This window comes from Hyaena hyaena, unplaced genomic scaffold, assembly GCF_003009895.1.
Source record: "Hyaena hyaena isolate Hyena2069 unplaced genomic scaffold, ASM300989v1 scaffold_121, whole genome shotgun sequence".
Lineage (NCBI taxonomy): Eukaryota > Metazoa > Chordata > Mammalia > Carnivora > Hyaenidae > Hyaena > Hyaena hyaena.
In genome coordinates, this window is record NW_024080753.1 from 2,057,975 (window position 1) to 2,183,441 (window position 125,467).

A 125,467-nucleotide genomic window follows, 5' to 3' on the forward strand; every position below is an offset into this window, starting at 1 on the left:
CCCCCCCCCCCCCCCCCCCCGCCCGCCTGTCCCTCCGTCCTACTTTGAGCCCCTTCAGCTCTTCAGTGTTCTGGTGATTGTCCCGCTAACTTGAACTGATCCTGTTAATGCTTCTATTTCTTGATTCATCAAATTTAAGTAACAATTGTTGAATTGTCCCTGTGCCAGATGAGAAACTTAGTCGGCTGACCGGAGTCCTTCTACCGTACCCACGATTCCTTCCGTTTCTGCTACTTGGTATGTTTTTATTTTGGCCTTGCGCTGGGTTGCCTGCATAATTTTAAGGGATAGACTTATACTCGTATTGCTTGATCCACCCACCTTCTGTAGAATGTCTTGATTCTCTAGGTGCTTACGATGAGGAAACTGGTGGCCGTGAGGGGCCTTCGTCTTTGTCCTCCAACCCCAGCTTGCAACAGAATTTTATGACATTTATATCATTTGGATTCTATTCTGCAATTGTAATTAATTCTGCTTTATCTATAGGATGATCGTTAAAATAAAAAGCTGGTATGTAACTTCTATGATATAATTATTTTGTAGCTTCTAGTCTCTAAAACCAATATTTAGTTCCATATTTGGACCCGTAGAGAAGCAGATGGACTCTGATGTCCCCGACCTTCTCTTGCACGAAGGAGAATGTCCTAAGTGTCCAGGTCAAGTGGACGTTTTTCCCTCTTCTATCAGCTGCTCAAGCCATGTAGTCCGCTTCATACATAAAATCTGACTTTCTGAAGGGCTGTTGTTGTGATGGAATTTCTAATTACCTTTCTTTTTTACCTATTAAGAAACCAGTTGCTTAATCATATTCCTTGTTACAGAGAACTTAATTTATACTTGAAAGGTTTTTCTTAGGGCTCTCTGATTTCTAGTTCTTCTTAGATCAATTGCTTTCTAAGCTGATTGTAGTGCAGTTACCTTGGATTTTTTTTTATTGCACTCAGGTTTGGTACACTATGTTTTGGAATTCATGCCCCCATCATTTTTGAGATTCTCTTTTCATGATTCGGAAGCATATACTCAAACAATTTTTTTGTAAAGAGTCACTCAGTGTCTGAAAACTTTGCCTGCCATATTTGATTATTGGTAAAGCTTGGGAAAGATTGCACTTTAGCCAATTTTTCAACCGATTTTCCATGCAATGCAATCTATTTTCTGTACAGAAACATTGTTTCAGTGTTTAGTATTTGGGGTATAAATTTCACAACGAAGATATGAATCATTCCAAATTTTACCACTTTTGCCATACTGATTTTATTAATTTATTAATTGAATTAATTTTGCATGCACAGGTTTTATTTCCACAGTCCCATTTTCTTGAGTCTACTTTTATTAAAAATAGGTGATTCATCAATTTTTTTCAATTATAAGAAAATTTTACTGTGTGTGATTTATTTTTTCAGATTTTTTGAGTTGATAATTTTTATAAAGTCCTCTCTCTTATTTTTTTATTTTCATTTTTTATTTTACAGAGAGAGAGAGAGCAGGAGAGGGGAAAGGAGACAGGGAGAGAGAGAGAGAGACAATGAGAGAGGAAAAGGGCAGAGATAGAGAGAGAGAGAGAGAGAGAGAGAATCTTAAGCAGGATCCACACTCAGCACAGAGCCCAATGCAGGGCTCGATTTCGGGGCTCGATCTCATGACTGTGAGAGCATGACCTGAGCCGAAACCAGGAGTCGGACACTTAACTGACTGAGGCACCCAGGATCCCCTAAAGCCCTTTTATTCCTGGGTCAATTTTTGTAGTTTTCAATGTTACCTCTAAATTGTGGTTCTTTAGTTATTTCAGCGTCTATTTTATTCATTGATTCATTTTTAATTTAAATTCAAGTTAGTTAACACACAGTGTGGTCTTGGCTTCAGGAGTAGAATCCAGTGCTCATCCCATCAAGTGCTCTCCTTAATGCCCATCCCCCATCTAGCCCATCCCCCACCCACCTCCCCTACAGCAACCCTCAGTTTGTTCTCTGTATTTAAGAGGCTCTAATGGTTTGCCTCCCTCCCTGTTTTCATCTTATTTTTTCCCTTTGTATTCATCTGTTCTGTTTCTCAAATTCCACATATGAATGAAATCATATGATGTCTTTCTCTGAGTTATTTTGATTAGCATAACACACTCTAGTTCCATCCATGTTGCTGCAAATGGCAAGATTTCATTCTTTTTCATTGCTGACTGATATTCCATTGTATACATTCCACATGTTCTTTATCCATTCATCCGCTGATGGACATTTGGGTTCTTTCGATACTTGGGCTATTGCCGATAGTGCTTGCTATAAACATCAGGGTGCACGTGCCCCTTCGAATCAGCAGTTTTGTATCCTTTGGATAAATTCCTAGTAGAGCAATTGCTGGGTTATAGGGTAGTTCTATTTTTAATTTTTTGAGGAGCCTCCATACTGTTTTCCAGAGAGGCCGCACCAGTTTCCATTCCCACAAGCCGTGCAAAAGAGTTCTTTTTCTCCACATCCTCGCCAACATCCGTCGTTTCCTGAGTTGTTCGTTTTAGCCACTCTGACAGGCGTGAGGTGGTGTCTCATTGTGATTTTAATTTGTATTTCCCTGATGATCAGTGATGACCATCCTTTCATGTGCATGTCTATAAAGCTTTTTAATGTGCGCTGTTTTTCTTTTGCGTGACTTATTTCCATTAAGTCCCTTTTCTGCTGAAACCTAGGCGAAATATCCTTAGGTCAGGACAACAGGGTCAGAGTGCAGTTTCTTCTGTAATAGTCTCCTTACTGTGGTAGCAGTCCCGTACTGGATTCCTTGCTGTAACTTAGCGTAAGCTTTCGCCATCCAGGGTCTTTCTGGGCTCATCTATTTTCCAGGATCAACGAGCGTCCACACGCTGTGGATTGCGGAGGACCTCATCCCTGTGTCAGGTGTCTTTCATGAGCTCCAGAACCAAACCAGTAGAGTCTCACATCTTATTTATATCAAGTCAACCATCTGTGTTTATGAAGAGGGAGGGAAGTGGAATTGAAGAGGAGAGGATTGGAGGGGTGGGAAGGGAGAGAGAGTAATTTAAATAGTGTGGCCAATTCCATCATCCAGGCACATGCGTAAGGAGCTTAATGCTGAATGGATGGGACAGAACTCAGTGAATCTAGGTTCCACATGTCATTTCAGTGGACGTATGGCTCACATTATGGGCATTGCATTACCCTTCGTGTGTTTAAACACATGTATGTTGCCTTTATCATGGGCGTTAAACACAAACTCACCACTTTGCTTGTGGATTAACTGAAGGGGGACTGGTCTGGCCCCGGGACAAAACCTGGCCGTGTCAGCCTTGTTGACCAGTGAGTTGGGACACCTCTTCACGATGGGGCCTTCCCGAGGGATTGTCCAGAGAAACTTGACTATGTATGTATTTTTTCTTGGATGCTGTATTCAGAGGCTAACGTGTAAGCTGTGATTGCCCCTCATTCACATGCCTCCTGACTCTCTCTACTTGCAGGTTCATAATAGCTTCAACTTTATGTGTTTTAAACACAGTTTATTCCCCCAAAGCTTCTTGCTCTTCTCGTGTCCTCCGTCTGAGTGAGCGGCACCACTGACCAAGCCGGTGGTGCCCAAGCCAGGAGCCTCAGCCCCTTCCCGTCCCTCAAGTCCTTCCCTCGTCCCGGCTATTTCTAAAGGGATTCTCAAATCTACCCACTCCGTGAGGTCATCCTCAGTGCTTGCGATTGTTGCAACACTTTCTGCAGTTCTACCTCCTCACCTCACCCAAGTCCTATCCATTCTCATCAGTAAGAGGGAGAGGTTTTTTTTGTTGAAAATCTGATGGTTCCTCCTGTGTAACAACAATAACAACAACAGTAACAACTCACTCCTTAGCAACCCCCCCCCCCCCGCATTACGCTCAGGGTGAAGTCCGTGGCTTTCACTAGGGGTCCAGGGCCCCACGTGCTCTCAGTGCTGACTGGGGGGGTGGGGGGCATGCACAGAGGCAGGTAGAACCTGTTGACGGACATGATGTTCTTTCCCACCCGCGGGCCGCTGCCACACTCTGGGCCATGTCCTCCATCTCCTTCAGGTTTTAGCCGAGACATTAAAGCTTTGGGAGGCCATCCCTGATCCCCGGGATTGGTCAGACGCCTACCCCGTGCACAGACAGAGTGCTCTCTATTTCTGCCTGCATCCGTCTTACTCGGTTATAATTTCTTGCCGTTTATCTGTCTTCCCCACTATACCAGGGCAGCGTCACGTGAGGGTCAGGAGGAGGGACTGTTGTTTTTTCTCCATTAGTGCCGACCACTGTTCTTAGAACAGATGCTGAGCACACGGTTGCTGAATGAACAAACCGGTGCTGTGTTGGATTACCTGTCATAATTCTGCGGAGTGCCTTGGGAGTCAACATTAGATTGGTAATCAGGTAAATAAGAAAGAGAGAGGATCCATGGCATGGGAAGTAAAGGCATTTAACATGAGCACTACTGCTTTTTCTCAGAGCCTACTTTTTTTTCTTTAAATATTTATTTGAGAGCGAGCGAGCATGCACGATAGAGCGGGAATGTGGGGGGGGGGAGGGGCAGAGAGAGAGGGAGACAGAACCTGAAGCAGCTCCAGGCCCTGAGCTGTCAGCACAGAGCCCTATGCGGGGCTCGAACTCACAAACTGTGGGATCATGACATGAGCTGAAGTTGGATGCTCAGCTGACTGAGCCCCCAGGTGTCCCTCTCAGAGCCTACTTTTAAGCTGGAGGCTGTAGAGAAAGTCCTTCTGGAAAGGGTTGTCAGCGATCGGGGCCAGTACAACTATTATCCCACGGGAGAGTGACCCTGTCAGTGTTGGCAAGTCATGTCTGCTTTCTCGGATCTTTCCTTCTGCCACATCTGGGTTTCAGAAGTAAGAGAGTCGGCAGGGTCATAGGTGTTAGTATCAATGTTCTTGCCTGTGTTTCTGGCCTTTTTGGTTCCATTCATCATATTTTAAGAACTTTGCTAACCGAGTGTGAGAAGATGCACACGCTTAATAGTTTTGATTTTGCAGCGCATACTTATCTGTTCACACTGGGGTCACTTAGTCACCATCTGCAGGCCTCGTTTCAGCAGTTTGGCTGGTTCAGCCTTACTGTCTTGCTCAATGCTTGGCTCTCAGTTTTAGAGACTGGGCTCCTTGTACTCATTGTTCCTGAGCTTCACTGTCCATTGACACCCAAGTCCTCCGGGAATGATGGCCCACTTCTGTCTTCCCTGTGCCCCGAATTCCTGCTGTATCCACAGTGGTGGTCACCTCAGTGGCCTGCCCCACAGCCAGGGGCCCCCAAGCCCCCTCACTTCACTCTCTCCTTGTAGCCCCCCGACGGCACCCCGAAGAGCAGAACTCCAGGGCAGGCTGTGCGGTTTCTGTCTTCCAGAGCTCTCCGAGGATCCGCCGCGCATCCCTGTCCGAGGATGAAAATGGATGACAGGTGCTACCCGGTGATCTTTCCAGATGAGCGGAATTTCCGACCCTTCACTCCTGACACCCTGGCTATGATTGAGAAGCGGATCGCCGCCCAAAAGGAGAAGAAGAAGCACAAAGACCAGACACCAGCAGAGCCCTTGCCTCGGCCTCAGCTTGACCTCAAGGTCTCCAGGAAGTTGCCCAAACTCTATGGCAACATTCCCCGTGAGCTGATAGCACGGCCCCTGGAAGACTTGGACCCATTCTACAGAAATCATAAGGTAGCGGGAAGGGGGCCTGGGGTGTTCTAACCATGCAGTTATAACTGGTGTTACAAGAAACCGCAAACGTTGACCTTGGGGTTTGCAGGGGTATCTGTCCTTCTTGCCGTTGCCTCCACGGCCCCGAGAACCTCTTTCTGTCCTCATTTCCTCTCTGAAATGCATGTCTTGGCAAAGAAGAGACGGTCCAGGGGCGGCAGCAAGGTTGAAAGGAAAACAGAGAAAACATAAACGATGTCAGGAAAGACTGGACTAGCAGTCAGAACAGTGGGGTGTCGGCCATTTAAGTGACTGGCTTTTTGACTTTCGCTTCACGAATCCTCTTTCTTCTGATCTGTAAAATGGGGATAATGCATGCTTCCTACAACATGGACAGGCTATGGAAGCACTTATAGACTCTAAAGCATTATACTGGTATGAGAGAGAAATATCACTGTCCAGGAACGTCCAATTCAGCAGTACGTTTCCCTTGGAAAACTCCTCAGCTATCGGCTTTTCAGGCTATTAAATGAGAATTTTGGAGGTTGGAGTCATACACCAACATGACACATAATAGAAGTTCGATGAATGAGGTCTAAGAATATGGTAATCAAGGGAGCAGGTGGATATTTTATGTGAATCCCATGCCAGTATGTGATCGTTCTGAATGTAGTTCTTACAGGGAAATTCTAGTAAAAGTTCCTTAAAGGGGCTCCTAAGTGCGGAAATGTGAGCTCTGAGCTCCTCTGCTGGCTGCTCGAAAGCTGGGGCGGTGAGGACGGTCCATTGCAATCTCTCAGGAAAAGCCCAGAAGGCCTTGCCCTAAAAACCCCATTGTGGGAGCCAGCTGAGAATGGAAAGCCCACCTCACGGGCCTGAGGTCAGAGAGGAAGGAAGTTGGGGTGGAGGTCTTAGAAATATGAGATGCTGAGACCATTCTCTGCTGGCAACCATGAGAAACTGATCTCTACAGAGAAATATTAGCTGGTATGGCCTTGTGCGGGACAGACCCAGGGTTAGCGGGCCAAACGGGAACGGTGTGTATAGAGGAAAGTGGGGTGTGAGTGGGGGAGACCAGAAAGAGGAAGAGAGATGAAGGAACAAACACACTCCAATATCTCCCCTTCTCGTGATGCCCCGGAATTGCAGGGGTGTCTTGGAGGCAGACTTGTTAACTGCGGGCTGACTGCTGGACCTCAAGGCCGAAGCAGGCAGCAGCGAGCGGTGCTGCCGAGGGCCCTGGGAGGGTAGTTCTGCTCCAGCCTGGGTGGGTGTTCTAGAACTGCCTCTTCTCAGCCAGGGCTCTCCCTTTAAATCAGAAGACATGGTACTTACTCAGAGCCCCGCACACCCTGGAGCCATACGGCCGGCACTCCCGGCGGGTCAGGTCATGGGGTAGTTAGAGCATTCCTCCTCACAAACGAGGGATCTGGAGACTAGGTGGGGAAGTGGGTTATGCCAGGTCAAGCAACCAGTCAGGGAGGGAGCTGGGCCTCAAACCCAAGGGCTCATGCTGTAGTCCAAGGCCACTTCCTGTCTTTTGACACTTCCATTTTGAAGAGCTACAGAGAAAGGGGAGGAGATATGTCAGCAAGTAGACAGCAGGAGCTGGTACCTATGATTTTAATAATTTAAACCCTGGTGAGTATAGTTAAATACACCATTAGTTGAAATATTTAAAGCAGGGAGAGATGGCATTAATAAAACATCAAGGAGCACAAAGACAGAGCCATATCATGCCGCTTATTAATCTGGGGTGACACCCCCCCCCCAAGGAGAGGTTTGCTCTCTGCCCTAAAATTGTCTTTCTAGCCAAAGGAAGGGCCCAGAATCCCCAAAGTGGGTCTTGAGCTCCTGAGCTCGTAGCTTTCAAAGAACCCTGTGGCCCATTTCCTTTCGTTATAGAGGCAACGGAAAATACCCTGCTCCACTTTTTCCTGCAGCCAGATGGCCAGCAGACAAGGAAGTTCCAGCGGCTCAGCGAAGGACAGTTGGTGGTTGGCGGTAGCTGAGGTTCTGGTACCCGCCCCCGCCATACTGTGCCGAGGCGACAAGGCCGCTTTCCTGCATGAGCACAGACTGGACTGTATGTCAGCAGCCGCTTTGCCGATCTGAAAGGAGCGGAGACATGGGAAATAGGAGTGACCCTCATTCTGCGAGGGCTTTTGTCACTAACGGCCTTGGGGACATGTAAGGGGACAGCCAGGTTACAGGTAGATGGAACGAAGGAGGTTGATGTCAGAAGCCTGTGAATGATGGGTTCCTCTGCAGGTGCTGCTCCATTCCTAGACCCTAGGAAGAAACGGCTCACGTCTGGTGCTCTTCAGTGCGGCCCAGTAGGCATTTTGGATGGGACGGCGGACGCTTAGTGGATCTGTCCTCGGTCTGGCATCCCTGGACCTACCCACTGAAGCCCAGTAGTTGTGACAGACGGCCAGAAACGCCCTCACGTGTTTCCAGATGCCTTCCATGGGGCCCCCCTCACCAATTGGGACCCAGAGGCAGACCTGCCCGTGGGGAGAATGGGAGAGCAAGTCTAGGAACCTTGATGACTTTTTCTGTCAAAGATCCTCAAGGTTAGGATCGATCGGCAGACTGTCTCGTGTAGAACTGCTCGGGTACAGAAATACAGACCTCCAGGGGCACCTGGGGGCTCAGTCGGTTGAGCGTCCAACTTCGGCTCAGGGCATGATCTCACCATTTGTGGGTTCGAGCCCCGCGTCGGGCTCTGTGCTGACAGCTCGGAGCCTGGAGCTGCTTCCGAGTCTGTGTCTCCCTCTCTCTCTGACCCTCCCCTGCTCATGCTCTCTCTCTCTCTCTCAAAAATAAGTAAAACATTAAAAAAATTTAAAAATTAAAAAAAAAAAAAAGAATCGCCAGGTCCCTGACGATTCTAAAATTTGTGAGGAAGCTTTCATTAGTAACCAAGGTAATGTACCCTATGTGCTGCGTGTGAATGTCCGGCACCACTTCCCAGGCCGCAAGTCCCCTTCCAGCCCTCGCCTCCCTAGCCGCTGCCATGGAGTTCAGGACGAAGCGCTTTGTCTGCCTCAGTTATTAGTCTTCGCCCTTGCTTCTTTATTTGCAGGGCCTAAATGCTCCGTTCCTGGAGCTTCCAGAGCATTCCACTGGCTGAGGAGTCCACCGCCCAGTACTTGTGGGCCACACGGTGGATCGGTTGGGTCCCGAGTGCGGGCTGGTCAGAAAGGGCCTCGGGCTTCAGAATGAGGCGCTGCCTCAGTGACGGCCGAGCCTCGCCGCGATCTGTGGCTCCACGGAATTTTCTCTAAATGAACTAACTCACCACAAATACTGCCCCGTCGCTGCGTGTAATTCCCGTCGCGTGTGTGTGCTTGCTTTGCAGACCTTCATGGTGCTGAACAAAAAGAGGACCATCTACCGCTTCAGCGCCCGGCGCGCCCTGTTCGTCTTCGGGCCTTTCAACCCCGTCCGGAGTCTGGCCATCAGGATCTCGGTCCATTCATATCCTCCCGTGCCTTTCGCTCCGTCCAGGTCGTGTGAAAAGCGCGAGAGGGCAAGCAGGTGGCTTCCCGGGGGCAGAGCAGGGCCGGGCGCCCCCCTGGCGGGCGTGGCCCGAGGCGGGCCTGCGGCCTCGGGAGGACACGGGCCAAGCGCAGGCAATCTCGTTAGTGGGACGGGCGGCTGGGGAGTGGTGGTGCGAGAGGCGCGTGGTGCTGGAGGCCCCCAGGGGGGCTTCCCGGAGGAAGGAGCGTCTGAGCGGAGACCCCGACGGAGGCCAGATTTCTGGCTCCCGTCTCGAGGCCCGGCCGCTGGTCCTGGCTGGCGAAAGTCGGTGCAGTGAGGACCGCCGCGGCTCTGCGGCCCCCGCCCCCCCCCGGGACCCAGCATCAGCCCTTCACCCCTCCAAACGCCTCCGCAGACTCTTCAGACGCGGCAGGAATTACTGGGCATTCCCGCCGGGAGCAGCGGGCGGTGGAGACGCGGCGGGCAGGTGGCGGAGGCGGGGCGGGGCGCGTAATGACGGGATGACACACTGGGGGGGGGGGGATAGACATTCAGGTGCCCCCCTAGAGGCAGAGGCTGAGCCGGGGATGCTTCTTTAAGTGGCTTAGCGGGGGGCTGCTCTCTGGAGAAGGAAGGAGGGGAGCAGGGCCGGGGTCCCAGGGCGCCCGCACCCCGCCCGGAGCTCCGGGGCCCCAATCCCGCCGCAGAGCGAACCGCCTGGAAGCGGGGTCCGCTCTTGTGCCCCAGCCGGTCCCACGGGAGGAAGGGGTCGTAGCCCTCCAGGTGACGCGGCCGCCGTCTGGCTGGGGCAGTTCTCCGGGGGGGACGGGTGTGAGTCCCCCGGACGCGCCTGCGGGGGGCCTGGGGCGCCGCCACGCCGGCCCGTGTACCTGCCTTAACGCACAGCGGCCACCGTGTTCAGCATGTTCATCATCGGCGCCGTGGTCACCAACTGCGTGTTCATGGCCACCGCGTGCGGGAAGGACGGCAGCAGCCTGTACGCCGACAGTGCCGAGTAAGCGTCCCGCGCTTGATACGTTGTCTTTTTATTACCTTTTGGGTAAACATTCCCTACTTCTTCTTATGATTGCTTCTTTGTCCATGTGTTATTTAGAAGTGTGTTTTTTCCCAAATATTTCATATTTTTCTAGTTGCCTTATTGCTAATGATTTCCAATTTAATTCTGTTGGAAAGAATATACTTTGTAAGATTTAAATCTTTTGAAATTAGAAGAAACTTATTTTATGGCTCTGTCGTGGGGAAGGTTTCATGTGCACTTGAAAGAATGTGGATTCTGCAGTTGCTTGATACGATTGTCTGTAAATAGTCCTATTAGGTTAAGGTGGTTGATAGTGTCATGTAGATATTTTATCCTTTTGCCATTTCCATTAGTACTGCTGCGAATTACTGAAGAGAGGCTTAAAATCTTCATCTATGATTGCGGATTTGTCTATTATCCCTTCATTTTGGCAAATTTTGCTTTATGTATTTTTGCAGCACTATTATTAGGCACATACAGATTTATGGTTATTATATCTTCCTGATGTATGCATTCTTTTATTAGTATGAAATGTCCTTCTTTATCTCTAGTAATAGTCCTTTTAGTATGGGTTTTGTCTGAGGTTAATATAGCTACTCCAGTTTTCTTAGGCTCATTGTTTGCATGGCATATCTTTTTCCATTCTTTTACTCTCAACCCTTTTGTGTTTTTGTATTTATAGTGTATCTCTTGTAAAGAGCACATAGTTGGTTCTTGTTTTTTTATGCAGTCTACTTTCTAATCTCTGCCTTTTGATGGAATATTTATTTCATTTGTATTTAATGTAATTATGAATATGCTGAAATTCAGGTCTGCTGTTTTTCTTGTGGTTTCTGTTGGTCTCATCTGGTTTTTGTTCCTTTGCTCTTCTGTTGTTCTTCCATTCCTGCCTTCCTTTTTGCTAATCAGGTGTGTTTAATATTTCATTTTAATTCTCTGCTGTTTTTTTTTTAGATTTGCTTCTTTGCATTACTTTTTAGTGATTGCTCCTTCTCTGTTGCTAAGTGGGACTTGGGATCTAGTTAAGGACAATGAGCTTGGGGCTATGCCTTGAAGCAAGGAGCATGGACACCACTGAGAATAGAAATGATCCTGGCAATATCACTGGGAAAAATGGTCTCCCCTTTTGATAGTTGGCTATTCCATACGAGGAGCTAACTGAGAGTGCGGGAGCTGCTGCTCATTCTTTACTGCAGTATCTCTGGAAACCTTTGTAGTCAAAGTGGGATCTGTGGAGGAGGCAGATTCAGGAGTGGGTATTGCTCCCATAGTGGTGGTCTGCCCTGCTCAGCTCTTCTAGGGAGATGGAATGAGTCTTCTTTTTCCTATTACTGGAAGGCAGTGGCCCAATTGGATGCTAATCTGCTCAAAGGCCAGTTTTACTACTAAAAGACCCAAAAGGCAGAGATATGAAAGAACCCTTGTCTAGGCTGTAGGGAAGCTACTGCTGTCTCCTGGTGGCATTCGTACTGGCAAAGGATGCATGACACCGAGGGTGGGAGGAGGAGGCTGGAAACGTTTTTATAAAAGAAAGCATGTGGCTGAGTTATTAGACCCATGGGGGGAGAGTTTCTCTAGCTTTGTCAGTCTCCTTTGGTTAGAAAATTTTTAAATGGGAAATTGATTCCAAGTCAACAGCTCTCAGAGAATGAATGCCAAAGTGCCCTAGGATCAGGCAGTGGTGTTCTGTTAACCTACCTGGACACCACCACACATGGCTCTGATTGGATACCCTATCATGCTTGAACTGACAGTGACACATTGCCTGGTGGGTTGGGGTCCCAAGCCCTGTTACTTGTGGTGAGCATGGCTCTACTCCATATCAGATGTCACAGTTGGTCTTCCTGTCTCTCTGTTGGCTTCTGCTGGGAGTGGGAGGTGGGAGGCCAGGCCGTCAGGTAGAAATGGCACTCAGGGGCTGCTGTCTCATTTGCCCGAGATCTAGATGGAGACTTGCAAAATCCCACAGATCTGCAGTTTCAGTCTTTTCCCAAAATACCCTTAACTTTGTAAATTATACCTGATTTTTAAAATTGGTATTTCAGGGAAGGCATGAATTAATCTGCTGTGTTCTTTGTTACCTATAAGGTGATCAGCTTAGGAAAAAAGGCTGAAGCAGAGAGCAGCTCATAACCATTTCTGCTCTTAGATTTGGCTACTTGGGATTTTTCAAGTTCCCAAGATCTTAGTTCTTCAGCTTTGTGGGCTGACAGTGATTGGATGTTCTACAGAAAAGGTCCATTCCTTTTACTCTGAACGAACAGATTGTTTGAATTGATTGTTTCTGTCCCCAAAGTGGAACCTGTTTGTGTGTGTGTGTGTACATGCACGGGCATGCACGCAAGCAGACCCAGGCTTTTTGACAGCCCGTTTTAATTGTGGTATAATACACATAACATAAAATTTACAATCTTAACTATTTTAAGTGGTATTAAGGTTATTCACATAGTTGTACAACCAATTACCACCAGCCACCTCCAGAACTCTTTTCATTTTGCAAAACTGAAACTCTGTGCCCATTAAACACTAACCCCCTTCCAGGCCCTGGCAACCGCCATTCTGTGTTCAGTCGCTATGCATTTGACTGCTCTAGGCGCCTCACTTAAGTGGAATGATACGGTATTTGTCTTTTTGCGACTGGTTTATTTCCCTTAGCAGAATGACTTCAAGTTTCCTCCACGGTGTAGCAAGTATCAGGATTTCCTCCCTTTTTAAGGCAGAATAATATTTTTTGGTGTGCACATCTTATTGATCAACTTATCAGTTGATCAGCGGACATCTGGGGTTGCTTCCATCTCTCAGCTATTGTCCAGAATGCTGCTGTGAGCATGCACGTACAACTGTGTCTTTGAGATCTTGCTTCGGTTCTTCTGGATGCGTATCCACCAGTGGGATTGCTGGATCAGGTGGTAATCCTATTTTTAATTTTTTTGAAGAGCCTCCATAGTGTTTTTCATGGCTGGTTGTACCCCTTTCACAGTCTTACCAGCGGTGCACGAGAGCTTCTGGTTTTCTGCATCCTTACCAACACTTGTTATTTTCTGAGTTTTTTGGGAAGTAGCCATCCTAATGGGGACGAGGGGATATTTCACTGTGGCTTGGATTTGCATTTCCCTGATGATTAGTGATAGTGAGCATCTTTTCATATGCTTGTTGGCCATCTGTATGTCATCTTTGGAGAAATATCTAATTCAACTCATTTAGCCATTTTTAAATTAGGTTACTTGATTTGTGCTGTTTCTTTTTTTAATTAAAATCTTTTTATGGAAACATAATGACATCAATATTATATTAGTTTGAGGTGTGTCGTGATTCAATGTTTGTATACATTGTGGAATTATCACCATAAGTCTAGTTACCATTCAAAGTTTTATAGTGTTATTGACTATGTTCCCTGTGGTGTGCATTACATCCTCACATCTTATCTATTTTATAACTGAAAGATTGTACCTCTTAATCCCCTTCACCTGTTCCATCCATCCCCCCAGTCTCCTCCCCTCTGGCAGCCATCAGTTTGTTCTCTGTACCTAGGAGTCCATTTTGTTTTGTTTTGCTTTTTAGTTTCCACATATGAGTGAAATCATACAATATTTGTCTTTCTTTGTCTGACTAATTTTACTTAGCATAATAACCTCTAGTCTATCTGTTTCCATGAATGGCAAGATTTCTTTCTTTTTCTATGGTGGAGTAATATTCCATTGTGGACATATACCACATTTTCCTTACCCATTTATCTATTGGTGGATACTTAGATTGCTTCCATCTGTTGGCTATTGCAAGTAATGCTATGTGGCAGGATGTATATCTTTTCAAATTAGTGCTTTCATTTTCCTTGGCTAAATACTCAGAAGTGGAATTGCTAGATCATATGGTACTTCTATTTTTAATTTTTTAAAGGAAACCCCATATTGTTTTCCACAGTGGTTGCACCAGTGTACATTCCCACCAACAGTGCGCAAGGGCTTCCTTTTCTTTGCATCCTTGCCAGCACTTGTTTCTTGTCTTTTTGAGAATATTCACTGCGACAGGTGTAAGGTGATATCTCACTGTGGTCTTGATTTGCATTTTTTTCATGATTAGTGATGTTGAATGTCTTTTCATGTGTCTGTTGGCCATCTGTATGTCTTCTCTGGAAACATGTCTATTCTGGTCTTCTACCCATTTTTAATCAGGTTATTTGTTCATTTGATATTGAGTTGTATGAGTTTTTTATATATTTTGGATGTTCACCCCCTATGGGATGTATCATTTCCATATTTCCATATCTCTTCTCCCATTTAGTATGTTGACTTTTCAAAAAAATTTTTAATGTTTATTTATTTCTGAGAGAGAGAGAGAGAGAGAGAGAGAACGAGAGAGCACAAATGGGGTGTGGCAGAGAGGGGGGAGACCACAGAATCTGAAGCAGGCTCCAGGCTCTCAGCTGTGAGCACAGAGCCCAATGTGGGGCTCGAACTCATGAACCATAAGATCATGACCTGAGCTGAAGTTGGACGCCCACCCTACTGAGCCTCCCAGGCGCCCCAAATCTTTAATCCATTTTCAGTTTGTTTTTGTATATGGTGTGATTTTTTTTTTGGTTGTTAAGTTGAGGGAGTTCTTTGTATATTCTAGATTTTAACCTCTCATCAGTTATATAATTTGCAAATGTTTTCTTCTAGAAGTTTTATAGTTTCTGCTCTTGCACTTAACTATTTAATCCATTTTGAGTTAATTTCTATACATGGTGTAAGGTAGGGGTCCGACTTTATTTTTTGCTCGTGGATATTGAGCTATCCCAGTGTTATTTGTTGAAAAGGCTATCCTTTTTCCACTGAAGAGTCTTGGCATCGTTGTTGAAAATCATATATGTGAGGGCTTATGTTTGGGCTTGCTGTTCTATTCCAGTGTTTTATATGTCTGTCTTTATACCAGCACCACACTGTTTTGATTACTTTAGCTTTGGTATAAGTTTTGATATCAGAAAGTCTGAGACCTCCAACTTTTTCTTTTCCAAGATTGCTTTGGCTATTCAAGATCCCTTGAGATTTGGGGTCCTGAAAGGTGAATTTCAGAATGGATGTTTTTATTTTTGCAAAGAATGTCATTGAGATTTTGATAGGGATTGCACTGAATCTATAGATCACTTTGAGTAGTATGAACGTCTTAACTGGATTAAGTCTTTGGATCCACGACCATGGGATATGGAAAGATCCAGAATGATCCAGCTTTAACCTTTGTTAAAGGGTTTAATTTTATTTATTCTCTTTGTTTCTTTGCCATCATCCCCCTCTGTGCATCAAAGTGGCAATTCTAGAATAGTGATGACAAAATAGCAGTGACAGCCCCCATCCTAAGGCCCCATGTTGGCTAAAACAACTCTCAAGAATTGGAGAGTTGTGGCCATGGAGCTAAGCACTGAACAGAGCCTACGGCTTTATCTGCGGGCCTGTTGCTTAGAATTTCTGACAACTAGAGCTTGCTTACGATGCTTGCCACTCTGAACTCCGGTTTACTGAAAATCAGAATGTGAAATGTCACATCAAAATGCAACAAAACCACATAAAGGCCAGATAAGACAGATGGGCTCTCTGCTTTTCACGTCACTTATCATGTTCCTTCTTGTTCTGAATGATTTACTTTGTAGGTATGTCTTCACTGGGATTTATATTTTTGAAGCTTTGATAAAAATATTGGCAAGAGGTTTTGTTCTGGATGAGTTTTCTTTTCTTCGAGATCCATGGAACTGGCTGGACTCCATTGTCATTGCAACAGCGTAAGAATGTCAAAGATGTTTATTGAGGAGACTTGGGGTAGGAAAGAAGCCCTTTGGCTTCCACCAGGGGTCTGTGTGGGTCCGTGTGAGTAGCTATGCGTGTCCTAATAATGCCTAGAGCTCTGAGTGCTGTGTTGGTTGGCCCTGAACAGCATCATGCACCCAATTGGCCAGAGGCCTCCGCACATGATTCCATTTCTAGGCCACATTCATGCTCTCATTCCTTCAGCCATTCAGTCCCCAAACAGTGGCCTATGATGGGCCAAGTTCTGTGCAAGATACAGGGTTGTGATAATGAAAACAAAACAAAACAAACAGACATGGTTCTTACCCTCTCGAAGCTCACAGTCCAGATGGGAAGAGAGAAAATTAACAAGGATTGCAATCTGGTTAGGGTGACTGCTGGGACAGGGCTGGGCATGCGTCAGGCTGTCAGAAGGTGTGGGAGGAACCACAGAGCCTTAAAAATCTTTGGCTCCTGCAAGCTCTCATGGAGTTGTCCTCATTTTCTTCTAGAAGTTTTATCGATTTGGCCCTTATGTTTAAGTCCATGGCCCATTTTGAGTTAGTTGTTGTGTGTCTACTGTCTATGACATGAGGTGAGGGTTGAAGTTCTTCCTGAAGGAAAGGACGTCAGGTTGGCACCTGGATGATGAGACAGAGTTGGCAAAATAAAGAACAAGGAGAGCAGTGGCAATCACCGGCACGGTAACAATAACCTAGCGTTACTTAATTTGTGCCAGCCATTGTTTTAAGCATTTGGCCTATGTTTTCCTATTTAGTACCCGCAAAAGCCCTTTGCGATAGATGCTACTAATTCCCAAGTTTTACATTTGGAACTCAAGGGTTGTGTGATCTGGGCTCTTGACAGGTGGTGTAGCGCAGTGGTGAGAGTCAGACTGCCCGGGCTCCTTCCGGGCTTGGCCACACAGTGAGACCTCATGCAAGGAAGCGCACCAGGCCTGGAACTTGATAGTCAGCCAATAAATGTTTTGATTGACTTCTCTTCCCGATAGCTTGTGGCCATAACTGCATGGACTATTTCAAGAGATCTTCATCTATGTCCGAATGTAAAAATGAGCTGGGAACAGCCTCCTGTGCACTGTGTGGTCCACAGCAATAGAGAATGATATTACCAGACCCCGAGATTAAGGTGGAGCCAAGAAGATGAGGCCCCAGATCTCACCGTGGTGGGCAGAGGGCTGAGGCTGTGTGGGGACACACAGTGCAGCTGCCGGACCGAGGAGGCCCAGCTCCCCCTGTGCTCTGTCTTGTAGGTTTGTATCATACTTCCCGAGCATCAGCACCAGCGGAATCAGTCTGTCGTCCCTGCGCACCTTCCGGGTGTTCAGAGCTTTGAAAGCAATTTCAGTGGTTTCAGGTAAGTCGAGCTGACTTTCGCCATTGCCTCTTAGTGGGAGGAATGTTCTTGTAGATTTAAACTTTCTCAAGATGGCATATCAACCAAAACCAAACAAATTCTGCTTTATTCTTGTATTGGGTCATTCAACAAATGCGTCTTTGAGCACCTACCACATGTCTACACAGTGTGCTAGCTGTTTGGGGTATAGCAGTGAGTGAACACAGGGGTCCCTGCCCTCATGGGGTTCACATGCTGAGTGGGGGTAGGGAGACAGACACTGAGCAGTAACTGTAATAAATAAGTAATTACCTGCCCTGTTAGAAAGGGCTCTGCGTTGTGGGAAAATAAAAAGGAAAAGTAAACGACACCAGGGCTCCTGGAAGTCATGGGTTCAGGGAAGCAGAATGCAGTTTTCAATAGAGCGATCAGGCTAGGTGTCAATCCATCCCAGAGGGGCTATGGCAGCGGGTTTGAAGGCAGTGAGAGAGTTTCACAAGCAGATGTATGGGGAAGAGTGTGCTGAGCACAGGCAGGAGCGAGGGGTGCAGAGACAGGAATAGAAAGGGTACAGATGGGGCCGGGCAGACAGAGCCAGGGGCCAGGTGGTGGAGGTGGGACCACACTGGTGAAGGCGGGAGGGCATGTAAGCACTAGGAGGACTTGGGCTTTGCCTTGAGATAAATGGGAGCCATGTGAGGGCTTTGAGCAGAGGAGTCACATGATCTGAGAACGTTTTTGTCTTGTTTTTGTTTTTTTCTTTTAAATGTTTTTTATTTATTTCTAGGAGAGAGAGAGAGAGAGAGACAGTGTGAACAGGGGATGGTCAGAGAGAGAGGGAGTCACAGACTGAAACAGGCTCCAGGCTCTGAGCTGGCAGTCAGCACAGAGCCCGACGCGGGGCTCGAACCCACGAACCGCGAGATCATGACCTAAGCGAAACTCGGACGCTTAACCGACTAAGCCACCCAGGCACCCCTGTCTTGTTTTGTTTTTATGGAAGTCGAGCTGACACCCAACCTTACGGTAGTTTCCGGTGTGCAAGACAGTGATCCAACAACTCTGTGAATTACACTGTACTCACAAGCAGAGCTGCCGTCTGTCACCGCACAGCACTATTACAGCACCACTGCTTGTATTCCCTATGCTTTTTTATAATGTTTGTTTGTTTATTTGGAGAGAGAGGGAGTGAGAGTGCAGGCAGGGGAGGGGCAGAGAGAGAAGAGGGGGGAGACAGAGAATCCCAAGCAGACTCCTCACTGTCAGGGCAGAGCCAGATGTGGGGCTCGATCCTATGAACCACGAGACCATGACCTGAGCCAAAATCAAAAGCTGGACGCTCAACCGACTAAGCCACCCAGGGGCTCCTATGTTCCCTATTTTGTGCCTCTCTTCTGCTCGGCTTACTCGTCACAGAACTGGAAGCCTGTACCTCCCACTCCCCTTCACCCATTTTGCCCCTCCTCTTTCTTCTACTCCTCTGGCAACCGCCAGTTGATTCTCTGTATTTATGAGTTTCTGTTCTGTTTTGTTTGTTCATTTTTTTTGAGATTCCACATCTAAGTGAAATCATGCAATATTTGTCTTTCTCCATCTGACTTATTTCACTGAGTATAATATCCTTTAGGTTTATCCGTGTTTTTGCAAATGGCACACTCTAGTTCTTTTTTATGGCTGAGTAATATTCCATCGTATGTTTTTATGTGTGTGTGTGTGTGTGTATTCACACTTACCATATCTCATTTATCCATTCATCTAATCTGACAGGCTTTAAATGGACCACTCTGTCTGTTGCATGGAGAACAGAATGAAGGGGCAGAAAGGTAGAAGCAGGGAAGTCAGATAGGAGACATGGCGGTTGCCGTGGAAATGTGCCACTCAGATCGGCTGCAGGGAACATAGCTGAGTAACGGTCCCAGCTGCCACATCTCTGGATTCACCGCTGCATCCATACCCATGCCAAGATCGTGCTTTCCCTACACGTCAGGGGGCCTAGCGCAGGCCCGTTCCTGAAGGACGTGGGCCCCGTCCAATGGGAGACTTTAGTTCAAGGGCTCCTCAGCCGCCTGGTTGCAACCCTCTCACAGAGGCTCTTCTTGTCCAGCCCTGCTTCCTCCCGCCCCCCCTTTCCCAGCTGTCAGCCCCGTGTCATGGCCTGAGGCCCTCCCTGCCAGCTAGACCCGCTTCCCCTTTGTCATCACCCAACAAAACCCTTGCACTTCTCGTTCCAGAGTGTCTGACTCTCAGGGAATTCAGACAGACTCAAGAGGCCACTGTCATAATCCAGGAAAAGAGATGGTTGTGCTCTCAGATCAGGGGGTGGCGGGGGAGTTGGTAGGTAGTGGTCCGACTCTAAAATCTGAAGGTAGAAACAGTATTTCCCGAGGGGCTGATTGGATGTGCGCTGGAGTCAAGGATGAGTCCAGGTTTTTGGAAAGATGGAGTCATCGTTAACGGACCCAGGGAAGGCGGTGAGAGGGGCAGGGCTGGAGGGCAGATACGGAGTTGGCTTTGGGTGTGTTCTGTGTGAGATGGCCCTGAGGCATCAGGTGGAAGTATCAAGGGGGTAATTAGGTATATGAGTCTGGAGAGATTGTTTTGGACATATATGAGCCCATAAGTCTATATGAGCCTATAGATGATACTTGGAGCCGTGAAATCTCATGTGATTCCCCAAGAGAGTGAGCCTCGATGAAGAATAGAAAAGGCCAAGGTCTGGGTGCCAGGACACTGCCACCTTAAGGCGAAGGGAGAAGAGGAGAGATCGGCAAAGGGGATGAGCAGGAGCCAGCAAGAAAGTAGGAGGGAAAGGTGAAGGCTGGGAGCCAGGTAAGGAAGGGCTCTCTGAACCGGGATGATGTTAAGGATGTTTGTGACTATGAACACAGTTTATCAAAAATGAAGTTATTAGGCATACGCTTCTCCTCTCCTTCCTCTTTCCCTTTACATTAAAGCATATTTACTAAAAAGTATTCCCTCTCTGCAGTCCTTCCCTCCCGCCTTCTTCCCTTCCCTTCTAGTCTCTTCTATCAATGCTTAGCTCCACTACCAAGACTCTAGGCAATTTGGATCCTTTCAAACAGAGGCAGTGGGCTGGTTATTTTCTGAAACCTCAGAAAAACAACTGCATAATGATAACTTGGCAGTCAAGACACTTTATGTAGAATTCACGCCTCTCCTTCTTTTCTTCCTCTTTTGCAAGGTCGACCTTGGTTTCCTGGGTTAAGTGAGGGGCTCTGTGCCTTGTGCTTCCGATGGGTAAAATATACATCAGGCAGTCACTTAGCAGCTATGGAGTTTCCTTCTTCATCTCTCTAAACAGGTGACCGTAGTTTTGACTCATGAAACACATGAGATCCCCGGATACTTTCTGGAAGTAAGGATGTGAGGCATGATCCTTTAAGGAGCTGTGGAAAAATCATTCAGGAATCACAGCCATCTTTCATCCAAGCCTTCTTGCTTTGGAGAAGACTCCAGCACGTTGTCATAGATGGGAGTCGGGCTCAGATAAGGTTGAAGCATCCTCTTGTTTGGCTGCAGCTGGGGTCACAGTGAAGGTCCCGGCTTGGCCTGAAGCCTCCTCCTTTCGTGGCCTTGCACTTTGAGGGAAGGTCATTTGCTGCGGGTCTGGCCTCCCACTAGATGCCGCTTTCTGTTCTCAAGTCTACCAGTCGTGCTTTACACTGGCCACCGGGAGCTTTGTCCCCCTGTGTCATCCCACACGTCGTGGGTCCTGCCTGGCTGTGCACCTCCCCAGCGGTGCTGAGGGCCGAGCCCCCGGCGCAGACGGGCGCTGGGGCTGACGTGTTCCAGCTCCTCAGCAGTACAACGTGCGCCTCCTTTTCCATCTCGGCGCCCAGGGACGTCAGGTCGTTTAGCCTGAAACCAGCTGGACGGGAGGGAGAAATGGGATCCACTACACAATTCTGCAAACCAGGAAGTCTGTAAATGCTACAGATGGGACTTTCCCTGCACGCGCCCCCCTTCCCCTCCCCACAAAGCTGATTTTAAACATTCACCATCGTACCAAAGATTGTGTCCTTATTTTGTGATGTGGCAGCCTCGTAGTGTGCCATGGGCCCAGTAGGTGTTTAGCAAATATTTCTTGAATTTAAAAAAAAAACCCTATTGTAAGTAGTAATCTCAGTTCTCCCCCCCCCCCCCCTTAGAATATTCTCATTATCTGGGTCCAGAAAGAGCTCCTCCTTCTAGCTCCTTGCCCCCTGACTGAGCGATGTCTCATGCATAACCTGTAGTGGGTAGTGACTCCGGAATGTTAAATACAGCTCTGTGTCCTTCTCCAGGGGGAACTACGTTGGCCTTAATGCTGCATGTGACCCCCAGCGCTGAGCTGTCTGCACAACTGTAATCCAGCTGCCTCTATGGGGTGTTTCTGCTCAATCTTCTAACTCGCTGTTCGCAGCAACCCTGTCCCAGGCACAGGGCTGAGCCCTAGACTGGCGTCTGTCCAAGGGCACGTACCTTCTCTGGCCAAGTTAGAACCAGAGCCTGTGGCGGCAGAATCCTGGGCCAGGCTAGTGCCCAATTCCAGCCTGCAATCCAGTGACATCTGGGGGCCCTGGACGTGCACTCTGTGCCCTTTGCTGGTGTCTGCTGTGTGTGTGTGTGTGGGGGGGGGTCCCTCTCATGCTGCTTCTTTTCCTCCCCAGGTTTGAAGGTCATTGTCGGGGCCTTGCTGCGCTCTGTGAAGAAGCTTGTTGATGTAATGATCCTGACTCTGTTTTGCCTCAGCATCTTCGCCCTGGTAGCTCAGCAGCTCTTCAAGGGAAGCCTGGACCAGAGATGTGTCAGGAAGGAGTGTGGGGGTATGGACACCCTTGAAGGTAAATATCCCACCTTTCACACCTTGCTCTGTGCCTGGTTGCCTCTTGTTCTCACCACTCACACTGTCTACAGACCGGCAGTACAGAGTCTGTTGGGCGGAAGGATGGCTTCATCCATTTGCGGTGCTCACACGGGCAGATGCGTTTCTTAGAGAACTGCCTCATTCTTTGGGTTTCCATGGAGAAGGCAAAGCCTGAAGCCACATCCACACAAGTGGTGTCAGCTCCTGTCCCTTCCCCTGTGGATCTGCCTTCTCTTTGTCATGTTTTGCGCTATTTTTGTTTCAATTTGAGAGAGAGAGAGGGAGTGAGAGAGAGACAGACGGACAGAGAGAACACACGCATGTGAGTGGGGGAGAGGGGCAGAGGAGAGAGGATTGTAAGCAGACTCCATGCTGGGGCTCAATCCCCTGACCCTGGAATCATGACCTGAACTGAAATCAAAAGTCGAGTGCTCCACTGACTGAGCCACCCAGGCGCCCCTCATCATGTTTTCAAGAAGTCTTCAGAATGCCTGGATTTGGCCAACAAATTCCTAGCCCTCCTTCTCGAATATTTTCTCCAATGATATCAGTTTTTTGTTTTTTAATTTTTAAGTGTTTGTTTATTTTTTAGAGAGAGAGAGAGAGACAGAGCATGAGCAGGGGAGGGCAGAGACAGAGAGGGAGACACAGAATCCAAAGCAGGCTTCAGGCTCTGAGCTGTCCGCACAGAGCCCGATGTGGGGCTCGAACCCACCAACTGTTAGACCATGACCTGAGCCCAAGTCAGATGCTCACCTGACTAAGCTGCCCGGACGCCCCCATATCACTTCTTCCTCCGCTGCAGCCTCTCCACACTGAGGCCTCACACGTCCCGGGTGTCACGGGGCTGCCCCGTTTCCACGTCCATCTTGGTTTCTGCAGCTTCTCACGGGTTGAGTCTGGGCCCAGCTTCCCCCAAGGCCCGGACTCGGGTTCAGTTTCGCGCACTGAGAGGCCACGGGGGTCACAGTGGCGTCCCTGCTTGCCTCGCCCTTCTCCTTCCTGCTTCCTTCCCCCCTTGCCTCTTGCTGCCTCCTGAGGCCTTACCCCCCGGCCTCTGGCCGCACAGCCCCGTCATTTTCGAGGATATTCCAAACCACTGGCCCCAGGCACACCTGGCACACTTGCTGTTGTCTCTCCTTTCAGGTTTGTTTTTTTTTTAAATCTGAATTTATGATTCTTTCCTTATCAGACTATTGCTTTGAAAAGAAAGACTCGGCTGAATTCAGAATGTGCGGCAGCTGGCTGGGTGAAAGGTAAGAGGTTCACACTCTCCTTTTCTCTCCCAAGCGGGCCACCTGTGGACCTTTCGGGGTGACGTGCAAACGGTCTTCCTCTGCTGACCCGTGGAGGCAGCGGACAGACAGTCCTGACCCAGCGTGTGTTGCAGCGAGTTCACATATGCAGCGTTAAGTTATGAACAACCCATCACTGTAATTAATAAGAGTAAAATCAGTTATTTTTAAAATCAATAATAAAACAATAAACTTATTGTAATTAATATTATATTACTGTAGACATTAATTTAATGTAATCAAATTAACATAACTTACAGATAATAAAAATTCATTTAGCATAGTTTTAAAAACTAATATAATAATTATTTCCAAGTGTTTAGAGAAGCTTCCCTTGTCCTGCAAAATTATGTTGAGTTTGTAGCTGAGGAAACCCACTGAGAATGTCATTCGTTGACTTTGTGGAGTGAGTGTTCAAGACTTTCAAAGGTTAGGAAGCATGTTTTGCCTGAGAGCCCCTGGAGCCCCTATTTTCTGATCAATGGCACTCATTAATCTCGTTAATGATGATTTAAGAGAGATGTGTAGCTACTGAGAGAAATCCCAGGGGATCTAGCCCTGTCTATAAAATGAGAGCAGTGACCTCTAATATCAGGGGGTGGTCACAGGTTCGGATTCAGCCATACTCACAAGACGCCAGAGGCTTTAATCTAATACACAGTTTACCGAGTTTTCTAAAAGGATCCTTGACAGGACCCACTGCATCCACAGCGCTGTCGTTTAATGAAGGGACCAAGAGCTGTCACGTACAGTGCTTCCTCCACGCCACACGGGGCAGGTGCGGTCACTGTAGGCAAAATCCAAGGTGGGCTGGGCCACCTGGCCACACGGACACGGCAGCCGCAGCTTCCAAACGGTCTTTATTGTGTCTCCGTCTCTCTAAGCTGGTGTGCCAGCCTCAGTTCTCCAGTCTAAGTATAGTCACAAAGCTCAGGTGTTTTATAGATGACCAGCTCCGAGTACATGATCTTCACCACTGATCATAGCGTGGAAGTTTCCAAGGAGATGGCAGGTCTGAGTTCACCCTCTGAGGCAAGTCTCCATCTGCCCGGGGCCCAGACCCGGTCTGCAGCCTTTGCTCGCTGCCTCGTTCCCTGCAGACCAGCCGGCTGGTTCTGAAGCATGAGTAGGAGGTTCTGGTAGGTGAGGGGATGGTGTGAACAATTCCATGTGGTAGACGAGTAATGGGGAAGGTTTTGCCCCTGAGGGGAAGTGGTCAGAGGGGAGTAAGAAGAAAGCAGCTTGTTAGGCAGAGGGCAGGAGACAGGAACTAACTCTGCATGGTCTGTAGCCCATCAGGGCCAAGGATTTTTACCTTGATCCCAAAGGAAACAAGGCCTGGCCAGGTTAGGTGTTTATAAAGGTCCCCGTGCGGCTACATGGAGAATGGATGCAGGGAGTGGGTGAGGCAGCCACCTGGGAGACTGATGTTGAGACAGACGACAGTCACGAAGCAGTGCAGCGAGATGCTGAGATGATGGATGAATTCCAGAGACATTCAGGAGGCAGAAAGAGCAAGACTTGTGAATCGGACAGGGGTGTTGGCATGGTCACTGTGCGCCAGTGCGTGTGGGAGGGTGGTGGGAAGGGTAGCGGGGAGAAAACCATTCCGAGGTGCTTCTCTTCCTTTCGGGGTGAGTGACTCGTGATATCTTTGCGGACATGGGACACTGGAGGGGAAACCGAGGCACCTGTATAGGTGCACAGGAAGGCACGGCCATACAGGGAGAAACAAGCTGATATTTTGAATGGTGACCAGGAAATAAGGTAAATCAAGTATGTTGGGTTCGACCCCAAGAGCTTCGTGGAAGGTAAGGGCACTGAGACTTCATAGGGTTTCACTGAGGTCTGGGAGAAGGGGGCACAACGGATGTCTTCCTTCTGAGTCATCGTAACCCAAAGCCTACCACTCACCAATTCCTATTCTGCCCGCCAAGCAAATTCCCAGTTGGTCAGGACCTTTGATTGAATGTGACTGATCAGCCAGGCTTACCAGGTATCTGAAGAAAGCCCTCGGCATAAAGGGGGCCAACATAAAGAAACGGGGAGAGTGGCCACTGTCATAGCTCAGGCAGCTATAATGAAACACAGTAGACTGAGCGACTCGTGGACAACAGAAATGTATTGTCACAGCTCTGGAGGCTGGAAGCCCAACATCAGGGCACCAGCTTGGCTGGTGGGGGTCTCTTCCAGGTGGTAGGTGGCAGTCTTCTCTGCTGTGTCCTCACATGGCGGGGGCGGGGGGGGGGGCGAGAAAACTCCCTGAGGTCTCTTTCATGAGGGAACAAGTCCCATCATGAGGGCTCCCCTCCTACGACTGCAAGATATGAATTTCAGGAGGACACAAGCATTCAGGCCATAAGAGCTGTGGACAAAACAGCAGTTGAGAGAGAACCAAAAAGGACTTTTCACACCTTAAACAGGGTCCTCAGCGCAATTAAAAGAGATACTGTATACGTAAAAACAAAAACAGCTCATTGTGAAAAAGGAACAGAGAACACGGAAATTTTTTTTGGTAACATGAATTACAAAAAATCAATAATAGAATTAAACGATTAAGCTGAGGAGGGGCACCTGAGTGGCTTAGTCGATTAAGCATCCAACTTTGGCTCAGCTCATGATCCCATGGTTTGTGAGTTCAAGCCCTACACTGGGTTCTGTGCTGTCAGCACAGAGCTTGATTCAGATCCTCTGTATCCCCCTCTTTCTGCCTCTCCCCTGTTCATACGCACATGCATGTGTCTCTCTCTCTCTAAAATAAACATTTAAAATTTTTTTTAAAGATTAAGTTGAGGATTATGCTTCAGAAAGTAGTTAACAACAGGCAGAGACAGAAAATAGGAGAATAAATATCAATCCAGAAATTCCGACTTTCAACTGAATAGAAATTCCTGAAACGGAGCACAGAAAAAACAAAAGAGAGAAAGTTAGCAATGCAACAATACAAAGAATTTTCCTGAGCTTGAGGATGCATGTCCCTCCATGTCCCAATGCAGCGAATGAAGAAAGGCCATTCCAAGTGCATTATTGTGTCATTTCAGATCCTTTAGGAGTAAAGATCTTAAAACAAAGAGAAAAAGTTTACCCACAAAGGAACAAAAATCAAAATGACATCAGAGTTCTCAGTGGCAACACAGGATAATCAGTGCACAATGCTTTCGTATTTCTAAGGAAAAAATATTTTCAAACCAAATATGTCAATCAACTGTGAAGGTAGAATACCTGAGAAGGTATACTCACATAGGCAAAGATCACCTAGTCTTTTTCTTCTTTCTTAAAATTTTTTAAAATGTTTATTTGAGAGGGAGGGAGAGAGAGAGTGCGAGCAGGGGAGGGGCACAGAGAGAGGGAGACACAGAAGGCGAAGCAGCTCCAGGCTCTGAGCTGTCAGCACAGAGCCCCATGCGGGGTGTGAACCCATGAACCGGGAGATCATGACCTGAGCTGAAGTCGGAAGCTCAACCGACTGAGCCCCCCAGGCGCCCCTCACCTAGTCTTCTTAAGAAGCCATTTGAGATTTGTTCCAGAAAAATGAGGAAATAAACTTGGAAAAAGCAACACACAAGAGCCAACAAAAAATGGATCTGACCCGGGAGAACCATCAAGAAAGGCCACAGCGTTTTTCTGGAAAGAGGGACGTAAGTAGTGAAGGAGTGGGACAGGATGTTGAGGAGCTAACCCTCATCTGCCAGAGCAGCAACTTAATCACCAAGGACTAAAACTGACAAATATCAGCATAATTATTATATTTCGAGGTAGGGACATAAGCGAGTTGCAAGTTGTTGACTTTGGGGCATGTAAATGGTGGTTAAAGAGCGATGGAACGGTCTTCATCACAAGCCTTGGGCGCCACATGATTTTTAAACTGCAAGCATGTATTGCTTCGACCAAAATACTGTATTTATCAAAAATGAAGAAAGTACGTAGCCTTAGTATTATCTGGTAGATGCACTCGGAGACGTGTGCTTTGACGACGTGGGCAAAGACCCATGTCCACAGTATCCACTGTTGGTAAAGTAAAGCCCAAATGTTTGTGAGGCCAAACAGACTGTTGACACCTGAAGCCTGCATCTCCGCCATTAGCACGGCCATTGAAGGAGTCATAGGGCTGCAAGGCAAGAAGAGAAACGAGGCACTTCCCGCACGCTCGTGTGGAAGGGCCTCCGTGCCATTTTGTTCCCTGAGAAAACAGCAAGGCGCAAGAGGGGGGTCAAAGAGCGCTCCCAGAAATGAACTTACTAATCAACCCATTTGAGAAGAGCCAGTGAGAACCCACAGTGAGGTAGGGCCGGGGGGCTTGGCGGCGGCTCTGTGCCCAGGGCTTCCCGAGGGCGCCGGGGTCCCCAGGGGAGCAGGTGCGTTGGCCAGGACGCGTGGGAGGCAGCAGCGAAGCTGGCCTGGCCCCTAACTCGTCCTCCGTTCCCTCGTTTCCGTCCAGCGCCTGTTCCGAAGAATTTCAGTGCAACCACACCAGGCGGAACCCTGACTACGGTTATACCAACTTCGACAACTTCGGCTGGTCTTTCCTGTCCATGTTTCGGCTTATGACCCAAGATTCCTGGGAGAGGCTTTACCAGCAGGTTATCGATTCTCCTCCTCCCGTCTCCCCCTCCCCCTCCCTCTCCTCCTCTCCCCCATCTCCCCCTCCCCCTCGCTCCCCCATGTCCCCCTCCCCCATCCCCTCCCTCCCCCTCCCCCTCCCCCTCGCTCCCCCATCTCTCCCTCCCCCATCCCCTCCCTCCCCCTCCCCCATCTCCCCCTCCCCCATCTCCCCTTCCCCCTCCCCCTCCCTCCCTCCCCCGTCTTCCTCTCCCCCTCCCCCCTCCCTCCCCCTCCATCACTCGCTATCTCTTTGTCACTTATTCATAACTTGCCGGCCACCCTGCACTTGTCCCCTCCTGGTCCCCGGCAGTTGTACCGTTACATTCTACTCCAGATACTCGGTTAGAAACACGGCAGAAGCGCCTCCTCTTCCCAGACGCGTCCCGCCCCGGGGCCCCGGCAGCGCGTCGGCCGCCGCCGCTTCCCGCGGGAAGCACCCTTCCCGCCGGGCCCTTTCAGTCCGGAAGTGCAAACAGCGTGAGACGTTCGCACGGCACCTCTCCGCGCCGAGGGGCGGCAGGAGCCCCCGGGAACGGGCGCCCGGCCGGGGGGGGGGGGCGCTGGCTGAGGGACGGTCCCGTCCTGCGGACGGCGCTCAGACCCGGCTCTGGCTTCGCAGACCTTGCGCACCTCGGGGCTCTTCTCGGTCTTCTTCTTCGTGGTGGTCATCTTCCTGGGCTCCTTCTACCTGATTAACTTGACCCTGGCTGTTGTCACCATGGCTTACGAGGAGCAGAACAGAAACGTTGCTGCCGAGACCGAGGCCAAGGAGAAGATGTTCCAGGAAGCCCAGCGGCTGCTGAAGGAGGAGAAGGAGGTGGGGCCTGCGGGGGGGCACACGCGGGGGGGCACACGCGGGGGGGCACACGCGGCGCCAGACGGGGGGGCCTGCGGAGGGGCACACGCGGCGCCAGACGGGGGGGCCTGCGGAGGGGGCACACGCGAGGGGGGCACACGCGGCGCCAGACGGGGGGTCTTCGGGGGGGGGCACACGCAGTGCCAGACGGGGGGGCCTGCGGGGGGGGCACACGCGGTACTAGACGGTGGGGTCTGCGGGTTGGGGGGGCTGCAGAGGCCGTGAGGCCTTGGGCCGGAGGCTCAAGGCTTCTAAAGGAGGCCTGGTGTCAGGGCTTTGTCTGCTGTGCTCTTCTGAGAATTTAAGCCCCTGGAAGACGGGCTCTGCTGCCGGCTCTCACTGAGATGTCCAGGCACGGAGCTCTTGAGAGCAGGGGACCCGAGGTCTTCTGAGACCTGGGCCTTATAGGACAGACCCCAAAGTGGGGCCCGTGGGTACAAAGTGCATCTATGTAAATTAAGGCTCTGCTGCAGGCTTGCTTATGGGAATTTGGAGAGTTTGCGTTCAGGGCTTTTGCTTGGGGGGAGGTGGGGAAGCAGCAACGGTGCTAAGGACAACAGCCGTGATTACCTCCCCTTCTAGAAACGTCCGTCATATGTACAGGCCATTCTCACTGTTTCTTGGTATCTTTACATTTCTCCAATTCTAAGATCTCAGGGACGTGTTTTATACGGTTTCTCATCCTCCACGGAGGTTTTTGGGGGGGAGCTCATCAGGTGTAATCAGGCGTCGTCAGGCAGATGCATGTTGAGGGCCTCGCACGTTCGGGATGCCGTGCACAGTTTAGGGATAGAGACACGGAAGAGTTAACGTTGCCCCTGCGGCTACAATCTCCTGGAGAAGCAAACAGGGTGTGTCCCTTGTGTAGCAAAGCTCGCATATTCCAGGTAGGAGAGGCGCAGCGTGGGTGGGAAGATGCCTCCAGAGCAGAGGAGAGAACGCCCGCGAAGGGCAGGTCATTCGCAGCGTTTTGTGCGGAGGTATAATCCGTGCATTAATTGCGTGTGTTTACTTTCTAAGGCTCTGGTTGCTATGGGAATTGACAGAAGTTCACTTAATTCCCTGGAGGCATCATCTTTTTCCCCAAAGAAGAGAAAGCTATTTGGTAAGAGGAACCGGAAGTCCTTTTTTTTGAGAGACTCTGGGAAAGATCAGCCTTCAGGATCAGATTCTGACGAAGATGCCACAAAAAAGGCAAGTGGTGGCCCGGGGACTGATGATACTGTAGGGGGATGGGTCTAGTTGTGGGTCAAGTTCATTTAGTCATTCATCCATTTGCACATCCTTTCTCGCATCCATGCCTCTGTTCAACTACCCGTTTCTTCACAAACATCTATCTGGCGTGTTGACAGTTTGACTACCTGCTTGGCACCGGGCAGGTAGCGGGGACATATGAGATGTCCGAAACAGACAGCAAACGATGAAGACACACGAAAGAGGTGGCAGGTACGGTCAGTGCGACAGCTGACCTGATGATCACATGTGGGAGAACAGACCAGAAGCAATGCCTTAGAGGGGTGTCTTGTGAAGGAAACCCTAAGACATTAAAGTGCAAGTAGAATATTTGGGAAGTGACCCCAAGAAGCACCGAGAGGGGCACATCGAAGAGAAGGTGGCCAGCTGAGGTCCATTACTAAGCTGGTTACCACTCAAGGCACTTAGAGTTTAATCTCCGTGGAGTGAGGGCTCCAGGGACCGAGTTCGGCCCACCCACTGCACTGGTTCCGGACTGCTGGACTCTGGCGACAATCGTTTTCCTGCGTTTCCGACTTGGTGTGCATTAGGGCACAGGGTGGTCGGGCCAGCAGAGCAGGCCCCCAGGGAGGACCCAGGGACACACAGACTCAGCCAGCAGCAGCAGCTGCGGCCTGGTGGGGGCGGGAGAAGAGCCGTGGTTCGGAAGAGTTCCCAGAGGAAAGAAGCGTCCGTGCGCAAAGGATGAATCAGTGTTTCGTCCTTCAGTCAAAGCTGAACGGAGCGCCACAGGTAGAGCGGGTCGCAGGTGCAAAGCCTGGAGGCGGGGAGAGCAGGGGAGCGTGAGCCCGCAGAGCACTTGCGAGCGAGTGTGTGCACCTGCGTGTGTGTGATGAGGCTGGGGGCGGCCTGGTGAGAGGCGATAGCGGTACGATGGGGTCATCACAAAAGCCTTGAAGCCGAGCTGAGGGGTTTACCTTTACTCAGGGACCAAGGGCTAAGCAGTAATGAAAGGTTTTAAAAATATTTTTAAATGTTTATTTCTGAGAGAGAGAGAGAGAGCAACAGAGCAGGGGAGGGGCAGAGAGAGGGAGTCACAGAATCTGAAGCAGCTCCAGGCTCTGAGCTGCCAGCGCAGAGCCCGACGCGGGGCTCGAACCCACGAACCGTGAGATCACGACCCGAGCCGAAGTCGGACGCTCCACGAGCTGAGCCCCCCAGGCGCCCCTGAAACGTTTGAAGCAAAAGGATGACTTGACCAGATTGACAGTATTGAAATCCTAGACGCGCTGAAGAGACCCGGCCAGAGCAGGATGAGGCTGGGGGAGCAATCCGAGCAAGAGGCGGCGGGGGCTTAAACTGTGGTGGGCGGGGGGCCGGAGCGCGGGGAGAGAGTAACGGTGCCGTGACCTCCAGAAGAGAAAAGTCGGCACTTGACCAGACGTAGGGGGGAGAGGCGGGTTCGTGGCTTGGGCAGCCGGCCTGATGGAGGGCAGTTTCCTGGGGCGGGAAAGGAGCTTGGCAAGCTGGGGCTGCGAGGGCCGCCCGGGCAGGGGTGCTGAGTAGGCCAGGCGGAAATGAAGCTGAGGGGTCGAGGAAACCCTTCTTTTATCAACGGGGCGGGGGATGTTTGAACATGTTCTAATTGTGCAGCGAGAAATCAAGGAAAGGAAAACGTTGGCAAGACAGGCCAGGGGATCATGGCTATAGAGCCGCTTTCCTGAGATGGAAGGAGGCGAGGTGGTCAGAAGGGGGGTGTGCAGGCCTGAGGGGAGGCGGGGAAGGGGGCCGGGGGCATTTGCCGAAGTAGGTGGGCACCCCTCCTCTGTTGCTGTGTGCAGCTGTCTGATGGAGCGACAGGGACCCGCCTCTCGGTTTAGAGGCTTCTTTAACCTCAGACCGTAGCATATTGAAGAGGCTGCAAATATTTTTATATATTTTGAAGGTTTTTTTCCTCATTTCACAAAACAATAGACCAAGACCAGACACCGAATAAAAAGAGTCTTTTCCCTTAAGCCCAAACAGCGAAAAGCTGTAGAAAGTCTACAGGTTGCCTTTAAAATAGCTGGGGTGCCCTGGGGCTCAGTCAGGTGAGTGTCCGACTTCAGCTCAGGTCATGGTCTCACAGCTCACGGGTTCGAGCCCCGCGCCGGCTCTGTGCTGACAGTGTGAAGCCTGCTGGGGATTCTCTCTCCCCTCTCTCTGCCCCTCCCCAACTCATGCTTTCTTTCTGAAAATAAATGAATAAACATAAAAAAGAATACAATAGAATAAAATAGTTCCCTCTGGGGCCATGGCTGGTCAGAGCTTTGGGGAAATAAGTCATTATGGACAATTCTCTAGGTAGCTGATGATTTATGCCTTTTCGTCTCCAGAGGCCTTAGAATTGTAGGTAAGCGAGAGTCAAGCGCCCAAGCACAGCCTGAGAGGGTGCTTGAGCTTTAGTATATAGATTTTGTCATTTATTTTGGCTGCTCTTTTTAGTTACGACTGTTTCAAAATGAATTTAGGCGGCCGTTCCTGGCACTTCAGTCCCTGGCCCCAATCTACCCTCCGAGTGTGTCTTTCCCCCACGCCTGCCACTCAAGAACATTTTTTCTCGATTTGACTTTTTATTGCTTTTGTACCCTGAACTGTTTGTTGCTCATTCGTTTTTGTAAAATTTTGTTTGCTCTTTGTTGACAATGAATAAATCACGAGGAAGAGGCATTTCCATAGTTAGGATCCTGGAAATGTGCCTACATAAAAATATGAATGTCAAACTGTATCTTACTTCTTTATGAAATACGAAACAGGGAAATTGAACCTTTGGCCTGCCATGAGATGGAAGGGAGTGGAGCTCTCCAAGGTTATTAGGTCTTTTCCAGGCGTGTGGCATTCAGAGTAGCTTGTGACCTTTGAGGAGAGCCAGCCCCTCCCCTCTGAAGGGCCACCCTGCCTTCCTTCTCTTACAGCCACACATCCTGGAGCAAACCAAACGGCTGTCCCAGAACCTGTCCGTGGATCACTATGACGAACACGGGGACCCCTTCCAAAGGCAGAGGGCGCTGAGCGCTGTCAGCATCCTCACCATCACCATGCAGGGTAAGCTCTGCGTCCCGGCCCCGGGGACAGCCCAGCCGCAGTGACGGCCCTCCATTTTCCTTCTTCCCTTCTCCCCCAGAGGCCCTCTGTAGCCCCCCAGCTTCCTGCAGAGTGACTTCTTGTGCCTCTTTGGAGCACGGGAGCCAAGTGGCCTGAGGAAGTGGGCCCGCCCTGAGTTGGCCGTTGGGTTGTGGTGGGAACTGGCTGGCCTCGGGGTTTGGGACCCAGAGTACAGACCCGCCCACCCCAATCAGACCCGCAGCCCCAGGAGGCCGCAGTGACAATGACAGGGAAGTTTCCAGCAGGTGAAGTCAGAGTGAGGACTCTGGCATGGACGGTGGAAGCGCCCCACGTAGATGGGCTGGAACCGGCTGACGGACCTCATCAACAGCAGGGAGCCGGGACCCCCCCGCCGAGGGCTTGGTGCTCTAAGGCAGGACTCACGTCCTTACAAGGACGGGGGCAGATTGTCCTCAGCACTTCTGAGCCCTATCGCATCACTTCATTTGGCTTGCAGGAGCCCCTTGAAATGGTGCCAGGGAAATCAGGCTGAATGCAGCCGGCTGAATGAGTACCTTTCGTTTCAATGTGTGTGGATGCCCCTGCCTGAGTCCCTCTCCTTCCTCTGAGCCCCGGTAGCTCTGTGTGCCTCTGTTACAGCTGTCACCACGGTCTGCCTTGAATGAACGTACCTCGAGTGTATACCTTTCTCTCATGGCTGCACAGCCTGTCGCTGCTGGCTTCCCCGTCTGTATCTCTGACCGTGCGGCCAGCTCCCAGATGCTCAGCGCAAGCACAGAGACTGGGTGTGCGTGGCTGCACCGCACGGAAGTCGTACGTGGCAGACGTTTCTGGCGACACCCCTCGGTGCCCTTCTTGGCCGATCACGTTGCTCACAAGAGACCCTAGAGAAGAGGGAAGAGAGTGGAAGGCGCTCAGGCCGACCGCAGCCAGATGGAGTCAGAGCCAAGCACTCATCTGCTCTTTCGTTCTTCTCCAGAGCAAGAGAAATCACAGGAGCCTTGCCTCCCCTGTGGAGGGAACCTGGCGTCCAGATACCTCGTGTGGAACTGCAGCCCCCAGTGGCTGTGCGTTAAGAAGACCCTGCGAGCCGTGATGACCGACCCCTTCACGGAGCTGCTCATCACCGTCTGCATCATAATCAATACTGTCTTCCTGGCCTTGGAGCATTACAAAATGGACCGCAGTTTTGAGCTCATGTTGTATACAGGGAATGTGGTAACTTCAGGGTTTTTTTAATATAAAAACATTTCAAATTATTATTTTAACATTTATTTATTTTTGAGAGAGAGAGAGAAAGAGACAGAGTGTGAGTGGAGGAGGGGCAGAGAGAGAGGAAGACACAGAATCCGAAGCAGCTCCAGGCTCTGAGCTGTCAGCACAGAGCCCCATGTCAGGCTCGAACTCACAGATCGTGAGATCATGACCTGAGCTGAAGTCAGACACTTATCTGACTGAGCCACCCAGGCGCCCCTAAAATATAAAAATATTTCAAACTGAATTATAACTTTCCGAGTCTAAACGTTTTGTGAGCGGCCTAACCTAGCCAAGGTCCTTGGTCCCCTGAGGTGGAGTAGAGGAAAAATACAACTGTTAGGATTTTGTTTTTACTCGTTCGGGAATTTTCCGTGGCCCCTGTGTTGGCCCTCTGGTGTGCTAAGACATCTCTTTAGCCATCCGGTGGAAAGCCAGAAGCCAGCAGACATCTTAAAAGCTCAGCTATTTGGAACGATCCAGAAAACATTAACGATGTCCAGAGACCCTTGGTAATGTGTCTCATGGTCCCCAGTGATGCTGATGGCATCATTTGTCGCAAAATGATGTGACTGCCATTACTAGGTATTATTCCCCCTGGAAAGGTGGGTCAGGGCCTGGCAGCTGTGGGAGGCTGACTTTCCCAGGAGGGGGTGTGCAGAGCTTATGGGGTGCGGTGGGTGGGTGTGGGGGCTCCAGACTTGAGCCTGCTTCAATATGTTTCTCATGAGATGTATCTAATCCAAGTTAAACTGGGAAAATTAGGGTAGAAGAGCAGACGTTTCATGAACTGTTTATTTATTGTTCCCAGAGATGGCATTTTTCTCAAGGATTAATTAGTCTCCCAAATATCAGAAATAGCAAATAATTACCCACTGAATGTTCTCTCCTAATTAGCTAATGAGCGAATAGGCTAAAAATCTTACCAGAGTACGTAGCCATTTATTCTTTTTTTTTTTTTTCATTGTTCAGTTTACATCCAAGTTAGATAGCAGATAGTGCAAGTGATTTCGGGAGTAGATTCCTCACTGCCCCTCACCCATGTAGCCCCCCCACCCCCGACCCTCTGTTTGTGCTCCGTATTGAAGAGTCCCTTATGGTTTGCTCACTCCCTGTTTTTATGTTATTTTTGCTTCCTTCCCTTATGTTCATCTGTTTTGTCTCTTAAATTCCTCAAATGAGTGAAGTCATGTGATATTTGTCTTTCTCTGACTAATTTCACTTAGCATAATACCCTCTAGGTTCATCCACGTCGCTGCAAATCATAGCCATATATTCTTAAAGTTTTATTTTTCCAATTTAAAAAAGTAATACATGCTTTTTTTTACATTTTAAAAATAAGGAAAAGTACAAATAAGGGGAAAAGAAAGCAGGAATTTGTTTCCTATGGTCCTGTTAGCAAAGATGGTCATTTTTAGCACTGCGGAAGATTTCTAGGCAGTATGAACGTATGTGCTTTTTAATTCATTATTTTACATTGATCAGAACCCCCTATGCCCACTGAGTCAGAGGCTGGTCCACAGAGCTGCTTCTGCGCATCAGGCTTAGGTACCTGTCACCCTCAGTGCCCGGGCCCCCCCAGGAGCAGCAGGGGTAGGGTGGGACCCGGCGCGGGACCAGGGAGGTTCCCTGTACAGTCTGCATTCCAGTCTCTTTCACCAAACTGCCCTTGGGAAGAAGTGCCCTGTGGGTGCGTGTGGGTCGGATTCGTGGGTGCACGAACCTAACACACACATGGTCCCTTCTAACAGGCTGGTGTCTTCTGGGCTCCAGGCCAGCGTATTCAGCCATCTCCTGCCGACGTATCCCAGACGTGGGCTGGCCGTGTTATGTCACCCACAAAGCCGTGGCTCCTGGTCAACAGTCAGCAGACCCGTCTCCCGCCACCTCCTGGTGGATGGAGTTCTTAGATTAGTTCCAGAGAAGGCCCCGGGAACCCGAGTCGTGCCCCCAGACAGGCTTCCCAGTTGCAAAGGGGGCCCGTCCGTCCCTTCATTTTCTGGTCCAAGTGTGGGAAATGACAAAAGCCACCCTCTCAGATTTCAAACTGGTTAGACGTTCTGGGTGTTGAGAGGAAGCTGTATTTTGCAGTCAGAAGCTGCATAATCAAGTGGCCTTCCTCAGCCTGCCCAGAAGCGCCACAGAAGGAGGCCCAGGGACAGTGTTGGTGTCTGAGTTCACAGGCAGCAGCTGCGCCCCGGCCCCTGGAAATCGACTGGAAACCTGCAGGGTGGGCCACGTAGCCTGTGCGTCCATTCCATGCGCCCCCTTCCCCTAAGCACACGGTACGGGGGTGGCGCTGGTGGAGGGCGGCTTTGGAGCCCTGGTTCCCAGGAACACACCCAAGCCCCCCTCCTCTGATGGGTGGCCAGTGGAGGCCTGGGCGACTGGACTCTCTAGGCTTTGGGATTGCTTGACTCAGGGGAGTACAGTGAGCCCCCGGAAAGCCATGAACACACAGCAGTGGAGTTGGACGGCAAAACCAATGGTCCCAAGGCATGTAGGGATGCTGTGGGGCTGGGCAGGAGGGGGATGGGGAGCTCAAAAGGGGATCAGTCCGGCACAATTAATCAGACCAGGTGACACTACAAGCTGGTAGTAGCTCTGGGCAGAGGTAGATAGAAGTATTTAAAGGGTAAAGATCGATATAAGCTTTGGGTTTTTTGGGTTTTTTTTGCCACCTAGATTTCTATTCGCCTTAGATTTGTCTTTGTCTATCCACCCCGCCCCCCTTTTAACTTGTCATCTGTTACTTTTAATAAGGACATTTAGAAATCATTTCTGAGGTTTTTTTCTTTTCCAGAGCTGTAGAGGAGAGTCTTATACCTGACAACCTTTTTATATTACTGTATAATTTATACTATTGTTTTCTCGCATCCACTTATTTGCACACGTGTGAGGGAGAACGTGCTATTTGCTATGAAGAAATACTTTATTTTATCTTCTAAGATGTAGGTGATAGATTTGGTTTTGAATTTGGCTGCCACTTATTCAACACCGCAGTGTTTTTCAGCCCGTATTTATCTAATTTTCAAAGACAGAAACAAAAACATATGTTTGTGCCCGTGGAAATCACAATGTGATTTGTGTAGCTCTCACCCTTCCTTTTAAGTCTTTGGTACTTTGTTCCGGAGTGACGAGCCCTGCATTCTGCGAGTGAATGTTGAGGATTATCCGCCAACCCACTTCTCCTCCTTTCAAAACCAAGACCAATCTGGGGTTTTGCCCATGATATTCATCATCTCGGCTAAGCCTACATATTGAGTTGCTTAAAGACATTTTCCTGTTCCTGGCAGCGTTCTTCAAGTCTCTGCTCTGGGCCCCTTTCAAATCTTTTTTCTGATCCAAGTGTCAGCCTTGCGTGGCTGGGTGAACGCCTCCTGGGTTCTGCTTTATGGAGGATTTTTACCTTCAGTTTTCGAAGCTGCCGTGTGCCCCGCCCCCTCCCTTCATTTTGGAGCCTTTGTTGGCATTTTAAAGGGAACTTAGAGGAGAGATTGCTTGACATTTTCTATCATTCTGCCCTCTCCCTAGAAGCCAATTTTGCCTTATTTTCAACGGAATGGGGAATAGTACTTACCCGCCACGCCGCGGTCTGCGAGCTTGGTAACCCTGGAGCGGGCATTATGGGGAGGTGCTGGGAGAGGCGCAAAGGGAATCAAAATGCATTTTGTTTCCTGTACCTTCTGCGATGCCCTCGGGCCGTTCTTGGGATTGTGCCTTCAGGGAGACGTAGCTTCCTTTTCTCACTCTTCCCTGTCTCACTGCAGGTTTTCACTGGCATTTTCATGGCAGAAATGTGCCTGAAAATCATTGCGCTCGACCCCTACAACTACTTCCGCCGAGGCTGGAACGTTTTCGACAGCATCGTGGCTCTTCTGAGTTTTGCAGATGTGATGAACAGTTTGGTTGTAGGAAAGCAGAGTCCTCTGTTTTTCCATTCCTTAAGAGTGGTAAGGCGCTTCCTGTTTTATTTTACTGAAATGCCTTAGCTGCCAGGATTGACGAGAGGCTTGAGCGAGTTCAGTGGCTATTTTGCGTAAAACTTAACTCCTCTCACCTTCACCCGAGGATCAAAACCGCACCCCTCCTGCCGGCAGGTTTTGCGTATCTTGGGGGATCCCGGGGGTCTTCTCCCAGCCGAGCCCCCCCCCGCCTCCCCCAAGATGCCCGTTTAGGCAACCAGATGCGGTGTGTGCCTTCTGGTGTCAGGATCAGCGCACCAGCCCTCCCTCGATCGCTTCCCCACTACCCACCCCTGCGCTCTGAGCCAGGCACCCTCCTGTCTGGGCTCCCCAAGGGGGTGAAGACTGCAGACCCCAGGCGGGGGTCTCGCGAGGTTCCAGGGCTACACTCCCGCCCTGGGGTCCTGGCCCTCCGTCCCCTGAGCACGGAGGCCGCTGGTCACCTCTGCAGAGGCACCTGACAGGCGCTGACCCGAAGGGGGGCTGCAGGATGCGCACAGCACTGTCTCCAAGGAGTCTGCCACCTGGAGACGAGTCGCGGCAGGGCCAGAAATGACCGTGAGGCGCAGTAGAGTGTGTGACAGACCCCACGAGAGGTGTGGCTGGAAAGCTACAGAGAGACCGCTTCTGACGAGAATCAGGAAGCCAGAAGAGGTGGCTTTTTGTCCTCTTGCGGAGATTTACTTCTTCCTTCGGCAGAATAGGATTTCCAAGAGGGAGCCGTTTGCCTCAGTTACCTAAACGTACATTTTATACTTGGGATATGTTTGGTGATCACGCTGCCCGGAGTCAGACATTATTTTAGGCTGCGCTCCTGAAGTTATTGGTGCTCAGCAAAATTACATTTGCTTTACGAATGTTTAGGCTCATTACAGCCACGCTCGGAGGGGAGGGACCCTGGATCGTCTTTATATGAGGACAGAACTGTGATTTTCCCCCATCTACCCTCTGAGGACACAGTGCTGATCCTTCCCTTGGGCCATAAGTCTTACTGACCCGAAGCGTTTCTCCCAAATAGTTGATAGGATTGTACTTTGGAATGAAAGCCATCGGTTTACCTTGGATGTTAACGTCAGAAATAACCTATGACCCTAGCTGCCATGTTGTCTCCTACAGGGCCTGTAAGGGTCCACGGAAAAAAATTTCTTTTTCGGGAAAAGTATGTGTGTTTTGAGTAGCCGATTGCTTTTTCTCTCCCGGGTACAAAATGTTATGTTTCTCTCATCACTGTTAGCTTGGATTCAGACTTGTGACCCGAATTATGTAATGCAGGAATTAGCAATTTTTTTCTGTAAAAGGCCAGAGGATAAATATTTTCAGCTTATAGGCATACGGACTCTGTCGAAATCACTCATCTCTGCTGTTATAGCACAGAAGTAGCCACAGACATGGATGTGACCGTGTTCCAATAGAACTTTATTTACAGGCATGGAAATTTGAACTTCATGTGGTTTTCACATGTGATGAAACACCCTTTTGATTATTTTCCAACCATTTAAGATGGTAAAATATTCTTAGCCCTTAGGCCATACAATAACAGGCAATGGGCTGGATTTGGTTCTTGGGCTTTTGACTCTGGGTATATTAGGTAGAATTCCACAACATTCATTTTATGCAGTAAACATGCATTCCACCGCCACGACTCCAAAGTATCACTTAACAAAAATCAGAACAAACTATTTCTTTTTTAAAATTTGTTGAAATTATAGTTACTTAACATAGAGTGTAGTATTGGTTTCAGGAGTAGAATTTAGTGATTCGTCGCTTACTTTTAGCCGCGAGTGCTCATCCCCAGAAGTGCCCTCCTTAATACCCACCCCCCATCTAGCCCATAACACACACACCTCCCCTCCGGCAACCCTCAGTTTGTTCTCTGTAAAATATTTCCATTTAAAACATTTTTTAATGTCTATTTATTTTTGAGGGGAGGGGGAAAGGCAGAGAGAGGGAGACACAGAATCCAAAACAGGCTCCAGGCTCTGAGCTGTCAGCACAGAGCCCAACACGGGGCTTGAACTCATGAACCACGAGATGGTGACCTGAGCCAAAGTCAGACACGTAACCACCTGAGCCCCCCAGGTGTCCCCAATATTTCCATTTTTAAAATGAAAAGTAGATACAGGTGTTAACTTGGGACAGGGAGCTGATGACTATTTAGGATGGAGTTGGCTTTGAAAAGATTTTTGAAAATCATAAATTCTGTCCTTCGGGAACATGTCATTCACTATATAGCAGAGCAGATGGAATTTTTCCTTAACAGGCTTTTCTTCCACTTTTGCTTGTTGTCTGTTTTTACAGCTAAGGGTTTTCAAGTTAGCCAAATCCTGGCCAACTTTAAACACACTGATAAAGATAATTGGTCACTCCGTCGGAGCCCTGGGAAACCTGACCGTGGTCCTGGCCATCGTCGTCTTCATTTTCTCAGTAGTTGGCATGCAGCTTTTTGGCTCTAAGTTCAATTCTGTAAGGAATAATACAAAGTCGTGTGGCCCTGCAGTGCCGTGCTTACGACGCTGGCACATGGGGGACGTGTATCGCTCCTTTCTGGTGGTGTTCCGCATCCTCTGTGGGGAGTGGATCGAAAACATGTGGGAGTGCATGCAAGAAACCAGCAAGCCTTTGTGCATCGTCGTCTTTCTGTTGATCATGGTGATAGGAAAACTCGTGGTGAGTGTCTTCCTTTCTTCCTTTTTAACATGTGGACTAAGCGGATGCATTGCCTTCTTTTGCAATGCTCCGCTAGTGATCATTACTCTAAATATAAAATTATGCATGTAATGTTATATGACATCAATAACCTGCATTTGAATTTGACTTGAGGAAATTATTATACGCATGAAACAAAACGTCCTTAACACACGGTGCTCATGTTTTGCCTCGGTATCTATTCGACTACAGGTGATTATTCTAAGATAATTGTATTCTCTTTGTCCGTCAATGGCCGAGGTAGGGATTTGTGACTTCATTTGGGCAATAAGATCTAGTAAGATTTCTTGTCTTCTTGACAAGTAAGATTTCTTGTTCTTAAAAAAAAACAAAAAGGGATGGACTAAAAGAAAAACGGTTCTTTTACTTTCTCTGGGCCTTTTTATTAAAAACTGCTTCATCTTAGAACTGCAAACATCATCCAAGCAGGAGAAGAGCCAGCCTAACACAAAGTTAGCATCAGGAAGGTAGAGGGAAAAGGTGGAACAGGCCGATCTTCAAGTCATAATTGGACCCCTGTTTCATTTTTTTATTTTATTTTATTTTTTGAGAGAGAGAGAGAGAGAACACACGCATGTGTGCAAGCAGGGGAAGCACAGAGGGAAAGAGAGAGAATCCCAAGCTTGGGTTGGGGCTTGATCTCATAACTATGAGATCATGACCTGAGCTGAAATCAAGAGTCAGACGCTTAACCAGCTGAGCCCCTCAGGCCCCCCATCCCCCTGTTTTATTTTCAAGCGTCTTGTTATGTTACATTTTCTTACTGTGTAAGTTAAATCTATTACCTGCAGCTGAAAACATAGACATTATTAGCTAACTGGGTACCCAGTAAGGGTATGAAGAGATAGGAGACGAAACACAGGACATCTGAGCTCAAGGTCTTCAGAATCACGTTGGGGCTATCGTGCAAATATAATGAACCATCTGCACGAACACAGTAGCTTTATCTTATGACCTGATCAGCGGTTTCGAAAGACAGTAAGTGATACAAAAGTTCAGAAAAGCAGGGTATCACTGATGGGAGTGGGAAGGGAGTATTGACAAAGGATGTGTGGAAGAGACAGTGCTTGAGAAGGGTACTCAAGAGGTAAGGAGGGGGCGCCTGGGGGGCTCAGTCGGCTGAACGTCTGACCTCAGCTCAGGTCATGATCTCACGGTTCGTGAGTTAGAGCCCCACGTCACACTCGCTGCTCTCAGCGCAGAGACTGCTTCGAATCCACTGCCCCCCTCTAAAAAAATATATATATATATTTAAAAAAGAGGCAAGGAGGACATAGCAAATAGAGGAAGAGTTAAGCAGAGATCCACAGTTGGGAATCCTTGTGGTGAAGCTGAGGGAGAGTGACCGGACCCATTCAAGCTCACAAGATACTCCTCCCCAAAGGCCATGTATCTTTGAGTGGGTGACAGCTCCAAGGGAGCTTGAGGAGGTAAAGACGATGAATCGGGGGGTGCCTGCAGGAAGCTGACGAGATGATCTGCATTTAAAGTGACCCCTGCTTCAAGAGGAGGCTTGCGGATCTGATTCCGGCCCCTCCACTCCATCCCAGCACCTGGATGTTCAGGCAACAGGAACTAAAAAGCCTGCACAAGGCACATCCTCTCTCAGACGGTGCCACCGAGAGAGCCCCCCCCCCCCCCCCCCCCCCCCCCCCCCCCCCCCCCCGGCATGGACGTCAGACCCGGAGCCCTCTGGGCAATTCCAGGAACACCAAGGTCATGATTCGACTGCTTCCCAAGGAACACACGTGGCCACACGGCTCTGCTGGACCCTGGTCGGGGTTTGCAACACCTGTTGCTTGCGCGTAGACACGCTGGACTTGGCTTTCGCTTCGGCTTTTGACCTTGCTCTATTCCTCCATGTCTCTCCTCTTGTTCATTTCACAGATGAGCTTTCTCAGAGACAGAAGGACACAGAACTCTCATCTGACTTAGTTTTGGGTCTTCGGGGAGAAGTTGTTCGGGAAACCTACTGTATCTGTCCCTCTGCTAAACCTTCCCTTCTCCTTGTGTGGCCCCCCCCCCCCCAGGTACTCAACCTCTTCATTGCCTTGCTGCTCAATTCCTTCAGTAACGAGGAGAGGGATGGACACTTGGATGGAGAAGCCAAGAAAACCAAAGTCCAGTTAGCCCTGGATCGGTTCCACCGGGCTTTTTGCCTTGTATTACGTACTCTTGAGCATTTTTGTCACACGCGGTGCAGGAGACAGAACTTACCCCAGCACAAAGAGGTGTCCGGGCGCCCTGCCGCCGAAAGCAAAGACATCATTCCGCTGGTCACACAGATGAAGAAGGGCTCAGAGACCTGGGGGGACTTTGGCGGACTGACTTGTGCACCGAAGGCCTTGAGTGTGGAGCGTGATCGGACTTGGTTGGCCCCACTTGCAGAGGAAGAGGACGATTTTGAATCTTCTGGTGAGAACAAGGCACTGCGGGCCGCACGGCCTGAGGCTGGCAGACAGGTATGAAGGTTCGTTGGGTCGTGGGCAGGGGCCACGTGAAGGAGGGCTGCCCCGAGGGCCTGGCTGCCCGCCCTGCTCTGAGCGCCAGGCAGGGATAACGAGGGGGTAAAAGATGCAGGCTGCCCTTCCGTACCCGCGGGCACATCCTGGTGCGGGTGCTACTCACGGTCCCACACGTGCGGAGGTGGGGGGACGGCACAGGCGTCCGGGGGGAGCGAGATCGGAGCGGGCCAGGGCGACAGGGGAATCGAGTGACCTCGGTTGAGCCCTAGAAGAAGCACAGCGTTTGGATGAGCTGCAAGGTGGGAGGTGAGCCGCACAGCACAGAAAAGGAGATGGTGACGGGGACACAGTCTCTGGAGGGACCGGTCGGGGAGGAGACGAGGGGAGGAGGTTGGCAACTCGCGGCGGGGGGCTGGCGCCCTAAATAAGCAACTGCAGACGTCGCTCTGGACGCAGCAGGCTGTCTCTATTTTCCCGAGTTTTCCACAATGGTTGCAGCGTATCGCATTCCCACTAGAAGTAGTTCTATTCATTCTAATGGGTTTGTGGTGGCATCTCGCTGTGGTTTCAAGGCTTATTTCACTGATAAATAATGATATTGCATAGAATATCTTCATTGCCCTTCTTTATTTCTTATTATTGAGTTAGAAGAGTTTATTACATATTTTGATACAAGTCCGTTGGTATGTATAGTGCACCTATTTTCTCAGTGTCTGTGGTTCATCTTTTACTTTCTTCCTGGTATCTTTCAGTGAGCAGAAATTTTTAATTTTGATGAAGTATCATTGATCTGTATTATTCCTACGGTTCACAGTTTTTCTTTCCATTCTAAGAAATTTTTGTATAACCTAAAACTGGGAAGATTTTCCCATATGTTTGTTTTGAGAATTTTATAGGTTTAATTCTCAGGTTCAAGTCTATGATTCATTTCAAATTCTTTCTCTGTCTCTTTTTTTTTTTAATTTTTAAATTTTATTTATTTATTTTTAAATGGTTTTTATTTATTTCTGAGAGAGAGAGAGAGGGAGAGAGACAGAGCATGAGCAGGGGAGGGTCAGAGACAGAGGGAGACACAGAATCTGAAGCAGGCTCCAGGCTCTGAGCTGTCAGCACAGAGCCCAATGTATGGCGCGAACCCATGAACCGTGAGATCATGACCTGAGGTGAAGTCAGATGCTTAATTGACTGAGCCACCCAGGCGCCCTACATTTCAATTTATTTCTTGTGTATGATATGAGTTGAGTCACTTTTTTCCTGTACGTATAAGTGATTATAGTACCATATATTGAAAAGACTGTATCCTACTGAAGCAACTTGGTATCTTTGTTAAAAATCAAATTGGCTCCATCTATCTATCTAGCTTTTTTTCCTGGATTCTTTTTTTTTTTTTTAATGTTTTATTTATTTATAGGAGAGAGAGAGAGAGAGACAGCGTGAGCAGGGGAGGGTCAGAGAGAGAGGGAGTCACAGACTGAAGCAGGCTCCAGGCTCTGAGCTGGCAGTCAGCACAGAGCCCGACGCGGGGCTCGAACCCATGAACCGCGAGATCATGACCTAAGCGAAAGTCGGCCGCTTAACCAACTAAGCCACCCAGGCGCCCCTCCTGGATTCTTAATTCTGTTTGATTGATCTATAGTATCTATTTTATACCAGTACCACACTGTCTTAATTACTGTAGTTTTATAATAAATTTTTAAAGCAAGTTATGTAATTTTGTTATTTACCAATTTCTTTTTGGCTATTGTAGGTCCTTTCCATTTCTTTATGCAAGTTAGAATCAATGCGTTTCCATAAAAAAGATTGTTAGGATCTTGTTTGGCGCTGCACTGAATATTTGTAAATAATTGGTATTTTCATAACAGTGAGTCTTCTGATTTGTGAGCATGTATTTTTCTCTACCTATTTATTTATTTATTTATTTATTTTAAGATTTTTATTTATTTCTAGGAGAGAGAGAGAGAAAGATAACATGAGCAGGGGAGGGTCAGAGAGAGAGGGAGTCACAGACTGAAACAGGCTCCAGGCTCAGAGCTGGCAGTCAGCACAGAGCCCGACGCGGGGCTCGAACCCACGAACCGCGAGATCATGACCTAAGCGAAAGTCGGACGCTTAACCGACTAAGCCACCCAGGCGCCCCTCTCTACCTATTTAGATCTTCTTTAATTTTTATTAGCAATAAAATATAGTTTTCAGTCTTGACATACATGGTGAAATTTATCCCAAAGAAGTTAATATTTTTATGTTATTGTAAATGTAATATTTAAAATTTTAGTGTCCGAATGTTCGGTATTAGTACATAGAAATAAACAGGCTTTTGTATTTTGACTTTGTATCCTGCAGTGTTGGTAAACTGACTTATTAATTCTGACAGCTTCTTTGTGGTTTCCTTAGGATTTTCTATGCATATAATTAATCTGTAAATAAAAAAATTTTTTTCAATTTATATGGGCTTTTTTTTCTTGCCTTATGCCACTGGTTAGGACCTTTGGTATAATGTTGAATAGGAATCATGGGAGAGTATTCCTTGCCTTGCTCCCGATCTTAGAAACATAAAGTCTTTGGGGTGTCGGGTGCCTCAGTCGGTTAGGCGTCTGACTTCGGCTCATGTCATGATCTCACAGTTCGTGGGTTCGAGCCCCGCGTTGGGCTCTGTGCTGACAGCTACCTCAGAGCCTGAAGCCTGCTTCGGATTCTGTGTCTCCCTCTCTCTCTGACCCTCCCCTGCTCATACTGTCTCTCTCTCTCTCTCAAAAATAAATAAAACATTAAAAGAAATTTTAAAAAAGAAAGAAACATAAAGTCTTTTCCCAGTAAGTAAGATCTTAGTTGAGGAAGTTCCCTTCATTCTATGCTAGGAGGTTTTACTTTTCTTTTAAATTATGAATGGATATTGATTTTTCTGAAATGCTTTTCCCTTATTTATTAGGATAATCATTTTTAGCATTTATTTTGGATGCTAAATCACTTTATCCCTATTCAGTCATGGTATATTATTACACTTTTATATATATTTGCATCCAACTTGCTAGTATTTTGTTAAAGATTTTTCATCCCTGGGTTTTTCCTTTATAATGTGTCTGTCTGGTTTTGGTATCAGGTTAATATGAGCCTCATTAAATGAGTTGAGAGGCTTATTCCTCTTCTATTTCTCCCCCCCCCCTTAGTTTTATGAGATATAATTCGCATATAACATTGTATAAGTTTAAGGCATGCAACATGTTGATTAGATCCACTTCTGTATTATAATGTGATTACTACCATAGTGTTAGCTAACACCTTCATCATGTCCCATAATTATTCCTTTATTGTGGTAAGAATATTTAAAGTTTACTCTCTTAGCAACTCTCACGTATATACCACAGTATTATTAATCATAACCACAACACTGTACATTAGATCCTTATTCATCTTCTAACTGAAAGTTGGTATTTTTTGACCAACATTTCCCCACACCCCCTCTCCCCCAGCCTCTGTTAACTACCATTCTGTTCTCTGTCTCTGCAAATTTGTTTTTTTTTTAGATTTCACACTGAAGTGATACTGTGCCGTATTTGCCTTTCTCTGGCTTGTTTCACTTGAGCTTGATGTCCTCAGGGTCCATCTGAATATTATCAATTATAATTGAGGCTGTAACGTTGTGAGGAAAATTTTCAGTCATTACTGTTCCAAATATTTGTTCTGTTCTTTTCTCTCTTCTCCTTTTCGTATTCCCATTACATGTATGTTTCACTGATGTAGTTGCCCCACAGGTGTCGAGTATTCTGTCCCCCCCCCCATATTTTTTCTCTGTGTTTTTCAGGTTTGGAGGTGCTTACTGAGATCACCTCACGCTCAGAGATTCTTTCCTCAGCAATATCCAGTCTCCTAACGGGCTCATCATGACATTCTTTCTTTCTGTTACAATGTATTAGATCTCTAGCATTTTTTTTATCCTTTCTTAGAATTTCCATCTCTCTGTTGAGTTTGCCTTTGGGTTCTTGCATGCTGCCTACTCTATCCATTAGAGCCCTGAGTATTTTAATCATAGCTGTTTTAAATTCCTGGCCTGACAATTCCAACACTGCCGTATTGAGACTGATTCCAATGCTTTCCTGTCTCTTCAACTGATATTTTTGCCTTCTAGTTTGCCTTCTAGTTTCTTCTTCAGGGTCAGACATGATGTGCTGGGTAGATGGAAGTGCTCTGAATGGGCCTTTATTTATGTGTTGGTGAGGTCCTAGGGGGTTGAAGAAGCTCTGTGGTCCTATGGTTAGGTCTCAGTCTTTTAGTGAGCCCGTGCTCACAGCACTGGACTGTGACCAGTGCTTCTCAGTGTGGTAGAGTGAGCTGGAGTTGCGTGTCTCCCTCCCACTGGATGGAAACCTAGAGCTGGCTGGAGTTGGGTATTTCCCACCCCCAGGCCATTTAGGTCCTGATAAAACCCCCAGGTTAGGCTCTGGTTAATTAGTTCTTGGGGGAAGGCCTTTTTAAGAACGGAATGCTCTAGCATGTTTCAAAATGGTTCCTTTCAGAGGCGCCTGGGTGGCTCAGTCGGTTAAGCACCCAACTTCGGCTCAGGGCATGATCTCACGGTTCGTGAGTTCGAGCCCCACATCGGGCTCTGTGCTGCCAACTCGGAGCCGGGAGCCTGTTTCAGATTCTGTGTCTCCCTCTCTCTCTGACCCTCCCCTGCTCATGCTGTCTCCCTCTCTCAGAAATAAATAAAAAGCATTAAAAATTTTTTAAAACAAAATGGTTCCTTTTAGTCTCTCCCTGCTGGAAGCAAGTGTGGATTTTTCTCCCATGTTCACTGTGAACACCTGGTAGAGCTCTGAGAGGTCAAACTCACAATAGTGTTGGGGCTTCTGTTAATTGGGTTCCCTAGGACTTTAATCTCTTAGACTTATCCACACTGAGCCCCCAGCAGTTTGTCAATTATGGTTCATGTTTCCCTCCCCTGGGACTGATTCCCATGGGGGCTTTTGCTCCTGGGCTTCTGCTTTGGTAAATTGCATTAGCCTGTCTTTCTCTCCAATTTGGGGGAGGGGCAGCAATTTGCCCCAGACTCATTTCTCTTATGGATCTAAGAAGGGTTATTGCTTTTCCAGTTTGTTTAGCTTTTCACATGTTAGGATGGAGTGGGGACTTCCAGGCTTCTTATATGTCAGACCAGAAACTGGAAAAGAGAGAGACAGAATGTGAGCAGGTAAGGAACAGAGTGAGAGGGAGACACAGAATCTGAAACAGGCTCCAGGCTCTGAGCTGTCAGCACAGAGCCTGACGCGGGACTTGAACCCACAAACCGTGAGATCATGACCTGAGCTGAAGTCGGACACTCAACCGACTGAGCCCCCCAGGCGCCCCTCTGTGAGAAGCTTTTAAATGACACATTCAATCTATTTACTTTGTTACAGGGATTACAGGGCTACTCAGATTTTCTGTTTCTTCTTGCGTCTGTTTTGGTAGCTTTTCTATTTCTAGGAATATCTCCATTTTATTGAAGTTATCTAATTTGTTAACATACAGTTATGTGTTATTTCCTCAGAACCCTTTTAATTTCTGTAATTACAATATTTCCTTGGAAATCACAATATTTCCTTGGAATCCTTTTAATTTCTGTAAGGTTGTTGGCAATGTCCCCTCTTTTGTTCCTGATTTTAGCAATTTGATCTTTCATTTTCTCTTGATCGCTCTTGTTAAAGTTTTGTCAATTTTGTTGATCTTTTAAAATAATCAACTTTTGATTTTGTTGATTATGTTATGCGGAGAGTCACAGAGACCACCCGAGACCACTGAAGCCGAATTAAGGGAATCTTTATTACGGCCGGGGCCTCACAGAGTTAACACAGAAGTCTAAATGTGCGGCCCCAAGTCCAGGGACTTTGGGCTGTTTATAATGAGCAAGCGGGCAAGCGGGCGGCGCCGAAGCAGAACTGAGCGGTTATTGTAAAAAGGCTGCAGAGTAGCCCTTACCCTGGTGTCCAGGAAAACATCCGTTATTTTGAAGGCAAGGTTTAGGGTTTTGGGGAATTTCAAGGGAATAGCCATTATCTCGAGGACACAGCGTGCCAACTATGTTATAAATCACCATTTACAGGGAACATTAACTCTGCTTGGTTGGTTTTGTCCTGGTACCTAAGGGTCGTCACGTGGCCCGCCGGGCACCAGCCCAGAAGGTAGACTCTGGTGGCGATGGAAGGACTGAGACTAAGTTCCTGGGCGACAATCATATCTGTTATTTTATAATCTCTGCTTAAATACTTACTGTGTCCTTATTTATGCTTGTTTGAGTTAGTTTTCTCTTCCTCTTGCAGTGCCGTAAGGTGGAAAGTTAGGTTACTGATTTGAGATTTTTTTTTAGCTGGAGGTATTTACAGCCACGAAATTCCCTCTAAGTGCTACTTTAGCTACGTGCCTCCAACCAATTTTGGTACGTCATATGTTTGTTTCCATTTACCTTAAAGTGTTTTATACTTTAAGCCTTAAAGTCTAATTTCTTTTGTGATTTATTATTTGACTCCAAGTCATAGTGTTTGGTTGTTTAGGAATGTTTTGTTTAATTTCCACGTAGTCGTGACAAAGTGAGGCCCCTCCTCACTTCGGAGGGCACACCGTGGGGGCTGCAGGCGGTCACTGCTGGATGGCAGTAGGTGTCTCTTTGAGATCTCTTTCCATGATCGCTCTGTTAATCTGTCTGCCATATATGGCATCACACCCAGATTTTAGGCTCAACTAATTGCTAGTTTAGTTGCTCTATTGTTTTTGACAATACCACAGGGCATTAATTGCCCCGCAGTCTGTTCTAATTAAATTCAAGGCGGGTTTACTTACGGGGTCAGTCTTTGAGATTTGTTCTGACCCCAGGGAGATTCCTCTTAGCTGTCTCTTTCCAGGGTTCTCTGTGGTGAACTTGCTGACCTGTGGTTTAGTTTGTTGCTTTTAATGAAGCAGAGCTACCAGTCTCTTCTTATTTGCTTACCATCCAAATCTCCATTGTTTTAGAGAATGTCCTTAGGCTTGAACTTCCTCACATTGTTTCAGATGAAGTCCGTTCTTTTGTGAAGAGCTTCAAATCTCTCGGTTCTCCCAGAATGCCTCCTACTATAGACAAAATCTCTTAGCCACTAATGCAAGTGCTTGGAGGGGGTAAGAAAAGCTGGTGTCCACACCTCTGATAAGATACATATCCCTTCCTTGGAGGGCGGAGGATAGAGGGACCCTCATCTTGGCCACAGCTGCCTAAAGTAAGGCTTCCATCAAGCTGAGCTGGAAGGGGGGGGGGGGCAGAGGGGCAACCTTACCTCCGTTGCCCTGGACTCCCGCTGCTATTACTGAATTCCGAAGATATTTTTTGAATAGATGGTTCTTCATTTGCTGTACGCCCTTAGGGCAATTTCCAGAGACTCTAAATGATTTCTGAAAAATATTTTTCTCCACTTAGGCTTATTTCTCTGGAGAACGTGTCCATAGAGCTCCTTCCATTGCCATCCGGGAAGTGAACCCCTATAGACCTTTTTTATTAAATCCTAAACGTACCCATTTTAATGATGCTTCCAGATCATTATTTTCTTTCATTTTTTTCTCAAGTGAATTCACCTCCTGGTAGTTCATTTTTAGGGTTACTGATCTTGTTTGTCTCGTCCTGCGTTTTGGAGGCTTAGTTTAAAGTTTCATCTTTAGTGAGAGGATCTGTCAGTCTCTCTGCTAAGGTCTGTGATGCCTTGAATAGACGCTTCTAGGGCAGCCAGTGCAGAACCAAGTCTTCTACTGCCAACCTGGGACTCTTGTCTACGAGCCTCCCTGGGCGTATTTCAGGGCCAGCGGGTACCTTCCCCCACCTCTGCTTCTGCGGCCTTCCTTCCTTCTGCCTCCTGGATCTGCAGCCGTGGATGCTTGTAATTGCGAGCGTTGACGACGACTTGCGTTGGCTTTCTCTCCTAAGTGCAAGAACTTCAACCCAACCCATGGTTTTAAGCCTTGCACGTAGCCCTGGTTCCCTTCCTCCTATGGGGCGCTTTTCGTTGTTATCGTCTGCTACATGCTTTAAATGGTTACTACTTCTTATTTCTGTTCCCTGCCTGGTCCAGAGATATCTTTCCCTGTTTTTCGTGTGTGTGTGTGTGTGTGTGTGTGTGATATGTCCACTCACGTGTTCAAAAGGGAGAAGTGTCCTCACCTGAGGACATGACTTTGCACATCTTTCTTGAATATACCCGCAGGTCATCACGTGAAATTTACTTTTTATTTTTATGTAGTAATACGTTTTCATTTGTCTCTTTATGCCCTTTTCTGTTTCACTAAGCCAACATCTATTTTTATATTAGTATGTCAAATCATTATGGATTTTATTTTTAGTACATTCTGTATTATATTCTTTTTTTTTTTTTCAGGGATAAATACCGGTATCCCTTTTTAAAGAATTCACTAGTTAGCAATTAAATTGAAAGAATACAGTAAGTTTCACTTCTGAATTATTGGTGAATTTTGTACCCAAACCATCTTGTTTTGATTATATGACTTTTGAGTAAGTTTCATTACGTGTTTCCGATAGTGGTTTTCCCAGGATTATTTTATGTTGAGCTTCTCCAGGAGAGTTTTAAAAAGTAAGAAAGAGAGAGAGTAACATGTCATAACTCGAACTTGTTTTATCTCAAGCGAGATGTCCGGGAAGAATATTAATTCCGCTTGGGCTTCTCTGTGTCAGGCCTATGAACTCCATCCGGAGACCAAGAGGTCAACCAGCCCAGGGGCTCAAAGTGTGGAAATTGATGTGTTCTCTGAAGATGACATCTGTCTGTCCGTACAGAATCCCCGAAAGGTAATTTTCCGAGGGTGTTCCCAAGGGGAATGGGTGGCTTATCCATACGCGTTCTCCAAGGGAACCACTATGGCCATCAAGATTAGAATGTCAAGATTAATGCAGAACCAGAGGCCAGGATCAGATCTTAAGCACAGGTGTAGGCCAGGGCTTCTCAACCTCTCCACTCTGATGTTTGGGGCATGTTAGCTCCTCGTTGTGGTAGGTTGTTCTGTCTGTTGTCGGTCATTCAGCAACATTCGTGGCGTCTACCCACTGGATGCAAATAGTATCCCAGTTGTGAAATAAAAAGTGTCTTTACATGTTGTCAAAATGTCTCCTGAGGGACGAAATCAGTGAGAGCCATTAGTAGAGGCCTAGGAATTGAGAGAGCTGAAAGTTAGTCTCCGTGAAGTAGCCTTCACCTCACCACCCAGCCTCCCTATTTGGATCTAGGCAGTGTATGATTTGTAGGGAGGAAAGGGTTGAGACACTGTGTCTTCATATACCTTGTCTTTTTTCAGCCGGGGGAGAGCAGTTAGGAAATTCTCTCCTAATGTCAGGGCTAGTCAGAGCGCTTTTTAAAAACACTCAGTGAGAGGGACGCTTTCTAGAAACCCGTATACTTGGAATCTTTGTCTAACTCGCTTTATTCCTAAAACGTCACACACTAAGGTATTGGGTGCTCCCGTGGTGAGAGACAGTCCTGGTAAATGATTCCCCTTTTCCTTTGTTCTGATGTGCAGAAGTCGGACACCACCAGTGTTCTCTCAGAATGTAGCACCATTGACCCACAGGATCCTTTTGCGAGGGCACCTGAAATGGTTCCCAAAAAAGAACCAGAGAGATGTTTTCCCAAAGGTAAGTGCAGCATTCCCGCAACCGGTTCACAGCATATTCGGATGGAATTCTGTTATTCTCTGAAGCTCTGCGATTTTGATGGATGCCTTCTTTCTCCTTCTACCGAAGACAAAAGTGAAGAGAAGGCATCCATAGATTCTTGGGGCCATTATCAGATCCAGGCAAAGGAGCTTTCAGGAAATTCTTGATTTGGGTAGGCTCAACTAGCATAGGCTAACGACCAGGGTAGAGACCCCAGGAAACTTTCATAGAGAGCCCACTGGGCCAATATGTCTTCCACTTTCTATACCCCCCACTACCTCCACTGTCAGGGCAAAGATGAGGTGGTAGACCAAGGGAGCCTGACCAGGGTTGAATAGGGCCCTGCCAGACCCTCAGCACATCCCTCAAGACTTTTCTCTGGAGGAAGATAGCATTGTAGTTAGGAGCTTTGGCTCTGGAGCCAGACTGCCTGGGCTTAATTCTGGCCTCTCCGCTTACTAGCTGTGTGACTTGTTTAATTTACTTAGCCTCTCTGTGCCTCATTTATAAGATGGCTATGATAATAGTATCTACTGAAAAAGGGTATTATTAGTATTAAATGAGTGAATGTAAATTACCTAGAAGAGTATCTGGCACATAATAAGCTATCAATAAATACAGTCTTTCCTGATTCCTTGAGTAGATATAGTGGTTTGTTCCTATGTGCCTTTATTATTTCCTGTATTCATTGTGGATAATTTGTGTCTGTCTCTATTGTGAGGTCCTTAAAAATGTAGGCAGTGACTTAATAATCAATATTGTTTCTCTAGTGTGAGAGTGGAATCTTGCCCAGATTATGGGCTCAACAAAGATGATAGATGATAGATAGATGATAGATAGATAGATAGATAGATAGATAGATAGATAGATAGATAGAGACTTAAATGAATGGATGAATCTAAAAATTAAAAATTTCTCCATAAGTTCGACACTAGACTTGTCTCAGAAAGGACACCACGAATGGTTTCAAACATATTGCAGGCTGTTTGGCAGCCCCCAAACTGCCCACGGGGGCAGAAGTCGGGCTAGGAATATTTCACCGTTCTCCTGACTTACCTCTGGGCTGGTCCTTGAGGTGTGTGCAGGTCGTCACCAGTGGGAGCTGGAGAAGAGAGGTTGGTTTCTGGAAGAAGGGAGGAGTGGCCTAAAAGAAGAAATTGTCCTTTAGGGAGATTAACCTGTCGGTGTTCTAACCGACGGAGGACAGCAGGGGCAGACTGAGGAGACCTCGCAGTAGCTTAGGGAGACGATGAGGAAGGGAGTGGGATGTTGTGACCACTGTGAAGTCAGCACTGCAGGACTCGGGTGGAGGAGACAGGGGACAGGGGTGCTTGGGTTCTTGCTGAAGACTGGTGTGCACTGACATCAGATGCTCAGCTGTGCGCCACCTTGACAGTTGCTCAGATCCTCCCACGTGTGGTTTGGGGGGTTCACAGAGCCTGTGCCCCTCCTGACCTCAGTCCCCTCAGTCCTTAGGACACCGCTTACTGTTGCCAAAAGAAATTGCAGCCTAACAAAGAGCCACGATGCCCCAGTGGCTCACAAGGGTAAGGCTGCATCTACACGATTCCACTGATCCAGCCCGGGTATCCCGCTGATTTTGGCCGGCTTTATTCCTATGAGTGGTAATGACCGGGAGCCGGCCAGTCTAGCCTGGGCTCGCCCGGGCCGCCTGGCTCTGTACCACGTGTCCCTCCTCCTTCTCCCGGAACAGGGGGCTGCCCCAGATACTCCTTTCTTACGGAGATGGTGCTGGAGAGCAGGTGGAAACACGCACGGCCCATGAAGGCCGGAGCACAGAGCTGGCCTGTGTGTGTGACTTCCGCTCTGCTCTACTGGCCACGTCAAGTCACATGGCCACGCCCAGACTCAAGGGCGTCACCTCTTCAGTGGGAAGAAATGCAAAGGCAAGGGACACACGTAAAGGCAGGGAGGAAGAGTTAGGATCACAATTACAGTTCAAGGCAGGCACTAATGATATTGCTACTGCTTATTCCTTGCAGGCCTGGGTCACTGCTGCCCATGCTGTGCCGTCGACAAGAGAAAGTCCCCCTGGATCATTTGGTGGAACCTGCGGAAAACCTGCTACCAAATAGTGAAACACAGTTGGTTTGAAAGCTTTGTTATCTTTGTGATTCTGCTGAGCAGTGGGGCACTGGTAAATTATCACAGTCTTGTGGGGACATTGGGGATCAAGGCAGCTGGGCTACATGCTGACACGGGGCCGTGAATGTGGGGAGACAAGGCAGACGTGGGATCTCTGCTGCTGGGTCCCCTCAAGGGCAAGATTTTGCACAACTTCTAGAGTCATGCTCCAACTGGGAAGTCCCCAAGCCAAAGGTAGTTTACCCGTGGGGAAGCATGACTCAAATCGTCCGTCCCTGGCCTGTCCCTCATTCTTGGAGAATTTCTAGACATTTCCACTGTCTCCTACATATTGCTTCCTATGGACAGCAATGTTTTGACCTCTCTTTTCCTGAAGACCATAGTGCTGCTTTCCAGAAGGTAAAACATTAGAAGGAAAAGGCCAAATGGATCAGATTAGGGTATAATAAGTTGTCTTGGTATTTTCCACCATTCATGTTCCCTTGGGAAGAGAGACAAAGAGATAATGCTTTAGGTACATGGCAAATCCTTCTAGATGTGACACCTTCGAGGTGTCAGGTGTGTCCGGGTGAGGTTTGGAAAGAACTCCAAGTCCATTGGCCTCCATAACATAGTCATAAAGCCCCTTCCTGCTCTCTCTCCCCTCACCTTTTGGTCCGTCTTGCCCTTTCTTTGCCTCCCCCACTTGGGCGGTAGTATCTTCTTCCTTATAACCTGCATGTTTCTCTCTCTTCCCTTCTTCCCTTTCTATCTTGTGTTTTCCCTTAAAATGGACATAATATAGAACTAAACTCTCTTACTATTTTTTATGTGAGTGAGCGGAACCTTCGGTTCCCCCTTATTGATTTAGGGTCACAGAACATCAGGTCACCAGCAGTAGGAAGTGTCTTCCTTCTTCACCACCGCCTTCATGGCCAGTGCTTTACATTTGTGTGATCTCTGCGTGAAAGGTGATGAGCACACGCTGGGGCCCACCAGAGCCTGTGGTCGGCACACGTCTCCATTTATCTACTTGCAGTATGAATCACGTCTCAAGAAAAAAAGTAAATTTTTCTAAACCACGCCAGAGAACTCTCTTAATTTTTATTGCTAACCCTCGGTCTAGGATTCCCTGTAGTCTCCTGGGCTTACATTTTCACTTGCGGTCACGGGTGGCTACCAAGCCCTGTGGTAGTCGGTGGGAAGCATGGCGTTGTCAGACGGCCGCGGGGACAGGGCACTATCCTTCTGGTTCTCATCTGCGTTCTGACAAGAGAAGTGTGGGTTGGACAGAGCGAGACGGAGCACACAACGTAGAGGGTTATAGGAGAGGGAGTCGGGCCCTGTTTCACTTAACATGTTCGTAGAGAATCGGAGACAAGAAACGTCTGTCACTTGCCACTCTATATGCTGTGTGGACCAGCAGTCTTAGTATCACTTGGAAACTTGTTCAACATGGAGTCTTGGGCCCACCCCAGACCCACCGAATTAGAGCCTAGATGCTTTGGGACTCATCAGAGTTTAGGAAGCTCCGAACTGGGCAGCGGGTTAATTACGGGAGCTTCCTGGGCAAGGAAATGTCTTCATTATAATGTGGGATCCTCCAAAACTCAGTGGCTAATATTAGCGTACTCTTCTACCGAGCAAACTCAGATCTGCTGAGCCAGCTTGCTGCTTAGCTTCCAAAACGACCGAGGAAATGACCTTCCAACACCATTCACATTTGTCTGTCTTTAAGAAGCAAACACACAGACTAGTCCCTGACTTCCAGGAGCGGAGTCTATCTAGTAGGAAGACAGATGGGGTCCAAGCAGTTACAGACAAGGGCCACAGTGCTAAACTCACAGAAGCAGTGGATGGCATGGGGTCATGTAGAATGGGCATCTAACTCATTCTTGGTGGAAGAAGGACAGTTTCCTATAGAAAATATCAGCCAAACTGAGACTACAAAAATGATGAGGAGACAGCAGGGGACAGGAAGAAGTGGAGAATCTTCTCGAGTCAAAGCCCACCTAGGAGTTGAAAGTCAAATTTTTATTCTTTTGCATTATTTTCCCTTAGGGCCCTGGGGGCTGTGGGATTACCTTACTACTCAACAGGAGGACCGATTTCTTTCTTGACTTCACTGTTTTCCCAGATGTCTTGACGGGTTCAGTACTAGGGCCCCTTATATTCTTTTTTTTTCGTTCTCAGTTTCTACCCTGGTTATATAGACCCTATAGAATCACATATACATTTTGGATGAGGGTGATGTTTGGATGTAGCATGAAAAAGAGTCTCTCCAGAAGCTAAGGCATCTGATTTTCCTGGTCACACTTAAAGAATGTTTCATATTCAAAGTGATTTACACTGGCCCAGAGCTTCCTCAGCTTTTGCATGTCTTGGTACCCACAAACATGAGCATATCCATCAGAAGCACAGGGGTAAGTGGCAGGGCTGTTTGTTGTAGATCATTGGCTTCAGGGTTGGCGGGATTTAGAGGGTGAGCTAAGGTGTTACAAGCAATGAGGAGCCACCGAATAGTAACTAGGAGGATGAAATAGATGGAATGTTTCACTGGATGGTTCCGGAAACATTGGCAAGATATTGTTGACAAGAATTGAAAGGATCAGGAAGACCAGGAAGTTGTGTGGCGATCTGTTAGGAAGATGTTTTCATATTTCAGGGGTCAGCGATGAGAGCCTAGGGAGCTATTGCAGCAATAGAGGTCTAGACATGGGATTTTCCTTCTTCTGCTTTTCCTTACTCAAGGAATTGATTCCACTGAGACATTCCATCCTTAATACCTTTGGAGCAAAACCTTGTTACCAAAAGAGATACTAGTTTATTCAAATAAGGAAGAAAAATTAAAAAGTAAAGTCAGCAAGTAGTTCTACGCAAATATTCAACCTGGCCTATGGCTATGCTTTATCATTTCAGGTATTTGAAGATATTCACCTTGAGAAACGACCCAATATCCAAGCATTACTTAATTGTACTGACCATATTTTCACATACATTTTTATCCTGGAGATGGGTCTAAAATGGGTAGCCTTTGGATTTGGGAAGTATTTCACCAGTGTCTGGTGCTGGCTTGATTTCATCATTGTGATTGTAAGTTTACCATCTCTGTGTTCCATGCAGGCAAGGGTTGGGGGGACGGGTGGGGGGGTATCATAAGGGAGCTGCTTTTCCTGTGTGCCTCTCCAAGATATTTTTCTTCACAGCGCTCGTAAATAGTTGTCATCTATCCATCAGCTGTCCTGTCTGTTCTGGGTCACAGTCTTTACACTGCACTTCATATTCTCACCACCCCAGCCCTTTCCATGGTGGTCCTCATCCAATTCTGTCCATAAGCCCTGCTGTGTCTGATGTGTGCCTAGAATAATATTGAGTGTCCTGCACTCTCCTTCCAACTTTCCATTTTCTTTCAAGACTTCTCGAAGCAAGTCAGAAGCCAATAGACTAGGCTGGTCTCCACCTTGATTGTCAAGCAACATAAGAATATTCTTTCTTATTTAATCTGTAAAACAGTGTTCTGGGTTAAGCAGAGTTATACATCACCTACCAAATTACAGACAAAGAGCCTCGAAGCTCAGATGGTCAGCAACTGGCTTCAGATGAAACTGGGATTCACACCTTGGGCTGTGCGATGCTAAAGCTAATAGTATATAGTATAATAGTACATACTAGTATATATACTAGTGTAATAATAGTATATCACATTTATCGAAGACTTTCTCTGTGCCGGGTACTCTGCCATATGCTTCATATGCACTCTTTCTTTTAGTTATCACAACCACTCAATATGGTAGGTAGTATTATTTTTCTCATAGACACAGGAAGAAACTAAGGCATAGAGAAGTTAAGAAACATGTCAAAGATTGGCTAGAAGTGGTGGAGGTGAAACTCAAAAGCCTCACTCAGTAATCCTCAGTTTAAAGCCCTTGACTTTAACATTGATATCCTTTCTACCATGAGCTAATTAGACTTTGTCCCTGCTATTTAAAGTAGACATGACGAATGCATAAACCATGTGGTCAGCTTGCCTATTGGAGAACCGTAATGCTGTTAATGTTGGTGGACACACCCAAGTATCCATCAATTCATGAATGGATAAAGAAGATGTGGTATATATACACAATGGAATGTTATACAAGAGGCATCAAGAAGAATGAAATCTTGCCATTTGCAACAATGTGGATAGAGCTAGAGTCTATCATGCTAAGTGAAATAAGGCAGACTGAGAAAGACAAAAACCATATGATCTAAGGACCTATGATCCCTAGACCATCTAGAGACCTATGGTCTACTGACCTAAACTTAGGAAACTGATCTTAAAGCTATCTTGCCTGTGGTTTTTCTGTGTAACTTTAGGCAAAGTGCTTCCTTCTTTTGACATAAATCTTCACATTAATAAAAGCAAGAGTATAGACTACAAAGTGCCCAAATCTGACGAGATACAAAATGGAAAACATAAATCTAATGATAACCATTTAAAATACCAAGACAATAGTTCAATACCACACTGTCAAAAAAGGGCACCAGGCCCAGATGGTTTTACAAGCAAGTTTTATCAAACTTCAGGGAGTAGTGCTGTATACTGAATGTTTGCATCCCCTAAAATTTGTGTGTTGAAACGTAATCCTCAATGTGTTCATATTTAGAGGTGGCACCTTTGGGAGTTGATTAGGTTATGAGGGCAGAGCCCTCATGAACGGAACTACTGCTGTTATAAAAGAGAACCCCACAGAGCTCCTCACCCCTTCTGTCATGTGAAGACACAGGGAGAAGAAAGCCGTGTGTGAGCCAGGAGGTGGTCTCTCGCCAGACAGTGATCCTGCTGGCACCTTGATCTCGGACTTCCCAGCGTCCAGACTGTGAGAAATAAATGTCCACTATCTATAAGCAACCGAGGCTATGATGTTCTGTTATAGCAGCCTGAACTAAGATAAGCAGGCTGTTATTCGAATTGTTACAAAGGATAAAACAAGAGAGGAAGCTTGCAAACTTTATTTCATGAGACAACATTAAAGTTGTCTTTAATTGTATTAAACTTAAACATTAAGTTTAATAACAAAATGAGTGGAACAAAAATGATTAGAACAAGGAAATAAATAATCTTAGGATTTATACTTTATAAATCCCAGACAAGGCACTTGATTAAGTGTGATCGACTATTATTATTATTAGCCTTGGCATCACACAGACCAAGGTGTGAATCCCAATTCCACCGGAAATAAGTTGTTAATCCTCTGAACTTCAGGTTTCCTTGTCTGTAACATGGTAGGTGATATAAAATGTACTTGATTCAGAAAATTATTGTGCAGATTAAGAAAAAGAATGTATGTGAACAATCCTTTTGTGCTGCTTGTTAATCAACATAGTATAAAATGATCTTTATAATTTTGAAGTAGAAAAATAGAGGGGCACCTGGGTGGTTCAGTCGGTTAAATGTCCAACTCTGGATTCAGCTCAGGTAATCATCTCACAGTTTATGAATTCAAGACCTGCATTGGACTCTGCATTGACGGCAAGAAGCCTGCTCGGGATCCTCTCTCCCTCTCTCTCTTTCCCTCTCCTGCTCATACACACACCCTCTCTCAAAATAAATAGTTAGACTTAAAAATATATATGTAAAGAAAAAACAAACACAACCCCCCAAAATAATTAAATTCAACTATACCAAATTGTGAATCTTCTGGATTTTTTTTATTCAATAGAATTGTAATTTTAAAGGCAGGCTAGAGCCTGGAGACAGAACGGAAAATTATTATCCATAGTATTAAAAACTCTCTGCAGATCAACAAGAGAAAGGGAACTCAATGTAAGAGTGGGAAAAGGACGTAAACAGGTAATTCACATAAGGAACTCAAGTTGCTCATAAAAATACGAAGAAGTACATACTAGCTCAATCACCAATTAGCTCCGAAGTACACGTTAAAATGAGAAACTCTGTTACTTATCAGACTGACAAAAATTTTTAAGTTGGATAATCTCTAATATTTACATATGAGAAAATGGAATCTTTAATCACCGCTAATGGTACAGTCATTTTAGGGAAAATTTTGCACTATTTTAAAAAATTTGTTCCTTTACTTATTTTGAGAGAGAGAGAGTGCAGGACAGAGGAGCAGAAGGAGAGAGAGAATCCCAAGCAGGCTCCATGCTCAGTGCCGAGCCTGATAACGGGGCTGGATGCTATAACCCTGGGATCGTGACCTGAGCTGAAATCAAAAGTCAGACACTTAATTGACTAAGCCACCCAGGTGCCCCAGGAAAATTTTGCACTATTAAGTAAAATTAGAAACGAGCCCAATTTGTAATTCACTCTCCAGAAATACTACTTCTAGTTATACATCTAAGGAAAGTTCTTGGGTATGTATGCAGGGAAAATGCATACATCTGTCCAATTTGTTGTTCATAATAGCAAAGAAATGGAAATGACTTAGATACTCACCAAGGGGGAATGGACCCGTTAAATATGAATATTTATATGCTGTAATATTTTACAATAGTTAAAAGGAATATACCACAAGGGAAAAAAACCTTTTTGTCGAAACAGTGCAGAGTGATAAATGCAAGTTAGATAGAAAAAAAAGATACACGCAGCTGAGGACGGTCGGGTGGGAAGGAACGTGGAGAGTTTTATGTCTCATCAGTGCCTCCCAAGCTCGGGGAACAGAGTCTGGGGATAGGGTTCCAGTCGAGAAGGTGTACACGGTCCCTCTGGGGGCCCTTCTGCCCCACCCACAACAACAGGTATTCGGTGAAGCCGGAAGAACTGCCAACTGTATCATCCTTTTCCCCCTCGCTAGGAACCCGGGAGAAGGAGGAATTGCGGAAAAGCTGCGGAAATAACTCTCCCACAGGCAACGCCCTCCCAAACAAAAAGCCTATTTTAAGAAACCTTGATAAATAAAAGCGTTTTGAATCGATAATTTTCTAAAAACTCAATTACCCACTCAAAAATTTTGTTATTCTGCCATATTAACTCACTGAATTTCTCTGAATTTGCCAGTATTTTACTACTATGATGCGATTCGCAGGATTATCGGGGAATGATTTTAGATACGAGTGAGCTCTAGAGTCAGCATAGCCAGTCATAGGACAATTCACTTCCTGTCCCGCTGAGCGGCCCCTCTTCCAAGTCGAGCCCCTGGAGGCTCTGCATAATCGATGAGAGTGACTGCCATCCGCAAACGGAGGTCTGCCACTTCAGCTCATTGTATTTGTTAAGTTTCAATTTAGTTTATTTGTAGAGCTTTCCAGTCCTTAGTCCGGCCCCGTTGGGAAGAAGTATGTTGGGAGGGAACACTGGATTCGATTCCCCAAGAAGGAGCTATTGGAGCGAGGGGAAATACTAGCAAACAATTGATTATTTCACTGTAACTTTTTATTTCCATATCATTTCAAGCTTACAGAAAAGTTGCAAGAAACAGTGCAAAGAACCCATCATACACTTTCCCCAGATTCACCAACTGGGGACAGTCCACCCGGTCTGCTGTGTCCTTTTCTCTCCATTTCTCATTCTAAACTGCTTGAGATTAAGTTGCGGGCACCACATCTCTTTACCCCTAAACATTCCCGTGTGTATTTCCTGAGAACAGCACAATTCTCAAAGTCAGGAGTTTGAACATGACTCGATAGTAAGATCCATACACATCTTCAAATTTGTCAGTTGTTTCAACAAGGTCCTTTATGTTAATTCTTTCTACCCACCTACTGCCACCACCCTCATCTACCCCCAGTCCAGGATCCAGTTCAGGACCCCAAGGGGAACGTCGCTGTCATGGCCTTTGGTTTCCTTTAACAATCACTCAGCTTAGGTTGCCTTTCATCAAACAAATCATGTAAATGCATCGTCCTCACCCGCGTGGGCTGTGGCTTTGGCAGACAGGGAGAAAAATACCCTCTTCACTTGCCTTCCGACTTCTAGAGGGCTGGCTGGCTTCTGTTTCTGGATAATCCTCCGAGGACACCCTGGGTCTGCCTCTCAGAATGAGGGCTGCCAGCCTCCACCACTGGCTTCCCTGGGAACCGGGTCGGGTACACTACCTATGGCTTCTCTTCCCACCAGGTCTCTGTGACCAGTCTCATTGACTTAAAGAGCCTGAAGTCCTTCAGGACTCTGCGAGCGCTGAGGCCCCTGCGCGCATTGTCCCAGTTTGAAGGAATGAAGGTACACTCTTCAGCAGGTGGGGGGAAGGTCAGATGTCGGGGGTGCGTGGAAAAGCCAATTGCTCTTGGGCTGGGCTTCCCTTAAATTGCCCAGCTTTTTCTGGGCTCCTTCCCACCGAGTGCACTGTTCAGAATTCGAGAGACGAAGAAGGATTTAAGATACAGCATCCATTCTGTGGTAGCTAAGATGGGTTCTGGCTTTCCTTCAGTTCTCGGGCAGGTGTCCCATAAGTCTGTGATGCTGTCGTCAGCGGACACTCCTCAAGTGGTCCTCAGTGACAACACAAAGAACCCGTTACATAGGGAGCTGAGAGCAGGGCTCGCCATAGGCTGCAGGGTTGGGAGTTTGAGGGCAGGGAGTAAAGACAGAGCCCTGAGATGTCCGTCCTGCCCATCGGGCCCATCCTGAGATCCAGGGCCGGACGAATCCCACACCTCTGCTATGTTTGTCTTCTGTTTTCTTTAAGGTGGTCGTCAACGCTCTCGTAGGCGCCATACCTGCCATTCTGAATGTTTTGCTTGTCTGCCTCATTTTCTGGCTCATATTTTGTATCCTGGGAGTATACTTCTTTTCTGGAAAATTTGGAAGATGCGTTAATAGAGCAGATGCAAACTCAGTTATAAATTACAGCATTGTTGCAAACCAAAGTCAATGTGAAGGTGGAAATTTCTCTTGGGTCACCCTGCCAGTCAACTTTGACAATGTGGGAATGGCTTACCTTGCCCTGTTGCAAGTGGTAAGTGCTGTTGGTATGCTTTTCACTCTGAGGAGAGAAACCTTAAAAGAAGCATAAATCATTTTGCAGCTTAATAAAAACACAGTGACTCCACTGAGATGGTAAAATCAAATCCCAGTTCCTCATGCGGAAGCCAACGCCCTCTGGAATTGTTCCCCACTGAACATTTCCAACTTTTTTTGTCTCCTGAGCCTTGACTCCAAGCAATGCCCTGTACATCTCACCGTGTCCTACATGGTGCCTTACTCTCCAGAGCCCCAGCCTAAGAGCAGTGGAGCCTCAGACGCTAAGCAGCACTTCTTGGTTAGAAGTCAGGCCCCCGGTCAACCCACAACTGCCGGGTCTTGGATAGATAGCGCCAACGTGAGGCATCAGGAAAGCCTAGCCGGGCTCTTCCCTGTAGTCTTTACATAGCTTCTCCAGAAATTTTTAAGGCAGCCATTTATTAAAAACAAACAAACAAACACCTTTTTATTTTGTACGAATGAAAAAGGAAAAGACCCCACAAGACACCCGTTTCTGAATTCCCTTCTACTGCTCTTTTGTCTGGACACTCGGTGCTGGAAGGGTGGGGCGTCATCTTGCACGCGTCTGCCCGCTGGCCTTGCTTGCTCTCTGTTGATAGCAAGTCTCTAACTGTGTTCATGTTTCTCTGCTTTTGTTACAGGCAACGTTTAAGGGCTGGATGGATATTATGTACGCGGCCGTGGATTCCAGAGGGGTGAGCTTCTGTTCCGCCATGTTATAGAGTGTGCGAGGGTCAAATCAGGGACGTCGTCACTACATAGACAGTCTAGAACTTCCCACACCCTGGTTCCACTGGCCAGCGTTCTTTGCTTTGTTTTCCTTGGGACAGACACTATGAAATAGGGATAAAAAAGGGCTTTATTCATCTTCCGATGGGTATTACATTCTATTTTGCTCCCAGTCCAGTCCTGTGTGTCCGTAGTGACCAAGGAGAGACCTCCCGTGGAGGAGATGGAGGCGGAGGCAACAGAACAGAATGCCTCCATTTTCTCACTTCCTTTCCACACGGGGATCCAGGCAGAAGCCAGATTTCACAGGGTCCTCGCCCGGGACCGTGGGGGGACCTTACAGATGGACTGCGTCTGCTAAGAGAGACTTCCCATGGCCCCAGTTGGGCCCTCCAGAGGCTAAGTGGACTTCTGGCGATTGCCAGCTGTTAAAGTCTAGTCAAGCGACAAGCAATCGTGGATTCCGAAGCTGGAAGGGCACTTAGCCGGCTGGTCCATTTCTATTTCCCAGTAGGGAAAATCGAGGAATGGAAGCGTAGTGTCGCCCAAAGCCACGGAGCGGGCAAATGGTTGAATCAAGAATGGGACCAGCATTGTTTCTTCCTGCCCTCACACACGTGATGTGTCGTTTGAGAGTCGGCAGCACTGGTGCCTGGCACAGGGCACACGGGGCTGGCAGCGGCAGTGCAGGTGGCACAGCAGAAATTATAACGGAGACAGTATTTTAAAATATTAATGTGCTTAATTTTTTGTCTTTTGAGTACTGACCTTCACCCTAGTTCACCTGAGGCATCCGTTGCCTTGAGGTGGAGATGGGGGGGTGGGGGTGGGGGGAGGAAATCTTACGCAGACGTCTGCAGGAAGACGTGTGTGGCTTACATGTGTCCCCTGAGTGTCCCCAGGGGGGGTGGCCCTGGGACATTGTAGCTGGTATGTGCTGGCTTCTAGCACGACGGGACCCTTGTGGGTGTCGTCACAGAGAATCTTGCCGCTCTCGGATCCTGGTGAAAACATGAGCCTTTCTCCCCCCTCAACTCCTCCCGGCCTTCAACACCGACTGGCTGCCGTTTCCTCTACTCGGCCCCTTGCCCAGCAGCCTCCTCCCATCACTTACCAAAAGCCCATCGGGCGGCCCCGTGGCTGTCAACTCCATTTCCAAGCCTCCCGGAAACGGGAAAGTTTGAGAGACTCTTCCAACCGCTTAAGGCATCCTGCCCGCCTTCCCAGCAGCAGCTTCCTTGTAGGAAAATACAGAAGTTGAACAAAAATATCCTTTTTGCCCCTTCATGTTCCCTTCAATTTACAGAATCCCAAGCCCCCTCTCCAAACCCAAAGAGAGGGAATCAGGATACACATCTCATGGCTCTGATATTCTCTGTCTCTCTGTTTCTTTTTCTGACAATCCCCTAGGTACAAGCGGGGCGAGCGTTTTCCCTTTACTTTTCCTATCTGGTAGCCTGCATTATAACCTTGTTTTAAGTGTCAGATGCTGCATGACGATTTTTTTCTTGCCGTTGTATTGTTATTGTATTAATGGCTGCCCTTAGTTCAAACAATGGACATCTCAAGCCAATTGCGACCAAGGCCAGGTACTCTGCAAGGCAAAAGACAAAAAAATATTTTCAAATATTACCCTAATTACATTAGTCTGTGTGGTGGGCGTTGAATAACAAACATCATAAAAACATTCAACAGGTGACAGAGCTATCAACACTCATAGCACTATCTTTGAACGTGATCTGGAGAAAGAAAAGAGGAAATCTTCCTGCTACCTGTTCCCAAAATGCATAAAGTGAAGAACTTGAACAAAAGGGATTTTTGGATGCTTTTGGTCATGTCTTGGGGGAAACTTAGTTGTAGTCTATTTTTGTGTCTTCTCTAGAGTTTGATTATTCATTCATTCACTCATCCATCCATCCATCCACCCACCCATCCATCCATCCATCCATCCATCCATCCATCCATCCATCTATCCGTCTGTCTGTCCATCTCTTCATCTGTCCATCCATCCATCCATCCATCCATCCGTCCATCTGTCCGTCTGTCCGTCCATCCATCCTTCCATCTATCCATCCATCCATCCAAGAGGTATTGAGGATCTACATGTCACAAAGTATGCAGGCACTGGGAGTTCAAGAGTGACAGGGCACAAGCACAGACTGAATACAACAGTGGGCTCTGTATGAAGGATGTAGTTGTCCATCAAGAGTTGATAGTCACCTCTGCCTGAAGGGACTGTGCCCCTTTTCCAGGGGCCTCATCTCCAGGCTGGCTCCTTCCAGTTATGTGTCCATGTAGATATTCTAGAGACCCTCTCAAAGGACACGTGCGATCGTGCCATTCCCCAATCTTACAACCCTTTCATGATTCTCCGTTGCTTTGGAGAAAAGGCCTGCGCCTCTTTTCACACGCCCTCCCTCTGACATGGTACCACCCAGGCTCCTCCAGGGAAACTGAAAGAGGGATCTCCCTGCACGAACCATGGCTTATTTGGACGAGGCTGAGTAGCTAATGCTACTGCTGAGAAACGCTTTGGTCTTCTAGAAAAGGCAGTTAAGATGGCTTATAATTTTCTCCAGTAATTGTTCTCTTTTTCTTGTTTTAAAAAATCCCTAACAGAAAGAACTACAGCCAGGGTTTGAGGAGAACCCAATAAACTACCTTTTCTTCGTGGCTTTTATCATCTTTGGTTCATTCTTCACTCTGAATCTCTTCATCGGTGTTATCATTGACAACTTCAACCAACAGCAGAAAAAGATAAGTATAGGGGTTGTTCTGATATTCTAGTTTTACCTCTTCCCCAAAGGGCTTGGAAGGAACATAATTCTGGTCTAGGTTGTTGTGTGCAAAGTATCATCTGCATGGGAACAAGGCCACCTGGAGATGATTCTTGCAGCTATGGCTGAAGAGAGACTGAGGACAGCTGGCTTTTATGAAATCACTGTTTTTACCCTCCATTCCACCCGCTCACACAGAGGACATTGTTGATCCCCAGCAGACAGACAAGCACCAGGATTAGTATTCGTGAGATTACAGCCATATTCAAGGAACCGTTCAAGTGTACCTTGTTTTATCCAAGATAAAAAGAAAAGCTCTCCTCTCCTAGCAAACCTGCGTCCTGCCCCCCTGTACCCCAAGTCTCAGCAGATTTACTGAACTTACTTGGAAACAAGATGGTTGGGAAAGAGGCAGGTTTTTCAGGGAGATTTTTTTCTTCATGCATTGCAATAAACAGATGTGTTTTTTCTGATTCTGTAATCTATAGGGGATTTGTAGTGAATGTGGAAAATAAAAGAAGATTTAAGAAATTTCATCACCACTAAAGTGGCCGCTAAATGATAACAAATTTAGATTAAGCCTCATCCCTCTGACACAGTCCCTTCCAGTTACTTTCTCACTAAATATGTATCCCTTGTACATGGCTGAGATGACACCACGTTTTTTATTCTGTTGCACCCCTCCTCCGCACTAGTAATAAGCCCATCTGATGAAATCATCCTTATTGTAAGAATTTTCAGGGCTAAATTGCATCTCATATTATAGATAGATAGTAATTTATCTTAATCCTTCCCTTCTTTTGTGGACATTTAGGCTATTTCTAAATTTCTTGCTCTTCTAAAACAATCATGAACATGCTTGAAATTCTCTCTGTATCTGTGATTATTTTCTCAGGATAGGTTTCTAGAATTTAAGGCATTAAACATGTATTGTCAAGCAACCTTTCAGAAATGCTGTGCTAGGTACCCCTTGTAAGAGGATTGCAAGATATAAAAATGCCTGTTTGCTCTGTTCTCATCATTCTTATTTTTATAATTTTTCCTTTCCAGCTCGATGGGAAAGGTGTTATCTCATTGTTTTATATTCATTTATTTAATCATTTGTGAGCTTATATACTTTTTCAGATTGATAGCTGTGTCTCCCTTTGCCTCTTTTTGAAATGAAAATTGTCATTTTTTCCCTTAGGTTTTTATATATTAAGTCCACTTTGTGACTGCTTCTTACATTTCTGTAATGACATTTTTTATTTATAGGCATTTACAGGTAACTAAATATTCACTTTTGGTTTCCTAATTGTTTTTATGGCCCTTTGAAATTTTTCTTGAATTCTTGTAATCTATCCAAAATGTATACTGACCCTGATTAGCCTTTTTACTTGTTAAAAAAATTTTTTAATATTTATTTATTTTTGAGAGAGAGAGAGAGAGAGAGACAGAGCATGAGCAGGGGAGGGGCAGAGAGAGAGGGAGACACAGAATCCAAAACAGGCTCCAGGCTCTGAGCTGTCAGCACAGAGCCCGATATGGGGCTCGAACCCACAAACCATGAGACCGCGACCTGAGCCAAAGTCAGTTGCTTAACTGACTGAGCCCCCCAGACGCCCTGCTTAGCCTTTCTAGTGTCTGCTCGGAGAGTCGCTCATTGTCCTTCTGTAACTATTGCTGCTACTGCCCGGAAGTGTGTGGTGTGCAGTCACCTTGGGAATAAGCAGCTTGATTGCAATGAGTACCTACAGTTTGGATGTCAGGCCTTGTGATTTTAGATGTAAGCTCACATTTGAAATCGCTGTTTTGATCAGGCCATGGCCTTTTGTTTTACTTTTTATTGTAGAAAATTTCCAACATGCCCAAGAGTATACTAAAAGGAACCTAAAAGACCCACCACCCAACATGTGTGTTGACTTAAGAACATCTTTATGGGGGCGCCTGGGGAGTCAGTCGGTTAGGTGTTCGACTTCAGCTCAGGTCATGATCTTAGTGTTCGTGAGTTCGAGCCCCGTGTCGGGCTCTGTACTGACAGCTTGGAGCCTGGAGCCTGCCTTGGATTCTGTGTCTCCCTCTCTCTCTGGCCCTCCCCTGTTCATGCTCTGTCTGTCTGTCTCTCTCACTCAGAAGTGAATAAAGCATTAAAAAAAAAAATCTTCACGGCACCTCTGCCCTTCCCCAATCTTTCCACCAGAGTTTTCAATAGAGCAGATGACAGCCCATCATTTCACCCACAGAGATTCCAAGACATATCTCTTTTTAAACATCACCACATTTCCATGATCACGCCTCAAACGTTTAACATGAAGTCTTTAAACTTGTCAAATACCCAGTCAATATTCAGATCTCTTTGAGCCTTTCATTTTCGTAAAATATTTATCTTCCATTCTTTGATCAATTGATATTACAGTTTGTTCCTTTTCAAATCAGGATTAAAATCAAGTCCTCCCGCTTAGCTTCCTTGCTACCTGGAGTGACAAGGTGTCCCAGGGCGAAGTCATACCACTCCTGTGCCAGATCGAGAATCAGCCACTTCTCCAAGGAGTTCTGTGTTTGGGGGTGTGGGGGGGGGCGGTGGTATCCCAAAATCACAACCTAGAATGCTCACTGTCATTGCTTCTAGGCTTTTTCCGTGGACAGAGCTATTCCAATTTAGGACTTCAAGAAAATGTAGATGGAAATGTGAATACTGGTCGTTCAAGTTGAGAACTGTCAACCTTTCACTTCATCTCTTCTCTAATAATAACGTGGATCTCTTCTTTTCCACGCCAAGAAAAACGATTCTCACGGGCACAGGAAATGATAGAACTAAAATTTTCCATAATTACTCATTTTTGTTTTATACCCCAACACACACACACAGGACGGTCTCAGAATAGCATCACTGATGCGTATGGTCATGATGCATATGCTTACTGAAGACACTTACATCTGCCAGGCATCCAGAAACAATCTGGTTAACTTCTAGGGCTGCATTTTTTTTTCCACAAAATTTTTTTTTTACTGTGGCACAATATACATAACATGAAATTTCCCACCTTGACCATTTTTCCCATGCAGTTTGGGGGTGGGAAATGCATTCCTCACCGTTGTGCAGCCATCACCGCCGTCCATCCCCACAACTCTTTTCATCTCGTAAACGGAAACTCTGTCCCTATTCAACCCTCACTCCTCCTTCCCCCCCCCGCAGCCCCTGGCTATCACCATTCCCCTTTCTTCTGCTCTGAGTACCTCATATAAGTGGAATCGGAATCGCACAGTATTTGTCAGCTTATGATTGGCTTACTTCACTTAGCATAGTGTCCTCAGGGGCCATCCATGTTGTCACATATTTCGGAATTTCCTTTTTAAGACTGAATAATATTCCACTGTGTGTATATGCCACATTCTGCTCATCCGTTCATCTGTCGATGGACAGGAAGCTACTCGGGTTGCTTCCACATTTTAGCTCTTGTGGATAGAGGTGCTGTGAACAAGGGTATGCAAATATCTCTTTGAAACCCTGCTTTCACTCCTTTTGAGTATACATCCAGGAATGGAACTGTTGGATCATAGGGTAATACTATTTTTTAACTTTGGGGGAGCCACCATACTGTTTTCCACAGAAGCTGTACCATTTTATGCTCCCACCTACAGTTTGAAAAGGTTCTAATTTCTCTTCACGCTCACCAGTGCTTGTTTTCTCTTTTCGTTTTTTGATGTAGCCATCCTAATGGGTGGGAGGTGGTGTCTCGTGTTGGTTTTTATTTCATTTCCCTAATGACTAGCGACGGTGAGCATTTTTTTCGTATGCTTATTGTCTATTTATGTATCTTTTTAGAGAAATATCTATTCGAGTCCTTTGCCAATTTTTGAGGATTGTTTTGTTTGTTTATTTATTTATTTAGAGTATAGTTGACAGTTAATATTACATTACCTTCAGGTGTATCACATAGTGATTTGACAAGCTTATATGTTATGCTGTGCCCACCACAAGCGTAGCGCCATCTGTCACTCTGCAACACGATTACAGTGTCACTGACTACATTCCTTATGCTGTGCCTCTTATTCCCATGACTTATCACTCCATAACTCGAAGCCTGTATCTCCCGCTCCCCCTCCCCTGTTTTGCCCACCCCCCACTCTCCCCTCCCCTCTGGCAACCACCACTTTGTTCTTTGTATTGTAGGTCTGATTCTGCGTTTTGTTTGTTTGTCCATTTGTTTCTTAGATTCCACATAGGAGTGAAATTGTATGGTATTTGTCTTTCTCAGTTGGACATATTTTACTTAGCATAATACCCTCTAGACTCATCCATTTTGTCACAAATGGCACAAACTCATCCTTTTTTATGGTTGTGTAATACTGCACACACGCGACACACACGCATGTGCGCCACATCTTCCTCTTTTTAAATGTTTATTTACTTTTGAGAGAGAGAATGAGAGCGAGAGTGAGAGAGAGAGCACGCACACCGAGGAGGAGCAGAGAGAGAGGGAGACAGGGATCCAAAGCAGCTTCTGCACTGACAGCAGAGAACCTGACGTGGGACTCATTCATGAACCGTGAGATAGATCGTGACCTGAGCCTAATTCAGACGCTTAACCCAACTGAGCCACCCAGGAGCCCCTATACTACATCTTCCTCATCCATTCATCTGTCAGGAGACACTTAGGTTTCTTCCATGTCTTGGCTATCATAAATAATGCTACAATAACCATAGAGGTGTGTGTATCTTTTTAAGTTAGTGTTTTCATTTTCTTTGGGTAAACACCCAGGAATAGAATTATTTGATCATATGATATTTCTATTTTTAATTTTTTGAGGAACCTCCCTCCTGTTTTCTACAGTGGCTGCACCAGTTTGCACTCCCACAAGCAGTGCACAAGGATTCCTTTTTCTCCACATCCTTGCCAACACTTGTTCTTCCTTGTCGTTTTCATTTTAGCCATTTTGACAGGTGTGAGGTGATATCTCACTGAGGTTTTGATTTGCATTTCCCAGATGATCAGTGATGTTGAGCACTTTTTCATGTGTCTGTTGGCCATCTGGATGTCTTCTTTGGAAAAGTGTCTATTCGGATCCTCTGTCCATTTTTTAATGGATTGTTGAGTTGTATAAGTTCTTTATACATTTTGGATACTTACCCCATGTTGGATAAATCATTTGCAAATATCTTCTCCGAGTTAGTAGGTTGCCTTTTTGTTTTGTTGATGGTTTCCTTCACTGTGCAAAAGCCTTTTATTTTGATGTAGTCCTGATAATTTATGTTTGCTTGTGTTTTCCTTGCCTCAGGAGACATCTAGAAACATATTGACAAAACTCTACACCCATTCGTGATAGAGACTCTTAACAAAGTGGGTTTAGATGGAAACATATGTCAATGTATTAAAGGCCATATGTGAAAAGCCCACCGCTAACATCATACTCAGTGGGGGGGGGGGGGGGAATGAGAGCTTTTCCTCTAAGATCAGGAAGAGACAAGGATATTCGCTCTTGGCTTTTATTCAACATGGTACCGGAAGTCTTAGTCCTGGCAGTCAGACACGAGAAAGAAAGGAGTCATCCATATTGTTAAAGAGGTTAAATTGTCACTATTTGCAGTCGACCTGAAACTAGACAAACAGAATCCTAACAATTCTTCAAAACATAGATGTAATAAATAAGTTCAGTAAATGTGCAGGACACAAAATTAATACCCACAAATTGGTAGCATTTTGATACACTAATAATGAAGCAGCAGAAAGAGAAACTAAGAAAACAATTCCATTTACCATTGCCGTTAAAAGGATAAAGTACCTAGGAATAAATTTAATCAAAGAGATGAAAGACCTATACTCTGAAAACTATGAACATGGATGAAAGACATTGAAGATGACACAGACAGACAGAAAGATATTCCATGCCCATGGATTGGAAGACTTAATATCGTTAAAGTGTCCATACTACCCAAAGCAATCTACAGATTCAGTGCAATCCCTATCAAAATACCAATAGCATTTTTTTTGCAGAACGAGGCAAATAACACTAAACTTTATATGGAACCACAAAAGACCCCGAATAGTCAAAGCAATCTTGAGAAAGAACACCAAGCTGGAAGTTATCAGTATTTTAATTCAAATTAAAAGCACTTTAAGGTATGCTACAAAGCTGTAGTAATCAAAGCAGTATGGTACTGGCACAAAAATAGACACACAGATCAATGGAACAGAATAGAGAGCCCAGAAATAAATACATGCTTATATGGCAAATTAATCTATGACAAATGAAGCCAGAATATACTATGGGTAAAAAACAGCCTCTTCAATAAATGGTGCTGGGAAAACCGGACAGCTGCGTGTAAAAGAATGAAACTGGACCACTGTCTAACACCACACACAAAAATAAACTAGAAATGGATCACAAACCTAAATGTGAGACTTAAAACCATAAAAATTCTAGAAGAGAACACAGGTAGTAATTTCTCTGACATTGGATGTTTGGGATTTTTTTTTAAGTTTCAGGAGTTTTCCATATATTCTGATTGACTCCTTATCAGATGTGTGCTTTATGATATGTAGGGGCACCTGGCTGGCTCAGTCAGTGGAACATGTGACTGACTCTTCGTCTCGGGGTTGAGTTTGAGCCCCATGTTAGGTATAAAGATTACTTAAAAATAAAATCTTAGAAAAAAATATGTAAATTAAAATTATATAAATTAGAAAATTATATTATGTGTAAATATATATTTATATATGGTATACAAATTTATAAAAATCTAAATATGTATACAAATATTTCCCCCCATTCTGTGGGTTGCCTTTGTGCTCCACGGATAATGTCTTTTAATGTACAAAATTTTAAAATTTTCGTGAAGTCCAGTTTGTCTATTTTTAACTTTGTTTTCTGTGCCTTTGGTGTCATATGCAAGAAATCATTGCCAAATCTAGTGTTATGAAGCTTTTGTCCTATGTTTTCTTCTAGAGATTTTTTGCTTTGATCTTACATTTCTGTTTTTGATCTTTTTTGCTCTATTTTTTGTGCGTGGCGTTAAGGAAGGATTCACTTTTATGCTTAGTGCTGGGGAAATGGGGGATATCCAGATGATTTTTGGTCCATACTTGTGGTGAAAGTTCAAATCCCACACTGTCATCAAGGCCCGCCGGATTCACAACTTATCAAGAAAGACTGGATTTTTACCGAGAGTCCGAACTACTTTCCTCCTATCTCCCACTAACAGATTCTGTTTGCTTCTTCACCCTTTCACTGGTAGCACTTGGGGAGTCCCAGATTCACGCGGGGGCCTTGACACAGCCCACTGCCCTTCCCTCCACGACTCCCTTATACTTATTAAGGCTCCAGATTCTAGTTTATACAGAGATTAGCAAATGTTCTTGGTCAACACTGGCTTCAGGCTAATTTACTACTCTGTCTTTTTTGATCACTATTGATTTTCAGACTCTGGAGATTTTCCTGTCTTTTGTGCAAGTTTAGCTGTACATTGGTCTGGACAAATCTTATGAAATCCTATTAATAGCGAGATGTGCATTTATTTGGGAGAGTTTTAATGGCCACTTTGTGAGAGTTTTTGTTTAAATTTTTGATACTAACTTTTCATTGTATTGTGGTTTCATTTATGAAACCTGAAATATATTCAATTCTTGTAAAGATTCCGTGGCTGTTTGCAAAGAGATGCAATCTTTGTTCATGTTCTAAAAAGTAAAGTAGAACTGATAAAAAGTAACAGTATTTCCTTATTCCTCAACTTAAACCCCATTACCTTTCAGACTTACCCACGAGTCCAGCCTCTATTGTTTCCCATTGGACTTTTAGGATAATGTCATATAACTTTTAAACTGGTTCTGAACATTTAGAACTTGTTCCCCCCCCCCCAAAAAAAAAAAAACACAAACCTGTTAATGCTAATTAGCTCTCATCTTCTCCATATACTTAGGTGGTGAGGATATTTTTATGACAGAAGAACAGAAGAAATACTATAATGCAATGAAAAAATTAGGATCCAAAAAACCTCAAAAGCCCATTCCAAGGCCTCTGGTGAGAGCAATTGATTTGTTCTAAACACACAGATCTATTCAGTGGTCCTTGAGCTCAGATGTCTACACTGCCATTCTCCTTTATTTTTCAAGTTTACAGACATTGTCTAAGAACTCAATAAAAACCCAGATACACTAGTGTCCAGCTCAAGGCTTTGGGGAAATTAGACAATCGAATTCAACACTAACAACTGGGGCAAAAACTTTCACTTGCTTTTTAGTAAGCGCGCAGTAGGTGTTCAGTATATACTCGTTGCAATGACATGGACTTAACAGTTTGTTTTAACTAAATCTTTTTTTAAAAATTTTAAGCTCCAGTGTAGTTAACACAGTTATATTAGTTTCAGGTGTACAGTGTAGTGATTCAGCACTTCCATACATCGCCTGGTGCTCGTCATGACAAGTGCACTCCCCCCTTTCTTGTAAGTTTATTTCTTTTGAGAGAGAGAGAACACAAGTCGGGGAGGGTCAGAGAGAGAGGGAGACGCAGAATGAGAAGCAGGCTCCAGGCTGAGCTGTCAGCACAGAGCCCGAAGCGGGGCTCGAACCCACGAACTGTGAGATCATGACCGGAGCTGAAGTCCAGCACTCAACCGACTGAGCCACTTAGGCGCCCCTTCCTACTGATATTTTTTAATCTCTAAAATCTAAATATTATCTTTTGGCCTTTGGAACAGACGAATAGCAATTGCATGAGGGGAAACACTAGCTGTTTTAACCTGAGCAATGATGCATTTTCTTTTTAATAGTAGAGGAAGGGATCTGGAGTCACTTCTGATTCTTCCTGAACCATCCACACAGAGGGGCTACGTTAACTGGTTTAAAAATGATACTGAGGTGTGGGGTTCACTGTACATTTTAAAATGATAGCAAGTGCTTTTTGGTATCTACTACTTTAGGTAATTCATATTCTTAATCTCCTCTGTTTCAAGGCCAGAGTTGAACTATTAGGCCTAGGTTTACCCTCCCTCACTCTTTTTTTTTTTAATTTTTTTGGTTTTATTTATTTTTAAGACAGAGAGCATGAGTGGGGGAGGGGCAGAGAGAGAGGGAGACACAGAATCCGAGACATGCTCCAGGCTCTGAGCTGTCAGCACAGAGCCCCACGCGGGGCTCGAACCCACGAACCGTGAGATCATGACCTGAGCCGAAGTCGGATGCTTAACTGACTGAGCCACCCAGGCGCCCCGCCCTCCCTCACTCTTAATTCTTGCCACTCACTGGGCTTTCATGGAGAGCACCCCTAAAAGTGTTTTTTCTCCAATCCCGTTCTGACTTCCCAGGTGCATTCACACATAGCACATGCAATTGACTTTCAAGCTTCTTCTCCAGACTCCTTGATAAAACAAAGCTTTAGTGATTCTGGGACAAAATTGGGAAGACACCAACTTCAGTGTAATCCCTTCAGGGCTGTCCCCAACCCCTCTTCTCATGGCCCTGGCTCTTCCCGACTGATACCGTTTATTCTTGTGGTTTTAATCCATGTCAGTCCTGGTGCCGTTGAACTCCACGTCTGCATTCCAGCCCTCTATCTGAGCTCCATACCCATTCCTTTACCTGGCCAGGGCCCTTGGACACCTCACCGGCACCTCAACTCAAGGTTCTCAGGGCAGATCTTATCATCTCCCTCTAAAATTTCTCACTCTCTGTTGTCTGGCTGGCTGCAAGATTCCACCAGGCTGAGATGATAGCCTCAGCTTGTCATTTTCTCATAGCCACCTCCATTAATCACTCTCTGACTCCTTCTGCATTTCCGTCCCTCTTAGCTCTTAAAGCTAAATGCTTATATCCCTTTCCACCATTACCACCACAAGCCAACGTCATCTTTTGCCCGATTATCATAACAGATGCCTAGGGTTCCAACAATGATTCTTAGGGGTTTAGGAGGTTTCTAAATAGACTAGTGTATGAATATTTTGATTAGATGATAATATAATATAAAATACCTTGATATATACATATATTATAAAACAATCAGTTTATAGTCAGGAATGCCATGCAACAGTAGTGTCTGAGTTTGTGTTTAAGAATGGCTTTCCACTAAGGAAAGAACAAAGTAGTGCTTCACAGCAGTTAGATTACAGAAAGTAGAGTGGAATAATTGAGTCATTTCACTGCATGTGGTGGATTAGGTGTGCAAACTTGAGCTAGACCCTGTACCAGAGCAATTAGCACATACTTACTTTGTAAGCAGTACGGCCATCTGTGTGCCAGCCAATGTGCAAGTTCACCGTCAGTAATTAAAGGAAATAATCCTTCTATTTCTGTTTTTAGTAATCATTACCTCATAACCCCATTTATCTAGCCTTATTTTCAAGTGAACCAGATGTGGAAAATTGGCATTCAAGAACTGCTTGAGTACAGAGTCTGGGTTAAGTATAAGGTCTGATTATTCTGAGTTAATGAATGGAGCCTTGGGGCTGTTAATGCCATTTTGTCTACATACTTACGTGAGCAGGTATTCTCTGCATCCACATTACTGAAGTCAAAGTAAAGAAACGGATAAAGTATGGAGACCAAAGCTCATCTTTTTATTATTAAATCCAGCATGAGCTGTTTTACTTCAGCAAAACATCACCCATCACATCAAAGTTATGTCGTTACGAAGAATTTTTAATTTTTTTTGTTCTAAAATGGAATTAAAGCTATAAGCCTACGGCTTAAAAGCAGTCGTGTAATTAAATTTAAATGAAAATGTATACGCAAGGATTTCTTGTTGTTTTAAAAGGGTGCTCATTTCTTAAGAAATTGCTTTGATTGTAAGGGAGGCCAAATTCTGTGGCGTGTGTCTTTTTTATGTATATGATTTCATTCTTACAATGTGAACGGATCTAAGATTCCTTTTTTCTTCCCCTCTCAGAATAAGTGCCAGGGTCTCGTGTTTGACCTAGTCACAAGCCAGGTCTTTGACATCATCATCATCATCCTCATCTTCCTCAACATGGTCAGCATGATGATTGAGTCTGATAACCACCCTAAGGACACAAAAGTCTTCCTTGAGCGTCTCAACCTGGCCTTTGTGGTCATCTTCACAACCGAGTGTCTCATCAAAATCTTTGCTTTGAGGCAATACTACTTCACCAATGGCTGGAACTTATTTGATTGTGTGATCGTCGTTCTCTCTATTGTTAGTAAGTAAAATCAGAAGCCAGAGGGGCTTTAATCTGAGCGCTAGAAGTAAATCATGTCATTTGGTAGGATGTCCAAACTATCCACAAGGCAACAAAGTAGGCTTAGTGTGGTTTCTGAAAAAATAGACAGGTGTGCTGCCGCTGTTCTCTACCGGGAAGTTGCTAGGAGATACAGAGCAATTTTCATTCCCTTGACTGTTTACATGATTGAAATAGAGAGTAAAATAAATGTCCAGATCCATTTATTCAACGGAGATAGACAAAATTAAGATGACCTTCGAGTGTTTGGGGGGGTACCTGGTATATCCACATAATTGAGTCAAAGTTCTACCTTTCCCTTCCGTGCAATTATAAGCTCTCATGAGCATCTTTTCGTTTTAAGGATTTGGCACTTAGTTCCCATGGTTTTCATTAGTTCAAAATCCATGTGGGTATCAGATCACGATTATTGTGCCCCTGGGACATTCCTAGGCCCTCTCTCACCTCCTATACAGGGCGTCTGTGACTTCCCAGTTGGGGCTTCCAAGAGTGTGTCGTAAAGGCAAACAGTGCTTTCTCTCTATTCTGTATCCCATGTTAACCGAAACCACAGCATCAGCTATGCTTCTCTCTGCTGCTTGGATCCCATTCACCAACCAGTCTTACTCTGTAATCAGTATACTTTTTCTTTCTTTTTTTTTTTTTTTTTTTAAATATTTTTATTTCTAGGAGAGAGAGAGAGAGAGAGAGTGAGAGAGAGCGTGAGCAGGGGAGGGTCAGAGAGAGAGAGGGAGTCACAGACCGAAACAGGCTCCAGGCTCCGAGCTGGCAGTCAGCACAGAGCCCGATGCGGGTCTCGAACCCATGAACCGCGAGATCATGACCCAAGCGAAAGTCGGACGTTTAACCGACTAAGCCACCCAGGCGCCCCCAGTATACTTTTTCTTAACATAAGCACCGTTACCTCTCAGATTTATGGAAGAAGAATAGGGAAGAAAAGGGTTGCTGCCGTATGCCTATTATAACACACATATACACGCGCATCAACTTTGAAATTGAATTCTTCAGGGCTTAACCATAAGAGAACACTCTGGGTTTTTGCAGTTTGCTTTTAACTAAACCAATAATTTGACTTCTTATAATTGTGCACAACCACCCGGAGGCCATTCTCATAGTTCAAAAAGCAGTGAAGATAATGAAAACCGATTTCACAAGTGGAAGCTTTTGTGCTGTTTTAGAAAGGATACGTTGAACAGATATGCGAGATCAAAATATTTTGGTTCCTATCACTACAGCAGCATGCAGATGTTTCCAAGAACAAGAAAATGGTACAGATGAGAGTCTGTTCTGGCTTCTAAGCCATGAAACTTATGTAGATAAAGTTTAGCAATAGAGCCTTCCACACGCCTGCAATGAAATGGATCGCTTATCTTTATCGGTCGATTCCAATCTCAGGTCCTGGTGAAACGGACAGCAGTGAAGCCAGAAAATGGTGGTGGGAAGAGTCAGGGACACCTCCCCAGACCCTGGAGAGCGCTGCTTCCCACACGCAGAGAGCAGCTCATTCATCCACGACTCCCTGAGCTCCTTCCAGGGAGTGCCAGCCACTGTGCTGTTTGAGGAAATACCTCTTACTTCTCTCCTTTGAACAACTGCTAGGCAATTGCAGTTACACAGCAGAGCGGTGGATAGCATTTTGCTCCAGTGGACGAGAAAGTCCGCACACTGAGCCAAATCCTACTCACCAATGCGGGCAGCATGCTATACGCCTTTGCCAGTAGGTCTGCCGCCCAGCACTCAGACTGTACGCTTCCCCAGGCTCTTTCCTAAGCTTTTAGATGAATGCAAAATGAGTGTGAGTCAAAGTGACCGTGTCCAGGAGTTAACAAGGCGGTTGATGTATTAAGAGTTACTCACCTTAAGGAGTCAGAAACAGAGAGATTAACTGCACGCCAAATCCTATGGTGCACAGAACTGAGCTCAGATAACGGACGGATGACTGATGGCTCAGTTAGTCAAAGAAATGCTCGTGGAGGAGGCGCCTCAAGGGTGGACCTCCTCCAGTTTTTGCTAAATTGGAACTTCATAAATTCCACATCTCACGGCGCTGGCTGCAAAATTAGCATCTGAATTCAGCCTCGTTGGCACAACAGGGCAGTTGGTGAAGTACATTATCAACTAGTTCTCTATAGTCATTAGGTGACAGCAGAGAATTTGGGCTGCCCTTCACCCCTAATGACCATAGAGGACCCCCCCCCAGAGCAAGAGCAAGGCCATATCTACACAAGGCAAGCATGTCCCAGCCGTTCTATAATATTTAGGCCAAAATGTGAGTTGTTTCAAATCCCATATCGTTGGCTTGCAGAGCAGGTGGTGAGAGAACAGGGTGACATTTAGGCCAAATATTCAGCTGTTTGCGGAAGCCTCTGCTCTAGGTGATATTTGACTGGGGGGGGAGGGGCTGTCTACAGCGATAAGGAAAGTATCTCCAGCCCCTTAAGCCTTTTGAGCAGACGCCAGGAGTCCTTCCTTGGGATGAGCATGTTGATGGATATGAGAGCCACATGGCAGCGTCTGCCCAGCTTTGAGGCTCCCAACACCGTCTCCCTCCAGCCCTGTCCTCACCTGTAGCAGGCTGTGTTCAGATTCCCCTACACAAATAGGAATCTGCCTTTTTAAGGAGTTTTGGGGTTAGAGGTTCCAGTTTCTGATGACAGCTCAGGTTCAAGCTAACCTTTGGTAGCAGACATTTTTCCCTATGCTCTAAATCCGAAGGACTCCATCCTTAGTTTATCTGGTTTCCATCTCCATTTCCAATAAGTACGGAAAACTATTAATCTGTTATCCCATGAGTGACTTTCAATACCCAACATAGAAAACGTACTTCAGGTGTATGAGATAACTCACAAAATAGCCTTTTATAAACTGCATTCTCCTTCCATTCCCTGAGTGTCTTCAGTATTTTAGACACCCTTTTCCATCTAAAGTCCCATCTTAAAAGTGTACGGTGCTTGGAAACTATTTTCCAAGCCAAGGCACAGACAGACCCCTCCCCTGTACTGGTAAATGGGCCAAGTGCAAATTACAAAGTGCCGAGGAAAGTTGGTGGCACTAAGACTCCGAGGCAGGAGAGACAAGCTGGGTATGAAAGCAGTGTGCCTGCTGGGAATTAATCGGCTGCCTCCTTCTCCTAAAGGTGCGATGGTTTCTGCCTTGGAGGACCAGCAGCACATTCCCTTCCCTCCCACGCTCTTCCGAGTGGTGCGCTTGGCCCGGATCGGCCGGATCCTGAGACTCGTTCGGGCGGCGCGAGGAATTCGGACGCTCCTTTTTGCTCTGATGATGTCCCTTCCCTCTCTGTTCAACATTGGTCTTCTACTTTTCCTCGTTATGTTTATTTATGCCATCTTTGGTATGAACTGTTTTTGCAAAGTGAAGGAAGGGTTTGGAATTGATGACATATTCAACTTCAGAACTTTTGTTGGCAGCATCCTCTGCCTCTTTCAGATCACCACGTCCGCAGGCTGGGATGCCCTCCTCAGGCCCATGCTGCAATCAAATGAGTCGTGTAACCCCAGCTTAGACAGCCGTCACCTCCCTGCCATAGCCATCACCTACTTCGTCAGCTACATCATCATTTCCTTTCTCATTGTTGTCAACATGTACATTGCTGTGATCTTGGAGAACTTCAATACGGCCACAGAAGAAAGCGAGGACCCTTTGGGTGAAGATGACTTTGAAATATTCTATGAAGTCTGGGAAAAGTTTGACCCAGAAGCAACACAGTTTATCAAATATCCTGCCCTTTCTGACTTTGCCGATGCCCTTCCCGAGCCTTTACGTGTGGCAAAGCCAAATAGATTTCAATTTCTAGTGATGGACTTGCCCATGGTGAGTGGAGATCGCCTCCACTGCCTGGACATTCTCTTCGCATTCACTACTCGGGTGCTTGGTGACTCCAGTGGCCTGGACAGCATGAAAGCAATGATGGAGGAGAAGTTCATGGAGGCCAACCCCTCCAAGAAGTTATATGAACCCATAGTCACCACCACCAAGAGGAAAGAAGAGGAAAAATGTGCTGCTATTATCCAAAAGGCCTTTCGAAAATACAAGCTGAAGATGTCCACGTGTGCCTTAGAAGACGGGCCCCGTTCGCCACTGCAGACGCTCTGCAATGGGGACCTCTCCAGCTCCGAGGTGGCTGAGGGCAAGGTCCACTACGACTGAGACCCTACCTCCACCCTTACCTCACAGCCTCACGGCCTTGCCTCTGGCCCCTGAGTTACAGGGGTCCACAGCTCAGTGTGTGAACAAGCAATCGACTCCTCCAACTAGCCATCCCATTTTTTTTTCCTGCCTAAAAGAAGTGGTATTCCAATGGTTATTTCAAATGGTTCTGACAGAGGTAGAAGATTAGGCTGCCTGCCCATGAACCACTGGTAGTATTTTAGCAAGGAAGAAGGCACTGGAAAGGCTGTAGGGGACACACCGATGTTAGGATCGAAACACAGTTCAAATCATGTAAAAAAAAAATGAGTAAGAAACAAAAACCACATTAAAATCTTAGATTGTGTTTTTCCATATTGTTTCTAGACACATTGTTCAATACCTTCGTTCAGTGTGGTGCCCAGTGCAAGTACGTGGCTTGTCACGTGTAACTCTTTTGCATGCCGAGTAAAAATTCAAAACCTACCAGTAAATAAACAATGTATTGCAGAGATTTCATTTTTAACAGCATTTGTATTTTGGTTTTATTTTGAACCTAAGGCATGATCTTGACTTGTCAATTGCCACCCTATCTTTTACCAGCTACAACCTCTGTTATATACGTTTCGAAGAAAGTAAATAAATGAGACTTTCAGTCTGCATTTCATTCAGATGGTATACTAAAAATATTTGTTTGGCGGTTGTCGAAGTAGTCATTTAAAGGTGGTGCTTTGCTTCAAATTAAGATGGGAACCAGTCACAGGCTGAGAAGTGTAAAGCAACGGGCACTTCAGAAACACACAAAAAAGTGCCGTGATTTGTAGCACATACTGATTTCCGTGGTGAATACTCCCATCAGGGCTGATTTCAGCTACCAACTCACTGCACGTGGAGCTGGGAAGAGATGCCAAAGCTGCGCTCCCGGGCTGACCCTAGCGGGCTCCAGCACACCGCCGGCTGGCGCCAATAAGAAAGCCTCAAATAATGGGGCGCCTGGGGGGCTCAGTCGGCTGGGCGTGATCTCACGGTTTGTGAGCCCCGCGTTGGGCTCTGTGCTGACAGCTCAGAGCCTGGAGCTGCTTCGGATTCTGCGTCTCCCTCTGCCCCTCCCCCGCTTTCCCCCTCTCTCTCTCTCTCTCTCCCTCTCTCTCTCTCTCTCAAAAATAAATAAATATTAAGAAAAAGAAAGCCTCCCTTAAAATACCTGCAGCGGCCACCTTGCGCAGCGAGAGCACCTTCTTAGCAATGTGGCTCATCTATGTAGCCATATAGCCAGAGGGCGCCCTGGTTAGCCAGCGGTCTTAGCGAGTTGATGAACCCTACATTCAGTTCTGGCTGAATGTCTGCGTGAAATGCAGTCCAGAGAACAAACCGGGTCTCTTAAAAGGCCCGGGACCTCCCTAAAAACGGGTGCCTCGAGACCAACAAGGACAGGCTGGGCAAGAGGCTGCCCTGGGGGTGGAGAACCTACATGGTGACAATCGAGGTGCGGAGGAAAACCCCCAGTGCTCAGGTCTGAGCCTCTGACCTGCTCCTCCTCGCCCCCGGGAGGGAGGCCAGCACCGGGGGCTCTGGTGTTACTGAGCCAGTGGTTATGTTCAGCGTGTATTTGGTGGGGCCTGGGTTTTGTGAGTTTGTAGGCAGCCTTGTGCTCTGGAGCACTGACAAAATAGCAACACCCTCATTATCTAATCATTATCAAAATCTAGTTTTTACACAGTGGTTGCTGAGCATCATGCACTAGCTGAGGATTTGTCATGAACAATCTCATTTGTACGTCACAGTAACCCAGTGACTACGCCGTCCCTCACCTGCTGGAGCCCGGGCCTCAGTGCCCCCTGGGGAGGGAAAGTGGGTGATCCCAGAGCCAGGGAACCTTTGAGTCAGGGCCACGGGGGTGCCCCGCAGAGCTGCAAGGCCCTCGCGGCAATCACCAGGTCCAAAGTCAAGGTCAGTTCCTCCGGAGGCACTGCGGGTGACTGATCACTGCCCTGAGAGATGAGACGCTCCGATTATGAACACGGCTGTTTTATTGACGCGTAACAAGTTTTCCGGACAGGGTGGGGTACCTCCTGGCTGGAGGCAGGGGAAGCTCGGGGAGGGTGTGGTCTTGCCCTTCCCGGATTACACTTTAGGGGCCTGGGTGTGACCTTTCCCATACGTGTCCGTCCATCCCCAGACGGCCCCCCTGTGCAAAGGCTGGCTTCCTGAAGCCAGCTCTCCCGGAGAGCACAGGCTCTGCTTGGCTCTAGCAGGAGACTGAGCCACACTTGCTTCACTAGATGGCAGCAAATGCCAACGTGCTCTGTTCTGAGCTCCGCACAGCATCTGCGTGCGAGCCTGGCACTGCAAGAGCCAGAGGGCTCGGGGAGGAAAGCCAAGGCAGGAGGCGGTGAATTATCCAAATCCTGGGTAAGTGCTGGAAATCCCCCTCCTCTGAGAGGGCTCTCATTGTGCGAGGATCCAGGGCACCCCCAGGACACAGAGATGATACTCTGTCTCCTGAGGCCAAGCTGAATGTCCCGGGCGTACGGCCCTAAGGCATAAGAGGCCATCGTCTTGTCTTCCGAGTTTTATTTCCAGGCAAGTCGGCCCCTGCTTAATTCAATCGACCTCCATGTTCCCGAGGGCCAGTGCAGGACACCCTGGGTAAACTGCTTCCAACAATAGCCCTTAACCTTGACAGCGTCCATGCCGGTGGGGGAGAGAATTAGATAAGCACCCAGGTAATGATAACACCATGCAACGTAACAGGTGCAGTAAAGCAGGGGCGCCCAGGGACGCCCCTCTGCTCTGAGAGTGTGACAGCAGGCAGCTCCTGGGGAGGCTTCACAGGAGAAAGGGGGGTACCCGCGACGACACGGAGAGAGGTGCCGGACTGTGACAAGGGCGCTGGCTCGGGAAGGGGTTTGAAGTGGAGGGGACAGCAGAGGCAGTGCCGTGGAGGGTAAGGAGGGCGGGCAGAAGGTGTGAGGGAGAACCAGCTACCCAACCGACCGACTGGCCCGGAGGGGTATAGTCGGTGGAGAGGCCCAGCAGAATCTTAGAAATGGGCTGTTCTGTGAAGAGGCTTAGATGCCAGAGTGAGCAGTTATAACATGTGAGGTAGTAGGAAGGCACTAGAGGTGTTTGCAAGGGGGAGAAAAGTTAATCAGAGTTTGCAGGGTGGGATACAGTGGAAAGAGAGCAGAGTACGGGTCCCGGCGGGGAAGAGGCAGTGAGTGAGGAGGGAGGCAGGGGTGATGCAGTGTGACCCTGGGATGCTTGGGTCACTGACTGGCCATGGAGAGGGGTCCGGGGGGAAGCTTTGGGTTTTGGGTCAGGGCGACAAGGGAGGCAGTGGTACCAGTTCCCGAGTTAATGAGTATACGGGGGGGGAAGAGGTTGTTTGGCTTCATGGCTATGGCAAAGGAAAACTTTTAAATTATTTCTTAACAGTTTGGAACATTTGGGAAGTGTAAGATGCCGGGTCCACGTGACGGGGTCCAGCCAAGAACTCGAGGGTGCGGCCCGAGCAGGGGCGGCATTCGAAGCCGCACAGACGGCCAGAGGACGTCGTGGAGGAGTGGGGCTCACCCAGGGCCGGGGAGAGGCGGAGGCCTTGCCCTGGGGGCCTGAGGGCGAGCTTCCAGAGGGGAAAGACGAGGGCGAGCTTCCAGAGGGGAAAGACGGGAGGAGAGACAGGTCAGAAAAGGGTGTGGGGGGGGGGTAGGCGGGGGAAACAGCACGCCCGCAGTCTGGGCCTGGGCGGGCTTCCCGGGTGAGTCCCCACGGCCCCGCCTTGTCATCCTTCTACCAAGCAGCCCGCAGGGAGCGGGGCACATGTGGGTGTTCCCGGAAAGGACCCCACTCCCGCCTCCTCCCCCTTTCTAGAGAGCAAGGTGAGAGCTTGCCGTCTACACAGTCCCGGCTCGGGGGCCAGCTGCTCTGGGGACCGTCTTGGAATGTCAGCCACCGGTGCTCCGTGCCCTTGGGAAAGTTGAAATCCTGTGCGAGCGCTTCTGCTCAAGGAGGGGGAGCCTCTGGTCCCAGAGAGCTTGTTGCCTGGCAACACAGAGAGAAGCTCCAGGGTCATTGACTGGGCAGTGCCGTCCCCGCGGCTGCACAAGGAGCAATCAGAGAGGCGGTAAGAAAACAATTGCGAACATTTATTGAGCACTTACTGTGGACCTGGCAGCCACTTACCGCGGCCACCCTGCCTCGTCTGCACCAGGCTCCATTAGACACAGACTGGTTTTAATCTTCAACGTTCTGATGAGAAAACTGAGGCATGTAGAGGGTATAAGAGGCTAGATCAAGGCCACCTAGGCAATCCGTGGCTCTGGCAAGGTTCCAACCCAAGCAGCCTGGCCACCGAGCTCAAGCTACCAGCCACCGCCCGACACCGGCCAGACACAAAGGGGTAGGGTGACCGGAGCTGAAGGAGGGGACGGAGTCTCCCCGGTTACGTCCGGGAGCCTTTCACCACCCACCTCGTCTCCTCGGAAGATAACACGTGTTTTCAAAGCTCTTCCAGTGTGGGCGCGTCCCTACACGGAGAGAGGTGGGTGCCACGCCCCTCTGCGCGCGCCACTTCCTCAGTTCTGCCAATGTATTGGTTCCCTAGTATATTTTGACATAATTTCCACCCTTTCCCCTCCCTCCCCCTCCTCCAGGCAAACTCTGGCTAATCTGTCTCCTCCAGCAGCCGGCTCCCAGGGGGCGGGAGGGGGCTACCCCCACTTTGGGACATACCTGTATGACTATTAATGTAATGTGACAGCCGTGGGACAGGAGGGGCCGTGGGGGTGCTGATTTAGTCCACCTCAATCTCCATCCCCAGCCCAAGCCACCCAGACAAGCACACAGTTCAACTGAAACCACCGTGTCTCTGAGCTTTGCAAGTTCAAGTGCCCTACCTCCTCTAAGCTCTTTCGATATTTTAAAATCACTTCTGGATCCAAATCACACTGATGTACTCTATTTTTTCCCCGGCTTTATTGAGGACTAAAAATTGTATATATTTAAGGTACACAACATGATGGTTTGATATACATAGACATTGTGAGATGATTACCGCAATCAAGCTAATTCGCACATCCATCACCTCACTTAGTTTTTCTAGCAAATGTCTAGTATATAATACAGTATTATTAACTGTAGTCGCCTTGCTGTGCACCCAATTCCCAGAACCTATTCATCTTCTAACTGAAAGTTTGCACCCTTTAGCCTGATACACGTTTCCCTTACTCCACCCCACCCTCAGCCCCTGCGGCCTACCTTTCTATTTTCTGGTTCTATGAGTTTGGCGTTTTCTAAATTCCATCTATAAGTGAAATCATGCAGCATTTGTCTTTCAGGGTCTGGCTTACTTCAGTTAGCATACTACCCTCCATGTTGTCGCAAATGGCAGGATCTCCTCCTTTTTCATGGCTAAATGATATTCCGTCACCATTCCACGTGGTATTTCATTCACATGTTTAAAATCTGTTTATCCGTTGATGAACACTTAGGCTGTTTTCACATCTTGGTGGTTATGAATAATGCCGCAATGATAATCAGAGTGCAGATACTTCTTGGAGAAAGTGATTTCATTTCCTTTAGATATATATCCAGTAATGGGCTTGCTGCATTGTATGGTTAGTTCTATTTTTAATTTTTTGAGGAACTTGCCTACTGGTTTCCACAACAGCTGTACCTATTTACATTCCCACCAGCAACATACAAGGGTTCCTTTTACTCCACATGTTTATCGACTCTTGTTATGTCTTATCTTTTTGATAATAGCCATTCTTCTTCTTCTTCTTCTTCTTCTTTTTAATGTTTAATTTATTTCTAGGAGAGAGAGACAGCGTGAGCAGGGGAGGGTCAGAGAGAGAGAGGGAGACACAGACTCTGAAACAGGCTCCAGGCTCTGAGTTGGCAGTCAGCACAGAGCCCGACGCGGGGCTCGAACCCACGAACCACGAGATCATGATCCAAGCGAAAGTCAGACGCTTAACCGACTAAGCCACCCAGGCGCCCCTTCTTCTTCTTCTTCTTCTTCTTCTTCTTTTGAGAGAGAGAGAGAAAGGCAGAGAGAGGGGGAGAGACAGAGGGAGTGAGAGTGCAGAGCATGGAACAGAGCTCGAGCTCACCCAAAGCGAGTTCACCAGAAGCAGGGCTTGGGCTCACCAGACACGGGGCTCAGACTCACAAACTGTGAGATCATGACCTGAGCCAAAGTCAGATGCTTAACCGACTGAGCCCCCCAGGCGCCCCTGATAATAGCGCCATTCTAACAGGTGTGAGGTGATAGCTCATTAGAATTCTGACTTGCATTTCCCTGATAATTTGTGATATTGGGTACCTGTTTGTGTACCTGTTAGCCATTTGTTATATCTTTTTTTGGAAAAATGTCTACTCAGGTCCTTTGGGCATTTTTAAATTGGGGTATTTGGTTTTTTGTTATTGAGCTGTATGAGTTGTATGAGTTCCTTATATAGTTTGGATATTAACCCTTTACCTGATATATGCTTTGCAAATATTTTCTTCCATTCCATAGGTTGCCTTTTCCGTTTGTCGAAGGTTTCCTTTGCTGTGCAGAAGCTGTCTGGTTCGATGGGGTCCCACCTGCTTATTTTTGCTTTGTTGCCTGTGCTTTTGGTGTCATATCCAAAAAATTATTGCCGAGACCAATGGCAAAGAGCTTTCACCCTATGTTTTCTTCCAAGATGCTGTGGTGTCAAGTCTAATGACTTTGGATTGGAGAATTTAATCCATGTGCACTTAAAGTAATTGCTGAGAGGTAAGGACTTGCTCTTACCATTTTGTTAATTGTTTTCTGTCTGTAGTTCCTTTCTTCCTCTCTTGTTTTCTTCCTTTGTTATTTATTTTTCATAGTGGTGTGCTTTAATTCCTTTCTCTTCATCTTTTGTGTATCTCTTGGAAGTATTGTGTGTGTGTGTGTGTGTGTGTGTGTGTGTGTGTGTGTGGTTATTACCACAAGGCTTACATAAAACATCTTATAGCTATTAACAATCTATTTAAAACTAGTAAAAACTTACATTCAATCAAATACAAGCACTCTATACCTTTACTTCTGCTCTCGTCACATTTCATGATATTGACATCACCCTTTATAGCTCTTTATATTGTGTATCCACTAACACATATCATAGCTACAGTTGTTTTTAATACTACTGACTTTTAACTTTTGTACTAAAAGTGATTTATACACCACCATGATAGTGTTAGAATATTTTGAGTTTGACTACATATTTACCTTCACCAGTGAGGGTTTTTTTTTAATTCTTTTTAAAAATTTTTCACAAATCTTTATTTATTTTTGAGAGAGAGATAGAGCATGAACACGAGCAGGGAAGAAGCAGAGAGAGAGGGAGACACAGAATCTGAAACAGGCTCCAGGCTGAGCTGTCAGCACAGAGCCCGACGCGGGGCTCAGACTCATGAACTGGGAGATCATGACCTGAGCTGAAGTCAGGCACTTAACTGACTGAGCACCCAGGCGCCCCTTGTTTTGCTTTTTTAAAGTAGGCTCCATGCAACCGAGGGCTTGCGTGCACGACCCTGAGATCAATACCTGCGTTGAGATTATGAGTCAGATGCTTAACGAACCGCGCCACCCGGGCACCCCCTTACCTATGCCAGTGAATTTTATACTTCCATATGTTCTTATGTTGGCCCTTAGTGCCCTTTCATTTCAACCTGAAGAACTCCATTTATCATTTCTTATGGCAGGTCTAGAGATGCACCCCTTTAGCTTTTGTTTACTTGGAAATGTCTTTATCTCTCCTTCATTTCTAAAGAACAGCTTTGCTGGATATAGTATCCCTGGACTTCAGAATTAAAGACACTGTACTTCAAAGACACTGTTAAGAAAATGAAAAGGCAAGCCACGGGCTGGGAGAAAATATTTTAAAACATATACCAGACTAGGAATTTTATTGAGAATATACAAAGGGTTATTGCAACTCAATAAGAAGCACAAAAGCAATCTAATAAAAAATGGGTAAATGATTTTCAACAACTGATAGAAAAGAAAAGTACAGGAAAAGATGTGTGAACGCAAGTTAAAATCTCAGTGAGATAGCGCCTCATGTTTGTTGGAAGGTGACAAGCCAAGAAGGAGAAAAGACCGCGCCAAGCTTGGTGAGGATGTGGAGCAACTGCGAGTGTCGTATGTGGCTGCTAGGAGTGGAAAGCAGTGTACACACTTTGGAAAATAGTTCAGTTATTTCCTAGGAAGTTGAACATTTACCTATAACACAACCAGGCATTCCAGCCTTGGGAAACAAAGGCATATGTCCACACAAAGCCTTATCCACGAACATTAATAGTGGCCTTACTTTTAACAGCCCCAAACTGTAAACAAGCCAAATGTCCATTAACAGGTGAATGGATAAGTGGATTGTGGTATACCCATCCAATGCTATACTACTCGGTACAATGGAGCAAACTATGTGTACAGGTGACGACACGAATGAGGCTCAAATGAATTATTCTAGGTGAAATAAACGGGATAGAAATGGAAATGCGCTGTATGTTTCCATTTAGATAAAAGTCTAGGAAAATGGAAACTGAATGACAGTGACAGAGAGTGAATCAGTGGTGACCTGGGGCTGGGGAAGGAGGGTTGGTAAAAGGGAGGAGAAAGGTGCCTCAAGAAACTTTTGGGAATAGTAGATATGTTCACCATCTGGATAGCGGTGATGGTTTTTTAAGTGAATAATACATATCATATCGAAATTTATCAAACTGTACACTTGAAAAATGTGCAGTTCATGGTATGTCAATTATATGTCAAGAAGCTTGGGGAAAAAAGCGCCCATTTCTTGAGATTTTTGGATCTAAGCAGAAGCTCCATAAGCCTCGGGTCTCTATTTTAGCACCCAAGGCTGAAGGGGGAGGCTGCTCCTGTCCAGGGTGGCTGCCAAGCCCTGGCACCTGCGCATCAAGGTGATGCCCCCCTGGGGGGAAGGAGCTCCTGAGATAAGACCTCAGTGAGGAATGACACAGCTCAGGAAACTTCAGGACACGTCTTGAGCAGCTCCTCGCTGCTGTGTAAAGAGAACCGGTAGTGATCCAGCGCACGGTCCATGACGGGTGGCGGGACAGGTGCAGGGACGGAACGGTGAGTGAGCACGGGCAGGGGAGGAGGGATGCTCCCGATGAAGCACTGAGTTACCCGCCTCTTCTCCCCTCCCCCTGCAGCGGGTGCTCGTCCCACAGGCATGCCTGCATGAGGCCTGTTGGGTGGGTGCTCTTAGCTCCCATCCCCCCTTCCTCTCCTGGACTTAATGAGAACCAGTTGGCTGTATCCCGATCTGCATTGTCCCTTGGGGCCTCACCCCTCCTCTGTCTCCCAGGAGGGGCCTCGTACTGCAGCCCCGAGGATGAGCTTTCTGCACCCAGACGCTGCCCCGAGAGGCAGGAAGTGCCGGGCACTTTCCTTCTCCCTACAGACCTTGTGAGCTCATTCTGGTGAAAATTTAATGCCTAAAAGTCAATTACACTTAAGAATGCTCTGATGAGCCCCACAGCAGCCTCTTCCCAGAGCCCCCGGGGCCTGCGGCTGCCTTCCCGATCCTTCTGCACGTCGCCGAGGAAACCTCCCTGCCCTTCCTCGCAGCCCAGCAGGGGCCTCCCTTCTGCTTCGCCACCAGCTCGCTAAGTGACCTGGAGCAAGTCCCGTGCCCTCTGTGGGCCTAAATGATGTGGATAAAAAGGGAAGGCTGCTCGGGATGCTGTAGAGACGCGGGCTGCATCTTCACTGTCCTGCGTCGCTGGGGGGGCAGAGCGGGGGGGGGGGGGGGCAGGGATGCCAACACGAAGTGCTGGGAAAAGGGAGCAAGTCCGGGTCTCTGGTCTTTTAGAGGGTCAGTGCGGCATAATGAGCACACAGGGGACTGTACACAGCACGGCCCACGTTCCAGCCACCCGGCCACCTTTCCCGACGGCACCCAGCTCCCTGCGCCCTTGTGGCTGTTCCTCAGCTGCCCCAGATGTGCCCCAGCTGGCTCGGGCGCGGGCTGCGCGGCCCAGGCCGGCCCAGGCGGGGGAAGAAGGGGGTGCCCGGGGCTTCCGTGCCGGGCAGGTCCCCCCTGCCCTACCCACGCGTTACCTCTGAGTCAGGCCCTGCTATGCCTCCGCCAGTCTTTGCTTAATCCTGATGCTTCCTGCCCCCAGGCCCCTCCACGGGACGTTCCCTGCCGAAGCCGCTCTGGGCTCGGCCTCTGGGCCTTCACTCTGAGCCGCCTTAGCAGATCCCTATCCCTGAAGTCTACACATGCCACCGCTCTGCGGGGACGGCTCAGACACCGCGCAGAGGGGGCTCCGTCTGGAAACCGGGCTTTATCTGCTCCCGCATCCCACCACTGGGGCCCCACACTGCACAGCAAATCATGGGCAAAATGCTGGTGGCCCTGCGAGGCCCATTCCACATCCTAAAAGGCAGCTCTTTTGGGCCAGGGGAGACCCTCTCTGTGGGGCATAAGAGCCTCATTCTGCTCCGGCTGCCTCAGACGCGGGACGGTCTGGGGGTCCCGGGGGTCTGGGGAAGGACCGCGGTCCTCAGTGAGGCCCTGGGACAGCACAAGCCTGAGGACAGGACAGAACAGGACAAGGAGACAGGACGGAAAGGGGGCAGGCGGCAGCTTAGAAGACTCAAGCGTGAGTTAGGCCACAGAACGCGGGAAGAGGCGCCTTCCCCGCCTCCACCTGCTGGCCACACGGGGTCAAGGTGAGGGCCACAGAGCCCAGCACAGGGAAGTCTCCAGGCTGGCGGCTTGGTGTGGGTCCTTGAGCGTTATTTCTAGGCAAGTTTTCTTGCAGCGGCAAATGCTGCGTGTGTTGGCTGCGGCCTCACACGCCGCTGCGTCCTGGGGGCCTGCATGCCAGCAGCCCCCGGCCCACGGGCGCCCCGGCCTCCCGAAGACAGCACGTGCACGTGCGCCAGCGACACACACGCGCAGACACACACGCACACCCGTGGGCAGGCGGGGCACCTTCCTCCCGCACTTACCAGCAGCCTCACATTACTGCGGGGGGGGGGGGTGTCGAGGGGCGCTGCCTAGGGGTGCCCGCGGTGAGTCATTTCCTGTTATTCTCCTTGGAGAAGTCCTGCCATTCTTTAAAGCGAGCTTTGACATTTTCACAAGACTAACTTCTGGAGCCTTCTGGTCAAGAAAAAAAAGCAGGGATCCTTTCTTTTATATTTACAAAGCCATTAATCGGCTTCTTTATAAAATTAGACTCTATTATAAGCTCAGTTGGAGTGGGAGCAGGCTTTATTTAGTCCCCAACACCAAGCAGTCTCTTGAAGGAGTCTTTTTAATAACCAAGCGTTGAGGGGCCGGAAGGCTGGCAAGGTAGGCTCCGCTCCCTCCGGCTGCTGAAAGCGGGTCCAGGGCCACGCGTGGAGCGAGGCTCTGGCACATGCCGCTGCTGTAGCAGGTGGGAAGGTAGAGCCCGCTGGGGAGAGAGATTTTCCCGAGACACTTGATCAGGCTTGAGGGAGCGTCTGGGCGGAGCTTACCTGTCTCCTCTCACCTGGCCTACCTTAGGGGACAAGCCCATGGCTCTTCAGAGAAATGCTCCTTAAGCCTAAATGTGCACCTGCATCACCTGGGACCTTATTAAAATGCAGATTCTGGCTCAATAGGGCTGGGGTGGGGCTGCGGATTTTCATTTCTGGCAAGTTCCCAGGTGGTGCCGATGTCTGGGTTCTTGGACCCCATTTAGTCGTGCGTTCCTGGACAATGAGAGTAGCCCATGTTTTATGAGCTGCTGTTGCATGCATTAGCTCCCCTGAGGCTCATGGCAGCCGTAGGACAAAGCCAAGTTCATGTATAGGTGCCCTCCTGCCTGAGGCCAGCGCAGAGACAGGCTGTGCTGTTGAGGGTGCTGCCGGGAAGAGTTTCAAGCTGGCCAGGCTCACCTCAGAGTTTCTTGTGGTCAAGCCACTTACCCTTTAGTCTCTACAAAAATGCTTCTCAGGGCTGACCTTGACCATCGTAACCCGAGTCAGGTCATGCAGAGTAAAGTTATGGCAGAGGTGGTAAGGGGTTCACCAGTATCCACTCTCCTCTTTTCTCAGCAAAAGAAATCAGACTTTATTAGAAACACCAAAGTGGCCACCTTAAAAAAAATACAGTTCCGATCCTCCCTTAAGCTAAGAGAGTACTTGCACTAAGCTCTGGCCAATGAAGTATAAGTGACCATTACTGGATGAGACTTCTAGAAAATCTCCTTCAAAGAGGGGCTAACTCCATCAAAAAGAATGAAATCTTGCCATTTTCAACGCCATGGATGGAACTAGCATGTATTATGCTAAGTGAAGTAAGTCAGTCAGAGAAAGACAAATACCATATGATTTCACTCATCTGTGGAATTTAAGAAACAAAACAGATGAACATGGGGAAGTGAAGGAAAAATAAATTAAGGCAAAAACAGAGGGGGAGGCAAACCACGAGAGACTCTTACCAATAGAGAAGAAACTGAGGGCTGCTGGAGGGGAGGGGAGGGAGCAGATGGGCTAGATGGGGGATGGGTATTGAGGAGGGTGCTTGTTGGGAAGAGCGCTGGGTGTGATATGTAAGTGATGAATCACTCGGTTCTCCTCTTGAAATCAATACTACACTATATGTTAACTAACTTGAATTTAAATAAAGTCTTAGAAGAAAAAAATTATACAAACTCAGTTCATATACGGGGTTTCTTTTTTCCTTAATCTTTTTTAACCTCCTCCTTCTTCCTGCGTGGAATACAGATGTGATGGTGTGGCTCTAATAGCCATCTTGTGACCCTAAGGCACACTAAAGAATGGAAGCTGCCCCCTAAGGATGGCAGAGCAGAAAGACGGAAAGAGTGTGAGACCCAATGGAATCACACATCTGCTGTACTGGCTCAAAACCATCTATTTCTGCACATCACATTAGGTTAGAGAAAAAGAGCCTCATTTTTTAAAAGCTGTTCTTTAGTGAATCTCTGTTTCAAGCAATTGTGGAGATTTTCTAACTGATACAATGATGCTGTCATCAGCCTTGAAGGGGGTTCCAACATTTCCTATGTACTCCATTCCCAGAACAAAATAATGGAATTTAAATTGGATTTAAAATGACCAGATCCCGAGGCAAGAGAAACAAATGCAAAAATAAATTATTGGGACTACATTAAAATAAAAAGCTTCTGCACAGTGAAGGGAATAATCAGCAAAACTAAAAGGCAACCTACGGAATGGGAGAAGATATTGGCAAATGACATATCTGATAAAGAGTTAGTAGTATTCAAAACATATAAAGATGTCATAAAACTCAATAACCAAAAACAAATAATCTGATTAAAAAACGGACAGAAAACATGAACAGACATTTCTCCAAAGAAGACATACAGATGGCTAACAGACACATGACAAAATGCTCATCGTCATTCATTAGAGAAATACAAATCAAAACTGCAGTGAGATATCACCTCACACCTGTCAGGATGGCTAAAATCAACAATACAAGGTGGGGCGCCTGGGGGGCTCAGTCGGTTAAGCGCTGGACTTCAGCTCAGGTCATGATCTCACCGTTTGTGAGTTCGAGCCCTGCGTCGGACTCTGTGCTGAAAACTCAGAGCCTGGAGCCTGCTCCAAATTCTGTGTCTCCCTCTCTCTGCCCCTCCCCGACTCGTGTTCTGTCTCTGTCTCTCTCTCTCTCAAAATTAGCCATTTAAAAATAAATAAAATAAAATAAAATAAAATACAACATAAGAAACACCAGGTGTTGGTGAGGATGTGGAGATAAAGGAACCTTCATGCACTGCTGGTGGGAATGTAAACTGGTGCAGCCCCTCTGGAAAACAGTGTGGAGGTTCCTCAAAAACTTAACAATAGAGCTTATGACCTTATGACATAGCAGTTGCACAATTGGGTATCTACCCAAAGAATACAAGAACACTAATTCAAAGGGATACACACATCCCTATCTTTATGGGAGCATTATTTGCATTAGCCAAGATATGGAAGCAGCCCAAATGTACATTGACTGATGAATGGATAAAGAAGTTGTGGGGTGTGTGTGTGTGTGTGTGTGTGTGTGTGGTGAAATATTACTCAGCCATAAAAAAGAATGAAATCTTGAGACTTGCAATGACATGGATGGAGCTAGAGAGGAAAATACTAAGTGAACTAAGACAGTCAGAGAAAGACAAATACCATATGATTCCACGCCTGTGTGGACTTTCAGAAACCAAACAAACAAGCTAAGAGAAAATCTAAGAGAGAGAGAAACACACACCAACAAACAGACTCTTAAAGCTAGAGAACAAACTGAGGGTTTCAGACGGGAGGGGTTGGGGGAGGGGGACATAGGTGAAGGGGATGAAGTGCGCTTGTCGTGGGGAGCACTGGGCGAGGAGCACTGGGCGAGGTAGGGAAGTGACGCATCACCGTGCTGCACACCTGAAACTAATATAGCACTGTATGTTAACTAACGAATTTAAATAAAAACTTATAGAACAAAATAAAATAGAATGACCAGAAACAGATAAATTTGGGTGAGCTAGAGAGGGTCTGGGAGTGCAGTCTATGCCTACAGCCCACACCACCCGCGCTGCAAGGTCTCTGTTGTTCTCTCTGGGGCCCCAAACATGGCAGACAGGGAGGCTGCTTGGCCCACGTCCAGGCTGCCAAGGAGCGGTGAGGTGGCTTCGGACCCCTCCACAGGCTCTCTGAGGCTCTGGTCCCCTAAACACTGGGGACAGCAGTGACAACCCTTCATGGATCACTGTGACCCTTAGATGCGATAGGGCTCAATTCATACTCTTGTTATATGTATTAAATCTTTATTGTACGTATGTTTGCTCGATTTTGAAGGGTCAGGGTGGGGTGCCGAGGTGACAAAAGAATAGTCCCATTTCCCCCAAGGACCCCCAATCTCATCCCTTGAGGAGGACTGTTGAATGCCCTTGTCTGTTAGGAAATCACTGGGGATGCGGCCCAAGAAACGACCCTACGGGGAAGCCTGTATCCTGGGGCAGGGTCCCCCAAGTCCCTCCTGGACGTTCTCCCAGAATTCCATGGCCAAGGGCCCCGGGGACTCAGGCGTGAGTTCTAAGCGGGTTTCTCCAGCGCGCCGGCCAGCACAACAGAGGGCTTCGGGGACTGGTCCCTCAGCAGTTGACTCTCTCTGTGACTCAGAAACAGTCGCCCCTGACTCAGCTTCCCTGCCATTAAAATGGGGAAGATAAAGCCTCCAGTCCCACGGAGCCGCTGCCCCAGCTCCACGGGGCTTGTAGGTGAGGACGGGGGCAGCTGCCTGTCCCCGCGGTGACCGTCTGTGTCCTCCTCCCTCCCTGAGCCTGGCCGGCCGCGCTTGGACCTCCTTCCCTGCTCCTCTCTGGCGGAGGGGCCTGCCTGCCCCCCATCTTCTGCTTCCCTGAGGGCTGCTTGCGGAGACCCCGAGTAGGCCCCCCGGTGCTGGGTCTGGGGGAGCCCTAAGTAATTGTGGCAAAGGGACACGCACCCCGCTGAGGGTGTCAGGCGCTCTGCGAGGCAGTGACATGTGACAGGTCTGTCTGGCTGCGCTGCTCTGCTTTCCCGAGACACAACTGGACCCGTGAGCCCTTCTTGCCCTCTTCTCAGGGGGCTGCCTCCCGCCCGGACTCGGGCGGGCTGTCTCTGCCCGCAGCCGCAGGCCGGGAAGACCCCAGCGGGCACCCGGGGGAGGGGGTCCCCAGGGCAGGGGGCCCGAGGGCAGCCTCCTTCCCTCGCTCCGTCCCCACCCTTGCTGTGCAGCTGTGGCCGGCAGGACCCGGGCTTGCTCCCAGCCGGAGGCTGAAGACCTCGGGGAAGGCCCAGAGCTCACTCAGCATTTATCCGGGAGCTTGGCGGCCTCGCGCTGCAGGGACCCAGCAGTGGGCCCCCGGCAACGCCCGCCTCCCCCGAGCCACACGTCAGCCCCTGTCTTCACCCGCTCGGCCACCTTGTCCACACCCGCGCCGATTCGAAAGGAGGCCCCGCGCGTGGCCCGCGGGCGGTCGCTGGCCTTGGTGCTGCCCTCCGGCGCCCCCGCCGCCCCTCGTGGAGCCGCACCCAGTCCCCTCCCCCCACCCTGCCCAGCGGCAGCTTGCCGGCTCAGGGTGCGGGGTTGCCAGACCTCCAATGCGGTCAGAGGGCCCCCCCTTCCCTGACGGTTCGGGGACTCTCGGGCCAGCGTGTGTGTTGGGGGGGGGGGGGGTTAGCGCTGCTCAGGGGCCTCGGATCCTCTCCCCGCCCGGCTCGGGGGCTGCGGGTGGTCCCTTACGGACACCCTTTCCCGTTCCGAGCTCGGAGAAGGCGGGAGGCGGGGCCCCCTCTTCGCTGGCGGGGGGCCGGAGCCCGGAGCTGGGGTCCCGTGTCCCGCACGAGCCAGGGCTCGTGTGCCGGCCGGGCCACGGTGAGGGCCGGCGCGCGTGCGTGTGGAAGCGTGCGCGGGCTGCGTGGGCAGGCGCGCGGGGTCCTCGGCTTGTGACGAGCGCCCGGCCCTTAGGGTGAGCAGCGCAGGGCCAGGCCGCCCCAGGCGACAGTGCGGGCAGGGCCGGGGCGGGAGGCGGCCCGGGGTCTGCTCCTTCCTGCGAGACCTGGGGCGGGGGCCTCCGCTCCTCGCGCCTGTGTCTCCCCGTCCGCGGGACGAGGGGAGACGGGCGCGGTGAGCTGTCCGCTGCCCCCTGCCCCCGCCGGCTCAGGCTCGCGGCCGCGCTCGGGTCTCTCGGCCCCGTTTCCCTCCGGCACCGAGGAAGCAGGCGCTGCCTTCCCTGCCCTCCAGGGCGCGTCGCAAGCCTGACCCCGCAGGAGGGGCCGCTGTGGCCGACCCAGGCCCCCGGGCGTCTGAGCCGGAGGGCGCGGGTGGGTGTCTACTGCCCGAGGCCAGGGAGGAGGGGGCCCCCGGGAACCAGGAGCGAAGCCTCGAGGCTCTGCGCTCCGAGTTCGCTTTGGCTGGGGAGAAATTTTGAGCTAGAAGAGGCGGGGTGTCCAGGGAGGATGGCGGGACAAACGGCCCCGTGAGGACACGGGGAAGCTGCTTTCCGGGCCCCGCCAGGAGGCGTCCTCCCAGGACCGGTGGGGCCCCCCGCACACGTCTCTGAGCCGCAGGAAACTGAAGGAAGGCAGCATTGCTGCCCGGGCCTTGGAGGGCAGGAAGCCCTGCGGGCTCCGCGCGGCCCCTCCCCGACCTGAGCCGTCTAAGCCTGGACACCGGTCCATCCGCTTGCACAAGATCCCATCAGGGCCTTGGCCCCTGTCACTGAGTGTCCCCCACCGCCCTCCTCCAGGCAGCCCCCCCCCATGGACTGAACTCTGCCCCTCCCGCCACCCCAATTCACAGTTTGAAATTCTGACTCCCAATGTGACTGCGTGTTTTTTTTGTTTTTTAATGTTTTATTTATTTCTAGGAGAGAGAGAGAGAGACAGCGTGAGCAGGGGAGGGTCAGAGAGAGAGGGAGTCACAGACTGAAACAGGCTCCAGGCTCCGAGCTGGCAGCCAGCACAGAGCCTGACGCGGGGCTCGAACCCACGAACCGCGAGATCATGACCTGAGCGAAAGTCGGAGGCTTAACCGACTAAGCCACCCAGGCGCCCCGACTGCGTTTTGTTTTTAATTTTTTTAATGTTCATTCATTTTTGAGAGAGAGAGAGACAGAGACAGAGACAGAGACAGAGCAGGGGAGGGGCAGAGAGAGAGGGAGACACAGAATCCAAAGCAGGTTCCAGGCTCTGAGCTGTCAGCACAGTTGTGGGGCTCAAACCCATGAACCGTGAGATCATGACTTGAGCCAAAGTGGGGCGCTTAACCCACCGAACCCCCCCAGGCACCCCTGATGCAACTGCAATTACAGATAGAAGGTAATTAAGAAGATAAGTAAAATCAGGGGCACCTGGGTGGCTCAGGGCATGATCTCAAGGTTCATGAGTTCAAGTCCCACATTGGACTCTCTGTGTCAGCATGGAGCCCACTTTGGATCCTCTGTCGCCCTCTCTCTCTGCCCCTCCTCCACTTGTTCTTTCTCTCTCTCTTTCTCAAAATAAATAAACACACTTAAAAAATAAATATTAAAAGATAGTTGAGGTCAAATGAGCTCATAAGGATGGGCCCCCATAGGGCCCCACATCTGCACAGGACTGTGTCCTTATAAGAATCGCAGGGGTGGGGTGTGCCTCGTGGCCCAGTCGGTTGCCTAACCAACTCTTGATTTCAGCTCAGGTCATGGTCTCATGGTTTTGTGGGTTTAAGCCCCACATTGAGCTCTGAATTGGTGGCGCAGAGACTGCTTGGGATTCTCTCTCTCTCTCTCTCTCTCTCTCTCTGTCTCTCCCCTCCCCACCCCCTTCCACGTGCACTGTCTCTGTCTCTTTCAAAATAAATAAACTTAAAAAGAAGAAGAAGAGCAAGGGACACCGGAGATTGTACACAGAGCAGAGAGGCCGCATCAGGACGCGGTGAGAAGGCAGATGTCAGCAACCCAGGAAGAGCTCTCACCAGTGGCCCAAACTGCCAGACTTAATCTGGGACTTTCCAACCTCCAGGACTACAAGAAAATAAATTTCTGTTGTTTAAGGCACCCAGCCTGGGGTATTTTGCGACAGCCCACACTAACACACTACCTGAAATACGGTGCTTGGCGTCCCGCACCAGAACCATCCAGAGTGCTCGTGAAGAAACTGAAGATTCTTGGAACCCACTCCAAACACAAGAAGGAAAGAAAGAAAGAGAGAGAGAGAGAGAGAGGAAGGAAGGAAGGAGGGAAGAAAGAGGGGGAGGGAGGAAGAGAAGATAGAAGAAGAGGAGAGGGGAAGAGGGGAGGGGAGCAGAGGGGAGGGGAGGCGAGGAATAGAGCCCTCCAGGAACCGGAGCCCCAGGCTATGCACTTAGGACCATCCAAGGCAAGCCCTGAGGTTGGGGTTGCTTCTGGATGGGATGCACCTGCCCGTGACACTCGGTCACCCCCTGCCCGTCCGTTGCCCACCTGCTGGCAGTCTTCTTCTGCTTCAGAAGGCACTGCCGTCTTTACGGGCTCCAGGCACAGATTGCTCTAGAATTTCATGTGCCCCACTGGGCACGAGCCCTCACAGCCCAGACTGCGGGCTTGCTGAGGGAGGGGCCATCTGAGCGCCGTCCCCTGCACGGCCGGCTCCCTGCACAGCTCCTGACACACGGACTCGGGCCCAGCTGGGTCACCGCCCGGCGTCTGCCTTCATCTCTCACCCTGTGGGTGGTTCATGGGCCAGGAGGGCCCAGGAGGGTGGGCGTCCCACCTACCCCCCGAGGAAACTCTCCCCCAAGAGAATAGACTCCTCACCAGCCCCCCACCCAGGTTTAATCTTATTCTAATTATCAAAGTAATATCTTTTCACTGTAGAAAGCTTGGAAAGCACAGGAAATTAGCTGCATTATTAAAGTTCATTTTCAAAAACCTCCTCTGACGATTTTGACTTCTTTCATTCATTTAATCAATTGTTCATTCAGCAAATACTTGAGCTAACAGTTCTCTCCCAAAATAAGCCTTAGAGAGGGAGAAAATAAAGGTCACAGAGCAATTCGTACTCTGCATGGAATTGCTAACATCATTTTGATTTGAGATATGTAGTTCATTTCAATTAAATATATATTATATTGAAATGCTCCACGGGTTCTTATTTCATCTTGGGTTGAGATATCCATTAACAGCCACTCCGTATTTCCTTTGTCCATTTGGATTAAGTCGTATTCCGAGCTCCGATTCTCCTGGGCATGGCAGAGCTCTTAGAGTGCGCCCCGTTCCTTACAGCCCATCTCTGGATTTTTCCTGAAGTCAAAGGCTAAGGGATTTGAGATCCCAAATGTGTTCTCTTCTTCTAAAACTCTCTTTGGCCAACTTCTGCTGAACCCACAGCGGGCGGTGCTTTCCCTTTGAATGGCGCTGTCAGATGAAATGCTGTTGTCTCATGCGGCACCTTCAGATTTCGCCACTACTGCTGACAGAGGTATTTTTTTTCCATCTAGTTTTTTCTCTCACTTTGAAGTTATGAAAACAGGTATCAATTATGACTCCGAAACAATTGTCATTTAAATGAATGTGACTCTGTTTCAAAGATAGTGTGAGTAATGGTGCATCTCTCCTGCACCACCCCCTTCCAATCCTATTGTAACAGGGAGCTTGAGGCACAAAATAAAATCACATCTCTTTCCATATTCAAATCCGTATAACCCCAACCCCCTTCTGGTCCCTGTGAGAATATCTTTCTTCTTTAGTGCTGCCTGCTCACGCCCGGTTCAGGACTCCGAAGGGGTTCACTACACTCGGTCCATCTACATCCTGGTCAGTTGGATCCACAGGGGGAACAGTCACGGTATCATGCTGTTTCCTTCCAGATCATTCCATGACCAGTGTGCAGGGTGCCCCTCTTTCGCTCCAGTGACCTTCCTGTCCTGGGAGTTTGGGGTGGGATGTGGTTCAATGAATCTCACGCCTACAGAGCCCCAGGCCTCGCAGACAAATGTCCTCTTAGACCTTCCCAGGTCTTGACAGTCTCGGATGAGTCTCTGTAGCGCCCTCCGCTTTCAGCTCCAGGATTTCATCTTGGCTCTGGCACCTGTCGGCTGTGCAGACTCTGGGATCACCTCCCTGGGCTCCAGGCTTATTATCTGTAAAGTTGGGATCGACAAACATACGCCCCATGGCAGCCACTCTCAATCATGGCTCCTGGGGCGACCGGGTCCCTTCTCCCCTCTCCTGAGGCAGAGATGGCCGCCTCGGGGAGAGGGCCCCGCGGGGGAAGCCCATGGCAGAGTGTCAGGAAGCCGGGATGCGGGGTGAGCAGGGGCCCTCAGAGGCCATCACTCCTGGTGGCCCACGGTGGAGTCGGGCAACATCCGCATCCACGGCCGGTCCTGTGTCCCCAGCATCTGGAGACAGGATCCCCGGGTGGACCCAGGAGGCGTTTTCACAAGGCCTCCGGGTGATGCCAAGGCACCGGACCATTTCTCTTGTCTCCCCCCGCCCCACCGTCGGGCACTGAGGAACCCCAAGGCCCGGACACAAGAGACCAGGCCGCCTGCGTCCCTGGTGGATGGTCCTTCAGCACTGCCTTTTAAAGGCCCTCCCAGGCTCCCTGCCACGCTGGCCGAGCCAGCCCATCGACACGGCCCTTCCGCACGGCTCCGAATGCCCTCCTTGGGCGCCGCTCCAGGAGCTCCCCTTGTCATGGCTCCGGGACCGGCCGGCCCCTCCCCCGCCCCGCGTGACTTCCCCTCCTTCCGGACGCAGCCCACAGACCGCTGTTCTGTCCCCCACGGCGCCGGCGCCTTCGTCCAGACCCTCTCTTCGTCCCCTGCACCCCTGTGCAGACAGACGAGTGCGGAGTCCGGGCCTGGCCCACAAGGGCCGTGTGACCCCGACGAGCGGCCTCACCCATCTGGGCCTCGATCTCCTCCTCTGCCAAGTGAGAGGACGGCGCTCGGCCCCGGGGCTGCGTGAGGAGGTGCTGGCACGTTCCGGCAAGTTCAGCTGCTCAGGGAACGAGGGCGGCCGTCTGATGCCTTCGGGAGCTGGAGACGGAGGAGCAGAGCCGCCTGCCCAGCGTACTTACGAGGGCCGGGAAGGGGTGCGACGGTGGGGCGGGATTAGCCACGTCAGGTCCTTGGAGCTCAGCTCCCTGTCTCCCCCACTTCGGCTGAACAGATTTCTGCTTAGAAACAGTACACGCACGTTGCTCAAGCCCGAGGTCAGTGTCTTTTTCTCTCGTGTCACCTCTCCCCCGCCGAGGCCCCGAGGACGGTTCAGTCCAAGTCCGTAGACACGGATGCGGAAGCAGGCGGTGGGTGAGTGGACGACGGGGTGCTGCCGGGCCAGCCTCGGTGCCCGGGGATCCCGGCACGTAGGGGTGCCTCGCTGACTGGCCACGTCCCCCACATCTTCCCGCGACCCGGGAGCCCCGTCTGCAGCAGCTTCCGCCCCAGTGACCGCAGCAATGAGGAAGGACGCCGTCTCACCTGAGGGGACACACTTGTCACCGGGCCCGGACTCTGCCACCTGGGTGCTGTGGGCCTGGGCACTGACGTCCCCCATCTGACCTCCTCTGTAAAATGGGATAATACACATACCTGAAGGTATGTGAAGGGCCGGAGTCCGTGCGTGTGTGCGTGTGTGCGTGTGCATGCAGTAGGCACTCAGCACACGGTGGCTAGTTTTGCCGTTATTATGTCTCCCTGACATTAGAGGCACACGCGGTTAGAAGCAAGCCCTAGAGGACTTTCTAGACTCACTGATCCAGACCCATCAAGTTCCCAGCTGGGACAGCAGCCCGGGGCCCCCCGCAAACAGGGCGAAGCTGTAGATACGGTGACACGGTAAGGGCCGCGCCAGATCCCCTTCGGCGGGGACTCACTGCCGGGCTCTGGGGGGGCTCCAGGCAGACCCCACCCGCCAGCCTCTGAGGGACGCCTCCGCTGCTCTCAGCGGCCTCCCCGGGTGGTGCCCTTTGGGGCTGGCCCGCAGCCAGCGGCCAGCTGAGCAGGGGCAGGAGGCCTTCCCTCGCAGCGCAGGGCCGCGCTCGCAGCACCCCAGCACCCCAGCTGACCTGGGGTGGGCCAGGGACCCGCGAAGCCCGCATCGTGGTCGACCTCTCCCCTGCCCTGTTTTGCCACCGCCCCCTCCCTTCACAGGTGCTGCCCGAAGGGCTCTCCCTAGTAAACCTGTGCAAGCCGACCGCCCCCGGAGAGTCCTGAGAACGTGGCCCGGGACAGCGCCGGGTCCAGGCAAGGGCGCGGGACCCACGCCCCCGCCGCACCGCACGTGGAAGGAGAGCCCGACCCTGAGAGAGACCGGTCAGCAACCCGGGGCCCTCCCAGGCTTCTGCAGCCACCTCACTGTCCTCCCCACCCTCGCCCCTCCCTAAACCTCCCCCGCGTCCGCGGTGACCTTTCTAAACCGCTGATCCAGCCCCGCTCCCTTGCTCGTGAAACGAGTCCTTTCCCCACAGGACAGCCCGAGCTCCGCCGCCCGCCACGGGGGAGGCTTGCGCGCTCCCCTGGCCGCACCCCTCCTCCCCTCTGTCTCCGGCACCCAAACCTTGTTAGCTCACGGGGCGAGTTCTTTGTGTGCCCCCCGCTCCCCCTCTGAGACGCCCCCAGAGGTGGCCAGTCCCTCCCTCCGGCCTCCTGTCCCTGTCCCACGTGGCCGGGCCACGCCGTGGTTACCCCCAGGGCCAGTGTCCTCGCCCCTCCTTAAGGGAGGGGACGGGGTCTCTGCATCTGGGTGCTCCCAAGCATGGCAGTGAGAGGGGGCGCGGGGGATGCCCCACGCACGACACAGAAAGCCCCCCGGTGCCAAGCTCTTCGGTCGGAGGGCGGGTTGAGGGACAAGGGCGCCTGAGGCTCCGCCTTCCTCCGAAAGCTCTGAGCAGGAGAGGGGCTGCGGGACTGCAGGGCAGCTTTGCTCTGGCGATGTGACCGCAGGCGGCATGTGCCCACATCCGTCCCCATGGGAACCACGTCAGGCAAAGCTCCCGCTCGGAATGAGCAGCCTGCCTCGGGCCCGAGCCCGGTGGGGGCCGGCGTGCGCACAGGGCTCGGTCGGGCCACCCGCAGCCCCGCCTCAGGGGCCCAAGACAGGCTGCGGCTGCAGGGACCGGGTGGGCAGGTTGCCATGGAAACCAAGCCGCTCGCCTCTCCTGAGGCTTGGAGTTCTGACAGGGAGGCTGCACTCCACAGAGCGCCCTGGCCCGGGCTCCCCCGCGCCCACGCGGCCTGCGTCCAGGGCGCATCACAGGCACGGAGATGGATGACAGGAGCTCAGGGGAGCAGGCCCGGCAGGCGCATCAAGACACTGGCAACGATCCTCTGCCTTCCGCTCTTCTGGCCGCTGCCGTGATTCCGGGGGACGAAACTGCCTGAAGAGAGTTGGCTTGCCGAGGAGCCGGAAGCGAAGGAGGCGAGAGTCACATCTGGGAACTCTGTGTTGGCAAGAGCCGGGGAGCCAGACACCGTGGGCTCTCCTTGTCTTCATCCTGCAGGGCTGGGGGTCACTGGTAGAGCGTCTCAACCTTGACTCTCAGCCCAGTTTCCCCACATATAAAATAAAGATTATTTGATCCACCAGACCTCCATCAGGTACCATTATTCAAAAGTAAAGCGTAAGCTATAACACCATTTTACGGATAAGAGATTGTTACTATGGCAGCTAAGACCATACCCTGTATTCGAAAGAATTAGATAAATGCATGCATGGCAAACAGCTGATGTATTAAAAGGAACAATTCCTTTTAAGTCTTAGTTTGGCGCCTCTCTAGGCAGGCCTGGTGCCCGTGGCTGGAGACCGGAGGGGCCCCCAGCCTCACAGAAGGGTTCCACGTTGGCTCGCTGCGTGCCTAGCGTGAGGAACAGTGGAATAGGCATGGACGCGCGTTTCTCAAGGAGCACAGAGAGACCTTCTCAGTGACGTGAACACGAGCCACACACCTATGAGCCACACAGGGAGGCTGTGACTTAGCGGGTAGAAGACTTTGAGGGACGTCTTCACTAGGAACCCTCATCCTAGGGACTAGCCTAAATAGGTCCCTAGGGTGAAGCCCAGGAAGAGGCGGTTGGGTAAAACGAGGTGAGATGGGTCTGCATCACCAACTAATCCTTCGGTTGTACGGGGCAGAAGGAATCTTTGCAAAATATGTTGCTTTCTGGAAGATTATCCTTTGCCTTTGATATGCTAAGAGTGTCCTGAGCTCCAACTGCCAACAAATGTGTGTGTGTGTGTGTGTGTGTGTGTGTGTGTGTGTGTGTGTTGGGAGGCTTCCTCACGACCAACAAGCAAGCCTCCGATTCCTGCTGCGTGTCCTGCAGGTGAGCTCGGTTCTGACAGTGAGCAGGGCTGGCAGCGGTCTCCGCGGCTCAGGGGCCAGACCCTCAAAAGTGATGTTAAATAACAAAAATTCAACGGAATAAATTTAAAGATCTAATTGGCTTTATCCAACAATTCACGAGCAGGACAGCATCCCATTTTACAAACAGAAAGGATCTCCACTGAGCTGTAGGGAAGGAAAGGTATTTAAAGGCAACGGGGCGGAGGGGACAGAAAATGGAAGTTATTAGCCAAGAATGCATTGTTTCCAGCAAGGTCGCCTTCCTAAGGGGAACAGGGGCCTCACACTTTCTCACGGGCGCTGACCAGGTAATTCCACGCTGACCACAGCTGACAGTCCTGGGGGTGGAAGCTGCCATGAGGTTAGGTGTTAAGTCTCTGCCTGCTGACACGGGTTTAGCGAAAATGACTCCCTTGTGGGCTTCTGTCTGTTTTTTAACACTGTCCTCCGCTTCCAACGCCGATCACGAGCCCAGGTTGTCACCTGTACTCCTGACGGACCAGCTACAACTCGGAGGGTCCCACGAACCCCTGCTTGCCAGAGTGGCTCACGGAATCCAGGACAACTGTTCACTCACTAGATTACCGGTTTATTATAAAAGGCTATAGCTCAGCAACAGCCAGACGGAAGCGATGCTTAGGGCAGGGTGCCTGGAGGCAGGAAAAAGTGTGGAGCTTCCGTTCCCTCTCCAGACACACCACTCTCCCCCGGTCTCTACGTGTTCACCACCCCCCACCCCCCATCCCTGTCCTTTTGGGTTTTATGGAGACTTCATTACATAAGCACGATTGATTGAATCACTGGCCATTAAATCACTGGTGACTGGTCCAACTTCTAGCAGCCCTTCTTCCCTGCAGGGCAGGGGGTGGGAGAGAGATTCCCAGCCTCCACTCACTGGTGGGTCGTCTTGCCCACCAGCTCCCACCCTTGTGGGGTTCCAGAAGGTGCCTCATTAACATAGTGGCTCCAAAGCATTTCGGGAGCTCGGTGCCTGTCACCGGGGTGAACACAACATCACATGTGTGTTGATTCATTTTTTTGTTCTACGTACAGTTTTCCTTATTTTTGTTTTAATGAGAAACTTGAGCCTACTTCTGTGAATGTAACTCTTTACACGAGGTGTAATGACTGAAATAACTGTCCCGGTCGTAATTCTCTGGCATATTTCGACTTCCCATTCGTTAATTTTTTTTAATCACTTATTTTCTGCCTCCCTTTGTAGAATGTTAGCTCCACGGGAGAGGAACTTCATCTTCTCGTTTTTGTTTCCTCAGCGCTCAGCTTAGACATGGCGTAGTTCTTCCTATGTGCCAGTTAAATAAGGAAATGGTAGGGAAGACAGACATGGCACTCATGGCTCGAAGAAGCGCTTTACATGTTCAGTCGTATAAGCAGCTCATCGCCTTTGCTTTTTCCTGTCGTAACTTGTAGCACAGTTACATCCTGCCGTAACGCCCTAAGCGAGGCCCAAGAATTCCATCAGTGTAGGATGTGCGATGCATTATCATGAGGCTCATGCAGTGATGGGGGTGGGCCAGCTGCTAAGAATGAGAACCCATCACCCGTTGCTGCCTGAATTTGCATTATTGGGGGTCTGTCATCACAAGGCACATTGTCACGGTCATTAGCAGCATTATTTGTGCAGTATCTCTGTCCCACACTGAGCCGTGGGCTCTTGGCACTAGACAGCTCTCCATGACAATGTGTTGAATGAATGAAAGAATGAATTCACGGGAGGGTTTAACATGAGTATCCGCCCCGGTTTGGAGAGTCAGGGAACGTATTCTCAAGGCAGCGATGTTTAGTTTGGGGAGTGAAGGATAACCAGATATTAGTAAGTAAAGGAGAGGGGAGGAAACCAAATGCAAGAAAACGAGAGCGAACACCGTCTTCAAGGGCTCTGGGGCACAGGGACGGGCGGGTGGGCCCCTGTCACCACTAGGATGGCAGGGAGCTCACAGGCTACTTCTGGGACCTGGGACCTCGCTGCAACGACAATGGCCCGCGTTCAGGGATTTTCTGCAGAAGCGATTTCTGATCAAATGTCTGGGACACAGAATATTCTAGCTGCTGTGTGGGGAGTGTATTGGAGAGTGAGCAGTGGCAATGGGGAAACCGAGGCCCAGAGAAATCAGGTGACTTTTCCAAGGACACAAAGCCTCCCTGACATCAACCCCAGGGCTGCTCCCCCCAAGGGTTCCACTCTGAGGGTGCGGAAGATGATCTCCCGTGGTGGTGACAGGGTCTACCGCACAGCCCTGGGCGCTCAGGGAACACTCCCCGAGTGCAAGGATCTCCTTCCCCAGGGCCAGTGTTCCCGCAGCCCCTCTTTCCCACCCACCAGACCAGGATTTGCAGAGAGAAATCCTTGGAGCTGGAGCTCCAATCATGCTCTTTAAATATAGCCTTAGAGGCACCTGGAGGGCTCAGTCGGCTGAGCATCCAACTTCAGTTCAGGTCATGATCTCGCAATTTTTGTGAGTTCAAGCCCCGCATCAGGCTCACTGCTGTCACCGTAGAGCGGGCTTCAGATCCTCTGTCCCCCTTTCTCTCTGTCCCTCCCCCACTTTTTTTGTCTCAAAAATACATAAACATTTAAAATAAATAAATAAATAGTGCCTTTTGTTACCATGTTTATTGTGGAAAAAATAATACAAAGAGTTCCTTATACAGAATAAGTCACTCCTAATTCCACTGTGTATATACACAAACAAATTTTTGGTGTCTTTCCTCCCAGACAATATTTTCTACAGATAGCTACAATATTTGTTTATAAAGCTAAGATCATGAAAGTGTCATAATCTGCTTTTCATCTAACAGCCTTTGCATGAGCATCACATAAAACCTGTTGTTATAGAAATTCAAGTATATTCCAGACTAGAAAGAATAGTGTGATAAATCCTTACCTACTCCAATTCCACAGTTATCTACTCATGGTCAATCTTGTTTCCTTTTCACCCCACCGCACCCCCTTAGATTATGATTCAGCAAACCCCAGATAGCATGGCATTCCACCCATAAATACAGTTGACACTTGATCAACACAGGTTTGAACTTTGTGGGTCCACTTATGCACAGATTGTTTTTTATAAATACAGTACAGTACTGTGAATGTATTTTTCTCTTCCTTATGATTTTCTTAATAACGTTTTCTTTTCTCTAGCTTCTTTTATTGTAAGAATAGAGTGTATAGTGTATATATAACACATACAAAATATATGTTCATGGTCTATTTATGTTATTGAGAAGGCTTCAGGCCAGCAGTAGGCTATTAGTAGTTAAGTTCTGGGTGAGTGAAAAATGATATATAGCTCTTAGACTTCAAGAAGGGACGCTAAGTACCACTAATGCCCAATTGTTCAACGATCAACCGTATTTCAGAAGCAGTGTCTTTGGGGTCACTGCAGATGCCTTTGCTTGGGTGGATCACAAGAAGAAGCATCTTTATATTTTAAAGTTTATTTATTTGAGAGAGAGAGAGCACGAGAGAGAGGATGGAAGGGGCAGAGAGAGAGAGAGAGAGAGAATCCCAAGCAGGCTCCTCACTGTCAGCAAAGAGCCCAATGTGGGGCTCAATCGCTCAAACCATGCGGTCATGACCTGAGCCGAAGTCGAGAGTCAGGCACCGAGTGGACGGAGCTGCCCGGGTGCACCCAGAAGAAGCCAGTTGAGGAGACTGCAGGGAGCCAGGAAGTCCCGTCCGGCTCCCGCCCTCCGTGGGTTATCCAGACCCCCTACAACTCCACCCTTCCCACTGAGCTCTGCCTTAGAGCAGGGTGCCCCCCCCCCCCGCCCCCCGCCGCCTGGTCCTCTGGAAGAGAGGTCAACCTTTCATAAGATAGGAATCCTGACTTGGAGAAGCTGCTTTTTGTTTGATTTGGGAGATTTTGAGTAGAGTTGTAATACGGTAAAGCGCCCAGGCCAGTTTTCTGCAATACGACCTGGCCCTGAGGCGCAAGTCCCTCAGTGAACCCGGCAGACACAGTGGGGTCAGCGTGGGCTGTGACCTTCTGCGTCCCCCCCCCCCATGCCATGCGCACAGGTTATCTTCTCCTGCTCTTTTCTCTTATCCAGTCTGAGGTTTGAGGGCTTTTCTGCAACTTCGTTACAAACTCTTGTTTCGTCCGACCTGGTCAATTACTGAGTGTGCATGAAAACTACGCAAATGCTCTTTTCAATTAAATTTCTCCAAAATGCAAGAAAAAAAGGAAACAAACATTTTCTTTTAGGTTCCAGCTGGGGAAGGGGGACATTTTGATGAACATGAGTGTTGGTTCTGAACAAGGACCTAGAGGCCAGGAGGCAGCGCGTGAGCGAAGCAGCGGCCAGGCCACAGCATCCGCATCTAAGTGCAGCCTCCTTGCTTCCTCGGGTTTCAGCGTTTCCCACGAGGCCGTTTAAAATCACATTTGTTACTTTACCATCTAATCACACATAAGCTTCTCCCCACGCCCCCACCCCAACCCCGCCCCCCTGCGTCGGAGGAGAGCACTTTCTGGAGCAGCAGCAGCCAGGGTGGGACTCGAGCCGGGAAGTGGGAATGGCACCCGGGGAAGCCCGAGTCCTTGCAGCTCCCTGAAATCAGGGAGGTGCCCACCCCACAGGCCGAGCGCCTTAACTGAAGGCACAGACCGGGGGGGTCTCCGAGGCGCTTCCAGAACCGCTCACCGGCCTCTCGGCAGAACAGACGCCACACGGAGTCTCTTCTTGCTCTGCCCGATGTCGGGCTGAACGTGTGTTCCAGAAGCTCATGGATTCCAGAGGAGGCGAGCTGGGCTAGAAGAGAGGATCTCTTACCCAGAAGAGAAGCAAGACTGAGCCAGCAAAGGTTTGGCTGTGGGGCTATGGGTCCAGTCTATGAGTAACGGTGTCAAGATCGGTGCTTGGGGCTATAGGAGCAGAATTACGGGTTTTACCCATGAGCCAAGGTGGAAACGTGTTTGTGGGCTGTTTGAATATATGACCTTCCCCCAAACACCCACAGTTCTTAGAAAACTAGTATTACTATTCTGTTGCTCTAGAAAGCTCCCATTGTTTCTCTTCCTCTGACGGGTAAGGGGGAAAATTATAGGCAAACCCAAACACTAGCAATCTCTACATGACAGATCGATGTCAAGTTTATGTTCTTCAAAGAGTCACATTCATATAAAGAGATGTTTTATTAGCAGGTGTGATTTCAGAAATTGTACCCAAGCTGTGGTAACAGAGGCCAAATACCCTAGAAGTTTTGATGAGAACGTTGCAGCTAAATGAAAATGGGCATAGAAAGCAGAGAAACCATAGTCTTCAGATAGGACATGACACACTCCTTCGGAGAGAAGTTTTGCTTCAAACATGAGGCAAAAATACTCTCATTAGAAGAAAGTGGATAAGGTTGAATGCAGTGTAGTTTCCACTCTGGGTCCTACATCAGATAAATTGGAGAGAGTTTGAGGGACAGACTCCTGAACCCCACTCTAGGCTTACTGATCTGAATGTCCAGGGGTGACAGCCAGGAATCTATGTTTTTTTCAATGCTTTCCAGAAAATTCCAGTGGGCAACAGGGCTGAGGGGCACCTGTTTTCAGATGTTTTGATGAAAAAAGACAGACCCAGGTGACCGAGAGTGTTTTCTAACCTGCAGGGAGCATTTATACATGTCCAGAAAGGTGGCGACAGGTAGCGCCAAAGACATCTCTTCTTTGTTTTTCGCCCAACTTTGAAATCCAGAGGAACGATTCATTGAGAGATTTCTGTGGTTCTGGCTTTGGTTGGCCCTTTCCCCCCCATAGCTCAAGTGCACTTAGTATAAATTGATTCTTAATCATGATTTTGGTCTTTGAGTTTACCTGATAGGCTCGATGCCAGAAAAGGAAAAGTCTGCTATGATTTTTTAAATGTAGCTTGAGTCACCTTTCCTGGATGTGCAAAGTGAAGCAAGCAGAGCCAGTCGCACTTAAGTATTTTGAGAAGCAGAAGCCAAGAGGTTGGGCTTTCTAGCCGCATGGTGTGGGAAGAAGGTGGAAATGACGCAGAGAAATGAATTGCTTTTAGTCTGATGGAAAAATTTGTTTTGAAATGGCATAAAGTTGGTTTGAAATGCTAGGAAGATTTTAGAATGGTCTTAAAAAGCAATTTCCTAGTTCCCTGTCCACTCACTTAGCAGTCAACTAATGTTGATAACAACAATAATAATAATGAACAATCATTGAAGGTGAGCGCCGGCATGTGAAAAAAACATGCATGCAGAAAGCTGGCTTTGAGAAAATCGTCATCAAAAGGAAATTAAAAAGGACCCTGCAGATGTTCTGTAATGGTAAACAATGGATAAAGAGTCTCTCACAAATAAATATTGCCAAGGAAATGCTATTCTAGGAGGAGACAAAAACAGTGATCGCCAACTCTGGGCAGGTCCCTGGTCATGCATTCCCTTGTACCAGAAGCCCGTCAGGTCAAGGAGATTCCTGAGACCCCGGCTCCTTTAAGAGCCGCAGCCCTATGCTTGCGGAGGAGAAGGAATATTCTCCTTCCCTCAGAGCAGACTGGTCCTAGGGCCCCGCATACAACCAATGCCATCAACTCGGAGTCCATGCCTCCTGAGCCCACGCGAGACACACTTTCCCTTCCCCTCTGGGGCTGCTGCATCCTTTCTCGTACATTCTTCACCCACTGGGCTCACCCTTTCTGCATAGTCACTCCCTGCCCAGACCTTACTTGTCCTTCAAGGTCTGGAGAGCCCTCGCTCTCCCCCAAGACCCTGTGCCCTCTCTCCCTTCTGCCCCAGCATCGTCTCTTCACTGACGTTAGCGTGTGTGAGCGTGTGTCGCATCACAGTCGGGCTTCTGTCGGTCCTGCCCCCTCCCAGACTGTGAATTCCTGAGTGACAGGGGCTCATCCTCCTTGATTCTTATACCTCCATCAAAACTTTGCACACGATAGCCGCTCAGCAAGTGCTTCCTGGATAAAAACCGTGGCTTGGCGTCCCGGATCATATGGGAAGGAGATCCAAATATGACAGACGGCACCTTGTCTCACTTCCCCCTTTCAAGCAAATGTGGGTCCCTTCCTTCCCCACTGGCATCGATTCTGAGAGGCTCAGAACTCTGTCCCGAGGGAGGATGTCACTCTGGTCCATCTTGCTCACGAGAGCCCGTGGTCACTCCCCTTAGCTTGCCACTTGCTACTCTCTCCATTTTCCGTGGCTCTCTGAAGACAGCTAGAGCCATGTTTGATGAGCTGGTTCAGAAGGGCAGCAAGAGGTGACGGTGACCGCCACCGATGTAAAAGTGCCAAAGAGTGTAGGCCTGGGGGCTGGGCCATGCTTGGTTAGCCTTCCAGCTTTACTGTTTATTAGCATGTTGGACAACTCTACCCCAATTGTTTCCTCAACTACAAAATGGCCATAATAATACCTATTTCACAAGACAGTTGTGAGGTAGGTTTAAACCGGGGATATACGAAGGGCTCAGCCCAGCCAATTAGCTACTCTTTCCATTATTATTTAGTCTGATGCCTTTATTTTATAGATGAAGAAACTTGGAGATCTAGGGTTTCAGTTTCAGTGAGTCGGTCAAGGTCACATAGCTGGTTAGGGGGACAAGGGGCACCTGGTCCCCTGGTGAGGGTGAGAGGCATTTCTCCCCCGCCGCCCCCCCAGGACCACCCTGCACACCATGTGGCACTCACTGACTTCAGGACACAGGAGGAAGACGTGGGGGGGGGCCTTGTTCACACTCTGTAGGGAGGGGCCGAGGCCCTAGAAGCCGGGCACGAATGCTGTGAGCCTAACTTTGCATGAGGCAGTCGTAGCGGAAAGGAGGTAGAGTGGGTTGTGATATTATTATTTTGATTAGTTATTATTATTATTATTATTATTATTATTATTATTTTGAGGTGTCTTCAGAGCTGACCAGCAGAACAAATCAGAGGATTCTTCAGAGAGGGTTTGAATAGCAGGTGGGCTGCAGAGAGACTAAGAAGAGGGGGGAGGTTGCCGCGCCCTGGGTGTGGTGACGTGGGCAAAGGCTCAGAGACACCTAGAAGGCGCTGACTTCAATGACAGAAGTCACAATAGTGGTCATCTCCGGGTGGGGCCTGCATAGCCACTGGGAAGGCATCAAACTCTAAGTTTAAGATTAGTGCACTTCACTTGATTTGTGTATTATATTCTCACTCTATTTAGAAAAAAATCCCCAGTAGCAACACTCCCTGAGAATAATCAGTGTTCGTATTTTTATTTTTTATCTTCTGGATAGTAGACGTAAGAGTAACTACTTAGATATCCAATATGCTATGACCTTGGCTAAGCCAGCCTCAGGGCTTTAGTGCCTTATCTGTGGAAATGGGTTAATAATAGGGTAGACTTCCTACGATCCTGGGAAGATTAAGTGATACACCGTATGTGAAACACCCAGCGCTGTGTATATATGCTGTAGATATGCAGCCCCACATATAGACAGCCAACAAGAAGATGTATTTATTAATAAGACAGTCACCTTTTCGTGTTCAATTTTTAAACAGATAAAGCTGTGACTACTTTTTTTTCTAAGTACTGACTGGCTCAGTGGGTGATCATAGGTCAAGGGTGGGTCAGCGCCATTCAGAGGCTGCATTCAGAGTGCCTCAGAGTTTGTCAGCAGGCAGGCACCGGTCGGGGTGCTCGGAAAATATCAGCTGGTTCTTGGCTCGGTGCCCAGCTGCAGCCGTGCGAGGGGAGACGGCTCGGCCTGTCCTGTCTGGTCCGCCGGCCCAGTGTTCGCTAGTCGCGGCTCTGTGTCTCCTGTTCCAGCCGATTACAATCCCCGCTTTGTGGGAAAGCAGGACGAGGGAGGGGAAAGGGAATCCTCAGATGACTGACAGCGTTGATGCTGGAACATGGAAAACACTGGAAAATCTGGGTTATTGTCCCAGCTCTCCCTTTTTCTAACTGAAGTCCTCGAAGGATACCCCTTGTGCACCCGGATCATAGATTCTTCATCTGTTGATTGGAGATAGCTGTACTCCAGGAAGTCAGGCAGACTGTGTGGTACGTCTGGGTCAACCTCTCTATCACCTTGTCCCCTTGGGGGACAATAATGTTAAGGGCAAAATTAATATAATACTTCCAGTGCTCTGGACATAGCTCTAAGCATTCATTTCTTTCTGATGACCAGCTCATAGTACTATTATTATTCCTGTTTTACAGATGAGAAAATTGAGGACGGAGACGTTACATAAGCTTCCCAATGTCTCACAGCTAGTAACTTGTACAGTGGTGACCTAAACCCACATAATCTGGTCCCAGAATCCAAGAACGTAACCATTACACTCTGTTGCCACTCTACACCTTGATTTCTTAACCAGTAGAAAATATTTTGTTGTATTGGGGGAGAGATATGATAAGCGTAAACATGTGTACAAATGTGTAAAAAATGTAGAGGGCCAAGTATTAGATGTGATCATTCAATGCATTTTGAAAGGCCTGAAACATAAGCATATGCTACATTGTCTGAAAAATGTGACTATTTCACTGAGTCCCCACTTTTACTTAATGACTACATTTCATGCTGTACATGGTGCAGACACCAGGCACGCGGAGCTGTGGACAGAAGACATTTCGTTTCTGCCCTCCCAGGACTGACAGTCTAGTGGGGCAGACAGATACTAAATAAACACACAAATAAATATAATTATAAACTGTGACAGTGTCAGGAAAGAACAGGATTCTCTGGGGATCATCTTGCAGGCTCCTAATTTAGAAAGGCAAGATCAAGGAAAGAATCTCTGAGGAAGTGACATTGAAGCGGTGGCCTAAAAGGGGATACGTTATTTTTGTCATAATTTGCCTTTTGGAGGCAGATTTTCAGGACCACATCACAATGTGATTTGTAGACAAAGGACGATTCCTTCGATGGGGGGAGCTGGGCAGCAGCGCCAGATTTTCTGAGTACCCTTCACTTTCCTGGAATAAACCGATGGGCTGCATTATGTTGGTTGGCATTTATATAATATTCACAGCGCTCTTGCCTTAGACCTTGTCCAAAACCCATTTCTACCTGTCAGAACTTGCATATTTTTTTCTTTAGAAACTTAGCAAAGAAAAGGGGGAATTATTGTTCATGAGAAACATATTTGGCTCTAAAAATAATTAATGTTTAAGAAGATTAACAGGGTAGAATTGCTTCATGAAAAAGGCCTCATATAGGTGCCTCTGCTTTTAGCAGGTAGTCATTCAATCAGGCCAGAAAGTGCCCTAGAGGGAGCGTTCGGCATAGCCAGTGGGTACGCATTTGCATATTCTTCAGGGTTCCTGACCCAGAGTATATTTATGCCTCTCAAGTTAGAATATGTGGATTCATATTGCAAAACATACAGTCATAAAGACACTCTACAAACAACTTCCTCCAGGATGGCTCCACTGAGCTTCTCTTACTGTTTTGACCCCTCCCTTCTTCAAAACTTTGAGTCACTTGTCTTTATTGCTTTAAACTCCATAGTCAGAACCAAATAATGTAGCCCTTGTGTATTTTTCTAATTATTTCCTTGTGATGAAGGATTCTTTTCTCCCTGAGAAGACTCAAAGGCCTCCAAAACAAGAAACATGGCTTCAATATACCCCTAGATCAACCCCCTCATTGTATAGATGAACAATCTGAAATCCAGAGAGAGAAGGTACCCAAAGACTGAACATGGTTCACTACAGACCTGTGGCTGGGACTCCAGTCTTCTGATTTCTGCCCACTGCTCCTCCCTCTACGCCACACCACCTTCCACAACACCCAGTAGTGCTAACTGCACAGCAAGCTCTCAGCAATTACTGAGAATGAAAGAATTTCTGAATATTTGACAGAACGAGGAAGAGCTGAGTGTTCCTGGCTCACCCAGCGACCTCCGGGAGCTCAGCGGGGCCTTCCAGGCTGTGGCAGTTTGAAGAGAGAAGCCTCTGAAACTTACAGGCACAAGGTCAAGTTCATATTTGAATGTAGCCAAGAGAATACAATTCTGTCACTTCTCCTTCCCTGGGGAGTCAAGAATCAAAACAAATATGAAGGATGATTGTCTTTTCCCCCCAAGGAGTTACAACCAGAAGGCCATTGACCAGGGAGGGAGGGATACTTGTGCCAGGTCATGATCAAACCCAGTCCTGCTGCTGCAAAGCCCATCCACCTTCATGGCCCCTACCTAGTCTTTCATTACATGGAACCTGAGTTTCTTCCCAAAATCATAATCAGAACAAATCACCGCCATAGCATTACTTCTAGGTTCCTAAGGCAACAGAGCTCACAAAGGACACCTGAGAGCACTTCCTCATCTTCCTGTATGGTGATTGCTTCTCAGAGACAAAACAAACAAACAAACAACAACAAAAGAAAACGTACTCAGCATGAGAAAGCAAGTCAGCAGAAGGACAAAGGGCAAACTCAGGTCTCCTCTTGCCCGAGCCATAGTTGTTTACGTTGTGTCACAAGGACTTCCTCTTAGTGAGCGTCACTGAATAACCCTCCAGTCATCTTTTCACCCATTTCAGTTTTCTTGCATCCATGTACAGCTCCAGGATTTTTTTTCTACACCAAAGAAGCTTGGCCATTGCACAGTGGGAACAATCTTTTTTACTCTAAGGTCAAATCAGGTACACCGACACAGAAGCTCTTGAATCGTAGGTCATTTTCATGATGCTCCTCTAAAATAGTTTGCCTCTGGGAGCCATGCTCACTCGTGTATTCCTTTACTCAACAATATTTATCAAACACTTACATGTGTCATATTAATCTAAGTGCCAGGGATACAGCAGAGGAAAAATAGACATGGTCCAGGGTGCCTGGGTGGCTTAGTCGGTTAAGCGTCTGACTTCGGCTCAAGTCATGGTCTCATGGTCTGTGGGTTCAAGCCCGGCATCGGGCTCTGTGCTGACAGCTCAGAGCCTGGAGCCTGTTTCAGATTCTGTGTCTCCCTCTCTTTCTGCCACCTCCCCAGCTCGTGCTCTGTCTCTCTCTGTCTCAAAAATAAATAAACGTTTCAAAAAAATAGATATGGTCCTTGGCACCCAGGAGCTTACTGTCTAGCATAGGAGCAGACACTGAGCAGGTAATTACTGAAATAAATGAAAGTACAGCCTTCTGTACACATGAATAACAAAGCAAACTAGTCTAGTCTGGAGGGTAAGAAAAGAATGCTATAAGGGAGTGATATTTAAACTAAACTGAAGGAAAAATAGAAGCCAATCAGGGGAGGGAAAGGGATAGAAGAAGCGTTATTGAGAGGGGAAAAAAAATGTGTGTGAAGCTACCAAAGCAAAAAGGAACTTGATGAATTTGAGTAAGTGAAAGAAAACAAGGGTGATTATTAGGGAAAAGCAAGGGAAGAGCCAATATAGATGGAAGTGATGGGCAGAGACCAGATCATGCCAAGGCTTATTTGCCATGTGAATGAATTTCGGCATCATCTGAAGGGCTTGGGAAGCCTTTGCAAGGTATAATCAGAGGAATGATATGATCAGATTTACATTTTTAAAAGATTATGTTGGTTGGTACATAGGTAAAACAGAATATGTAGAGAGACCCATTAATAAGCAAGCATAGAGGCCAGATAAGAGATGACTGAGGCTTGGCAGTTGAGGCCCATGTGGACAGTGAGGGAGAGGGAGAGTTTATGGGTTTATGATGTAAGCAGCCATGAAGGCACTTGATGCTACCATTTAACAAAATAGGGAACAGGGAAGAAGCCAATTTAGATGAAGGAAATAGAAACACAAAAACAAAAACGGGCGGATAGTCAGGTCTGGGACAGAAGAGATGTCTGAGGGGACATTAAAAGCATGGAGATTAGATTTCCATGAGAGAGGGTGTAGGTGAAGTCTAGGACAGACCCCAAAGAAGCTCAGTATCGTAGCCTGATAGGAAAGAAGCCTTCAATGATGTCTCAGATGGGACAAAGAGAGAAGATTTCAAGGAAAATGGAAGGGCCAACTGTGTCAAATCCCGCTGAAAGGTCAAGTAAATAGAGATCTAAAAGTTTGGATTTGGCATCCCCGAGGTCATTTACAACTTAGTAAAAGCTTTCATGAAAGGGATGGGGAGAGACATATTAGAGTGTGTTGAGGAGTCATGACATGTATGAAAGGGTGCATTTGTCATGTACGCCTTTTGCAATATCATGTCATCTAGTTAAATCTGATGCTGGTTTCCAGCCTCCCTAAAAATATTAATCGACTGTCCAAATTCTACTGCTCATCAAGACTCTAAAAATGGCAAAAAAAAACCTATATGGTGATTTCAATATTCTGCTCGAATCAAGCTTACACTTTATCCTTACAAAATCTTTAGCTTACTTAAATATACCTGGGCAAAAATAAGCCACAGTTTAAAAATTGTAAGAACTCCCTTGCCAGACCACCTCCCACATGAATTCTGAACGTCTGCTAGTGACATTCTGATAGGATCCTGTGGAATAGGACAGGAATTCTGTTGCGGGAGAGAAGTAAGAACAGGGAAAAAGAAGTAGATTCTATATGTTTTAAATACAAATTTTTATCTGCAGCATAAATCCCCTTCAATTCCTTGAGTCTATTGTAATTTGTACTACTTCATTAGATAAACACTTTTATTTGGGGCAGCAGAACCATATTCAAAAGTATTCACACATTGAAGATGGGAAATAGAGAAATAAAGTAGCAACAGTATGAGTTCTTTATACTCCTTAATTGTAAATGATCTCACATACTTATTTCATTTGTATGCTGAGAGCTAGTGGCGTGGAATTGAAATAGGCTAAGTGGCTATTGGCTATTAAATAGCATGTGTAATGGGAAATATTAAAGTCTACATTGTGCATTTGTACAGCACTTAGCTTACAATATGCTTTCACATACATTTGATTCTCCCAACAACAGTGTCAGATTAGCAGGGCAGATGTTATCATCACCAGCTTTCAAATCATAGAAATGAGAGTCAGACAATTCAAAAGACCTAGTTAGTGTCAGAACTAAAGCTTTGTGTCTCCAAGCCTAGTGCTATTTTGACAAAACCACACTACCTCCCTGGGTTTCTTGAATAATTATAACTTGAAGTCTCAAAAGCTGACTCAATCCACCATCCTGAGTTTCTAAGTCCACAGCGCTCCCAGACTCTGTGATGAAGAACTTGATTTCTTCCATGGTGATGAAGATCTTTTTCCTCCTTCTAATCCCACTTTCAGTAGGTTGGAGGAGATGGTAGGGAGGTAAAATCCTTTAGAAAGAATATTTTCCTTCTCTTTAACTTCATTTGGATTTCCATTCTGGTGAGCAGAGATGTTCTGACTAAATGCGTTTTGGGCACTTTCTTCCCCAAATTCCCAGATTGCTTTCTTCCTTTAGTTATTCCTTTCTTCCATTCTAGCTCCCACAGAAACTCAGTTATTCTCAGCACTTCTGCCTGGCACACTCACTCAGCATCACAAACATATCAGTTATTCACCCAGCTTCACAGAAAACCATTCCCACTCACCCTGCACCCAAGCCCGCTGTCCTGGTTTAGTACCACAGACAGCTCAGGAGCGTACTCCACACAGCCTTGCTGTTTCAGACCCACGGACAGTGCGTGTACTTTCCCCTCTTCTGGGAGTACGTTTGTTGTACTCCATCCCTGGACGGTAGATTAACCTGCTATTATCTCTGAATTATTTGGAGGTAAATTATGTTCAGCAAGGGTTTCCATAACTCCATTCCATTAGCACCAGGGGCAACTCAGGACTCTTCGACTTCAAAGACGGGTTAGTGATATGTTCCTGCCATCGCTGAGGCCTGTCTTTGACTGCTTGGCAGTGGCGTTAAGTACTTCAAATTCTGTTTCTTCCCTGGACAATTTGATCATATTTCCCAGTGTCCTGTTGATCCAACCAGGTGCCTAATGATTAAACATTTCAGGGCAATGGTTTGCTCAGATAAGCACGTGTCAGTATCACTGATGATTTTAAATGCTGAAATCTCGGCGGCTTTTCCAAGTCTTGAATAGTTTGGGCACACTCACCTAAACAGAGACATTTAATTCCATGCTCTCATTATCATAGAGGGTTCAGCAGCCGCCCCAGTGCTAAAGCTAACTCGGTTGCTCATCCCGTGGATTAGAGAGCCTGGCCACACCCTCAGCACCATGTGCAACAACAGTTTCACTCAGATGTTTCAGTGTCTTGGTTACTACTTCTAACCACCAGCTCATCATATTCTCAATCCAGGGCCATGAAAGGTCCAACCCATTCTCAGTCTTAGTGACATCTTGACAACATGCTTTCTGTTCCCTCAGGCAGTCAAGTGAGGCGAATAGAAGCTGAGGCAGCCCTTTATCATGGTCCTGCTCTTTGGGTACCTCATGTAATAATGAGTTTATCCAAGTTTACAGTTACACCCGTATCACAACTAGTCTTTTTCAACAACACAAACAATCTAGACACATCCTCTGCACTTCATACTTATTCACACTCCCTCTGACTAAAACCATTCCCACAACTAGAACAAAACTCAACAGTTCTTAAAACTTTTCTTCGTGTTATTTATATGACACCAATATTTCCTTGTTCTTCTTCCTTTTTGACTAGAGTACTTCTATAATGTTCAGTGCTTCTCTGCCCCTATAGCCCTCCAGATTCCAGCCCTCATTTTTCTCCTCTCACCTTGGAGAACAAATTTTATCCAAATAAGGGTGAATTTTAGGAATCTTAAGCCCTCAGCTGTTATTGGGCAACAACGTTTTCTCCCCTCAGCAACATGGGAAATGGTCAGTTTCTACCCACTCTGGTCTCACAGTTTAAGTACTTGTGCTTGTTTTCCCCAAACTCAGTCCTGCTGCAGAGATGTTCTGTAAATATCTGATACCCATTCAGGATCCCTTGAGTTTATTCACTCATGTATTCCACAAATATTTGTTGATCATCTAGTATGTGCACTGTTCTCAGTGTTAAGGGTTCAACAGTTAGCCAAATAGACAGAATCCATACTTTCAGGAAGGAAAAATTCTACTTTAAAGAGATAGTAAATAAATTAACATGTCAATATTAGTCATAGGTACTATGAGGAAAAGTGAAGGGAGGTAAAGGGATAGAAAGCAGCCAACAGCTGTTGTTTGGGAAACAATGGTCAGGGGAGGCTTCCCTAACAGATGATATTTGAATGAACCATCTGGTTACAAATCAGAAGAGAATACGAGGCAGAAAGAATAGCAAGTTCAAACACCTTGAGACAAGAGCATGCTTGGTGTGTCCAATAAACAACTAGGTGGTCTATGGGCCTGGGTTTCAGTGAGCTAAGGAGATAATGATATGAAGTGAGCTCAGAGATTAAGTTTATGGGAACACACTTCGAAATATCACTCTTATTGCTTCCAAAAGCATATACTGCAAATATTTGAGAGGATTCTAACAGTGAGACATATTGAGAAGATACAATAGTGGCCCAAGCAAGACATGACAATGGTGTGGGTTATGGAGGTGGCAGTGGAGGTGAGTGACAGTGGTTTAGACCAGGGCAGTAACAGTGGAGGGAGATTATAGTGGTTTGAACCACAGAGATGGCAGTGGTGGTGGATGATAATAGTTTGGGCTATGGAGGTAGCAGTGGAAGTGGGTGACAGTGGTTGGACCAGTGCAGTAGCAGTGAAAGTGGGTAATAGTGGTTTGAACTATGGAGATAGCAGTAGTGGTGGGTGAGAGTGCTTGGACCATTGCAGTAGCCATGGAGATGAATGATAGTGGTTTGGACTATGGAGGCAGCAGTCGCTGTGATGGGAAGTAGATAGCTGTACTTCAGATGCAAGGTCATTAATTTTCTGATCATCCAAATATGAGATTTGAGAGGGAGAAAGTGAAGTGATATGTAATTCCGAGCCACTGGTAGGATGAAATTTCAATTTATTGAAATAAACTCGACAAAGAGAAGAGCACATTTGGAGTAAGGGTATCAATAGTTGGGCTTTATACATCTATCAGCCATCCTTATGAGGGGTTATGAGTAGATAGCTACATATAACAATTTAGAATGTAGGTGAAAGGCTGGAGATATAAATTTAGATTTATGTTTCAAATGTGACTTAAGACTTCCCATGATGTCTCTGTAACTTCAGTCTTTTCTGGAAAGTCTCTTTCTAGGAAACTAGCCTAAGTTGGCTGAGATCCAGAGCTACATTTAAGCTCCCAAAGGTCTATAGTTTTTTTCATTGCTGTATCCCTGGAGTTGAAAACCATGTCTGGCATACGGGAGGGAGACTTGTGGGAGAAGTACACATGAAGAAGAACCCCTAAGCTTCCATTTTGGAAAAATGGTTATGCAGTTTATTGAGATAGGGCACACAGGAATAGGGAAAGTCAAGGTGGAGAGAAGATTGAGAGATCATGCAGCACAATGACTTTGAGGTGTCTCTGGAGCATTCAAAGGGGTATGTCAAAGGCATTGGATTAGTGGGTCCAGGGTTCAGAAGAAAGGTCCAGATTTAGGACCCATGTACATGAAAATGATAATTTTGGTTGTATATAAATAGATGAGAGGAACCATAAGCAGCATGAGAAGATGCAATCCCACATTGATACATTCACCTGGAAAAACTATAATTATCTGTTTGCTTA

The 125,467-nt window shown here is 47.9% G+C and overlaps 1 protein-coding gene across 1 annotated transcript; it reads left to right on the forward strand.

Annotated features, from left to right (window-relative positions):
* The first annotated feature begins 5,408 nt into the window (after positions 1-5,408).
* SCN11A (sodium voltage-gated channel alpha subunit 11) lies at positions 5,409-83,109 on the forward strand. Its single transcript, XM_039237174.1, has 26 exons — positions 5,409-5,675; positions 9,019-9,137; positions 10,054-10,155; positions 15,806-15,934; positions 17,212-17,315; positions 21,965-22,138; positions 23,354-23,417; positions 27,895-28,036; positions 28,678-28,875; positions 29,935-30,108; positions 33,063-33,192; positions 34,193-34,431; positions 38,238-38,420; positions 40,731-41,099; positions 43,169-43,600; positions 52,287-52,400; positions 53,126-53,240; positions 55,265-55,419; positions 58,266-58,439; positions 63,406-63,507; positions 63,974-64,243; positions 64,911-64,964; positions 67,618-67,759; positions 75,673-75,773; positions 78,633-78,903; positions 82,079-83,109. Exons 1-26 carry the CDS (start codon positions 5,409-5,411, stop codon positions 83,107-83,109), a joined length of 5,355 nt encoding a protein of 1,784 aa, XP_039093105.1.
* The last annotated feature ends 42,358 nt before the right edge of the window (positions 83,110-125,467 follow it).

Excerpts from the sequence above, each read along its gene's own strand:
- SCN11A (XM_039237174.1), top strand. The coding sequence starts at position 5,409 with ATGGATGACAGGTGCTACCCGGTGATCTTTCCAGATGAGCGGAATTTC. Across the intron at positions 52,401-53,125 it reads CCGTACAGAATCCCCGAAAG|AAGTCGGACACCACCAGTGT; the intron begins GTAATTTTCCGA and ends TCTGATGTGCAG. Across the intron at positions 75,774-78,632 it reads AGCCCATTCCAAGGCCTCTG|AATAAGTGCCAGGGTCTCGT; the intron begins GTGAGAGCAATT and ends TTCCCCTCTCAG.